Source organism: Prunus dulcis, chromosome 7 (assembly GCF_902201215.1).
Source record: "Prunus dulcis chromosome 7, ALMONDv2, whole genome shotgun sequence".
Lineage (NCBI taxonomy): Eukaryota > Viridiplantae > Streptophyta > Magnoliopsida > Rosales > Rosaceae > Prunus > Prunus dulcis.
In genome coordinates, this window is record NC_047656.1 from 259,880 (window position 1) to 380,561 (window position 120,682).

Consider the following 120,682-nt stretch of genomic DNA (forward strand, 5'->3'; position numbering starts at 1 on the left):
CAGGCTGGGCTTGGGGGGTGAAAAACACGAAAGGGGGTCTGTGGGGTGGGAGTGGGGGATGGTGGTCATGGGGGCATGGGGTTATGGGGAGGAGAAGAAAAATGTATGGGGTTCTGGGTTTGTGGTAAAGCTGTCAAACGGGCCATGCTGGGCCGTCCCGTCCCATTTAAACTCATGCTTTTAACATTTTCGTGCGGGACCGAGAAAGCCCATTTAATTTATCTGGCCTTGCCGTGCCGACCCATTTAGTAAAATCATTGATCTTGGCTCAACCCAAAGTCCATGTGCACATTGAAATGGGTCGGGCTGGGCTCGGGCAGTGCCCGTGCTCGTGCTGTGCCATACTCGGGCCTAGAGGTGTCAAACGAGTCGTGTTGGGCCGGCCAATCCCATTTAAACTCATGCTTTTAATGTTTTCATGCTGGGTCCGGTCGGACCATTTAATTTATCGAGTCGTGCCGTGCATGCCCATTTAGTAAAATAATTGACCTCGGCCCAGCCCAAAGCCCATGTCCACATTGAAACGGCCGGGCCGGGGCTCGTGCCATATTCGAGCCCAAGAACCAACCCATTTAATTTGAATTTTTTTCACTTAATTTTTTTTCCACTATATAATTCAAATTATAAACATTAACATATAATTAGAGGCAAGAAATGATGAACTATTTGAAAACATTAATCAATCAAACATCCAAACAATATGAAAAGGCAGAGGATAAAAAATATCCAACTCCACTTCAACTTTTCATCTTTAAACAACTTATTATTTTAGATAAATTAGGTATTATACATAATTAACTTTACTAATCAGTATTTGAGACATTGAGCATTTTTGTTTGGATCTTAATACCTAGAAAAGAATTGTTATTTTGGATTAAGCCAAAGAGGAGGCCCAGATTCGTTGGCCCACTTTACATTAGTGACTAAAAAGACAATTATACCCTTTTTGTTTAAAAGCCTGACCCAAATTCGTTGGTTTCCTTTTTGTTGATCAGATCGATATCTCTCTCTTCCCCCGGCAGCAATGATGACCAGGTGGCCATGATCTGTGATCATCGATCCAAGATCAAGAGATCAATCTGCAATGGAATTCTCAAGTTGCTTGACTGGCAGCTTATCAACCTGGTATGCAATTTCTCAGTTTGATTGAGTTTACTAATCAACTGACTTGTGAATTAGTGGGTTTTGCGGATTCTGAGGATGATCAGTCGTCTTTGTGATTGATATGGATCCTTAAAACATTTTGTTGGCATTGTTTGAATTGGATTTGTTGGCGGACGCATGATTTACAGGAAACGCATAAACAATTTTGGTTTTTGTAATTGTTATACTTTCTAGGGAAGAAGATATGCATATTTTATCTGCAAAAATGGTTTTTATGATATGAGTGAAGTTGACATTTAGTCCTGATAATTTCCTTGGTGGTCTAACTATGAATTGGTGATACGAGTTAGTTTGTATGTAGATTTTCTAGTTTTATCTTCTTCTGGAAACAAGTTATGTTCTAGTCAGATTGCTGCATCCTGTCTCATTTTGTTGTTTTGACAGTTGGCTTTCTTCTAGTACCCTTCTACGCTTTGTTTTTTGCTATTTGTCTGTGTTTTTTAAATTCGTATTGTATTGGTGTTGTCTTATTTGGTGATTTTGTTTAATGTTTTTGACGTTAGATGACTACTGCTATTGCCTCTGGAGTTGTAACTTGCATTCATTTCATAACTACATTTTTTCTTCAAGAATTTAGTTGTTGTTTGTAACTTGCATTCATTTCACATTCATGTATACTCATCTAAGTGTATCTTGTTCAGAATGTTCTGTTTTCGTCAAAGGATGAGGATTCACAGTTGAAGGCTATAGACTTTGGCTTGTCATATTTTGTCAAACTAGGTTGGTCATCAAAGGTATGTTATCGTTCATCACTTTAAACTTGATCCCTATAATTTGAGCCATTTTCCACTTTCTCCATATACTGTTAGTTTTTACAATTTTAGCTTGTAGTTTGCTAATCTTAGTTCAAGGCTAACTAATAAAATCATATAATATGAGGAAATCTGCTACATTTGCGGTTTGAGAGGGCCTAGGATCCTATAATAGTTTCAGGAGCACCAAAGGAAATCAGTTATTACTTCTTGGATGCTGTAAGAAAATAACTGCTTATTATTGATGTTGAATCCAAGGCTTTGAACATACCTGGTATAAAGTTGTAAACCTTAAACCATTCCATGTTTGCAGTTTGACAAGTGGTCATCTTTTGACACAAATCCACTTTATGCTCTTCTTCATGTAGGTGATTTCTTTAATCCATATACTGTCAGGCTTTGAAAACTATCATGAACTGGCAGTATATAAGTTATCTTTGTTGATCCAATTTGAGATGTAGACCTACATTGTTGTGTGCATGCATGCGTGGTAGAATGAGTAGCAGAAAAAAAAGTTCATGAAGGCAACCCCATTTTTCTGGTATAAGAATATATCCAATAGAATTGGCATTTAGCCTTATCAATTCTTTTCAGAACTTTAGGGTTTGCTGTATAAACACCCAACATAGATTATCCATTTGTTTCCCTATAAGAGACTAAGGAACGCGGGCTTTGACACTGGTCATACTATGCCCGCACCTGATACTGCTCCCAATTGCTCATTCCATGCCTTCTTTCTAGAATATACCAAGATGGTGTGCCTGCTTATTGTTCTATAATTAGTGAAATAAAAACATGAATATACAGAGGATTTACTAACATTTGTGTATGTTTTTGAGTTTTGATATTGCTGGTTGATGCCATCACTGTCATATAATATTTTGCAATATCATTTTAGCTTTAGTAGTGAAATTTTACACAGGTTTTGAATTGTAGTTTTTGCACAAACTACATTGCAGTTTCGGAAACTGCATTGCAGTTTTGGTAATTACAATTGGATTTTTGCTATTTCTTTGGCCTTCAACCTCACCAATTTGAAGAGGAGAGACTACCCAGATGAGGAATTGGGTGGGCAAGAGAAAAGTAGAACTACCCAAGAGCAAAGGAACTCAAAATTGGACTTTCGGAAACTGAATGGCAGTTTTCATTTAATTACAATTGGATTTTTGCTCTTTCTTTGGCCTTCAACCTCGCCAATTTGAAGTTTCGCCAAACAGTTCATGCTATTATGATAACAGGATTTTTGTTTAAAAAGTTAAAGATCATGGTTGCCCAAATTTAAGAATCTTTAGGTCATATATTGGGCTAATTTTGTGAATCTTCTTTGCAACATAGTCTCTGTATTTTTCTTGGTTGGACTCTGTTAAACTAGTGAACTTTGCATATATTGGGCACCATTCAGACTATGATATGATGTGGGGGTGCTTAGTGGCTGTTAATGTGCTTGTTTCTATTTGATTACTTTTGGTTCTTGGTTTCCCAACTGATTTTTTGAATATGATTTTTTATGTGTGCATTAGTTACAAGTTGAAGTAAGATGGGCGTTGGAAGAGACAACAAAGATGAGTCTAATGACAAAAGGGCTATTTTCACAATTTGCTGGATATGCTGCTGGACACTACCCACATGTGCCATTTTAATTGTGTATATGAGTTGGTAATTATAATTGATTGGCCCAGGTTGGTCCCTTCACACCCAACTTTCTCATTGAATTACGGTTTTTTACATAGTATATAATTGATGCTATTGAATTACTGTTTTTAGCTGCAACTTCTTATTAAAAAGCTCACTCACTTACTATGCATTTGTCTTGATTTGGATATGGTTGATGTCATCACTGTCATATGATATTTTGCAATACCATTTAAGCTTTAGTTCAATAAAATTTTATACATGTTTGCATTGCGGTTTATTACAAACTACATTGCAATTTTGGTAATTACAATTGGATTTTTTTCTCTTTCCTTGGCCTTCAACCTCACCAATTTGAAGAGTATAGGCTACCCAGATTAGGAATTGGGTGGGCAAAGAAGAGTAGAACTACCCAAGAGCAAGAGAACTCAAAATTGGACTTTGGAAACTGCATTGCAGTTTTCATTTAATTACAATTGAATTTTTGCTCTTTCCTTGGCCTTCAACCTCACCAATTTGAAGAGTAGAGGCTACCCGTGAAGGAATTGGGTGGGCAAGAGAAAGAGTAGAACTACCTAAGAGCAAGGGAACTCAAAATTGGACTTTTGGAAAATGGAAACCGCATTGCAGTTTTCATTTAATTACAATTGTTTTTGTAGTTGTTTTTTTTTTTTTTTTTATAAACATAACTGATATCTACATTGTATTTTTGTTACAGTTTCTGTTTTTATTTGCAGTTTTTGTGTGAATAAGTGTTGAAATGATTTTTTTTATTTTTTTATTTAAAACCGTTGATTGTTTATATAAATATTGTATAACTGAATAAATATTACAAAATCAAGTTTGGTGTATTGGTTTGTGAGTGAGTCTTCCTTCCTTGAGGGTCAAGGTTTGAGTCCCTTCAATGACACAAAATCTTATTTTTTTAAAGGTGAATGAAGGGCAACAGAGTTGGTCTCCTGCAGAAGATGGTAGACTGGCCCTGGCGGCCAGCGGAGGTGGCCAGCAGTGGTCGACGATGGTGGCCAAAGGTGGACTAGATATGGACATGTGGCATAGTATGCTTGCTTTAAAAGGAGTGGCATTGTGTGTAATTTTGATATTTTTTAATGATATTTTTGTAAAATTAGGTACTACATTTGGTCTTTGGCCTTATGCTAATTAGATGAAATTGTATTCTTATCTTCCAAATTAGTAAACTATATTGTGTTTTAAAACTAAAGCTCCATATTATTTTATATGTGAAAAAATGTCTTGCTTTGATTATAAGATAAGCGTATATGTCATATGTATTGATTAGATATCAAGTCCAATGTTTAATTAATTTGTAATTGATATGTTTAATTAATTAAGGACCCAAGTAATTTCCCTAAAATGAAAGACATTAAATATATGTTTATGATTTAAAGAAAAAAAAACCATATAAACAATGACATTAGATGTTAAATTTTTGCATTTTGACTTTTGAGAAAAAGAAAAAAGAAAAAGTTAAGTGGGCCAGGCTTGGGATATACTTGAAGCGGGCTTGGGCATGAGCCATGCTTGAAGTGGGCTTGGGCCAAGCCCGACCCATGTCGGGCCATGGGCCGGCCCAGTCCGTTGGACCTCTTTTTTTTTTAATCCCGGCCTAGTCCAAGTTTTCGTGCTGTGCTGAGTAAGGCCTATTAATATTCGTGCTTGTGCCATGCCGTGTCTCATTTAAACGGGCTGGGCTCGTGCCATACTAGGCCGGCCCATCCCATTTGACATCTCTACTCTATTGGATGACATGTTGTTGATTTAGACGATAAAGGAAATTGACAATAAAAATTAGTTCGTATATTTAATTTTCCAAAAAAAAAATTGATGGTACAAATTAAAAGTAGCGTACAAGTTTAGAGGATAAATCTACAATTAACCCTTTCCAGTAAATAACTTACAATGCATTACTTATTAGTCTCTTTCGGGTCTTCCCCAAGTTTGCCGCTTTCACTCAAACTATGTGACGTATGTGTCTTCTTGGCTTCTTGGGTTTGCTGTTCAAAACGTGTGCCGGGTCGTTTTCTTTCGGGTTTGGGTTTCACTTACCCGACTGTGACTTTTTCGGAATTTGATCTCAACCGTCCAGATTGATTAAAATTTCCGCGCCAAACAAGCGCAAGGGACATTGACGGTGTGATCATGTGGCAGGCAACTAATGAATAAGGCAAATTGCCGTGGATAATGGATGAGCAAATGGGCTTATGGTACTGATCCGATTTTCTTGGCTTGATTGTTGAGATTGAAAGTAAGGCCAAGTAATAATTAGTTTGGTTTGATTGCTTAAATTTGTTTATTGATGCATAGATTGGTAGGTAAATTGGTTGGGTTCAGAGGTCCATTACTGATGGAATTTTAATGCCCACAAGGTGTTTGAAAAATTGCCTGAGTGAGTGTAATACAGGAAAGTCATATCAATCTCATTACTTGGAAATCCATTACGGTCCCGGTGGAGCTGGGATTCTGGAGCTTGAGGTCCGGGTGTGATTTCCCTTTTCGTGTGGGTGTTAATAATGTTTGCTTCAACTTCTGTAAGAGCCGCTTCTCGCTCTTCTCCAAGTGCCATCAAAAGGTACTCTTTTTTCTTTCACCCCTGTTTGTGGTATAGTTTGTTAATCATCTATTGGACTCTCATTGATCGTTCTTCCTAGAAGTTGTGTGATTGTAATAAGTGCCTTGCCATTATGTTTACTTTGCTCTTGTCATTGTTGATATCCTATTTTGAAATTATAAACTTTTGATTGTCTTAAGTACAGCCTCATGAAATTCTTCACCTTTTTCTGCCTTACACTTGCTCCTACAATATGCTTTGAATTTTCCCTTGCATTTCAAACACCACTGATGACAAATCACGTCTATCTTTTATACAGGGGCTCTTTTGTCTGGTTCAGTTGTCTAGCACAAAATGTTTTCAATCTCTCTCTGCCAACCATAACACGTTTTAGACAGTCTCTTTATTGCAATATGTGTATGCAAAGGCAAAGATACAGTGTATTGACGTCTTTCTTAGAAGTTCCATGTGTATCCTCCTCATTCGATTCTTCATTGGTGCGGAGATCAAATATTTTTGACTGTCAAAGTGTTCTTAGAAACTGTCCGCCTGCTAGATGCATGAGTAGTACATCAATTGAGCTGAAGACAAAAAATGATGTTGTGAGGTTTTCATTTGGTAAGCCACTTGATAAAACTGGTTCCTCAACCAAAGGGAAGAAGATGGCCAAACGAGCTGAAGTGTCCAAGAAGGCCAAACTGAATGAACTGCGATTTTACCGTCTGAAGGCCAAGAAGAAGATGAATTCTCCAAATCCAGAAGTTAGAATTAGATACAAACTTGAAAAGGTTGGACCGCTTTGTTGTTTATGCATAATTTCATGCCACTATTTCAGGATTTGTTTTACGTTTGGTGCTCCTGATCCTGTTATCGCTGTTTAATTGAGCTTTCTGGTTTTGTGTCTATCCTCTTAGGGCAGAGTTTGTAGCAGGTTTCGTGAAAGTTTTGTTTCTTACAAAAGAATTTGAATTTTTACAAATTTCCCCAAGTTTATGAAAAAACGTTTTCTCAGTAACCTTGATTCTGATAACCACAGTTTATGGTTACGGCTATTATCTCTTTTAGGTTTTCTATTTTTCTCTGTTCATAAATTTCTGCATTTCCTGGGACATGACCATCTCAAATGATGTAGGACAGAAGCAGTAGGCTGCTGTCAGATTGGTGTAGCAGACCAAAACCACTCTAGAGGAATTTCCAGCAATAAGAAAACATGAAAAAAGATATAATAAGCAATAGGATCGAAGTTGGAACGTTGATAATTGAGTCCTAAGACCCAAGAGGAACTCTGAATCTGATTTTCTGCATAAAAAGCTGTTAACAAAGCCTCTTGAAAGAGTATTTATACTAGAGCTATAGCAGCCAGACCATCCTAGACCTTGATTATTTAAATAGGTACTTAATCCTAGCCCTACAAGATACTAAAAACCTCACATGACTATTTACAAAAAATAGGAGCAGAACTCTAGTCTACCAACTGAAATAAAACATAAAAATAAAACAAGACAAATAATAGATAAAGAAAACAACTAAAACCCAAACTAGTTAGATGGCCCACTTAGCCTTGGAAAGCCTCTTAGATGCTCCTGCATTAGTAAAACCTCTAGAATAAAATATTCTTATTTTCTGCATATGTTTAGTTTCCCAAGTACGTATGTTTACTTTATCTCTGTCAACTTGTGTATTCTTTAGGCAAAACGAAAGGAAGCATGGTTGATTGAGAAGTTGATGAAATTTGAGGTTGCCAGAGCCCCTGCTGATATACATGATCCTGAAATTTTAACTGAAGAAGAAAAACATTATCTTAAGAGAACTGGTGAGAAAAAGAAGAATTATGTCCCAGTGGGAAGGCGGGGAGTATTTGGAGGTGTGGTTCTAAATATGCATTTGCATTGGAAGAAGCATGAGACAGTAAAGGTGATTTGCAAGCCTTGTAAGCCAGGACAGGTTCAGGAATATGCTCAAGAGCTTGCTAGACTGAGTAAAGGCATTGTGATTGACATAAAACCTAATAATACTGTAATTTTCTACCGGGGAAAGAACTATGTTCAGCCGAAAGTAATGTCACCTGCAGATACACTATCTAAAAATAAGGTAATTTTCAGCTATCCTTAAATTTTTCATTTTTTAGAATATGGTAGTCAATGCATGAAAGTAAAGGGCTTTAGTCTGGAATTTTCTGGTCTTGTCCTGAAAATGAAATGTATTTACATGTTTTAATTTATCTGTGTTTGGGTTATAATTTTTATTTTTAATTTTTGTGAATGCCTGAAAGATGTGATGTGGTTGTTCACATGCATTGCAAGGATGCATAGTGCAGTGATGGGTACTAGCTATTGTCGCATTATAGCTAGCACCCCCGGTTGTGAGATGGCTTCTTCAAGTTAAGTTTAAGCTGCATCAGTAAATTTAATGGACAAATAGAATAGGTAATCAAACAGTCGCAAAAACTCAAATAAAGTTTCAATGGATATAGTAGATATTAATATTATAACTACATGTAACACTAGTTGAGTAAAGAAGAGTGAATGTCATAGCTACATGAATTATTGTGGTGGTTCCCTTTCGAAGAGAATTCTTTGTGGCATCATCTGATTAGAAGAAAATATGTCCTTCAGGAGACTGGTTGGGATGAGAAGGTATTGGTCAAGGTTGGGAGGCTTTTCTGGTTGTTGTCAGTTTATAGTCGGTAGGGGGCTGAAGATTTCCCCATCTTTTTCAGGCTATCTAGGGGTCCAAATTTTAGGGTGTCTGATTTCTCTGAGGGTCGTGCAGGTCAAGTGAATTGGAATTTCGTATAATAAGAGGAAATTGAGGAGCTTGCAGAGAATTATCAGCTATCAACACTAGGCCAGATAGGAGGAAGTGGAAACTGGATTGATCCAGGGTTTTCTCTTGTAAGACTTTATTATTTTTATTATTTATAATAAATTTTAACTTTCGGTGTGATAGGCAATACCTTCCTGTTCTCTGGCCTGTTAAAATGGTTTGGATGTCCAGTGTACCTACTAAGGTTCTTGTTTTGGCTTGGATCATCACTCATGAAATACTTTTGATTTGGTAGAAAGAGTAAGATCTAATGTTTGTCTATCTCCTCACTGGTGCATCTTGTGCAAAAAAAGAGGTGGAATCTGGAATTCCCTTGTTCGTACATTGCTCACATGCTTTGAGGCTGTAGTGGCAGTTAGTCAGGGAACCAGGGGTTAAGTGAGTTATTCCTCAATCACCTTCAAACATTCTTTTTGAAAAATGTATTTTGGTGGCGGAAGGAAGGCTAGAATTTTGTGGAATTGTGATTGTGTCAGCTGTCTTTTGGGTAACTTTGTTGGAGAGAAATAAAAGAATTCTTGAGAAAAAGTCAGGTTCTGGGCATCCTTATGGGATTCTTTTTCTTCAGCCTTTAGGGATTTCTTGTTTTCTGTAGTTTCTTAAGCTTTTTAATTAAATATTGTTTCTCATGAAAAAAGAAGAAGTTATTTCTAACATGAATGAATAAAGAAGTGGAAATGTGGCTCTTAAGAGATGTTTGAAGACAGGGAGGAAGGTTGGAAGTAATATGGGAACTTTTTGGTAAAGGGGCCAACAAGAAGGTATTACTCTTTGATACAGCACATCTTGCCTCTTTTGTGGTGTTTGTTCAGAATGGAACAGGAGAATGTTTGAAGACAGGGAGGAAGGTTTGAAGTAACATGGCATATTATTAGACTTTTAGCTTCTCTTTGGGTGTCCTCGTCCAAACATTACAAAGGCATCCCTTTAGTGCAGTTTTTGTTGATTGAGAAGGACTATTGTACTGAGTGGAAGTTGCTGTTTCTAAGTTTTAAAATGTAGATTAGGTGCTTAATCTTTCTACCCTTGCAGGTCAACTTTCAATTTAGCCTTTATATTTTTTCCTCAAAAAGAAAACAAAAATATACTCTCTTTTGGAAGGTCAGCTTGTGTTTAATATAACGAAAGTAAATTAACAGTTCTAGGTACTTTTTTTTTGGTCGAAGAAAAAATTGATGGTGTACTTGACATATGATGAACCATCACCCCCAGAAGGTTGTGATTTTGAAAGTGTGTAGATTTTTTAAAATAAATTTTCTATATGAAGGCCAATTGAAAATTTGGTTTAAAAAGGCATTGATTCACACACGAATGAAAAATAAATGTTACAGTTGCCTTTCTGTTTGAAAAACTGCAGGCCCTGGAAAAATATAAGTATGAGCAGTCCCTTGAACATACAAGTCAGTTCATTGAAAAACTGGGGAAAGAACTGGAAGAGTATCACAAGCACCTTGCTCGGTTTAAGAAAGTAAATGAGAATGCAACACAAGTCTTTGATCAATACATGAATGGTAAGGTATTTTTCTTCTGACCCTTATGCCACCAGCTCATTGGTCAACGTTGGATTTGATGCTTGGTCTTTAGTTTTATTTTTTAATTTTATAAAAGAAAATATGAAAGCCAAAGGTTTGCTGGCGAGAGCATTATACTTTTTACTGCTTCCGAAGCTTGGGTGTGAGCAAGCGAACCCTTATACATAACCATACTTCCACTGTACAACACCCCTCAGGCTTTTTCCTACACCATAATCCCCACTAATCAGTGACCAAATACCTAGACAAGATGAAAGTCTCTTTGAAGCTTCTCTAGAAGCTTAAGTCACAAAAATTGTGATCTTAAACAAAGACGTAAACATGTATGTAGCCTGGGTATTCAGAAGTTTCACTTTCTCTCCTTTTGACAGCTTGCCAGTTAACCCTTCTTCCAAACCCCAAGTCTCCTCTGCAGTCGCACAAAATTTGGCTAGGGACAGTGATTGGCAAAAGCTCCAAAATCTGAGTATCTGAAGGGCTATCAAAACGACCCACAAAATCTGATATTGTGCCTTGCATGTGTTCTTTGGTCTCTCTCTCTCTCTCTCTCTCTCTCTCTCTATATATATATATATATATATACATATATATGTGTGTGTGTGTGTGTGTGTGTGTGTTAAGGATGTCCTTATTGTAAGAAAAGTGTCCTTCATAGGGCTAGGTCACAATGCATTTCAACAATCGGGCCATCTATATTTTAGGTTATCCTTCAAGAGTTATCCCTGCAATCTGGCAAGTGCAGGTTATGAACAATAATTACAACGCTGAAGATGGTAATGCAAATGCAAGGAATGAGAGTGACTTGGGAAAAATTTCAGACTTATAAGCCACCCTTATTTAATGGGGCTCCTAGTTCATCATTAAAGGCTGAAGCATGGATCATGCAAATTGAAAACATATTTGATAACATGGGATGTTTTGAGTAGAAAAAGGTTATACTTGCTGCCTTTATTTATGCTTGAAGATAATATTATTGCTTATTTCTAGTTTTCTGTATGTCAATTTTTTTCTCTTTTGTAAGTTACTTCCTTATGGATGTCCTTGCTAGAGTTTATTTTGACTTGTATGATATTAAAATCCCAAGGAAATCTAACTTTTAATGTATTTCAGTTTTCAAAAAATATATTTTTTTTTTTTGAATTTTAATCGTGCATGGTGAAGAGCCTCGTAGTTTGAATTGGAAGCTTGCCTTTGAACAATAGGTTAATGGCGGTTTTGCTCCCTGAATTATACCATAATTGTCAATTGGGGAATGCTAGCAACCTTCTCTCTAACATTCTCTTTTGGACCTTCTCTTTTTTTTACTTGACATGTGTCATTCTCCTTACACTTAAAACAATGTCATTAATATATTATACAAACTAACTTTTGCTTTTTAAGTTTACCCTTATTAAATGTGTTCAATTTATCCGAAAAAATTTCACAACTTTCTTACCATCTTATTAAATATTTTTTTTAACATCAATTTTTTTATTTAAGAAAATGTATGCTTTAAAAAAAAAAAAAAAAAAAAGTTTCCCTTTTTTTTTTTTTTAACGTCAAGTTTAGACTTTTTTTTAAAATTTAAAAATAAGGATATTTCTTTTCTTTTTTTTTTAAAGTAAAAAAATTTAAAAAAAAAAAGTCTGACGTTAAAAAAATTTAATAAGATGGTAAGAAAGTTGTGAAATTTTTTTGAATAAATTGAATACATTTAATAAAGGTAAACTTGGAAAGCAAAAGTTAGCTTGTATAATATATTAATGACATTGTTTTAAGTGTAAGGAGAATGACACATGTCAAGCAAAAAATTGAGAATGTTAGAGAGAAGGTTGCTAGCATTCCTCTTATCAATTTATTCCCTAAATTTTTATTTTTATTTTGATAAATTAAGGACTTAAACTATATAAAAATGGTCAATTGGGGACTCGCTGTTAATTTTTGGATGTCCATTCAAATTTCCGTCAATATTAGGGGTAAATTCGTAATTTCAATTAAAAAAGATATATATACATACCCATCCCCTTCCTTGTACCCAACCACAACCGCACGCTTCCCCCCGCTCCACCTCTCCTGGCCACCCCCTATGCTCTCTCTCTCTCTCTCTCTCTCCACACCAAGTAAGTATAGGGTTGGAAGACTAAATTGATATGATTTGTATAAGTTGCAATACCAATTCAATTATTTCGAACCGTATGTGAGCACATTACTTCTAAGTCCTAACCTATGCTTCAAGTCTTTAAGATGCAAAGTTTGGATGTCTTTGAATTCTCCCTCTCAATAGTTGATACTTTCAGGAAGTGGCCTAGTTTAATAATAAAAAAGTCTCAAATGAGCCAACTAGTAATGCTGTTCCTTTGGAGGTTTTGATATGAATGGAACTAGAGGGTCCAATCTTTGGATCTTATAGTATAAGGGATGAACAAGACTGCTAAAGAAATTCTATCATTCCTTATCAGGTGGTCCTCCCCCTGGTACATTTTGCACAAGCTTCAGAATTTTTCTCTTATGCCATTTTAATTAAGCTTGGTAATTTTTTAATTTATAAACAATTACAATTCTAATTAATTTTAATTCAAATATTCAAGCCATTTCTTTATTTAATTCAAATCCCACCGAGCATAGTAGTAATCCAAAGTAATTTCCTCTTTGGCACTGCACTCTTCACCAAATTTATAAAATTGAAATTTCATGCTCTTTGAATGGTTGGGGCTCTGCTGCAATGCAACATTCGTACAGTTGTAAAGCCAGGTTTTACATTAGAGGGGTCCCTACGCAAAATTTTAAAAAATAATTTGAATTGGACCATTCAAGCACTAACCGGTTCATTATATCATTTTATATTGATTAGTATAGTAATATATACCATCATAATTTTCTTGAATGTCATATTTTAAAATTATTGAATACTAATCTTATCATCTACACTATTAAAGACTATAAAGTTAATAATTTATATTCCAACACAGAGAAGAAACACACAAAAAAGGTTCATATATTCCAACATTAAGGTACCCAACTCAAACATAAAAAGAGAACGAGAAAAAAATGTTGAGATGTAGGAGTTTTTATTTCAAATATTAGATACTAACCTACAAGATTTAAGGGAGAGAAATAGAAGATAAATTAAGAAGTTTTATGCTTAATTTGTAGAAAAAAGGAACATAATATTGTAAATGCATGAGTTGCTAGATGACCACCATACCTCTTAGCATTCTCCCTTCCTAATTCTATATAACTTATGCACTAAATATCATAGTTATGAGTTTATAATTTATGAGTTGTTAATGTCTTCATATCATTGTAAGCCTATAAATAAAAGGTGTTACCAGTATGAGAGATGCAAGTTGATTGACACAAGTTCTATTGTCTTTCTCTACTTTCCAATTCTCTCTATAATTTTCCCTTAGTTATATAATATATTATCAGCAAGAGCCTCTAACCACTTGAGGTTTTGTTTTTCTGTCATAGAAATAGAATAGTTTCCTCTTACATATCACAAGTATAGAACTCTTGTTACATAGGCTTTGACAAATGGAAAGAAGTGCATCAATAAAAGGAAGCTGAACAACATGATTCCAAACTAGAGGTGTCAAACGGGACGGGCCGGTCCAACACGGCAAGAGCCCAGCCTGTTTAAATGAGGCACGGCACGGCACGAGCATGAATATTAATGGGCTGTGCTCGGCATGGCACAAAAACTTGGGCTGGGCCGGAATAAAAAAATGAGGTCCAATGGACCGGGCCGGGCTTCGCCTGAGTCTGCTTCAAGCACGGCATGAGCCCAAGCCCACTTCAAGCACGACCCACTTAACATTTTTTTCTTTCTCAAAGGTCAAAATGTAATAATTTGGCATCTAATGTCATTGTTTATATGGTTTTTTTTATTTTTAATCATAAACATATATATGATGTCTTTCATTTTAGGGAAATTACTTGGGTCCTTAATTAATTAAACATATCAACTACAAATTAATTAAACAACATTGGACTTGATATCTAATCAATACATATGACATATATGCTTCTATTATAATCAAAGCAAGACATTTCTTCACCTATAAAATAATAAGTTGTTTAAAGATGAAAAGTTGAAGTAGACTTCGTGGAGTTGGACACTTTTTGCCCTCCACCCTTTCATATTGTTTGGATGTTTGATTGATTAATGTTTTCAAATAGTTCATCATTTATATTTTAATGTGTATAATTTGAATTATCTAGTGGAAAAAAAAAATCAAGTGAAAAAAAAAAATTAAATTAAATGGGTTGGTTCTTGGGCCCGAGTATGGCACGAGTATGGGCACGGCACAAGCTCGGCCCGGCCCGTTTCAATGTGGACATGGACTTTGGGCCGGGCCGGGATCAATGATTTTATTAAATGAGCCGGCATGGCACGGCCCAATAAATTAAATGGGCCGCCCAACACGACACAAAAACGTTAAAAAATGGGATGGGTCGGCCCGGTACAGTCCGTTTGACACCTATATTCCAAACATATAAGTTATTTTATTTTTATTTTCATTTACATATCTAGTGTAATAACCCAAACCAAAATATCTAAAAAGAAAGAAAATATTTAAAAAGTAAGGAAAATATATTTTAGCAAAAAGACAAGTTTGCCCTCGCATATTTTAATAGGGGAAAATTTGACTTTTTAATCGAAAAAGAATTTGGGTATTCCGCTTACGCCATTGCGTAGAGCGCGGCGAAACGAGTTCGTAGACACGGAGTAGACCCGAAGCGGAGCTGTAACGAAGAAGATATGGTCTAAATACCGCGAAGGGCAAAATGGTAATTTGGTCAAAAAGTCAGATTTTTATTTCCCTCTCTCTCTTCTCCCCCGTCAGTTCTTCTCTCTCTCCTCTCTTCCTCTCCTGTCGCACCTAGCAGTGCGACTGTTCGACTTCCAAGCGACGGCCCGGCCACCACAAGTCGAGCCGATCTTCGGCAAGGGTACCGTCGGGTCCGCCTCCCTCTCGCCGTCAAAATCTGACCGACCTCCACCCTTGGGCCGCCCTGAGCTGATCAGAAAACCATGTTTTCCGACGGAGGTTCGTCCGAGTCCACCTGATTTTCCAGCTCGAATTTCTCCTTCGTTCCTCCACCAAATCGATCGAGTAAGTTATGGTTTCTCAGCTATTTTTCGTGTTCTAGCTGATGGGTGTATGGGTTTCGATCGATTTTAGCTCTAAAGTGATCAATTTTCGACTTGAATTCTGGCCGAAACTTCGGCCACCCAAAACTACTGTTTCCGGTCACTTTTTGGGGTATGTCCAAGAAAAAAAGTGACTCCAAATGGGGTGTTTTACCTAGGGTAGGAGTTTGGAGTCTTGGTTCCGAGATTTTTCGGCCACCCAAAATCGCTTAAGACACCCAAATCTGCCCGCGCGTACTGGGGCGCGTGGGCGAGGGTGGTGAAGTAATTCTGTGCAGTTTTGTGACCCTCGTGTCGTCACGAGCGCGTAGGATTTCGCGGATCTCGATTCGGAGTCCGTTTGAGCCACGAACGGATTTTCCATATCGCGCGATCCGTGGGTGCAGTGTCGTCAAATAATCGGATCGAGCTGGATTTCGGATATGTCGGTCTACATGACTTCAGGATCGTGTAGGATTCGACGGATTGCGAATCGGAGTCCCGGATACTCCGAAATCGCGAACCCTGGGGCTAGTGTTTGGATTTTAAACGATAACGCGATTTTGGTCAATCCGACCGTCCTTTTTGGACCAAACTCGCAGAATATGGTTCCCTCTCTGTAAGGAACCTTCAGGGAAGCCCAGATTGGCCATCGGAGATCGTGGACCCACGGGGTCCCGGATCGGCCGATCTGGCAGTTTATCGCTTAGCTGAGCGTCGGACCTTTCAAAACTGGTCCAAGTGTCTAAAAAGCTAAATGTGGGCTCATGAGTAACTTGGATTGGAATGCACGTATTTCTAGGAGCCGGGAGCAGGGTGTTTAATTTAATTCTTTTTATTCAGCAAATTATTGATTTATTATTTATGGATAACCAGGCACCAGAGGTCCGGTCGACCCGCAGCCGGGACCTTCGAAGGGTCAAATTAGCTTGGACCATCTGTGAGTGGACTTTCTTTCATGAATTATTTTATATAAATAAGTTTTTATAAATGAGTTTATATTGATTTTATATAAATCAGTTTTTATAAATGAGTTTATTTGAATAAAGTTCTTTATTTGATCTTGAGTAAGTTTTATTATGGTTCCGAACATGATTAGCACAGTAATAATTCCACAGTTTTGTGCTGCTTACTTACATATGCTAAAGAGTTATAGAAAACAGAGTTTGAGGCTTATGGCAGATGAAATAGCAACACAATTTGAGATTTCAGTTATAAATCAGATTTTTCTAAAGGAATTTGTTTTAAAACCACCTCGTACCCATTTTCTTTGGTGATTACCCAGAGTTGGACCGATGTCTACAGACATCCAGTCCGATTTCAGATTATGTCAGTGCACTTGACTTTGCCTCACGAGTTTCGGGGACGCTCGGACCGTGAGTGCCAGGATTGGCGGCTCGGCAGACTTGGTGTCCCGAGACCTGCCAGGATTGCGGCTCGGCTGACTCTGTGTCCCCGAGACATGCCAGGATTGCGGATCAGGCTGACTACGGTCCCCTGCATCCTGCCAGAGCGACTCGAGCTAACTTGGTGTCATCGAGGAATCTGCCGGCGGAACAGGCTGATCATAGTCCCCTGATTTCGCCAGTTTGCGGCTCGGGTAGACTGCGTGGCACCCGAGACCTGCCAGGGGAATTGACGGATATGACAGGGGTACAAATAGGTGGTATTTTCAAAGGATTTTGAGTTTTCTTTATTTAATTATGATTTCCAGTTATTTTATATCAGCTTCTCTGATTTTTCAGGCATTGATACATTTATATAGTTTTGTTCAGTTATGCAAGGTTTGAGTACAATGCTTTTATACAAGTTTGATTTCAGTGTTTTATACAAGCTTTGATTTCAGTGCTTTTGAGCGAAATTTATCGAGCTTGAATATGATTTACATAGAATGCCTTGAGTTTAGTATGCTTTAAATGGAGAGTACGTATTCAGTTTTATTTAACAATTTTTATAATGGGGGTTATCATGGTTATAAAGTTGTTTCTAAGAACCTTATTTTTGTCCACTCACATTTTTTTTCAACCTGTTTTTCGCCCCCAGGCCGTAGAAGTGCGCGGGATCCACCACCGGGGCCATTCAAAGCTTCCGCGACACCACGTAAGGTAGAGCTTCATAGAAAATCCTTGGAACCCTGAAAAATTTAGAAAATGCTCTGATATCTAGTTGAAACTGAGAAACTAGAGTTGAGATTGGCTATTTGAGATATTCTGGCGGTTAGTGTGAATTTTATTAATTGTTTAACAGGTGGAAAATTTTGGGATTGGTCAAAATACGCGGGAGACTCTGCCGAAATTTCGGCAGAAGTCTAAGGAAAATCTGAAAAGAATTTGAGACAAGAAGGGTAAAAAGGTCTTTTGTGCCCGACATTCGCCAGGTGTCGGACACGCACAAGACTTGACTCGAATTCCAAAGTGGAAATTGGGTCGGGTCCTGTCATCTAGTGCATATGAAATTTGACATTTTACAAAGAAATTAGCATTTTATTATAGATATTTATCTTGTATATCTACTTACAAGATTTCAACTGTATTTTATTATTTGTCATAAATTCAAGATTTTCGTTAAGAGTAAAGATCAATATCAACATGATATTTCATGTCACCAATCTTTTTGAGGTAAAGTGAGATACTCAATAATTTCAATTCTTATATAACTAATGGAGGACAAGAAGTTCCTCAATTCTTATTCAATCATGTAAGGGCCAGAAGATCCTTAGATTTCAATCCATATAATATAAATATTTGTGGACTTGAAGTTCCCTAATTCTTAAAAGGCAAATGAAGATCTGAACCTCTTAGATTTATTTTTCACTGGAACCAGAAGTTTCAAAATTTTATTTTATTGCAATATTTTAATTTTTGTTCTATTTTATTTTTACTTAGTTCTTTTCTTTAGTTTCATTTTTATTTTATGCAAAGACCCGAAGTCCCTAAATTATATAATTAAATAAAGACCCGAAGTATCTTAGTTCTCAATCCATATAATATCTATACAAGGACTTGGAGTTCTGCAATTCTCATAAAACAAAACAAGACTTGGAGTTCTTTGATTTTTCTCTAACTTGGAACCAGAAGTTCCAACAATTTATTTTATTCCAGTATTTTAATTATTATTATTTTTTATTGTTATATTCAGCTATTTGTTTTCATTTCAATAATTTATATTTAAGGACTTGAAATTCCTCATATCACTTGAAGTTCAAATATCTTAGAACCCAAAGTTCTTATTATGTCTAATCCAAACTATAAGTTTCGGCCACATCATGTACATTAAAATAGGTAAATTCTAGAACTTGAAGTTCTAATTGTGTCAACCTCCAAATCGATATTTCAACAAGTGCATATATATTATGATTTTGGGCTGAAAAATATACATCATGTTAAGAACCTGAAGTTCCAACATTATTTAGATTTCATGTCTTCTATATCGGTTTATTTTATTACCTTGAACAACATCATATTACTACAAATTTGGACCTGCAGTTCAAAACCAGGTATTCTTTTTAATTTGATATAGGCACCTGAACTTGAAGTTTCATATATACATTAATATATATCCAAAGTTCATAATTGTCTATTGAGATAAATATTAATATGAACCTATAGTGCATATCATGTCAAGAACCTACAGTTCTGGCATAACATATATAAAATGTTAATTGAACCTGAAGTTCATAATCAAACATTTTTCCTTTTATCTTTATCATGTTTTCCACAATGAAATCAAAAGATTGGAACTTTCAAGTTCATTGGTTCTTAGTTTTTATTATTCTTATATTTGATTAGAAAATGTAGTTCTATATCACACAATCTAATTGGAACCCGAAGTTCTTCAATTATCATATCTATACTATTGCTATCAAATTGAGCTTGAAAGACCTTTGATTCATCATTACATATTTTTCTTAAAATCAATACTTTTATGTGATCTTTTTGAATTTCAAGATCAAAGTCAGTCTATAGCTAGAAGTTTTATTTATAGGACTCGCTAGAATCTGAAGTTCTATACTTTAAAACTTGTGGTTCGAAACTTTTTAAATTTTCAGTTTATAATAGAAATTTACAAATATCTTCATATTAGAACATGTAATTCTATAAATTAAATTTGTCTTAGAACCGTTCGATATATTCAACTTATCTTATAACCTTCTATTTTATGTTTTATATTTTATCATATTTTTAGAACTCGGTGTGATTATTATTGTAATTTTTTTTTAAATTAGTACTACTTTATTATCTTTGTAAAATATTTATTTATATCTTATTTGGACTAGAAGTTTCATGTTAAGCAATTAGTTGAAATTAGAAGTTTCATTATACATATTTGAAATAAAAAATTTAATTTGAGATTATAAAAAACTGAACTATTTGCAATGACATACTTAATTCAAAACCTGAAGTTTTAATAAAGTTGGGAAAAAAAAATTTGTAAATTAAAAGTCTTTATTATGCATCCACAAATTTCATATGATTGGATCTATTATTTCTTGAAGAAATATAAACATACATAATTTCCTAAAGCGAATGTAAGCTTGATATCATTTTTGGAAACAAATGTCACTTACACATTATCCCGGAAGTAAAATGTTTTTGAAGTTAAATAGTATAAAGGGAGGGTCTTGCATGACAAAGCCTCTAAGAGTTATGATATTTATTGTTAGTGAAACAATACAAACAACAATTTGAGTTGAAAATTATTTTTGAGTTTAATTACCACTCATTTTGGTAAATATCATATTAGGTTCTGCAAACCTGACCAAAAGCTATTAACATTTCAAATTATATTCTTACAATGTTTGATATTTCTTAGTTCCAAAAGAAACTGACATAGCTTTGTACATACATACAATGGAGTTAATGTTAAAATTATGAATAAACATGATTGATACTTATGGTCTCGTGCCACAAACATGTTAATCATAATTTGCTTCATATAAACTCATTTTCTGATAAGAACAAGATGTTCTTTGACCTGTAATAATTTATGACGTGAAAATTTTATTTTTTTGATTGAACAGTTTTGAAGACCATAGTATTTATGTTACACTATATATGGAGCGAACCTGAAGATTTTGTTTACGTTATCATCTTTATATTATTTATTTTTGGTCCCTAAAGGACAACATTACCACTCCAATCAAATAGCATTATTTTGGTGAGACCAATTTCCCGTCGTTAGGGGAGAAAAGGTTGTTCTTGAAGAACAACGTGAATTGCTATGAAATGCATTCATTATTGTTTCATCAAAATTTTGTACCACCTAATGTAAAAGTAAGATATGATTGCAAGTCAAATGCTAGAAGCATTTAAAAACACAGCTGAAGTGACAAATCACACCAAAATGTTGATGTCCTAATTAGGCAATCTAAAATGGTGGCAAATGATTTATCTAGTTGTGTGCCTAAGTAGTCCACAATTGGCTCTGTTGAAGTTGAGATTATATTAAAACATCTATGCAATCCAAATAATATAATACTGTATGAAATATCCACATTTCCTTTATATTGAATCTCGGAAGAAATACAGTCTTATAAGAAGATATAAGTCCATTTGAAAACAATGAAAGCACTTGAAGAAGCACGGGTACCTAGTGACTATGAAAATGTCTATATCTTATGCATGCATAAAGAGAAATGTGAGTTTTTATAAATTGATGATCATTAATGATACTGTTTATATATAGTACACACTAAAGTTATCAAGGGTTATGATGATATTGATCCGCGTTTTATTATGATTGTCGACAATGTAAGAAAGATTGGCCAAACAGGAAGAGGAAGTCCAGTAAAATTGAATATTTTTGGAAAAACGTGGAAAACAGACCTAGAGTTCGAACACCAAAAGATATGAAATTGTACAAGTTACAAATCGGTGTTTGTGATGAAGTGAAATAAAATCACTTGATATGGCAAAATGTATCCATGTAAAGACATGGAATATTTATGATATTCTCCTAGTATATTATGTAGATGTAGCAATGTTTCTTCTTAAGAAGCATGTCACTGCATATTTATGCAGGCTTGCAAGTTGCATTTATATGAAAATATAAAAGATTATGAAGTTAAGCATATTACCATAAGCGATCTTTTGAAGAATACATAGGAATAAATTATGAGGGATGTAAAATGTAATACATTATATAAATCATTGAAAGAAAATCTCTAAGAAGTTAAGGAGCTTGAAGCTCAATGTCTATATTTAATTTTCATGAAATGAAAATGATCTAATTGCCTCAAGTGAGTGTATTGATTGAGTTATGAATTCGAATTCAAGTTCAATATCGTTGCTACTTATTTAAATTTTTTAAGAACTTGTCAGAATCTTTAGGTCTCTTGAAGAGCCTATAACATGCTAGCATAGTATACAAAAATTTATATGAATAGCTTATTACATTATGCAATTTTATATTCTTGTCCTCGTAACGGTAATGTATGAGTTTGCTTATATTATTATTTTGATGATATTATAGAATATGATGTTATTTTAAGAATTGTTAATGTGAAAGAATTTTTGAAAATAGTCTAGATATTTTTGGTATTACTTTAACCTCAACTAGGATTCAAAGGCATGACACACATACATCCTCCAATGATGATATTGAAGAAATTTTTATACAAAGCATTACCAAAGCTCTTTCTGCATGAGGAAAATGAGATAGTAATATCATTTGTGTTGTATCTACAAATAATTCAAGTTTGTTGTCATCAGGGGGGAGGATTCAACAATTTTCTACATATAGGACATATGTACGCTGTACTCTTTTCTCTTCAACTAGGTTTTTGTCCCACCGGGATTTTCCTATCAAGGTTTTAAAGAGGTTGCATAAGGGCATCCAACACCATATCAATGATCCAAAAGAATGTTGCACTCTTTTTCCCTTTGCTTAGGTTTTGTCCTATTGGGTTTTCCGAGCAAGGTTTTTAATGAGGCAACTATGTCAATGGTATGGTGGACATCCAAGGGGGAGTGTTGTAAATGCATGAGTTGGTGGATGACCACCATACCTCGTAGCATTCACCCTTTTAATTCTAATTCTATATAACCTATGCACTAAATATTATAGTTATGAGCTTGTAATTTATGAGTTGTTAATGTCTTCATATCATTGTAGGCCTATAAATAATTGATCTTATCAGGATGAGAGATGCAAGTTGATTGACACAAATTCTATTGTCTTTCTCTACTTTCCAATTCTCTCTACAATTTTCCCTTAGTTATATAACACATAATATATTATCTATTTTACAGTAAAAATTGTCACACCCCAAATTCATGGATAATATTATACTGAAATATTTCACGTGAATCTGCGACGCGAGTTGAGGCAATAAATTTTCCCATTTTAAAATTAAATAAACATCATATGGATTTATTGATGCAAATTTTAATTTATAAATATAAGCTTGTTTACACGTATGCTTAACGTCATCTGAGTAAAAAAAAAAAAGAAGTTCAATTGCTTTTAGAAAATGTGGAAACAAACTATTTAATCAACCTTTAAATAAATATCTTCCCATCCCCATGAATGTACTCGTTACCTGAAACAACAAATTTGTATAATATCATGAGTCAAAGTGACCCAGTAACATAATGATTAAAACCAAGGCAATTATCATAATATTATATGCTTGGGTCTAAATATTGGTTCAAGTTATTGGTTGCCTGTGTGATTATTGTAATCGAGCCTTTTGACTTTTATCAATGATATTTTTATCGTTTGACAAAAAAAAAAATGTTAGGTGTCAAATTTTCACAATAAAAATAAATGATGAATTTTTGTGCAAAAAAGAGCACGCTAGAAAAAGAAAAAAAAAACCGGAGCATTGAAGTTGATTTGCAATCAAGGAAAATGGATTGCAAAGAAATAAATAATCTCAAGGGTTTTCCTATAAATATTAGTTTTTATAAATTATTTCAAATATAGTCAAAACTCACTTGAACATACCCAAATGCCTTTAAAATTAAAAATAAAAGGGTTAAATACTTTTTTGTTTATTGGATTTTGCATGAAAATTCAATTTGGTCTCTAAATAAAAAATTTAGTGAAATCGGTCACCGTGTTCTCCAAAGTTTACAATATATACACATTTTGTTATCTTTAGTTAAGTGCGATTTTTATTTTTATTTTTAAAGGTTGCACCTTCAGTCTTCTTCCTCTAACTCAACAAGTTAGGGTATACTGTGATAAGTGCCTTATTTCTTATATTTTTATTCCCTTTATATTTGGTTTTTGTAGGGAAAGTTGATTAAAAAGAGCCTTATCACTACAACAAAAATTGGAATAGACGATGGGAATCCACTGTCGTCTAGAAGATTTTTAAACCGTCGTGAAATCGACCGCAATCTTTTGATTCATAAAACAACGATGACAAAAACCTGCCATCGTTAAGACATACAATGTCATACCAAAATAAAAACCGACATCTAATTGCTATACAAACAGCGAAAAAGGAAAACTTTGACAACCTTAGACGATGGTTTTAGGAAAATACGGACGTCTAACGCGTGTTACATGTTAAGAACTACATACATGCCGATGTAAAAAAAGTTACCCACGTCTCTATTTGAAAAAATATCGTCATGTAAAACGTCAAAACTGTCGTGGTTAATATATACTAAGTTTACTAAATAAAAACACTGACGTCTAAAATCTATAAAAAAATAAATAATAATTAAAAAAATCGACAATCTTAGACTGCTGAATAATTTAAAATGGCATAAAATAATAAAAAACTGACGTCTAACATATTCCACGTCGCCACTCTGGAAACACTGTCTTATTAAAGGTATTCCACGGCTGTTTCTTACGTGAACCAATGTTTAAATGATGAAAAAAAGTCACTTGGACAACGTTAGACGATGCTTGTTTTAAAATACTAACGTCTGAATAATTTAACACGACACAATTTTATTACACCTCGACGTAAATAACCCTAATCACTACCCAAGTGTTTACCCACAATCGTTAAAAATGATTTTGACTGCGTGAATAGGAAATAAAACGTTGTTGATCAGAGTTTGAACAATGGTTAATGTAAATTAAAGGTTGTAGTTAATCTTTTTACTATGTCCCTAGAATACAATTTTTCGACGTTGTTATTTCACTCACTGGTTTTTGTATAGGACTGGACGTGGTTTCCCTTTTAAAAGTCACTTTTATAACCCTCATTGAAGGGTGTATTCTCTGAGACGTCAAATGTTTTAGCCTAACCGACATGCAGAAGAGCTGTCACGACAGTTAATGGAACTGAGTTCCCTTTATTACCCTCTTTAGACGACAATAATTATTTATCGGTGGAAGTAGTGTTTTTCAAAAATTTGTCAGTTGGAGAACTGTTTCGTCGTGTTATTCTTAAATCTACGATGTGCATTATTTTCATGACCGCCGTTGTTAATATCTATTAGCCGCGTGTAATTTAATTTTAATTAACCGACGTGTTTTCTTTTTCAAATGGAAATTTTTATTTCTTTACGGTCTTTTGCATAGTCATTCCACGTCGTTTGTAAACATACGACGTTGGTTATGTTTTAAACGTCTGTTTTTGCGATTTGTTAACTAGACCGTCATATTTTACACCTTTAATTCAGTATTTTAATTTTGGATTTGTCGTGCCCAAAGCTTGCATAATGAAAATTTGATGAGAATAATGTCAAACATTGAAATTTATTGCAAAATTAGTGTCATACAGAGCTATTAATTAATGTCATACAATTAACTGCACAACTAATGTCATACATTACAACAATCAATCAATCCATATATCTTCACACCCATCTCTAATATTTTCACTCCCAAACTCACCCACTAGGTCATCAAGTATGTCAACATTTGGTATCCTTCTAGTAAATGGCTCACACTCAATTCTAATATCACCTAGCACATCATCACCAATAACATCATTATATTCTCTATTAGGCATTAATAACACTACCGATCAACCATGATGCATTGGGTCGTTAACAAAAAATATTTGTTTGACTTGAGAAGCCATAACAAATTGGTCATTCCTATGTCCAATTTTACTCGTATCTACAAGGGTAAATCCAAGTTCATTGACTACAAAGTCTGAAGTGTTATCTATCCAATCACACCTAAAGACTGGGATTCTAAAATTTTGGTAGTCATGGTCCCAAATTTCTTGAATGACACCATAAAAACCCATATTGGAGACAATATGGTTTCTATCCTTGGCACTATCAACTTGCATAGTATTTGCAAGTAAATAAACTCCACTATTTTGGAGAGTTCACACATCATCTTGTGCCTTGGTGTTAAATTTAACACCATTAATAAGACAACTCCTATATGATGGCACTACCATGCTTGGACTAGCTGCTAGCCACCTCAAATTTTCTGGTACGCCATTATTGTCTTCCCCATTAAGTTCACTTTGAACCTCCACATTAATCATATATCTTAATCACAAAAACCCTAGCCCCCTTTCTCCCAAAAAACACTTTTAGAGCTTTTTCCACTTTGAGGGGGGAGGAAGCCATTGTTCTTCCCCCCTCTCCCCTCTTCTCTTCCTCTTTTCACCTCTTCCCCCATTTTTAGAGAGAAAGGGTTGTCCCTATTTGTCTTAGTTTTGTTATGATTTTCATCCAACCAATAAAGGCGGCTGTGGCTCAACGTCGGATCTTCACCTGCATTTCGGTGTCGGATCTCCACCACCATCTTTTTTGTAATTTCTTTATGTTTGGAATAAGTTGCAGAGACTCTTTGGGTTCTCTGTGTAGTTTTCACCTCTCCTTTTGTGAGAGTTTTTCATCTTTCCTTTGTGAGAGCTTTTCATCTCTTCTTGGTGAGAGTTTTATTTGTATTGTTATGGCTTGGTTTTTTCAAGCTTTATCTCTTTTTTATTATTTTAAGTTTGCAATCTTAGTTGGGATGCTTATGCTAGAGTTTCTTCGGTCTTGCCTGATCGTTAGTGGAGACATACCTAATCTTTTTACTTTTTAATATTAGGCCGCTCCGTTATTGTAATGGCCCTTTTGTGGCTAGTTTGTATTGGCCATTTGTGGCTAGTGGCTTTTTTGGCTGAATTATGAAGGCAATCATAGAATTTCTCCCAAAAAAAAAATAATTCATATATCTTAATTCAATCTAACATAGAAAGAGGAAAATTAAAAGTTCAATATGCTATTCAATAACATATACCTTAAAGCGTAGCTATTGAATGAAAGTGCTATTGTGCTTATCGTGCAACCACTTTGTTCTATTTCTAAATTTTTGATAAGTGGTCTTGATGTGGATCATATTTTCCCTACATTGATATGAAAAAATAAAGTATTACGGTCCCTTGTATATAAGATAAACATAAGGAATAATTTTAAATGGCTACTTAAAGATGTACTACTAGATGAACCATGATATCAAAGAATGAAGGGGGAAAGTATTTCTCAAGCAACTTCTTCCAACTTATCTAGCTTGGAAACATCTATTGTCTTTGCACATATAGCATTGAAGAAGAAGCACAATCGAGTTATTGCATACCTTGCAGGCTTCTCTAAAACAGAATGAATTGCCACATGGAGCAATTGTTGCATCAAGATATGACAATCATGAGATTTAAGGCCAAAAAGTCTTAAATCTTTTAAAGATACGGGATTTTTTATATTTGAAGAATAACATTCAGGGACCTTCATATCATAGAAAAGAATTGCAAACCGCTCTCTTCTCTGCTCTTGACAAATTCCAAGGCCCTGGAGGCAAGCGAGTACGTCTTTCTCTATACTCAGGTTGCAAATTAATTTTGACCCCCATGTTCAATAAATCTAACCGAGCAGCAATCTCATCTTTATTTTTTCCAAGGATCTCCAGCAATGTACCAATGATACTATTGCAACCATTCTTCTCAATGTGCATAACATCTAGGACATGCATCACATGAAGGTATTTCCAATATTTGATATCAAAGAATTTTGATTTCTTCTTCCAACAAACTCTGTCACCATCATTCTCACCAACACTTTTCCCATTTTTTGAGCCCCATTTGTAATTAATACATTCAACCATCTGCAGCACATCTTCTCTGGTTAATGGCTTGAGAGGCGTGCCATATTCAAGTTTCCCACTAAAAGCTGCACGCTGCCTCCGATATGGATGATATGTTGGTAACCATTTTCTAGCCCGATGTAACAAATTTTGTGGCCATTTTTCAACCTGTGACTAGGTGTATCATTGCTGCATATTGGACAAGCTTTATATCCTTTAACGACACAACCAGATAAGTTCTCATAGGCAGAAAAATCATTAATTGTCCACAGTAATACTCCTCTGAGTGTAAAGTATTCTCCTATGTGTGCATAATACTCTCCTCTAATCCCATCCCACAAATATTTTAAATCATCAATCAAAGGCTCTAAGTAGACCTCTATATCATTTTCGGGTTGTTTAGGACGGGAAGTCAATAAGGTCAACATCATGAACTTCCGTTTCATGCATAGCCATGGTGGAAGATTATGTGTAACTAAGATAACTGGCCAACAACTGTATCTGCTACTTAAAGAACTGTGGGGATTGAATCCATCATATGAGTAAGCCAATATCAAGTTTCTCAGCTTTTTACCAAACTCGGGCCATTTGTCATCAACAAGTTTCCAAGACGAGGAATCTGCTGGATGAGACACATGACCGTCAACTGATTTTTTATCAGCATGCCAAGTCAAACTTTTAGTTATCTTACGTGAATGAAACATCCTTTTAAACCTAGGTATTTGTGGAAAATACCACACCACCTTTGCTAGCACACCCACTTTCAAGATTGAATCTTTGCCTTCCTTCCACCTTGACATTCCACAAGTAGGATAATTAGTTGAATCTTCATAATCCTTCCTATATAAGATGCAATCATTGGGGCTTGCATATATTTTCTCATAACTCATCCCCAAAGCAGACAAAGTTTTTTTTGCCTTGTACATAGAGGAAGGTATTGTATTTCCTTGTGGAAGCAAATCTCCTTGAACTATCAATAATTTTGTAAAACATACATCACTCATCCCATGTTTTGCTTTCAAATTATATAACTTCACTAAAGCTGACAACTTTGTGTACTTATTGCAACCAGGGTACAAGGGAGTTACCGCTCCTCCTCTCACGTCCTTCATATCTAATATGAAAACTATATTGTTTTTCCCCGACATAGCAGTGGTACGAAGAAGAAGAAGAAAATGGACCTTTTAACATTTCAAAGGGTTAGTGCCGCCGGACTGATAGGTGTTAAAGTGCCTACTTCGTTTCCCAATGTTGAAAAGTCGTTGGTAGCCTTCCTTTTTTTTGAAATTATAACCACCATGGATATCGTTGGTTGGAGTGTAATAATTGGGCCTGAGATAAGCTTTTACCCGAAGAGAATGGTTTAAAGGTCAGGAGGTGCCGAAGCCTGTGATGGGTTGCCAAAGGTGGTCTGTGACTGGCCCACAGAGCTACGTTTGGAGTTACAGTATTCAACCAGTTCCCATTTTCCAAAGGCTTATCTCCAGCAACATGTTCTTTACCCACTTTTCACTTAATTCCAAGAAACCATCGAATCTCTGATCCATATCAACATACAATACAAATCACTCTAAAAGAATGAAGTTCAGATTTGGCTAAAGAAATGTAATGCTTTTAACAAAGCATTACGTGAAATAATAAGATACAGTCAAATTCCTATCCTCCACTTGAACGATGCGAGGCATCTTCGATGTCTCCACTTCCTATTCTTCCTGGAGAATATGACAGAGAGTCCCTGAGTTTCTCTAAACTCCAAAAGTAGCAAGCCATCCGACTGAATCTCAAATGAGTTGAAGAATGTGAAAACATATATGGTAGAGTATCCATATTTTCCTATCACTTTCGATAGAAATTTGTGGGATATCCGAAAATTTATGATTGAGGACAAGCCTAACTCCTTCTCTAATGTGAAAACTATATTGTTTTTCACCAAAATAGAAGTGGTTATGAAGAAGAAGAAAATGTATCCTTCAACATTTTCGAAGGGTTAGTGTCGCCGGATCTATAGGTGTTGAAGTCTTGCTTCATTTCCCAATGTTGTAGGGTCGCTGGTAGCTTTCCCTTCTTTTGAAATTCTAACCACCCTAGGTATTGTTGGTTGGAGTGTAATGGTTGGGGGAAGAAAAGGGTATAAAGGGTTGAGAGGTGCCAAAGCCTGTGACTGGTCGCCGAAGGTGGTCTGTGACTGGCTCATAGAGCTACGTTTGGAGTTGAAGTATTCGACTAGTTCCCATTTTCCAAAAAGATATGACTTATCTCCAGCAACTTGTTGTTTACCCACTTTCTACTCAATTTCGAGAAACCATCGAACCTCTAATCCATATCAGCATAGAACACAAATTACTCCAAAATAATGAAGTTCAGATTTGGCTAGAGAAATATAATGCTTTTAACAAAGCATTACATTAAATTATAAGACACAATCAGATTCCTATCCTCCACTCAATATCTCTACTTCCTATTCTTCCCGGAGAAAAAGAGAGAAAGTCCCCCAGTTTCTCTAAAGAAGAATGAAGGCTTCGAAAGCAGCGAGCTGTCCGACTCAATCGCAAATGAGTTGAAGAACGTGAAAACATATATGGCAGAGTATCCATATTTTCCTATCACTTTCCATAGAGATCGATGGAATATCCGAAAAGTTGTGATTGAGGACAAGCCTAACTCCTTCATCTTTAATGTGAAAACTATATTGAGTGTCACCGGTTCGATAGGTGTTGAAGTGCCTACTTCGTTTTCCAATGTTGGAGGGTTGCTGGTAGCCATCCTTTCTTTTGAAATTATAACCACCCCGGATATTGTTGGTGGAAATATAATGGTTGGGTCTGGGATAAGCTTTTACCTAAACAGAAGGGTATAAAGGTTGGGAGGTGTCGAAGACTGTGACGGGTTGCCGAAGGTGATCTGTGACTGGCCCACAGAGCTACGTTTGGAATTGAAGTATTCGACCGGTTTCCATTTTCCAAAACAATCTGGCTTATCTCCAGCAAAGTGTTCTTTACCCATTTTCCACTAAATTCCGACAAACCATTGAACCTCTGATCCATATGAGCACACAACACAAATAACTCCGAAAGAATGAAGTTCAAATTTGGCTAGAGAAATATAATGCTTTTAACAAAGCATTACATGAAATTATAAGACACAGTCAAATTCCTATCCTCCACTCAATATCTCTGCTTCCTATTCTTCCTAAAGAAGAAGAAAGACAGTTCCCCAATTTCTCTAAAGAAGAATGAAGTCTACGAAAGCAGCGAGCAGTTTGACTCAATCACAAATGAGTTCAAGAAGGTGAAAACATATATGGCAGAGTATACAGATTTTCATATCACTTTCGATAAAGATCTGTGGAATATTTGAAACGTTGTGATTGAGGACAAACCTAACTCCTTCATTTCTAATGTGAAAACTATATTATTTTTCACCAATATAGCATTGGTTACGAAGAAGAAGAAGAAAATGTACCCTTCAATATTTTCGGAGGGTTAGTGCTGCCGAACCGATAGGTGTTTAAGTTCCTGCTTCGTTTCCCAATTTTGAAGCATCACTGGAAGCCATTCTTTCTTTTGAAACTCTAACCACCATGGATATCGTTGGTTTGAGTGTAATGGTTGGGCCTGGGATAAGTTTTTACCCGAAGAGAAGGGTATAAGGGTTCAGGAAGTGCCGAAGTCTGTGACAGGTCGCCGAAGGTGTTCTGTGACTAGCCCACAAAGCTACGTTTGGAGTTGAAATGTTTGACCAGTTCCCATTTTTCAAAAAGATCTGGCTTATCTCCAGCAACTTGTTTTCTTACCCACTTTCCACTCAATTTCGAAAAACTATTGAACATTTGATTCCTATCAGCACACTACACATATCACTCCAAAGGAATGAAGTTCATATTTGGCATGAGAAATATAATGCTTTTAACAAAGCATTACACGAAATTATAAGACAATCAAATTCCTATCCTCCATTTGAACGATGCGAGGCATTTTCGATATCTTTACTTCCTATTCTTCTCGGAGAAGAAGAGAGAGAGTCCCCCAGTTTCTCTAAAGAAGAATGAAGGCTCCAAAAGCAGCGAGTCGTCCTACTCAATCGCAAATGAGTTGAAGAAGGTGAAAGCATATATGGCAGAGTATCCATATTTTCCTATCACTTTCGATAGAGATCTGTGGAATATTCGAAAAGTTATGATTGAGGACAAGCCTAACTCCTTCATCTCCAATGTGAAAACTATATTGTTTTTCATCGACATAGTAGTCGTTACGAAGAAGAAGAAGAAGAAAATGGACAAAGAGTTTAAAAAACAGATTTTGTCTTTTCTTTTATGTCTGTGAGTCTCTATTATTATGTAAGAGTTTCTATATTATTATAACATCAAATTTCCCTTTATCTGGGGTTTATGTATAGTCTTTTCTTTTATATCTATCTGTGAGTCTCTGTGTGTCTATGTTGCATGCATGTGTCTGCAACTTCTGGTATTGTATTGATAAACATTATCATCATCCTAACTTTCTCTTGTGGTTTTGTATTGCGTGCTTATATGGATAATAGGTTCGATGGTTTCTCGAAATTGAGTGGAAAGTGAGTAAGGAACACTTTGCTGAATATAAGTCAGATCGTTTTGAAACATAAGCCACATGACTTCATCACTAGGACCCTTGCATCTTAAGGCAGACTAGAAGGAATGGATGTGGGTCAGGAGGTCTTCATTACCCGTGTGGAAGGCAATGCGAGGTGGCTGAACATCTTTTTCCTTCCGATAGTTGAGGATACTCTTGCTGAATGGACCAGGGTGTGGCTTGGTCCAAATGGGATGATGGTTGCATTACTGCTCATCCTCGAGACGGAAAACCTTCTCAAATAAAAGTCACATTGCTGGATTGGTATGAGAAAAGGTGTCGGGTACTGAAGATTTGTGATGTTGGGGGAGTGGTGGTGGATAAGTTTTACATTCTCCAAAAGTGTCAGAATGGGAAGGCTCCCAGTCTTCAGGGCGATAAGGTTCCCAATCTACAGAATCACCAACCTCCTGGGTGGGGTGATGGGTGGGCTTCGACAGAGCGCCAAGGTGATTGACTTGTGGGTTTTCGAGATCTACAGGAATCAGGGTGGGCTTCTACTGGAGCTCCGAGATGTGATCCCTGCAGTCCTTGTAAATCTTGGTTGGGGCAAGAGATCGATCACTGGGTTGGAGAGGTCGTGACTTGGTTGCATCAAGATGAAGGTGGCCTTTGCCTTTGTCAGGCCTAGGCTGCGTTGGAGTGCTATGAAGGGAGATGGCCAGTTGGCTCGGCAAGTTGTGCTTAATACCCTGGGTGATGTCATGATAAGGGAGTTGGTGGTGAGTATTCTCCTAGTTACACTTCAAGGTTCGGCACTCATGCTCCAACTTGACATTTTTGTATAGAGGTGGTTGTAATTCTCCGTCATTTTAGCAACGTTAGACTGAATCGCTCCACTTCAGCCTGGAGATGCATGTCAGTCGAAGGTTTCCTTCTGGAGGACTCCACATGAGGGGTGTGCCGCTGAGTGTCAAGGCTAGCATTACTCGGCATTTCGGAGTGTGATGGGCGGAAGTGGCGACGAGGTCTAATAGGCAAATAAGCTAGTAGAATTAGTAGATGCATGAGATTCAGGAGTCTTTTGTCACAAATGGCATCAAACTATTAACGCCCAAAATCGGGTGTCAACTTAGATGGAAATAGTGTGGAGTCTGCAACAAGACAAAGGGGTTATGGACCTTCAACAATGAGAGGCATTCAGTCACAAAAGAGATATTACAGAAGAAAAAGGGAAGAAGTGATCGTCAAGCTTCGAGTACTGGTGTGGTACCTGCCGAAGGCTCTCCGATACTTAAGTCAACAAATATGGGATCTACGGTAATTTTGGCATAGTAACAATAAAGGTGAAAAGTAATTACCCTTTTTTACTTGGGCATTATTCCTTTTTCATGGAGAAGTGAAAGTGAGAGTTTGCACAAAGTTTTGATGTGGGACTTTGTGCAAGTTCTCATGGTGGCGACACGTGTCTAAGGCTTAGGTTATGTAACTAAGAGCTTCGGCAATCACCTTCGGCAGGTAATTGTTACATCAGAGGAAGGTGTCTTTGATAGCTGGGGTCACTAGTACCTAGGGATTCCCATAAGTGCCCTACCTTCAGTAGGCTATGGGTCTGTTTGAGCGCTGGTCCTCCAGTACCAACTTTGAGGATATTATGAGTGTGTTAGACTGACTAGGAGAAGAGAATAACACGGGAACATTGATGCTAGAGTCCTTAGAAAAGGGATTTGACGACCTGCATAAGAGATATGCTGACGACTATAAGTTATGTAATATCTCTTGCATTGCATGTTCTTTTGCTCTACCTCTATTTCTCATGATGTTTCAAGGTTGGGATTCTCTTAGAAACCCCTCGCATGGGTTGAATGTGGTATCTTCATGGAAGGCTTTACTTCATGAAGAGGGGGGAAGAGAACAATACCTTGATATTTGGGAAATATGATGTTGTCGCTTTATACCCAGTTAGTTTTCGAGGTTGTGGTACCCGCAGCAAGGATTGCTGGCGTCAACACCTAGTAGGCCAAGGACCCCGAACCCATGCTTCTTTTTTTGGAGTCTTGGGAGAAATTGCTACCCTCTTCTGTCCTTCATGCCATACTGGATACATTGGTCTTTCCCAAATTGAAGGACGCAGTTGTCTTATGGGAACCCCACCCGGACACTGTTCCCATCCATGTGTGGGTGCTTCAATGGCTACCACTCTTAGGATACAAGTTGGAGGAATTGTATCACACAATACGCTTCAAGTTCAATAATGTTCTCGATGCATGACACCCTAGTTATGCCTCTGCCTATACCATAGTCTCACCATGGAAGAACGTGTTTGATTCAGCACTACAAAAAATAGAAAGCATTAGTCACATTTTTATAGCAACAAAATAGTTTTTGTGACATTTGAATGGGTGGTCAATTTCTTTGGTTACTGGTCACCATTATTTGTGACTAATTATCTCACACTTTAAAAAATTGGTGACTATTGATTTAAATATAATAAATGTAAACCAAGTGACACATGAACAATAATTTGTTGAATATAATATTTGAGGATAATCTTCCTTGAGAACAGTAATCCAATTAAATATGTATAGAACACATTAAAAAGGAAATACGTATAAAAAAAAGTATTAAATATTACAATGGTTAACCATTAAAGTAACCCATTTTCTTTAAAGTGTGAGATTACTTGATCCGGTTGAATTTCTAAAGGGCTTGCTTTTGACAACCCAAAACAACCCAACAACCCCTTTTCTTTTGAAAGCTCTTCTCTCTCAAAACAACCCAGCAACCCTTTTTTTCTTTTTAGATCCGGTGGTTTTCACCCCGATCCCTCCATTTTTTTTGGTGATCTCCTTGCTTTTGACAGAGTTTGTTATCTCCCTAGTTTTTCTAGCGCGTTTCTGGGCGGTCCTTTTAGATTAAATCTCATATCTGAGATGTTATATCTCAGATCTGAGAGCTAGAGTAGGGCTTGCTTCAGTCATGGCTTTCCTTGTATTTTGTTTTATGTATAAGCTTTTTTGTTTTCTACTTTTTTATATATTAATATATTCTTTGATATTCTGTGATGTAGGAAGATCAAGTTCTGTAGGGGCGGTGGAATTGCTAGAGGCGCCTCTATTCCCAAGTCCATTTAAATTTATTCTATTTTATTAATATACTCTTTGTAATTCGCCTTTTTCTATTTCTGAGTTGTAAAGATGTTTTATCTGGGTTTCTCTTCCCTTGAACATTGGTGGATTAGGGTTATTCATTTAGATGAGTACAAGATTTCTATTTTCTTAGATTTTATTTTATTTTGATCTGCCCTTTTCTCTTTCTTTCCCTATTTGAACTATGCATGTGTTCTACCTCTAACTTCTTCTTGAACTATGATACGTGAACTACTATTAGTTCACTATAAACAATGATCAGATCCCTTCACCATAGACAAATGAACGGTTGATGCTACCAACTATAAAAGAAGAGGGTGAGGTTGTAATTCCTTAAGCTTGGATATCTACTAACTTCTAGTATTTGGGACTCTTTTCTTTCTTTCTTTCTTTGTCATTTGGATTTACTTACAGGGATGGTGGACACTTCAATTGCAAGAATGGAGGACACTTCAGTTGCATCATTTGTTTGTATGGTCGGATCGGAGGAGTGCTTGGATTAGAAAGTACTAGCTATAGGTCTTCTTAGGCGTGTATGTATTATTGTTTATATAGGATTGTACAATTTTTTTATTCATTAGGAAAATATTGTACTACTTAATTACCATTATGTATCAATTGAATATTTATATTTAATTAAATAATAATATTAGAGGCCTCTTTTACACATGAAGTGCATTACCAAGGAATTATTATTATTATCTTATCAAAAAAAAAAAAAAAAAGAAGGAATTACTGTTATTATGCCATTAAAGTATATCAAAAGGAAATTGTAATTATTTAAAACATATATAATTCATAAAATTATTAAACTAATTAAAGATGAAAATAATAATAAAATATAAGTGTAAAGGTAACTGAAAAGTCAACATTTTGTTTGTCACTTTCTTTATTAATGGTGACAAAGGCCAATAGTAACGGTCACAAATCTCACCAACTCAAAATTTGTAGTTGCATCGTTACTAAAGCTTTTAGTTACCAATAAAGGTGACCAATGCTTTCAAAAGTCACGAAAAAAAAAGGTGACTATTGCTAATTTTTTTTGTGGTGCAGCCAGTTAGGAAAAGGTTATGCATAGATTTATAGAAGTCAAGTTGCAGCTTGTCCTACAAGACTTCCAAGTGAACCCTGTAGATCAGAGACTTGATCACTTTAATTGGGTGACGAGTTGTGCTTATACTATTCCAATTCATCTAATGGTAGATATGATGTAGGAGTTTTTTTTTAAGCAAGTGGTTACAGGTTTTGTATTACTGGTTATGTTTGAACTCGAACTTTGAAGAGGTTCTGAATTGGTATAAAGGTTGGAAAAAACTCTTTCATGAGGAGCTTCTTACAAATGAAATTATCCAGTATCAGCTTAATTGTGGTCTTGACATGATGAATCTGCCTGTTGAGGGTATGGAGGTGGTTCAACCTGGTTTAAAAGAGAATATTAGCTAACTTGGGGTGCTTGAGCAAGGCAATTTGAGGCACAATAGAAAGCAGCAACAACACAAGCAAACTTGGGTGGCACTGCTCACATTGATGGGATTGATAATGAGATGAGCTTGAAAGATGTTATTGAAGCTTATGCGCAACAGCATGGTCTGCCTAAACTTGGGCGGATGCATAATGGTCACCAGATATATAGCTTTGGTAATGTAAGCATAATAGTCGACTCTCTAAATCAAAAGGTATATGTCCAAATAGAGGAAATCTGGTCTCTTGTATCCCTTGAAAGGTTGATTGACATGCAAAATAGTTCTCTTACAAGAAGATGCTAAGATTTAGAAAGGCCTTTGAAGAGTTGAAGGGATGTGAGGTGACTCTGTGCTGAGCATGAAGCTAGTGGATTAAGTTTTATGTGCAGTAGGCATTAGTCATGGATCGAGAACTTCAAAGATTAACTTGTTGCCAGAATATCTATTGTACGGATTGATACTGCAAACGCTTAAGTTTTTCATTCATTGGCTTAGTTTTGCATTTGAATTTTCTCCAGTAACCAGGTTGTATAAATACATCTTGTTGCTATACACATTTTCAAATTTTGTTGGATATCTTAAGCATTACCCCTCCCCCATTCCGGTCTTACTGTCGTTTAATTTGAGCTGAGAAGGGAAAGCATCGTATTGTCCATTCTGTTCTGGTAGCCTATATGTTGCTACTACACCTAACCCGGAGCTTCCAGGGTACCTCTTATTAAAACAGTATCATGTTGACTGATACAAGTGATTGTGATTTTCTTACACTTGCTTCTTGTAAATCTTGAGAGAATGAATATTCAAAATCCACTACTAAAATTACATCAAGGAACAGCTTATTGTCTGGACTTAGTATGGTTGAATTGGAATCCGAAGTATCAGTTTCTTTGGGGATTTGCTCTGCTTGTTCTATTTCATGAACGACATCCAATTTCTTTCATTAAAGCTAGTGAGGTGGCAATTCAGCTAGTGAAGAGTTATGTTCCCCATGAATTAAGTTATATGAGATTGCTTTACCGATCTTCCAGTTTCTGTTGATGAAAAGGTTTGCCAGTGTAGGATTTCTCACTATGGACGTATGCAGAGAACTGCTGCAGATGGTTATCCACTTCTTTTCCTCTTCTTATCAACTCTGAAAAGATGTATGGTGTGCATAGGGAATCCCATGAAAATAGCCGCATCTTCTCATATGCAAATTTATGTAGGAAGTGATCATCTTCAATACGGTCTGAAATGACAGCTTTTACTTCATTTTAATTGATCTAAAGAAAAAGAAAACATAACTGCCACAATCCAATTAGAGCCACAACCCAGCCTACCCTTTTCCAAGCTTGTAGTTTGTAATAGCTCCCTATTCTATTGTAGTATTGGTTATAACCAAATTACTTTATTTTAATTATAAAATTTGAGGTTGAGATTAGTTCATGCTCTTCATATCTTATTTTTGTGTCACCTCGCTTCCCAGTCTTCATCCTCATAATTTTTTTTTCCTCTAGCTTCTTCCTCCTTTTTCCTTAGAATTTTATGACAAAAGGGAAATGGTGTTTGGGTGCGGATTTACAATTGTTTGGTAAATTACTTGGAGTTTTTGGGTGCAGGTTCACAATCATTTGGGTTGGTGGTTTGTAAAAAATTTATGTTTGAATGTTCGTTTTGCTTTAGCATTCCACTGTCACTTATCCAACTTGACCATTCTTTCTTAAAATCAAGACCAATGGCGGACCTATTAAGACGCAAGGAGGTGCTGCACCTCTCCTCGCCTGAAAATCCATGAAAGGTGCTGCATATTGCACCTTTGCTTAGCTTTGTTTATGGGTGCTGCCGTGCGCTTCTTTCTTTTCTTTTCTTTTTTTCTTTTTTTAAATTTTTAAAAACCTGGCCAAAAAGACGTCGTTTTGGACCAGGCTTAAAAAAATAAACAGGAACCTGCTGCCATTTTGTGGGCTTTTAATAGGGCCTCCATAATTCCTTATTTAAATGGGATTGAGAGTTCTCTTTATTTAATTGGACTTTAATAGGGATGCAAATATAATAAGATGTTTTCATGATATGAAATCTCATCGGTAATAATTGTAGGTTAATTGTAATGTTATTTTTTTCAATTAATAATGAATAATATTAGTATTGTTTAAATTATAAGGATATTTAATTGTCTATCCTTTTTTTTTTTTTTTTTGTGTGGAGCTTTTAGCCTTTAAAAATTGCACATTCATTCAAAAATTCCTAGGTCCACTAGTGATAAAGACCATCATATTTATCGAGAAGCCAACATAATCACTAATAGTCTCGCTCATTTAGGACATGAGTATCTAGAATCTTGTATTTGGTTTGACGGTTTCTCTTTTCATGTTTACCAAAAAATATTGTTTAAGATGTATAGTAAGATATATATATATGCCCTCTCATCTCTTGCCTTCTCTCTACATCTCTCTCCTCTGTTACTCATGTGATGTTATGATGCAAATAAAAAGGGAACAGTGCAACAAGAGTAAGTTATTTTTGAAAAAGGAATAGCGATGGGGTGGAGGAGCTCATGTCATGGCTAGCACTGGCAGCCCTTTTATCTTCTCCTCATAATGATATTGACATAATTGCCTTCCTTTGGTGTGAGACACTGAAGATAAGATATGCTAAAATTGCACCTTATCTAGTTATTATATGTAAGTTGTGGCATCATTTCGCTCAAATAAATTTATATGCCAAAAAGAGAAAACACCAATCTACATTTGTTTAGTGTCAATCACTTTCCGTGGTCGTCACTTTATTATCAATACCAAAATAAAATTAAAGAATTTACAAAACATATTAATGATGTTTTTCTTTCTCTCAGCTAAAAATCTAAAAGGCAAAAAGGAAAGCAAAAGATTCTAAACCGAGCATGCATTAATTAAGGAGTGCTGCGTTTGGTTCTCATTTAAAAAAAAAAAAAAAAAAAACCAACAAAAAAACATTTCCAACTTCATTATTAAAAACAAAACTGAGGAAAAAACAAAAAGCAGTGTTTCCCAATCTCAAAATTCGATCGCATCTCATGCATTGTCGCAGTGACCGACCATGTAAAGTGAAAAAGGCTATGTCTTCACCTTCACGATCGGCCATGGGAGAAATGACGACAATACCCTAGATGGCTAACGTTGGGGATCGCCCTTTTGGCCTTTGGGTTGGGCATTGTAATTTGATTTGTAATGGGAAAGGAAATGGAAATAAAACGTGGGTTGTCGGGCGGAGTCAGAGGGAAGTGGCCCACGTCATCACCGACTTATAATTTAATATAATTTCTCTTCTTTCTCAAGAGTTCTTGGAAACCTACCGACCTGTGCAGCTGTGCTGTGAGTTGAGTGAGCTTGTTTTTCTCTCTTTTTTCTTCATAATTATTTGATTTTACTTACGTGTCAATCAAATATCAAAACAGCAACAGAACCGGTAAATATTTCGAATTGAGAAACTAAAGTTTTAAAAAAAAAAAAAAAACAGCTGTGTTTGGTGCTTGTGTTTCAAAAGGTAACTTTCCAGATCACAATAGAATCATAATTCAGAAAGAAAAAAAGCAACCCAAAGACACTTGGCAACTCACTATTTATTATTCCATTCCACGCTTTTTTACCTTGTTATTATAAATTTAATAATGAATTGAAAGCTTAAATAACAAATTTATTTATTTATAGTTGAGTGGTTTGGAGTATTTATTCTCTCAAATAAGATTTTAGATTTGAGTTTTAATATATGTGTAGTGTGTGAGTTTAGTATCACTATCGCCCCTATTGAGAATATTTACTTCTTTAGACAAAGTCTTGAATTCAAGTCTTATCATCCTTATAATGTGTATGAATTTAATATTGCTATTGCCACTATCAATAGCAAAGATCCTAAAAAAATTAATAATAATAATGAATTGAAATTCAGCTGTGTTTGGTGCCCAGATATTATTGTAGATACAGAGAGAGAGAGAGAGAGAGCTCTTTTCAAAAATCAAACTGCGTGTCAAAATCAAATTGTAGCCGTTAGGCTTAAATCAGCGGCTCCTCCTCCTCAAATTCTCTGTCTCTTTTTTGGAGAATTGAGAACTGAGACAGACAGCACAGCACCCACAAATTGGGTTTTGGGTTACTTTTGTCCTTGTTTGTCGTTAAGCATTTGGATTTTTTGTTCCCATTTGCGAAACTTTCATTATCGTTTACAAAATCTCCCATTTTTACTCTGCTGGGTTTTCATATTGCTCTGTTTTTCTGTGCTCCAATAAAAGCACAACACATTGCTGCTGTTGCTGTTGCTGCTGCTAATCGTTTTGGTGGAATATAACGTCGATCTCAGCGTTGTCGACTGGTAAGAGTCGGTGGCTCGGTGGTGGGTGCCCTTTGGCGGTCACGATTAAACGTGTAGTAGCTTTATACTCTTCACAAAAGTTATTTGTTATTTATATCTCATTTATCTTCAGCTTTCATTTGTTAGGGGAATTTTTAATTTTTCATATTAAATATTGAATTGGATTAGATTGGATTGGATTTGGGTTCTCTTTCTCTCACTTTCTCTATCTCCACTTTCGTGGTCGTGGAGATAAAGAAAGGAAATAAGATAACTGGAATTTCGCCGATTCTCCCAACCCACCTGCAACCTTTTTCCCTCTTTTTTCTCTTCAGTTACCAGAAAAGAAGCTACCTTCTTTTCTTTTCTTTTTTATAAAAACTTTCTCTTTCTATTTACATCATAGTAAGTAAACCCTTTTGCTCCCTTCCTTTGTTTTTTTTTTTTTTAAAATATATAAAACCCAGTATTTTCCCGGGAACTTGATTCATTTTCCTAGGAAAAGAAAGACAGGCAGGCAGTGGAAACATGGAAGGGGTATGGTTTCCCAAGTGGGTCTTGCTTTTGGTTGTGTTGGGTTGCTTGTGTCTCTCTGGTTGTGTTGTTGAAAGTCTTGGTGTGAATTGGGGAACCATGGCAACCCATAAGTTGCCGCCTGAGACAGTGGTTCAGATGTTGAAGGACAATGGGATTCAGAAGGTGAAGCTTTTCGATGCAGATGAGTCTACTATGAGTGCCTTGGCTGGCAGTGGTCTTGAGGTCATGGTTGCTATACCTAATGACCAGCTTGCTGTCATGGCCACCTATAAACGGGCCAAAGAATGGGTCCGCAGGAATGTTACCCGCTACAATTTCAATGGAGGAGTTAACATCAAGTATGTCAAGCTTCCATTTCTCAAATTTTTGAACTTTTTAAAATCATGATGATTTTGATTCTTGTTACTGCTCTTTGCTATGATTTCTGATAGCATTTTATTTGTTTTTTTTTGTTTTACTTACTTCTTTGAGTGCCTATTCATGACGTTGTATAACTGCCCTACAGATTTTTCCTTTTCTATTCTAGATGTTTTATAACAGCACGACAATGAATTCATAGTAAGTTTAAGCAGTTAAAGCTACTTTGAAATTGCGTATTGGTTCAATTTTGATTCCTGAAACTGCTGATACAGAGGAGTTATGTGCATTGAATCTTCTGTCTTTTAATTTTCTTCTCATAAGTTTTTTTCTTCTTCTGTTCTTTTTTTCTCTAGAAATCCTATTGGGTATGTAGTCAGTTTATTCTATTCATCTCTCTGTTTCAGTCCAGTTCTTTGTCTGCTTTATAAAGTTGCTGAGAAACAGAGCAGTAAGATCAACACACACCAATCATAAGAAAAGAAATTAATTGAGAAAATAAAGATATCCAAATTTTTTGAAATACTATTAGTTGCATTTTTTTTAATGTACACCTCACATTTGCCTAATTATGTAAGAAGAGATCTGTTTGTAGTACTGGACCGCCAATTTGATTTTTAATATTTCTGTATTCTTAGAAGAGCTGAAAGAGAAATGACATCAACCTAAATTAGTTTATGTTAGAGTTAAAAAGGGTTCCTTTTCTCTTTTTTTTTTCTTTCTGTGTAATGCAAAACCTGACAATCTTTGGAGTGTATTGACTCCACCAACTGCTGGAATGGAACAAGAACTTTGCCTATTCGCAAATGTGTCAAAAGATTTCTTTTTTGTCTTACTATTTCTGCTACTTCTGCATAGGTATGTAGCAGTTGGTAATGAGCCTTTCCTCACATCCTACAATGGTTCATTCCTGAATGTCACGTTCCCAGCACTTCAGAACATTCAAAATGCCCTTAATGAAGCTGGAGTTGGAGATTCGATAAAGGCTACTGTGCCCTTAAATGCAGATGTTTATAACTCACCAGAGAGCAACCCTGTTCCATCTGCAGGAAGGTTCCGGAGTGATATCAGTCCACTGATGATCGCTATTGTCCAGTTCTTGGCCAAAAATAAGGCGCCTTTTACTATAAACATCTACCCTTTCCTGAGTCTATATGGCAATGATGACTTCCCATTTAACTATGCCTTCTTTGATGGGGATACCAATCCCATTGTTGATGCCACCACTGGGATTCAATACACCAATGTCTTCGATGCTAATTTTGATACCTTGGTCTCCTCCTTGAAAGCAGAGGGATTTGGGGATATGACCATTGTGGTAGGAGAGGTGGGATGGCCGACAGACGGGGACAAGAATGCCAATGCAGGTAATGCTTACAGATTTTATAATGGGCTTCTACCAAAACTTGGAACCAACAGAGGCACCCCACTGCGACCTGGATATATTGAAGTTTATTTGTTTGGACTGATTGATGAGGATGCGAAGAGCATTGCTCCAGGAAGTTTTGAGCGTCATTGGGGAATTTTCCGTTATGATGGACAGCCCAAATTCCTTGTCGATCTTTCTGGCCAGGGTCAAAACAAGTTACTAGTGCCTGCGAAGAATGTGCAATATCTTTCTAAAAAGTGGTGTATGTTTAACCCAAACGCCAAAGATGTGACCAAACTGGCAGATAATATAAATTATGCTTGCACCTATGCAGATTGCACAGCACTGGAATATGGTTCTTCTTGCAACAATTTGGACGCCAATGGCAATGCTTCGTATGCATTTAATATGTACTACCAGGTTCAGAACCAGGATGATCTGTCCTGTAACTTCGAAGGTTTGGCTACGTCGACAACACAGAACATTTCACAAGGGAATTGCAATTTCATCATTCAGATTGCAACTTCATCTACATTTTCTCTAAGACCCTCATTGGTAGGCTTACTACTAATGTCACTGTCAGCTTTGATGTTGGTATAGATTTTTGTAGATAGCTCAGATGTACTATTGTAATCCATTTTTTTCTTTTTGCTTCATGGATTCTGTGGCCTTCTGGGATTATTTTAGTTTTACAGATTAATTTAATAAAATTTCACAGGATTTTCTATTATCATATAAAAGCTTTAACTTCTGTGTGCACGTGCCTTATATATTTTCATATCAGAATGCTATCAAATCACACCTTTGAAGAAGTATATGTGGCCTCTGTTTGTGAACTCAACTTAGTGATCCGCGAGATTGCAGGTAGATGCTTTCCTGGCCATTGCAAAACCCTTGCAGAAACGGGTTACTGAGCAAGGCAATTTCTTAGAGCATCCACAGTGGGGGGTTTAAATTCGGGAGTGTAAAGCCACTTTTACATCCTCTTTACACCTCCGGGGGGTTGTAAATACATTTTTTGCTCCAATGGGAAAATATGTAAATCTAAGATGTATAATTGTTTTGTTTGTCTTAATTTGTTTTTGTGTTAAATTTGTATTTTATGTTTACTTTATAAAATTAATTTTTTGTATTAGGTTAATTTTAATTTTTCAAACAAATAGACCTAAAAATATTTAAATTCGGAGAAGATATGATTTCATCCAAAAACATTTGGGGGAGCATGAAAACCACAAATGAGCAAACAACATGTGATTTTTTTTTTCTAGCAATTACTGTAGCTGCAGGTCCCAGCCTTTTATGCTAACTTTTTTTCATTTTTCTTCTCTTTTCTCGGGTGGGTCCCGCCTGCAATAGATGTAAATGTACATTTTATTTTACATCTCCATGGTGGTGATGTATATTTACAACCCTTTACATCTCTCCATTGAAGACGATTCCGGTGATAAGGGGGTGTATATTTAACATACACTCTCATATACACCCTCTCATTGTGGATGCTCTTAGGTTGTAACTCTGGGCTTCCGACCAAAACAAAAAGTTGCAACTAGAGGCTTCACCAAATTTTTATCAATTTTAGCTTTTACCAAGTTATTAAGCCGAAATAACAAACTTTCTTATTTCTTTTGCCTTCATTGTACTCCAGTTTAAGTGTGGAGTAAGGGCCTCAACCTAAGCAAAGTACCCTAAACAAAGTCCAAACTAAAAAACCCTAACCTAAGCAAAGTACCCTAAACAAAGTCCAAAAAAATACCCCAACCTAAGTAAAGTTAAAATATTCCTTTCCAAATATAACAAAGTAAAGTATAATTCAAATTACATCTCAACCGTGAACTCTATGATCTCTAAGGAATGCCATCACATACTCATACCTATGTGCACCATCATTTAATGACTTGAACACACGCAGTTTTGCTAGATCAGCAAATAAAGTGAGGAGATTTGATCTAAAATAGAAAGCCCCATCTTTTTTAGCTCATCTCCTGCAATGACCATCATCTTCTTTGTGCTCCTTTAGGCTGTGAACTAACATTTGCGCTTTGGCATTACAGTGCTACATCATACTCTCAAATGCATTAGCAATTGGGTTTTCACATGTAAGTCCATAAAGTATGGCGAGTTTTTAGGTCTAATGGTCCCTGAAGTTTGACTCGATTCACATTTTGGTCCTTCAATTTCCAAAATCGTTTCCGTAGTCCTTCAACTTCACTTTTTTTTTAGGGTAAATTAATCAAATGGTCCTCAAACTTATACCCGATTTATATTTTGGTCCCTCAATTAAATTATTCGTTCAAATGGTCCATGAACTCTATATTATTCACTCCATTGGTCAACGAATCATTTAATTGATGGACCAAAATATAAATCGGGTATAAGTTTGAGGACCATTTGAGTAATTTTTCCTTTTTTTAAGGACAAATGGTCTTGCTGTCAATTTTTTTCTTCTCTTTTCTGTTAAATGCAGGGGCACAAATGGTATTTTTGTATCATTTTTAATTTCCACCATCTAAATATTCCTTTCACCCAAAAAATAAAAATAAAAACTAAAAAACCTTCTCCCTATCCTCGCCATCGTAGGGAGTGTGGGTATGGTTTGTGTGGGGGGAGCGCCATTAGTTGTTGCTGGAGTGGTATGGCTCGGTGTCAGGTGAAGGTTGTACATGGCTTTGTTGGATTGGAGGAAGGGAGATATATCATTTTTCGATGGGTGGTGGGTTATAATGGGCTTGGCTTGGGGAGGGAGGGAGATATATGGATGGGGAGAGTTAAGTTGCAGTAGTGGGGGAGTGGGTGTGCCAAGAATTGCCCATGTACCCCAGAAGTGAAGCAATTTCTGATTTTGATTCTCAACATTACACCATGTGTCATGCACATGCTCAAATTTAACAAAAAAAGTTAACAAAACTGACGGCAGGACCATTGTCCTAACGAAACTAAAGTTGATGGACCACGTGAACGATTTTGGAAATTTAGGGACCAAAATGCGAATCGAGTCAAAGTTAAAGGACCATTGAACCTAAAAACCTAAAGTATGGTCCAAAATATCTAAAATCCCTACAATACTCAAACCTTAGGAAAAAGCTGATCTTGACTTTTCAAATGGACCAAATATACCATATAAGCCTTGAAAATTCTAAAAATTACAATACTACCATCAAAGTCTTTTTTTTCTTTCTAAAAATCATAATGCAAGGATAATAATCACGAACTAGTCTCCCGAATTTTTAAATAAGCGTCAACTACAAAGGGGTTTCCTTGATGGTTATTAGTAAGTGTCAGGTATAAAGGGCTTAAATTGACTTTTTTATAAAACGTCACAAAACACTAGTATATAGTTGACGTTTATTAACAAGTGTCAAGGATTAGTAGAATAATTGATGGTTTTTCAATAAGCGTCAACTATGAAGTGTCAACTAAGGGCTATTTTCTTGTAGTGACGTTTGTTATTCCAAGTCTTCTTCTTCTTTTTTTCTTTTTTTTTAAAATAAATAATTTTAAATCTTCTATGTAAGAAGCATTTTTACTCTATTACCTAACCTATTTATCATAAAAATTTCATCGAATGGAAAATTTTCAATTCTTCACATAACCCAATCCTTGAACTAGCCATTATAATATGAAAAACACAGCCACTATAAATTATCTAACTCAAAAGAACAAAGAAAAGAACTCAAGAAGGAGTCCAAAGAAAGAAATATTCCATAACAAAAAAAAATAGGCAGAAAACCTAAAAATAAAAATTGAGCAAAATCTCAAAACATCTGCAAAAAAAACTCATATCATAAAGTAGAGAGAAGAGAAAAATTGAGTACAGTATTCAATCAAGTAGAGAGAATAGGAAGATTCAGAGATAGAGAGAGTGGTGATCAATTGAGAAGCATTGGAAACTCACTTCAGTTCGCTTGGGAAACACAAGACGAAAACACGCGAACGATCTAACTAGTGAGCATACTATTTGTCCCCCTTTTCCACACGGGCTTCACTAAGAACGCCTAAGGAGGTGTTTTTGATGGGCCCAACATTGGTAGTCCCCATTTAAAACTGGAAGTAGGTGAACCAAACATGGGCCTAATTTTAATCAAATCTAGTCCATGTATGGGAGGTGTACCAAACGAGCCGTGAGGGGGCTAACCCTCTAGTGCTGGAGATGGCCTTAAACCATACAAATGAGACATGATTAACTTAAGACTATCTCCAACCATAAAATGGCTAAACCTAAATTTCTACCATCTAGAATACAACCATTCATGTATTGCCACTTTATCAATGAAAGGAGAGTGAAACAAATAAACAAAGTGAGAGATGAAAAAAATAAACAAAGTGAGAGAGGAAAAAAATTGATTTTGATGGGGTGTTTTTTTTTTTTTTTTCCACACTCAAATCATTTTTGGAAAAATTAGGCCCTTAGGTGTTTTGCCCATAGACCGTCAAATTTGATTGGAAGGGAAATAAAAGGTTGTCTAAATGTTGTCGTTGGATTGCAACGGCTACTACACCTGGGTGTGACAAGAGGAAGAAAGCCAACGTCCAGTGGCCTAATTTGTGAGAAAGACTTCTATGAAACGGAGATAACACTATTTTGATATTCCTGGCCAATAACTTTATGATACATTTGATAACACTACCATATGACATAGCATTATTGATCAGGGATAACAGAACAATGCTATCTCAATTGCAATCTCCTATTTTGCAGGTGTCATTAGGGCCGGTCCCGTTTCTAGAGCACATGGCCTCCTCTTTTCGCGCACAGTGGGCTCCACCATTTATTGTCTGGACTGCAATCTTGGGCCAAATATTACCCCATTTTACAGTCAACTTAAAATTCAACCCCTCCCTAGACATGGGCTGTGGAGATGGTTTTGGACTACATTTTAGGATTTTGTTGGGTTTGGCCCATGGTTGGAGATTCTCAGTTCTCTCCCTCTCACTCCCTCTCTGCTTTCACTGTCGCTCCACCACCACCTGCATCGCCCAAGTCATCCCACAGCGCCCACAACGCCGTAGTATAAGAGACGCATCATCTTTTCATTCAATCCAATTCCCAAAATTCCGATGTTTCTTATGATGTGCTCTGCGGCTTGAGAGCTTGCTTCCTCCATCATTCATTCTACTGCCACGTCCACCAATGGCGAAGAAGTACGCGATGGCTAACGCGCCCCTCTCTGAGTTCGGCGTATTGGTAGCGCAATTGGAGTCCATAGTTGCCTCAGCATCCCAGCAGCCTCCGGAGGCACTCTTGTGCTTCGATCTCCTCTCCGATCTCATCTCCGCCATTGACGAAGAGCCCAAGGTCCCTCTCGCTCGATTTTCCTTCCACTTTTGTCCTACTCTTTCCTTTTCTTTTTTTCTCACTCAGACTTTTACGCCTTACTTACATTCGTACGAATTAAGATTTGATTTGGTATATGTGTAGAGCGTTAAATTTGATTGATTAGATCCAGCATTTCTCGTAAATAGTTCGAAATGGAGCGGCCGAGTGATGCATATCGACACTTGGATTGAAAATCTATTGCATTATAGTATTTATTGTGAATAATGAACAGAGTTATGTGCGTATGGAGAACTATGACAGTTGGCGTGGAACTGATGAATTGCAGGAATCCATTTTGTTGTGGCAAAGGAGATGTGAGGACGCACTATATTCCTTGCTTATTCTTGGTGCTCGGCGACCTGTCCGCCACTTGACTTCAGTTGCTATGGCGAGGGTTATAGCTAAGGGAGATAGTATTTCAATATACTCCAGAGCAAGCAGTCTCCAAGGCTTTCTTTCTGATGGGAGGAGGAATGAGCCACAAAAAGTTGCTGGTTAGTCAAAATGACTGGAACTATTAGTGTGTTCTACTTTTATGTGCATTTTTTTTCGGGTAACCTGATAATGTACCACTTTGGTACATTGGATATATGGTCTAACTCATAACAAATGTTTCGATATTGTTTACAGATACGCTCTCTGTCAAGTATTGTGTCTATCATATAGTTGTCGACTTGTTAATTCATTGAATACTAGAAGATTTGTTCTTGGTAGTAGAAAGGAGTTTCTTTGGAGGGCTGTAATGTACTGCATGTTATAGACAATTTAGTTTGGAGAGACAACAGAGTTGGCCACATGTTCTGCTTTTGTATGATATTATAACTTGCAGAAACAACTTTTTTGTTGCTTTATATGAGCTAAGGGAATTTTTATTAAAGAAAGATTTTGTGATATATGCTTGCCATCCTTTAATAGGCGTTTGAATGATTGAGTGTACTTAGCATTCTCCTTTTTCTGTTTTCTTTCTTCTTTTTAATTTTCTTTTTTATACAATTCTGTAGGTGCTGCACAATGCTTAGGTGAATTATATCGACATTTTGGGAGGCGAATCACTTCTGGTTTACTTGAAACAACCATTATTGCCACGAAACTTATCAAGTTTCATGAGGTATTTTAATCGTATCTGCAATCTTTTCTGTAATATTTTGGCTTTTCTTCCTTTTAATGGATATTTACTCTTTCGGCGATAAGTGAAACTTTCATCAAGAAATAAGTGGGAAGAATGAAATGTCTGTCAAATTTCGCACTGATTGAACAATGTGTCCACACTGAATTTTTTCTATTCCAACTAGTAAAGGACCTAGATTCTCCCCTAAAAAGTTGGAAATAATGGTCAAAATACTTTTAAATAATGGTGATTAAAATGTATTTGACCAAGTATCTTGTAGGCTTACGATATGGTTGAATATTGAAAAACTTTCCTATTTTGTTTCCTTTTTGGGTTAAAATATTCCTTTTGTTTGTTCTGTTGTACTTATAAGTTGAATGCCATGTAATTCAGGAATTTGTGAGGCAAGAAGCTTTATATATGCTTCAAAATGCTTTGGAAGGCTCTGGTGGTAACGCAGCTGCTTCAGCATATACAGAGGCATATCGTATCATCATGCGGTTTGCAGTTGGTGATAAATCATTTCTTGTTAGAATAGCTGCTGCAAGATGTCTGAAGGCATTTGCCATTATTGGAGGACCGGGTTTAGGGGTGGCAGAACTGGACAGTTCAGCCTCCTATTGCGTAAAGGTAGATGATTTTATTTGCCAAGTGTTCTTTGTTGGTATTACTTTTGAGAGTTTCAGATTTCAATCTTTTAGATGCCAACTTTATAGTTCTGTATTTACCCATTTGGCCGCTGCTTATAGTAGGCCCTTGAGGATCCTGTTTCATCTGTCCGTGATGCATTTGCTGAGGCGTTGGGTTCGTTGCTTGCTCTTGGAATGAATCCTCATGCACAGGTCTGTATATGTTTACATAGTATTTTCTCTTCATATTTTAGAGTTTTCATCCACCTAGGTCAAATATCTGACTGTGATGTATTATTTTGCTCCTAGGTTCAACTGAGGGGAAAAATACCTTTTCCTCCAGCAAAGAAACTAGAAGGTGGTTTGCACAGGCATTTAGCTTTGCCTTTCACAAAAGGTATTTTTGTCTTTTTCATGCTAGTTGATTTGAAAGATTGTTTATGATTACTGGGATTAGTAATACTTCTCACAATTTTTGCAATGTGCAGTTGGAGCTCGGTCAAAGGACGTCCGAGTTGGCATAACCTTGTCTTGGGTATTCTTTTTACAGGTAGATGCTGATAATGATTTCCTCTGGATCTTTTCTCCCCAACTCCCCTTTTGTTGTTCTAGTTTGAATCCTGAGTAATTGAATTCCGTGTACCAAAAACCATTGTGAATAGCGAGAATTTTTTTGACAAGAAAAGTGATTATTTATTAAAAACTTCTTGTGTTATTTTTTTCATTGCATTTAACGTCCGTTATGTCTGGTATTTTTTCAAGTCCAAAAGTCACTTTTGGTCCCTGTAGTTTGGCACTTCAACCACTTTTGACCCTGTAGTTTCGATTCCGTCAATTTTGCCATTGTAGTTTCGTATTTGTAGCAATTCGAGGACATGTTAGTATTCTTGTCAATTTCTTTAACGATGCAAGGGGCAATTTCGTCAACCCAAAACCCTTGAACGTAAAAGCTTGTTTGAAATTCTCCCTATTTCATATTAAGGCTCGAAATTCAACCACTAATCCCAATTTTTGAAGAACCCTAAATCCAAATGACCAATTTCAAGCCCTAGTATGAAATTAGGGGAGTTTCAGACGAACTTTTATGCTCAAGGATTTTGGGTTGACGAAATTGCCCCTTGCATCGTCAAAGAAATTGACAGGAATACTAACTTGTTCTTGAATTGCTACAAATATGAAACTACAGGGTCAAAATTGATGGAATTGAAATTACAGGGTCAAAAGTGGTTGAAGTGCCAAACTACAGGGACCAAAAGTGACTTTTAGCCTTTTTTCAAATTGGAACTGAAGCAATAATTATCGGTGGTGAAGGGTTCATGTCCATAGGAAAATAGAATAAGTGGATAAACTGTATGCTGAACAGGTCCTCTGTTTCTTGAGCTTTCAAAATTACTTTAGAATGATTGGTGTGCTTTATTTTGAGACTGTCTTGTTGGAGTCAGTGCTTGCATGTGAATCATGTCATATTTGTTTCCTCTTGTGCATACATGATCTGTATTGCTAATATTAGGCTTAGGTTTGGATTAGGGTGTGCAAAATAATCAAGCACCAAGAAAGCTGCCCAAACCGACCTTGCCCGCTCTGTTTGGTGCGTTGGACACCTAGTACTTGACGGTGTAAACTGACAAGGTATCATATTACTGACAGAAATATGATGTAATATGATACCTTGTCTTTCGAGCCTTTGAACTGAATAACATAGATTGCCAACCATTCCTGTGGAGGCATTTAGTTGATAAGATGCATTTTTTCACCTTTTAATTTTAATGGCAGAAAAACAAACATGTGTAAACAAACCCCATAATGGTAGAAAGTGAAACACTTCCCCCTAAGCTTCTTTTAGGGGAAAGCTGCTTGCTCATAAAAGGGCTCATGTTAACACACGTGCTGCTAAAATTCAAAATAGCACTTTTTAGGCCTACATCCCAGCTGAGCACCAGAGAGGCTGAACCAAGAAATATCAGAAAATAGTGGATCGTAATGGTTAACATTTGGCTGGGATTTTCTCAATCTCACCTGATTGGTTCGTTTATAATTCCATAAACCAATCTTACCTATGGCAGCCATAGTTTGGAGTGGGGTATGTAGTTATTTTACATTTCTGCCTGGGTAAGTAGTACTTATTTATTCTTTGGATTGTATACTGCAGGCAATTCGTCTGAAGTACATGCATCCGGATAGTGAGCTTCAAAACTTTGCAATTCAGGTTATGGACATGCTTCGTTCCGATAGTTCTGTTGATGCCTATGCACTGGTATTCTTCTAAAAATTCATGGCCTTAAACTCTTTAACATAACGTAGATTCTCTTCTGAGCTCTGCCTTACTAAAAAAGAATTTATCAAAACAAGTTTCACAAAACTGTCTTAGTTTAGAGGCTATGTTCTTTGTGTGAGTTCAAACTACAAGTTTCTTTATGCCTCCTGCATGAATAATGTAATATATTTGCTTTAGCATATTTGACAAATAAATACTGGTGCATTTCTAGAGAACTTGAAGGATGAAAATGCTAATGTATGAAGCATGTGATGTTATTTTGTTCTCTTTAGTTGCAGAATAACGATGGACTTGTCAGTATATGAAGCATTACAAGTTTGCTGCATCATGCATTTGAAAATTAAACTCTTACATTCATGAACTATCTTGTTACTATCTAAATCTGATGGATCCATGATATCATTTACTGTAATGACTTCATTGGTTGCTGATCTTCATGAATCTCCTTGTTGTTAAATATAAAGCTACTGACCCTTATCCCTCATTTGTTTTACTCAAGGCTTGTGTTCTCTATATCCTTCGTGTTGGTGTTACCGATCAAATGACAGAGCCAACGCAAAGGAGTTTTTTGGGTTTTCTTGGAAATCAGGTCTTCTAAAATGATTCCATTTGGTTTTTTGTTCTCATGGAGGTGTTCTTTCACTTATATATTCTGATGGCTGCCTATTGTACTATGCTATCTGTTGTAAAGTTAAAATTTTCATGAACCTTGCAGCTTATGTCTCTAGATGCCAGTCCTTCCATGAAAATTGCTGCTCTACGTACTGCATCATATACCCTGAAAACACTGGGAGAGGTAAGTGTCTTTATAATGATGTATACTATGAATGCCAAATTTTAATGTTTTCCGGGTAAAGATTATGGTGTTCACATATTTATCACCTGAGGAATTATTCCGTTAAATTATTAATATGCTATGCTGACCTTATCAGTAATATCTTGTACGTCTTTCTTGCTGATTGACATCATAGAAGGAAAGAACACTGTGTTGTTTAGTTGTTCCTGTTGTAGTTAATTAGTTACATTGTGCTTGCTCTATCTATTTGCAGGTTCCAGTTGAATTTAAAGAAGTTCTTGACAACACTGTTGTTGCAGCAGTATCTCATTCTTCTCAACTTGTAAGCTCTTGATTTCTTATTTGAAATCAAACATCTTTGGTACATCCAAAGGTTCTTATTATTCCCTTGATGGTCAGGGAGTTGTTTAAAATGTATTACATTTTATCACAATTGTCTAAGACTTGTTTTGTTCCTTAGTAGTGTTTCAGTTTCAGACAACTCTTGATTATTATGCTTATGCATAGACTGTGACGGGTGTCATCTCGAGTGTTACTTTAGTTAGGCATGTTGATAGAATCAGATTTACAGTAGAGGCAGTTGGGCCAAGAAAACTTTTTGTGCATAGATAAGGGCAGTGTTGCTCTTTTAGTCTTTTACGTGCCTTGAGCTGTGTATAACCTATGCATTTCCTGGTCGCATTTGTTTTTGCTTAGGCTATGTATTCTGATCAACCTATAAACAAGCCCTTGTAGTTTTGATATGTTTCTAGCTTTCTTGTTGTACATTGCTGTCACATTAGTCTTCTGTACTGTTGCATGAGGTTTGCTTATCCTCTTGGACGTGTGTGAATATTGCTCATCGAAAGTAAGTGGGATAGTTTAAATAGGAAAGTCATTATTTTAAGTTTGTTAGAGGTTATATATATATATATATATATATAGAGAGAGAGAGAGAGAGAGAGAGAAGGAAATTGTGGCACCAAGATAATCCCCATTAAAAAATAAAGTGGGATGCTGTATTCCAGGACTGTGGATTTCATATTCAAATAAACATTATAAGCGTAAGAAAGTTGGTTTGTTTAGCTATGAGCCTAGCAAAACAAAAATTTGGAAGTCAAGTTTAATTCAAATTAATCATCTTTGTTGAATCAGGTTTATGTATATTATCGGTGAAAAAGCGGTAGGAACTGGAATAAACAGTGTACTAGCAATAAATGCGCAAAACAAAAATTTGGAAGTCAAGTTTAATTCAAATTAATCATCTTCGTTGAACCGGGTTTACGTATATTATAGGTGAAAAGCGGTAGGAACTAAAATAAACAGTGTACTAGCAGTAAATGCATTATGTTATCCCCAGACTCTGAAAAGGAAGGGGTTGTGCAGCAGAAGAGTTATCCACGTCTTTCTGCATGATGACCCTATATATATGTAAATGCATTAACATCAGAGTATAGATAATTGGGACTGGAAATTCTCCGCGTCGGTTGCTATCTGTCTATAAAGATGAGAGTATGTGAGTCCATATAATGGCATACTGTAATGGTTCAGCTATCATCCATAGGATTTTTGTTCCAACTTGTTTCTCTCCAATTGACACCCAAAGGAAATTTGCATTTCTTGTTCTTGTTTTTTTTTACTTTTTTTAGTTTAATCTTTTCTTCTTGTTACTTGTTTTGGTTGAAGTGGTCATGTGAGTTGAGGCTCTTGCTCTCAATTGTTGTTTATTTTTTATCTTTTATTTATTTTGCAAATTGGTTTAACTGCAGCATTGATGTGAATGGCTTATTATGCATGATAACTAAATTATCTCGTCATGCCCAATGTAACAGTGTTTAAAATTATGTGCTTTTTCATTAATAGGATTTCTCCTAGTTGAATTTTGAATTGATAATCTTTGGTCAGGTACGAATTGAGGCTGCTTTGACATTGCGTGCACTGGCTGAGGTTGATCCCACCTGTGTTGGTGGTTTAATTTCTTATGGTGTGACCATGCTGAATGCTTTGAGAGAAAATGTGTCGTATGAGAAGGTGATGCTGTGAAGTTAACTGTTATGTCTTTCCAACTTCATTTTATTGTTTTCTGGTCAATTTATCCATTTTCTGATAATATATGTGACATATATTCAAGAGTGTGTTTCTTCACTATGTTGTTTCATGATTAGTAATATCATTAAAAACACAGGGACTTAATTTTACTGCAAAGTTTTTAAAACTTTGACATAATGGTATACTCCTCAAGCAGCTTACTCTCAATCATCTGTTTAATATACATTTTTTTTTATGAAAAGAAAGGGAAATACTGTTCGCAGTCCCAGAATTTCATCCTGCGCTCCTTCTGTGAGTGCTTGAAAACAATAAAATATGGAGTTTCTAGTGCATAACAAACTTGGAGTGTGAACAGCAGCCGCGAAAAGAAAACAATAACCATAGAAACCCAAGGAACGAGAAGTCCACTCATTGTTCACTCAAACATTATATGAACAGTGAAACAGCAACGTATCCCTTGGACACAGCTACTACCTCAAACAAATACACAAAAAGAATCTAAGGAACTGGTTCGCAGTCCAGATTCAACCAGAAGAATGGCAGTCTTTAATTTCATTAGAAACTGCAGTCCAGAACGATCCACAAAATCTTAAAACCTATCCTATAAAAGTTAAAAAAGTATTACAAAGTATTATACAGGTCCACTTTTGCTTATGAAAATCATTTCTTTTCATCTAAGCCACCCAAAAGATTGTGTTGTGTTACCATCTTAAGATAAGGGTCTGTTGAGTGAGCTGAGCTGGTTGTTTCTCTTTTGGTTGATGCTTCTACGTATAGTCTCCCAAGTAAATTACTGCTTGTTACCGTGTTTTCTTGGTCCTTGATGAATTGTGCAACTTTTTGCAATTTTTTTTTGAAGTACCAATGTCTTCAGAGCACAGTTTAAAGTGAGAAAGTCACTATTATGGATGTTGTGTCAGTAGAATAATGATAAACTTTTCAGTGTTATTTTTTATGAGTTGATTGTAAGCATTATTTGGAATGTTCTCTATTAACTATGATAACAGTTAAGTAGCTTGCTCTTATTTATGTTTTTCAGGGGAGCACTTTGCAATTAGAGCTTGATTCTTTGCATGGACAAGCTACTGTATTAGCAGCTCTGGTGTCCATTTCCCCAAAATTACCTCTTGGTTTCCCCGCTAGGTAATGGTGTCATCTTATTTATCAATACAGTGCGTATATCCATGGAAGGAGAGATCTATTTGGGACACACCAGTCGTTGGTTGTGTGGTCCATATCTGTAATGTTTACATTTTACATTGCATCAATTGTTGGAGCAGTTTCGTTTTTTGTTGTTTTCACGTTCTTTTTTTTATCTTTATGCCATATATACTGCCTGGCCTATTATCTTGGCCTTTCAATTCCACTGTTTTGTATTTGGTGATAGATTTATGTTGTTATGGTCATTGTTACATTCCACGCGTCCATTTCCTGTCACCATGAACTGTGGTTTCTTAAAAGCTAGTCTTCGAATGTCTCTCCCAGGTTGCCCAGGTCAATTCTTGAAGTTTCAAAGAAAATGATAATTGAATCTAGTCGGAACCCTCTGGCAGCTACAATTGAAAAAGAAGCTGGGTGGCTACTTTTGTCATCCCTGTTAGCTTCTATGCCAAAGGAGGTAAAAGATCGTCTCTGTATCTTTTGATTTTTTTCACTATGCAATGTTCAGTCAAATCACCAATTCCATCCATACCCTACTTTTACCTTTCAAGTCAGAGCCAAGGAGCCTGTATTCTTGAAATAAAAAGGAACTATTTGTAGTTAAGGGGCTCTTCTTCATGCATGCAGGAGCTTGAAGACCAGGTTTTTGATATTCTTTCCTTATGGGCTTCTCTCTTTACTGGAAATCCAGATGATGAAACTACCCAAACTGGAGATTTGATATGTAGGATTCGGTAAGCAATGCACTAATTTCTGTATACTGGGTTATGTCCTTACTTCTAATTATCTAATGAATGTTCAAATATTCTATATTCCTCAAATGCTATCTCAGTTTACTGCACTTCCTGCATCTGTCTCCAAACTCTTGAGATTATCAATGTATTTAATGCCATTGCAGTACGAGTGAACTATCTTGCTGCCCATTCTTGGGCCAGGCTTACAGTTCAACATTTGGCGTTTTTCCTTTGTTTGTACAGTGAAAGTGTTGCAAATATAAGGCACATACTCTCTTATTAATTTTTGATATTTTTCTCGAAATATGAAATATCTTAAATAACCTATATCTGATTGTTTGTTTAAAGTTCAAGTGGTTGGTATAAGTTTTAAATTTTCCAAAAAACCACCAATGTAACATATGACCCAAAACACTGTTAAATAACCCGCACGCTAGATCTTGTTCTTTAATGTAACCGACGGCAATAGACTAAACTAGCAAATATTAGAAAACTTAGAAACACCGCTCCTTTGATAAATATCAAAAACATGGCAGAACTTTTGCCTACGTCCAGTTGTGATTTCTCTAGGTAGAGAAATCACCACTCCTTTGATTAATAATAGAGATTACAGAACTTTTGCAACCCTAGAACTAATCTCAAAACTCTCGGTTGTCTCTGGCTGTTTTTTCCCCTTAAAAAAATAAGCCTTGCCGCACCCTATTTATAGATATAGAGTTGGCTTACATATCCCAAGGCTGATTGAATTCCTATTTCTAAGTGGATTAGGAAATTACACTTATCCAAATCCAAATAGACTTCTAGAAATCCAAACCTAAATTGAATAAGGAAAACTGAAATTCTTTCCTAATCCCTCTAGGACAAGAATCGGTATACCTCTAATTTTCCTACAACAATCCTAAACCAACTAGGACATATTTGACGAGCCAAAATCCTAACAAACACCACATGTGCTATTAATCCAGAAAACATGTAAAACTTGTTCTTTGTCATTGGTTTGTTTGCGTCCTAATTGGGCTGTTGATTCTAATGGTAGAACTGATTTAAATGACTTATGCTATTGTGAATAATTATATATCTCTGACTTCCACTTTCTCCTGTTGTAGCATGTGGTCTGCTGCAATTGATGCACTTACCGCATTTCTAAAATGCTTTCTTTCTCCTAATGATGTGAATAATAGGATTTTGGTTCAGCCTATCCTTGTATACCTTAGTAGGTAAGTTCATTTTGCAAGTTCAGTTTATCTCGATTTTGTTCTCTAGTGTATTCAATTCAATGCTGGTCCTGGACGCTATATGTCTTGCTGTTACAACGTTGCATATGCTTCAGTTGAAGTCAGAAGCTGTGTTACTTTTACATGTTGTTCAAAACAATTTTCTGAGATGTGATTTAATGCAGGGCTTTATCATATATATCACTGATAGCGGCCAAGGAACTGCCAAATGTGAAGCCTGCTTTGGATATATTTATTGTCAGGACATTAATAGCTTACCAGTCTCTTCCTGATCCAATGTCATATAAGAATGACCACCCCCTGGTTCTTCAAATTTGCACAAGTCCATTCATGTAAAGTTAGCTGCCTATTTTACTGTCACATAACCTTGCATTTCATTTCTATTTTTCTCCTGTCTTGAAAAAGAGGACAAATAAATGTCAACTCCTATTTACATTGTTATGTTTGGATTGCCTTTTGTTGTTTTTGTATCTGACTTGTTTGTTCCTTGTTGCTAACATAAAAGAGAGGCTTCTGGATGCGAAGAAAGCACATGCTTGAGGTTTCTGTTAGACAAAAGAGATGCATGGTTGGGTCCCTGGATTCCTGGAAGGTAAATCTACCTTTCCACGGGCTTCTTCTAAAACTATTACTGAACATTGTAATTTCATTTGGTCAGAGCTTCATGGCTAATGTCTATACAGTTTGACAACATTACAGTTTGGCTAATATTTGGTTGTTTTAAGCCAGCTTCCAGTCATATTCTTCTTGGTTTCATTTTTTTTTTTTTTTTTCAATTCATGTGATATTTGTTTCTTGGTAATTGTGTTTACTCAGGGATTGGTTTGAAGATGAACTTCGTGCTTTTCAAGGTGGAAGAGATGGCCTTATGCCCTGTGTTTGGGAGAATGATGTTTCTAGCTTTCCTCAGGTTTGTTTCGTTCTAGTTGATGGTTTGCTTACTGTTGTAAGTCAGATTTATTTATTTGTGCTTCTGTGAATATAATAAAGCTATTTAAGTCTGCTCCTGTACTTAGGTTACTAGAGACATATTCCTGTCAATATAGATATTTACTTTTTAAACTTGACCATGAAGCCGGAACCCGTAAACAAGACACTGGTGAACCAGATGCTTCTCTGCTTTGGCCTCATGTTTGCTTCTCAGGTAGGGAAATGTGTCATATTTGGCCTTTTCTTATGAGTGACTGACTGGTTATTAACATCAGTTCGAATTCATATCCCAGGATAGTGGTGGGATGCTATCACTTCTTGGAACAATTGAGCAGTGTCTGAAAGCTGGAAAAAAGCAACCATGGCATGTAGCTAGCATAACCAATATATGTGTGGGGTTACTTTCGGGATTTAAGGTGCTGGTTCTTCTTTTCTATGTACTATATCGTACTTCGCAGGGTCTGACCTTAATTCATGTTTGAATGCTTTCGTCAGGCTTTGCTTTCCTTACGTCTCCAGCCATTATCACTTGAAATACTGAATTCAGCACAGGCCATATTTCAGGTGCCTATTTTTCGTAAGATACTGAGATATGTTAGTGATCAGGAAAATATCGTACTCACATCTGTACTGATATTTGTATCCTGATTTCACAGAGTATTCTGGCAGAGGGAGACATCTGTCCATCACAACGTAGGGCTTCATCAGAATGTCTTGGTCTTTTAGCTCGTCTTGGAAATGATATCTTTACAGCAAGAATGGTTAGTTCATTTCAGTGTGAAACATCACCTATGTTCTTTAAATGCTGTCATGTTGCTGACCATGCATCTTTTCATTTTCTAAGTGTGTTCTCAGTTTTCTTTCAGATTTTTCTCTCCTTCTCTCTCTCTCCCCCCCCGGGGCTGCCTTTGCCCCCTTCACCCCTTCCCTCTCTGATTCATTGTTTTGGGTCACAAACAGACTAGATCTATGCTTGGTGACCTAACTGGGGCAACAGATTCAAACTATGCTGGATCAATTGCTTTTGCTCTTGGCTGCATTCATCGCAGGTGACATATTGAACTTCTCAATTTATTTTTTCGCATTATTTTGTTGGCGTGGACAGCTGTGTTTTTGTTAGTTGTATATGATTCTTAATAGTTATTTACGTCTCCTTGTAACTTTCATCTTTTTATTATTATTTATTGAAAGTATGTTTCTTATAAAAAAAAAAAACATAATTATTTACATCTTTGAATATTGTGCTTGAAAGTGATAGCCAAGTTTGTTTCACATTGAAATTGATAATATATGGTGGCATTAAGAGGACAGAAGCAGGTGCTCTGAGTTGGTCCATAAGCAGCATCTAACTGTCATTAATGAAATGTCTTAATCATTTGAGGCTCTTTGAGAATTACTTTGTGTCCACTGCATTTTCCCTTTAGGTGTCAATTGCGTATAATTACCATTACATTTCCACTATCCGCATGAAATTGGAGAAGATATATCAATGTCGAGCTGACTCAAGGATGAGTATGTGAACTCATAAGACTAAATGTTTAAATTGAGAACCCAATGTTTATTTACTATACAATTGCTTAATTTATTAGTCAATAATAACTTTTGTCCTTTTTATGTTACTGCAAGGTTTAAAAAGTATGTGATCCATCATAATAATTATGTCTGTGCATGAAAAAGGTTGAATGCAAATGCAACTTTATTCAGAATTTCTGAATCGTTACAGAAATATTCTTTGATTGGTTCTCTAATTAACATATAGACAAGCATGTTCTATTGCTTTCTTTTGCTATCTTTTTCTCGGAAGCAGATACATGCCTAAAAGTTGGTGTCGTAGTGTGACACTTGGGTTGTACCTCCCTTGTGCTGTTAAATTTAAAATTTTCCTGAAAATGTGAGTTACAACTCATTAATCGTTGTATTTCCAGTAGATATCTAGGTCATATTTGGGGGAGACAATTGTGATTATCACTTGATGAATAATGAAAGTAAGTTTATATATTGTTAAAGTATTTATATCACATCCAGATTTTAGAATGAGATTGCAGCTTCTTTTTAAACAAGTTTTTGCCTTTTCCTGCGTTCACTAGTGTAGTCCTCCAATAATTTTTTCTTTAAAGATGAAGAATTTAAGACTGGTAAATTGATATCCTTCTCAATATTTTTTTGTTTTGAAATTTTAATATTTTAAAATTAGTGATTCTTTTCTCACTGTCCTTGCATATTTTGCCTGCAGTGCTGGAGGCATGGCATTGTCAACTTTAGTGCCTTCAACTGTGAGCTCAATTTCTTTGCTTTCTAAAAGTTCAATAGCTGGTTTACAGATATGGTCTTTGCATGGGCTTCTGTTAACTATTGAAGCTGCTGGCTTGTCCTATGTATCTCATGTCCAGGTAAACCATATTCTTGATGATTGTAGCATGTTAAGTAATGCTTTATACATTGGCGTAATCTGTATATAATCTTGGCAAAATAAGGAAAGGTAAATTTGCCACCGTTGTAATATCTTCTTATGTTAGTATCTGTCCAGCGCTCATGAGATGGGTGTATTTACTTATGACGTCTTTGACTTAGAATGTATCTTTTCTTTCTTTTTATTTTGCTACTTACTTTGATGCATGAGTATTTTGTTGTTCAAGACCTCAAGTGATTTTATAGAAATATTTGGCATGCTCTTTGACCTTGGGATCTCTGAGACAATGTGATACTTCGTAATAAAAGTCAGACTCTATAACTGATTTACTGTATGCAAACTATCAAAGGTAGTGGTGTTCATTAATGTCGTTTGTTGATGTGGTGTTGATTAATTGATAATTTTCTGCAGTGCAATATGGTACAACAATTTTCTTGTCTTACTATGAGTTAGATCTTTCTTGTGTTGTGTGCAGAAAAGTGATTTTACTCATTTTAAATATATAACTGCTAGGGTATTCTTTATTTAGAGCTAACTGAAAACTTCCAACTATGTTGGTTAGGCTTTGTTGTTAGAGCAGATTGTCATCTTAATTTTGTATCTCTTATCAGATGAACTGTTAGTCTGTAGTTGACTGAACAATGTTCTCTTGTCACATTTCTGCTTCTTTGTAGGCTGTACTTGGCCTTGCTTTGGACATTCTTTTGTCTGAGGAGAATGGATGGGTTGCACTTCAGCAAGGTGTTGGCCGCCTTATAAATGCTATTGTTGCTGTTCTTGGTCCTGAACTTGCCCCTGGCAGTATTTTCTTTTCACGTTGCAAGGTATTATTTCTTGAAGCTTTCTGTTGCCACTGGGCTTCTGTTTTAATGCTAATATGTTGTATCATTCTTGGAATTGACTTCCAGGACATACTGGTTAAGTTTTTAGGTTTTTTTTCAAAAACCTCGGCAGAATAACTATCTTCTCTTTTCATTTATATAATAGTTAATTCATGGAATGACGAGTTTGTTGATTTTCCTTTCTAGTCTGTTGTTTCAGAGATAAGCTCTGGGCAAGAAACAGCAACTATCCTCGAGTACGTAGTCCAATTTCTTTAACCCTCGGCTGTTTTTCGTGTAATATGTTCTGTTCTGCTGTCATTGGTTTTGGTTCTGTGTTAGAGAATAGAAGTTGGCTCCATTCAAAACCTATGATTCTTGCAGGAGTGTACGCTTTACCCAACAACTTGTTCTTTTTGCTCCACAAGCTGTTTCTGTGCACACCCATGTGCAAACTCTTCTACCTACTTTGTCCTCAAGACAGGTTTTGTTTCTGTGACCGGTGAAGTTCTTATGCTTGTATATTCTGCTTCTTTCCATAGTACTAAGCTTTACCTTTTCCTTTTCTTTTTCAAGCAGCCAGCTTTAAGGCATCTAGCTGTTTCCACACTACGACATCTGATTGAAAAAGATCCGGTATGCCCTCATGTTACTTTCCATCGTCAAATTGAAAAGTCTGATCGCAATAAGTCGGATCATTCTCTGATAATCTATTATACAGGTTTCCATTGTTGTTGAGCAAATAGAAGAGAAATTATTTCATATGCTGGATGAAGAAACTGATTCTGAGTACGTTAAGAAAATTCTTCTACACACTTGTTACTTCACTTTTAGTTTGGTTTCTTGTAGTGTATTCTATTTTCTATCTTTTGTTTGACATTCATCCTCAAATTTTATCTGTATCCCCCTATATGGTTATGCTTTAGATTGTTTCTTTCCTTGTAGGATAGGGGATCTGGTGCGCACCACAATAATGCGATTACTCTATGCATCATGCCCTTCCTGTCCATCTCATTGGATATCAATATGTCGTAATGCGGTAAGCTCCTTTTTTTGTGGTCATTTTTTCCCGGAATGTCATAGAAAGTAGCGTTTTCAACAATATTGGATGTAAACTATATCTGAATATTCTTTGCATTGACCTTGGTTCCTGTTTAAAGATTTATAGTACTTGTAAATCAGTTTAATCCACAGGTTTCTTGATTAAAGAGCATGTTCTTTTTCTTGATGGAAGAAGACTTTGTAATATGTATACCTATAAACTATACTGTCCTGGTAAATAGAATTACTTCTGTTATGTTGACTCAATGCTGTTTCTTTGACAATGTAAGTCCTGATGCAGTGAATTGTTGAAATCTTTCTCAGATTCTTGCCACATCAATGAGGAGAAATGCTAATAGTAGTAACAGTTTAGAAAATGATCCTTCAAAGGGTACAGATGGTGACCCAAGTTTAAATTTTGGAGAAGACGATGAGAACATGGTTTCTGGCGCTACAGGCGTGCCCCATGGTTTTCTTAATAGAGATAAACACCTCAGATACCGAACCAGAGTTTTTGCTGCTGAGTATGTGATGATCTTTTCCATGCATTAAATCTATTGCACACATGCATGCCCACAAACGTGCCCTGCACACGTGTTGAAGAATGCAACCTGAGTGTATGTGTCGTACGAGATTCCACTAGGCAGAAATGAAATATTTTATAAAATAAAAAAGAAACAAGAAAGTCCAGCAGGGGAGAAGTACTTAAAGAGTATTATTGCTATGGACGTCAAGAAAATAATAATTAAAGAAACCTGTGAATGATTTTAAAAGTTTCAATTTAAAATCAGATGAAAGAAATTGCTTTCGGCATAAAATAGTAGTGTGCATACCTTACAAAACTAGAAGAAAGATGTAAATGTGCATAGCCTGTGCCTTTAGATACCCTCCTGGGTTTGACCCTTACCAAGGCACAAGCCCCTCTTTCCTTTCAAAGAACTAGTCATGAACTTTTTCTTAGCTTATTGTATTCTTTGTTTAGTTAACTTAGTAGTTTGTTGCGATGTAGGTGTTTGAGTTACCTACCTAGTGCTGTTGGAAAGAATCCAGTTCATTTTGATCTTTGTGCTGCTAGGAGCCAACCTACTAATGGACAGGCTTCTGGTGATTGGCTCGTCCTCCATATACAAGAACTTATAGCACTTGCTTACCAGGTGCTGGATGTGAAGTTTGTTTTGTGTTTTATTACATGACATATCAAAGCCCAAAATGCATGTTAGAGTTGACATTCTTTTCATGTTACTTTTCATAGATAAGCACAATCCAGTTCGAAAACATGCAGCCAATTGGTGTAGGACTTCTGAGTACCATTACAGATAAGGTGAATTTGTATCAGACGTGCCTATTCTACATATTTATATATATGTATGTATATATATCGCTGCAGCACCACTTGTTTGTGAAGATTTAGTGTGTCCGTAAATGATTTTTATTTTATTTTAAAATTTGCTCATTGTGCTTCGTAATTACTAATTGAGAGAAAACCTCGGTTTTTAATCCAAATATGTTCTTCGCAGGGGATCTGTTTAACTGTGTGATCTGATGTTATTAGGGGATGAAATAACTAGCTGTACGGGTGTACAATTGTGCAAGTGGTACATGTACACTGTAGGAATAGAGAAATCTGTAAATACAGTTGTTAGTTATGGTTGAGCTCTTAAAAGTTCAAGCCTTGCCCCAACTTTGCTTGGCTCTGTCTTGTTCCTGAATTTTAAAGAAAATATTTATTTAATCTAATTCAAAATCATGTTTCAATATGTAGTTTCTTAATACCTCTTCTACACATCATATTTTCCAACAGTCTGTTGTTTTTTGACTTCTATTTTCATTTTATCCAAATCTTTGAAATGGAAGTATAGTTTCTCTTGAGCATTACCACTCCTCCTTTCCTGTCTTGCTGTCTTTTAATTTAACCCCACACCCACACTCCCCACAAACCCCCCTCCCCCCCACCAAAATTAGCTGAGAAGGGAAAACACTGTATTGTCCATTTTGTTGGGCCAAGTCTTTTATTTAAAATTTTCCTATTTGTTTGTTGCTGATATCATGTATTCATAACTATTTCTGTCTTGTGATGCCGGGAACAGTTTGAAAAGACACCTGACCCGGAGCTACCAGGACACCTCCTACTGGAACAGTATCAGGTATATTGACACAAGTGGTTGTGATTTTCTTTCACGTGCTCCCAATAGATTTCAGGACCTACATTTGAAATCTAAAAAATATGCGTCTTATGATGGGTTCTTACCTTTGAATTATGTGACAGGACATTTCAGTTATTTATTTATTTATTTGGATTGGGGGAAGTTTGATGGGTTTTTAGTTTTGAATTTTGTGAATCTTTCTATAATTAAGGCTATATGAAATTCAGGCCCAGCTAGTATCTGCTGTCCGCACTGCCTTAGATTCGTCCTCTGGCCCTATTCTATTGGAAGCAGGCTTCCAGCTCGCTACAAAGGTTCTCAGTGAACACAAATAAGATTTAACTTTTCCTAGTTGTCTTCCTATTAATTTTTTAGTGTGAAGGACAATGTAAAAATGGATTGTGAAAAATACAGATACTGACTAGCGGAATAATCAAGGGCGATCGGATTGCTGTTAAACGCATATATTCATTGATTTCACGACCATTGAATGACTTCAAGGACCTGTATTATCCTTCATTTGCAGAATGGGTCTCGTGCAAGGTATATAAATTCAATTGTTATTGATAACTTTTTTTCTTGATTGAATGAATCCATTTTACCTTTTAGAGGAAAAACTAATTGATTAATTGTAATGTAGATCAAGATAAGACTTCTTGCTGCTCATGCCTCTCTCAAATGTTATACATATGCGTTCTTAAGGAGAGACCATAGTATGGTTCCAGATGAATATGTAGCATTGTTACCGTTATTTTCAAAGAGTTCAAGCGTGCTTGGGAAGTACTGGATTAGAGTTTTGAAGGACTACAGTTATGTATTCTTGTGTTTGCATCTCAAGACAAAGGTCAGCTGAATGTTAAGTAAACTACTAGCTTTTCTCGTTTGCATTTGTCCTTTGTTTTTACATGCATGAAATTTTTTAATGTCTTTGTGGCTACTATCTTATCTTTCCTTCTTCTTTCAGTGGAATCCATTTCTTGATGGAATTCAGTCACCTCTGGTATCATTAAAGTTGCAGCCTTGCTTGGAAGAATCCTGGCCAGTAATATTGCAGGCAATTGCATTGGATGCAGTACCGGTAAATCTTGAAGAGAATGAATATTCAAAATCCACTACTGAAAATACATCAAGGGACAGCTTATTGTCTGAACATAGTATGGTTGAATTGGAATCCGAAGAATATCAGTTTCTTTGGGGATTTGCTCTGCTTGTTTTATTTCAGGGACAATATTCAACCCTTGGTGAACTGAAAAATCCAATTTCTTTCATTAAAGCTAGTAATGGTGGAAATTCAGCTACTGAAGAGTTATATTCCCCAGGAATTAAGTTATATGAGATTGCTTTACCGGTCTTCCAGTTTCTGTCGACGAAAAGGTTTGCCAGTGCGGGATTTCTCACTATGGACATATGCAGAGAACTGCTGCAGGTGGCTATCCATTTCTTTTCCTCTTCTTATAAACTCCCAAAAGATATAGGGTGTGCATAGGGCATCACATGAAAATAGCCACATGTTCTCATATGCAATTTTATGTAGGAAGTGATCATCTTCAGTACGGTCTGAAATGACAGCTTTACTGCGTTTTAATTGATCTAAAGAAAAAGAAAACAGAACTGCCACACTTAAAGTGATTAATTGATCTTCAAATCCTTGGATCCTTGTAGTTCTGCTCGTTCTTCCATAATTTTCTCTCTTTTCAAAATTTTGAGGCCCCTCCCTTTTTATGTTTATATTCTTTAAACATTCTCTAAAGATGTAGTATTACATTGTCTCTCAGTGTGGTGTGATATGGTAGATTGTTTTAAGAGTAAATTGATTTCTATTAATTACTCATGCTGTTGAGTTATTCATATGCGAATTCTTCATGAAATGAAATAAATTTTTTTAAGAAGAGAAAGTAAATACCAACTCTGTAATGTCGTCTCAGAAATTGCAAATTCTCTGTTTAAGAAATGGAAAAGAATTGGGATATGATGGTGGTGAATGACATGCCACTCATTAGTGGTACCTGTATGTCTCTCCTGTTTATGTCTCTTTTGATTTGTGAAGTCACAGCTTTGGTTTTTCTGATATTACCCTAACCATGCTACAGGACACCTGTTAACTTGCCTTTGATATTCTGTCATTTTTTTTTCATATTTGACTGATGCAGGTTTTCTCATATTCTATGTGCATGGATAATTCGTGGGATAGTCTTTCAGTGTCTGTTATATCACAGGTAAATATATTTAAAAACTCTTCTTAGATAATTTAAGCCTTTTGTTATTTTAGTATTTTAATGAGTATCTACATTGCTTCTTGCGTTGATCTTCCATAAGCTAAGATGATGCACTTGATGTCTTTCTTCTTACCAATTAAGTGTGGCTGAATTTTCCATTGGCTTGTGAGTCATTTACTTTCAGAATGTTAAGATGTATTAAGTTACTCTTCCAGTTCCTTTGATACCATCCGCCTGAAGGCTGCAACAGCCAACATGCCCTTTTATACTCCCACTGATATATTTTCAAGAATAATTTGCACTTTGCTAAACTTTAGGCCTTCCTATAAAGTTCGTATGTGGATCTGCAGAACAATAAGTTGGTTTTTATTTACTTTTGGCTTCGTAGGAATTATATTGTGTAATATAGTTGGCTGAATATTTCGATGTGTTAAGAGATCTGTGCACCAGAGATGTGGTTGTAATTTCAAAAAGGGATCCACGTATTAACCAAAAAAAAAAAAAAAAAAAAAGGGATCCACGTATATAGACCTTTTATAATTCTATGCGTGTAATGTGTCGGTCACAGATTCTGAATTGTAGTTTTGTTTTTTTTTCTTTAAATAGATTGTGAAGAACTGCCCTGAATCTTTTTATGAAGTGGACAACTTTGCCTATTTGGCAATGGAACTTTGTTTGGCTTACCTTTATAAAGTGTTTCAAAGGTACTGGAATATACCAAACATTAGAACTTATTTTTTTTGTCTTTTAATTTAAACTTTTGATATCACTCCCAATTAACTGGAGGTTCATACTTTTTGTGTTCTGTAGTAGTGCATCATCTCTGGACAAACCGTGGGAGGATTTGATTTCCGCATTATTTATCACCGCAAAAACACTTGTTAACTGTTTTCAACCAAAGGTGGGTAAGGTGTATCCACTGTTATATTTTCTGCAGCTTACAGATTAGAGATTACTGTCTTTGAGTTTCATTATGTGTTTATTTATATTGTATAGGCGTGCTTTCTAATGTTATAATTGCCTTGTTATTTTTTCATAATGACTGTTCATTGCTAATTTTCATGTTTTCACTGATTGCGTGTTTTGAGATGCAGACACAACTAGTATCAGCGGCATTAGCGTTTCTTTTAATTGGTTACAAGGGAATCAGAGAAGCCTCTACTGAGTTTTGTTTCTCCAAGGTGGACGAGTTTTTCAAGTGCACAGGTCTATTATTGAAAAGATTTATTGATGGTGAGTATTCTGACAATAAAACTGATCTGACGAATCTTTATTTATCTAATGTAAGTAAAAAAAAGAAGATTGCTCCATTTCCTTTGTTGTCAAATTATTTTCCCACATAATTTTTCACATAAACATCCATTTGTGGCTCTTTTCCTGCCTTCCGTCTATATTCACGTTAAAGATTATGCCAAATTGTTAGTAAAACATTGGCTTCTTGATTAATAAAGTATATTCTGGCTAATCAAAATTCAAATTGCAGATAAATCCGGTATTGGTGAAGATGGTATTCTTCATATGCGTAAAATACTGCGAACTTGTTTGAATGTGATCACTGACTTGACCAAGGATTGCATTAAGTGCATTCATCTGCAGGAGAATAAGAGCTCTGACTTGCACATATTACAGCAAACAAAGCTTGCTTTCTCTCTTCAACAAATTATATCATTTGCGAAGCTGGGTTATGAAATGGATTATCTTGAAGATAATACAGATGGTGATTTGGTCTATTATACTATGTTTAAATATTGCACCAAATGTGTCCAAACTGTACTCTCTGATTCAAATAAACAGGTACATCCATATGCATGCTGTATACCGTTATGGTCACTTTTTCCAAGCATGAGACAACTGAAACAATTTTGTGCACAGGTTCAAACAATTGGGTTACAAGTGCTAAAAGGTTTGGTACAAAAATCCACAAATGTGGAGGACAGCACTTTTTCAATGCTTTTTGTTGGGGAACTTGCTGCCGATTTTTTTGTGATAATCCAGAATACATTAAAGGTGTTTCCAAATATCCTCTCAGATATCGTTTGCATTTACAAATTATAACCTTGTTTCCTTTTCTGTCTTTGATTTTGTAATTCTGAAGGAGCTCTACTTCTCTTTTCTTGACAGAAACCTGTAACTGAAAAATCAGCAACTGTTGCTGGTGAATGCTTAAGACTCCTAGTAGTGCTGCAAACACTTTCAAAATCTAGTGAATGTCAGAGAGGTTTTATGAATTTACTCCTGGAAGCCGTAGTCGTGGTTTTCAAGGCTTCAGAAGAAGGTTCTTCGCAGGTGATATAATAAGCAGCCTCTGAAATTTACATTGCATCTCATCACTTCTTTGACTGATGATTTTTTAAATTATGCATCATTGACAGGAAATCAATACATTAAGAAGCACTGCGGTAAGGCTTGTTTCTCATCTTGCTCAAGTTCCTTCCTCAGCAGTTCACTTCAAGGATGTGTTGCTTTCTATGCCTGTAGCACACCGGCAACAACTTCAGGTGTCTTTTCCTTTTTGTTTCTTTGTGTACAATTACGTACATGTTCATTACAAAAAATCTGAAGTTATATTATTTGTAAAGATTAAAATGAACATATGATGATTGTCGGGTGCTCTTGCTATTGAAGATTGAAGACTGGTATTTTTTGATGTTGCCCTCGATCTAATGTTACATTATTGGATAGGTCTTTTTCAAAAATTATATTTTTCAATGCAATCCCTTTTTCTCTTTTCAGGGGTTCATCCGTGCGTCTGTGACACAAGAGCATAATGCAACACAGATGAAGCCCACAACTCCATCATTAGAGATTAAATTACCAGTGCAAACGGAGGCAAGTAAAGAGAAACCTCCTCCACCATCAGCCACCACAACACGTTCGGTTTCTGATGATCAAAGAATTGAAGAGGAAGAAGAGGATGAAGATGATTGGGAAGCTTTCCAGTCTTTTCCTGCCACTACAAATGCAGCTGAAAGTGAATCAGAAGTAGAAAGCAAAATGGAAGAACCCGACCTGGGTGAGACAGTTTCTGTTTTGGAAGTGAATATAGGGAGTGATTATAATGATGGAGATTCTATTTTGGAACCTCTCCACAATGTAAAGGTGGTCAACGAGACAGGCCATGAAGAGGCTGGTGAAGGGGAGGTGATATCTGATACCCCTGATGGTATGAAATTCCCACAGGGTGGTGTTATCGAGCCATGTGGTGATCAGCATCGGGAGAGAGACGAGGAAGTGGTGTTCAGACAAGAGGGTACTGTAGCCGGGCCGGACCAAATGACTGAACATATGCCATCTGAACTAAATCCTATTGAACATGCTGAACTATCAGTAAGAGTCAATATAGTGGACCATCAGGTGCAGGGAAAAGGGAAGCCTGATGATAAACCAGTGCAGGGAAAAGAGGAATTAAATGATAAAAGAGAAGATAAAGAAGAGGCAGCCATCAGAAGTTATAGCCTTGAGCAGCATGAAGAGAGCAGTAAGGTTGAAGATTCGTTGGAAACCATTGACGATGGTGCTAAGCTAAAATTGTAGAAGTAGGTGTTATAATAACAATAGAGAGTTTTTGTGCACGTGTTTTGTTGTCGCTCAGAGCACGAAGAAATGTACATTTGTTTGGTTCTTTTCCTTCCTGTATTTTGATGCATTTGTGATCTAAAGGAGAATTAGTCAGTTTTAGGCTCGATAGCACCACTAGTTTGGAAATCACTCAGAAAACGTTATTTTTAGATGTTATTTATTTGTTTTTTTTGATTGAAGATTTGTTACCTTCCAAAAAGAAAGAAATGAGAAATAATCCCCTTTAAAAAAAGAAAAAAAAGAAATCCTCCACTCCATTCAAACCGGAATTAGGAGTTGAATGGGTACTGAAGTTGAGGGGGCATAGTCTGCCTTAGGGCTGGGCAACTTTGAATTTATGAATATATTTTTGGGATCATGTATCTCTTGTACAACTTTGAATTCACTAATCATCATCATGATGTTGCAAATACAGGTTTTTAACCTTTCAAATTTATACAATAAAGGCCTAAACCAAGGTAGAGTTTATGCTAGATCAGATATTGAGTTACTATACATGAATATTTTACAATTCTCAAGGCAAATAAAGCAAATCAGCAATGAGGTGGTGCTTTTAGGAGACTTGAGCACCAAGGTGAGCGCATATCTAACGTGGACGAAGCACATAAATGTACAACTGCAACAATTCATGAATGTCATGACTCTGAAGAAGGCTTTGATAAGTATTGGAGCCACTCTTCAGGAGTTCCCTTTCTCATTTTCAGCATTTTAATTGCTGCACTTGTCAGTGGTATGGCAAGTATGTCATAGTCTTTCGGAGCCTGCGAGATCAGTTGGACGCAGTCTTGTAATCAAGTTTGTAGCCAGACTCACTTGTGTCATTTACATTTAAGAAAAGATGTTATACCAAACAAGCAAAACATCAAAATACCTTGGGGACTTTAGTAAGCTTCATATTTGCTTCCTCTAATGTCTTCTGACCTTTCTTCGAGTTGCATCTTGCACATGCAGTGACCTGTTATGCATCAACAGGAGAACCACATCAGTAAAGATCATTAAGCTAGTGTTCAGAAGTGGTTGGTTAGGAACAAAACTACCAGAAACCACTTCACTTAAGGGCCTGTTTGGTAACCTTTCACATTTTGGTTTTTACTTGGCTGGCCAGCCAGCGGTAGTTGGGATTCTCCCGTTCCCTGGTCAAAGATTTGGTTGGATGCGGGATCTACTCCACGAGGAGCGGTACAGATGTAGATGACATCATCACGGCCTCTCTTTTTGTACCTCTAGGAATGCTTAACGTCACTTCGCCAACTCATGTTACCTGCGGTTTCGGATCCGCACCCCATTCGGGAGGATTGAACACAATTTCCGTAACATCGACACCTCTATCTCTAAAGAGAGACCAGCCAGCTTCATTTTTTTTGGTTAAAGATTGAGAGAAGATATACCGGAGAATGGCCCAAATACAAATTATCCAACACTCATTTTCTTTGACGTCATTTGCTCTATCACAATACGGCTGAATGGTGAAAGGAGGATTCAGAAAGTAGGCCTCAGGTTGTTGGAATTCAGTCTTAAAAAGAGGAGTACGAAAAAAGAGAGCAGTATGTAAAAAAAATCCAGTCTCATAATTAATTTTAGTAGCATGTAAGCAGCGAGTTGGGACTTATTTTACATTTCTTTGCAATAAGTTCAAGGTTAGACTTTCTCCTTCCAAAGCAGGGTTTCCAGAGGAATAGGGTGGAGAATGAAAAAGAAAAGGGAAAAAACAGCAACAAAATGCTTATGCAATTCAGTGATCGTGTGGCATCCATTATACAAGGTAGATGGAAAGGAGCATCCTCTCTCTTAGGGAGGTTTTGGATAAGCCCAACAGTAAATAATCTGTTGAAGGTCATGTACCCTGGTTCATTCCTGTTAATATGCTCTCATTACTGAAAGTTGAACTGTACTTTATATGATGCAGTTCAAACTTGTGATCACAATTAAAAAAAGCAGAAGCTGAAATCCACTGCAAAACACGGTTTCTAATTTTAATTAAACTATTCGAGATCTAATGCCAACATGTCTCTCTCTCTCTCTCACCCGCACACATAAAGTGTGAGAGAATTAAGCACCACTACGGCGTCTAGTCATTGATGCAAGAAGAATTTAAATATTTAATGAACCGGTTGTCTTACCAGATTTTCCCACTTCCATTCTCCACCACGTACAATTGGCAAAACATGGTCAATAGTCAAGTTTTCACGCGAAGAACAGTACCTGTTGAGAAGACATGCAAAGTTAGTATTCAATATCTAAATGACCCTTCATAAAAAATCTAAATAAACCTTGGTTGAAATAAACGTCAATTTAGTATTTCATGGCTAATAAATTTCCGTTGTTGACGATGGCCATGGGAACAGATCACTCAATTTTAAGCTATGTACTTCCTGTTTTACAATAGTCAGGATCGAGAAAGGTTATCCAGATGTCCCAAGGCAAAAGCAGCAGTGTAGACAGAGAAGCCTAATGATGTGTATCATGAATTTCAGTCCGTTAGATACTGATTATTAATTGTGAAGGATGTATGCTGTACATCATTAATCAGTTTACCTGTCTATATCTGTTCTAGAACTCTAAAACCAGTACCTGCAGCTGGTGATCTGTTGATAACGAATACTGTTGGTTGACGGCCTCAACCCCGAAACTCTTGGGTTACCCAGCATTGAACCTGATGCATCTAGCCTTATAAAACAAGGATCTATTCATCACCTTTACACCTCTGTTTTTCTATGGAGCCTTCTTCACTGAATTTTTTTGGGCAATTCCCTCTCTTTGCATTATCACAACTAAGGCATTTCACTTATCTAGCAGACTGATTTCTCCTTCTCCTTCTCTTTCCACTGCTTATACAATTTGAATACCTCTAGTTTCCTCATTAAGTAAACCTATCAATTTTTGAACTAATCATCAAGAAGCTGATAAACTAAATTAAACCGCCAAAGGAAACAACACATAAAAGGCCCAGCCACATTAGTATGAGCATAATCCAAAACACCTTCATTGTGATGATCTGTTACAATAACTTTTTTTGTTTCCTACCCACAGTAATTCTGTAAGTCTAACTTCCAAGATTTCACATCATGCAACAAATTTCTCTTGTTAAAACATCATTGAGATCTGAATGCAACGTAGACCACACAGCACTATATCTCACAATGCTTTTCCTTCTAAAGGTTCACTAGAGGCCTGTTGGGCCCATGGGGTACATAGAGATAATCTCTTTCATCCCATAACATCTCCCATCCCTGGTCAGGTGAGATTCAGTCCAAGGTCTTTGGTATGACTACACAAGACTGTAAGAGCTAGCCTAGCTGCAATGTTCACTTACTAGCCCCTGAGACGCATATACTTAATCCAACTCTCATCTTATAAGACGCAACTATGTAATCAAATTAAGCACAAGAGATATGTGTACTTGATTCAGCAGCTTTAACTTGACTAAAAGGGTAATCTACTTACTGACAAGTGAAACTGTCCCGACATAGTATATTTTTACGACTAAGATTGTTCTTAATTCTTCTTCTCTTTACAATCTGCAGTAAATGTGGAACCTGGAACCAGAAGCAAATGTACTCAGTTCAAGTGAACTAGAACAAACAAGGGAAAAGTACCAAGAAGAAAGAAGCCAACGAGAATGCAAGTAAAAACATTGGTAAAAGTCATGCAACTCTATACCCTTAGGACAGCAGGTATGTAGAAGGATCCATTTGGGGAATTTACAGTCTGATCATAGTATTCAAGTACATCCGCCTGGTACAACAGAAGATTTGAACCCAATTAAAACATGTATCTAAAGCAGGCATCATAAACCAATAGGAATCTAATCCTGAATATGGCAGGTCCATTTGGTTTTGAAGGAGTGTTACTGTCTTATCCTATTTAACTGCAGAAAAACTTATCCTCTTTTTAAGTATCATCTGTTTTGGAAAAATATCTAACATGAATAAGTGAGCCACAGCAGTCCAACCTTCTCCATGTATTCCAAGCAAATAGCACGCTTCCAGCAGACAACATTAACTGGCCTGGCACCGTTGAACAACAGTTAGAACTATGAGAAAACATATTTTCAAGCACTAATAAAATGGTAGAGCGGAAAGAGGGAAGAAAATTCAAGAGCTATAGGATCAACAGTTTCGGCTTACGAATTGCCAACACATAAATACAAAAAACTAAAACTAAGACAAACTAAGAAATTTTGTTATCAAGGAATCTCCTGACAATATGGTCCTCCATGACCATGACAACAGCAACATCAGAAAAGAGTAGGCCCTCGACACAGCCAACAAAACAATGCACAATATACAATGCAGATATACTTGCTACAGGACCAACTGATGGTTATTGTACAATAAGCATATCATGTAGATGAGCTTAAAGGGAAATATTAAATAAATGAAAAAAGAAGCAAGCTAGAGTGTATTTCGTGCATGATTTGCAGAATTTATGAAATTCCTATTCAACATCCAAACGAGTCAACATGACAACAACGGATTATAAAGTTGTGCATCTACTTCTAGTTGAGGATTTTCAGTCCTCGACTTGAACCCTCTGGAGAATTATAGTAGTTAAATAGTAATTTAGTTCAAAACCTCGACTTTTAACATTCCTATGAGCTTCCAGCATTTTTTTTGTATTGCAAAACATAGATCGCCAAAAAAAAAATTTGTACATTCTCTTAGAGATCAAACATGGTAATTGAAGTTTCATTCACATATTATTTTTTATTTATTTTATTGGGTGAGCTAAAAAAAATACTAAAAAAATTAGAGGATTCATTGAGATTCTAAAATTTTGAAGATACTTTTTCGAATGAGCCGAGCCAATAGGATGAAACTAAAAGAGTTCCGCATCATGAACTATGTACCGCGCACATCACTTAGATGGGCTATAGAAAGTAAGATAGGAGGAAATGCAGAAATATAATATGAAAAATATATATATATATATATATATAAGGAAATGAAAAAAGATCATATTCTATTTGTACTGTAACTTTATGGGTATTCAAGAAAAAAAAAAACTGTTTAAATTGTCTGCCATAGTTTGTCGACTAAGAAATCGTCTACATTAGTTCAAGCAACAAATTACAAATTTACAAAACTTTAAAGAAAGAAACAAGAATGAAGCACGCATCCCATAAAAGAGAAGTGAGGTGACCTGTAGGAGATATCCAAGACGAGGCCTCTGAAACAAGCCAACTCATCATCCCTCTCAAACTCAGCAGCATCGTCATGACCAGGACCAGCCTCATCGCCGCCAACAAACAAACGGGCCTCAGCATTCAAACGCTTTGCCTTGTTCATAGAAGAAGAAGAGTAAACCCTAGTAGAATCTAGGTGTGGCCTGCCAAGCCTGCGGTTGTAGGTGTGGGGTTGGATTGATGTGAACATTTTGTTGTTAAATGGGTCTCCTTTTTGTTCCAATGCCACTCCCTCGCCATTAAAGAGCAACTTAACTCGCCCTTGTGCTGCAAACTGCGCCATCACTGAAGCTTATTGCTATTTCCTTCCACAGAGACAGTAATGGGTCTCTCTCTCTCTCTACAAATGTTTATTGGTTTCTTCTTCCTGAGATGAGACACTCAAATAATTATAGACAAATAAATAAGTCTCATCTTCTGAAACTGGAAGCGAAAAGCAGAGGAAACGAAATGTAGGAATTTTCCATTTTCCATTTCCATTGGGGAAGAAGGAAATAAATACACTCCACGGAATAAACCGTTGCCACATGTTTTTTTTTCTTCACATTATTGTTATTTCTTTTGTTTCGTTCCACTCCCTCTCGGAATATCTTCTGGCATATTTATAGTCAAGTTCACAAATTTTTCACTCCATTATTTGCTATTGGTAAAATCAACTTTCTTGGTAAAATAAGACCTCTTCCCTATCGCCCTCTTGTAGCTCTCTCTCTCTCTCTCTCTGGTTTCCATGCTTCTTCCTCTTCTCATCTCTGCTTGCTTTCTCTAGTCTATCTGAAATTTCAGAACGGAGGAGGAGTCTCTCTCACGAACTCTGGGTCGCTCTCTCTGTCCTACCTGTGCAAGGTAACAAATCTCTTTCTCCTCTCTCTCGCCCTCTCTCTCGCCCTCTAGCCCTTCACTTGCTGTGTTCGGGCTTTGTGTTAAGTTGCTCAGTTGGGTCTCTCAAATATGGCATACGCCTTTTGATTTCTTTTTTTTCTTTTTTTTTGGGTTATTATTATGGTAAATCGGTGTATTAATCTTTGTTTTCAGTATTCATGAATTTGGATTATCTAAAGAGACTAAATTGATGAAATATTTTTCTACAGCTGTAATGAAAGTTTAATTTGTGTTAGTATTAGAGCTTTCTTTTCATGTGCTTTAGCGACTGATGAAAGTTTAATTTATATTTGTTTTTGGGTAAAAAGTTTAGAGCTTCCTTTTTCTTTAGCTGAAAGCGGTCATGTTGGTAGTTATATCCTACATTAACATCACTTAAACTAAAAGCCCATACAAAATGAGCATCCTCAATTTTTTTTGGCAGCTTCAGTATCATATTTCCTATAGTTTATAAGATGCTTGATAAACTCGGTCTGCATTGTATTATCCTAGTCATATGTTGAGCCTCATAAATTGAGGAATTTTGTGTTGCTTTTGTTACAATTGCATCTTACGTTGGACCAAAGTTGTTGCTCACAAGCAGTCTTGCCTGCCTACTTATGTAAAGTGCTCTCTTTGCAAGGCCAGTTTGTTCATATGACATTCAATTTATCGAATTCTGTTCCATTTTGTTTCTTATTCTGCGAAAAATTACTGATCACGTTAATGTCTGGGTATCACTTCTAAATTTAGCCATAGTGCTGATTTTTAGTGGCTTGGTGCAGACTGAAACATGGATATGATGGAAGTTCTTTTCAGAAGCTAATCATCAAACAGAATTGTGGGTATGGGTTCTGTTGTTTATGTTGTTTCTTTTCTTTTATTTCGCTTGTGTCTGTGTTGCAAACGTAATATTTATGTATGTTTCTATAATGAATAATGAGTTTGAATATGAAACTTAGGAATTGGTTTCGTTACAATTTATTATGCAGTACCTTGATGAGAACAAATAGTTGATTCTGGCAACATTAGATAATCAAAACCTTGAAAAACTTGCTTAGTGTGCCCAATAAGTCCTCTCTCTCAAACACACATGCTTTTATGTCTCTGTTGTTTCTAATCTTGATTATGAGTCATCTTATGTGGACACTGAAATCTGCCTTTATGAGTATTTTTTATCTTGGATATAAAGAGCAGTGATTTTATTTTATTTTATTTTTTGTATTTTAGTTTTTTTCTGACTTCTCTGTCAAATTCTTTGATAAGCCTAAAAACAACACAATGAAGTAAGATTATGTCAAACTCTTGCAAAAAAAATAAAAATAAATAATAGAATACTGAATTAGTATGCATATATCAACATAACAAGCAGATGATGTTCACTGCTGGTCAACTATACCAAACACGACAACAGACAAGCTATGTGTATCACTTAGGCAACAACATAAATAGATATAATAACAATACCTAGCAGAAGATGGAAGAAATCAAGACAAATACAATCTTAGCAAAATTCATGAAGCCATCTGAATGCAAATAATAATTCCTTAAAAAAAAAAAAACCTGAAGAAGATAGAAACCTCCATTTCTTAAGAGAATAATAAATAAACAAAGAAACCAATGAAAGAAACAAATTGCAACAATGAACTGTGACTTTTAAAAAAAGAAAAGAAATAAAGGAATTTGGTGGCACACCTTGAGGCCACTATAGAAGAGGTGAAGGCGAGAAGGGCTCTGGCTCAGAGTAATCATAAAATCTTAGTCAATTGCTCCAACACCAAGACTCCCACCCAAACATCTTAGCTATACAATACAAGCTATGCCAACTCCAGTTCTGTGGCGAATTTGGTGCTTCCACAGCTAAGAACTCCTTTCTAGAATTTCAGAGAGAGCAGAGAGAACATACTAACAAAGAGAAGATGTCGCTAACTTCAAAATTAGTACAAAAAAGTGAAAAAGGGTGATATGCGACCAATAGGAAGTATTTATAGGTCCTATTTTACCAAGCATATCGAAAGGGTTCTATTTTACCCAATTTCCCAAATATTATTAAGGCACCCAGGCTACTGGGCGTGTTAGTTTGGTCGCCCCGCTCAAATTTGAGTTTTCTTTCCGATTTCTCCAATGTTGGGCTGCCACATGGCATACCAGCTCTCTCTCCCTCTCCCTTTCCGTCCCTGCTCTTCATGGAAAATGCCCTCCTCCACCTCCTCTATCTTTTCCCCCAAACACCTGATGCTAACGAACACCATAGCCGCCAGAATCTTCTTTGAAAAATCTGGCCAAAACGAATGATTTTTTTTTTATTTTTTTTTTGTTTCTATTATGCAGTTTATGATTGTTTCATACTGAATTCTAAGCTTGAAGGATATGCTTCTAAGATGCAGTTTATTATCCGTTTTATATAGATGGAAGAAGGATAACTTTTCAATGTCAGATTGCTTATTACTATTTGATAGGATTTTTTATTGTATATATTTGAGTTTACAAACAATTTGTGGATTAAATTTCGTTAAGGATTGTTGTTTATTTTTTGCAAATTGCATTCATCTCATTTTTTTCAAAGATAACTGAATGAATGCTTGGATTGGAGGGACGCAACCTTTTTGTTCTATCTAATTTCCATATGTATAATTTTGTTGTGTAGGAATTTGAAGAATGGGTTCGAATGTTAAGCTCATGATTGCGGAGAAGAACAAGTTTCACGGAAAGGCGTTGTCTCTATCATACACAAAGACCACCATTACTGCAATCAAGGAGAAGTTCAGTTCAGAGCAGTTGGAAAGGTTTAAGGGTAGTTGTTTTGGTCATCTACTACTCATTGAGGACCTAAAGTGGACTCCACAAATTGTCCATGGGATGTTGCTAAGAAAGGTTGATCCGAAGACAGTTAAAACCGTGAAAGGTATTACATTCTTGGTTGGTAATAAGTTGATACAATTCACGAAGCAACAGTTTTGCCTCATCACGGGGCTAAGGTAAAGGGTGTAGGAAGAAGCAGCCAATAACTGTGTTGTTGAGTCCCTTTATCGGTCCTATGAGGAAAAAGAGGAAGCTCCCTGTTTCAGAGGGCACCGGAACCCCCACTGCTTTTAATCCAACAAAGCCCGTTCCCATTGAGGATGTCAAGGCTGTAATAGACTTCTGCACCACTTGGAAAAGCAATATGAGGTTAGGATTTAAAATTTTGGTATATTGTCCCCTTCTTGTTTTCTTTAATTTTTTGTCTTTTTGGTTTGCAAATTTTAATTTTGTTTCTAATAATTTGGACACCCATGCTATACAATAATGTCATTGCATTTGACATGAAATGGTGTGAGAATAAATTGCAACACTTTGATGTCTGTCTGTTTGGAATGTTATGATCATTCCTAAGCATAAGGCCAATTTTTTCCATTTGGATTTTGATCCTTGGCTGCAGATCAACAGTGTTCTAAAAAGAAGTGGTTTTGGGGAATGCCTTGGAGTTCTGTATTTGTTTTTACATGTTGGCACCTTTGGAAATGGCGGAATAGGCGTGTGTTTAGTGGAGCTGATGATCTAGCCATTAATCCTCGTTAGACTTTTTTGTGCTTCAGTTATGGAGTGGATTAAGGCTTCATCTGTGAGTCAGAAGGGGACTGATGTGACTCAACTCCTTTTGGCTTGGGATCTTCCAGCTGGTGGCCAATTTAAATTAAATGTGGAAGGTTCTAGAAAGACAATTTCATGTTGTATTGGCGCAGGGGAGTCATCAGGGATTCTAAAGGTGACTTGGTTTCTGGTTTTGCCGTCCATTTAGGGAAATGCCAAATTCTAGAGCAGAAGTCTGGGGCCTTTTCTTTGGTTTGAAGTTGGCTCTTGAGAAAGGTCTCAGTGATCTAGCCATTGAAATGGACTCTTCTCTAGTTGTGAAACTGTGTCTGAAACCTTCTATCCTTGGTTTGCACCCGATGGCCTCCTTGATTGATAGTTGCTGTGATCTTATGAAGCAACTTGGTAAATGCACCCTCAAGCATATATATGGAGAGAAGAATAGAGTTGCTAACGCAACTGCCAACCGGAGCTATAATTTAGGTGATTAGTTGGTTTGTTTCTGGGTTGTTACACCCCCCCACCCCCTCCAAAATAAAAATAAAAATGATAGTAGTTGCTCGCTTCATGTAACCTTTTGTAACATTTCCATGTATACAACAGAATCTTTTAGTCAATACCTCCTCAGTTTGAAGCCTTAGATTTATAAACCAGCATTTTTTGTTATTGTAGTGCGGAGGTGCGGCTCGAAGAGATGGCAGTTGGGCAAGAGTTTTTCTACAAACTCATAAATGATAGCCTTTGGATGACCTCATCAGTAACAGTTTCAATCTTGCTTTAATTTTAAAATTAAATTAACTTGTCTTCTTTACTATGTGTACATGCATATTAAAATAAGCTGTTATTATCTACCTCAACTGGCAGCACCTTGACATGGGGATGTTTCTGATACGCAAAAGGCAATTTGCTCATCCGTTGGCGGTTGGAACTGACTGGACGACTGCTGATTGTTGTCTGCAAGTAAGAATGTGTATATTGTAGTTCAATTTAATGTATTTTCTGTATTGGTGGAAGTATTGGGTTTTATTATGTTAGGTGCATTTGTGCCTTATTATGTTATGTGCCTTCAAATTGTTTGCAGTCATTTTTAGAACCAGTAAAACTGCCTCCGAAAAAATGAGGATCGAAGAAACAAGATGTTAGGGTTACCGAGGACGCTCCACTTCAATACCAGGCCAAAATAGAGCTGTATGTGCGGGGACTTTGGAAACATGGGTATGCTATACCATGGACCAAAGTCCGCAAGGTGTATGTCCCCTTCAATTTTGGAGGGTGTCATTGGGTCGCACTTGAAATCGACTTTGTGAGGCGTACAGTCACTTTGTATGACTCCTACGTTGATTTTACTGCTTAGAAGAAGGTGGTACAATTTCTTAAGCCTATTAGCCATGCACTTGCACGTATTCTTTATGATATGGGATTTTATGGGAGTTCGGAGCTTCAGGAGGTCAAGAAAATGGCGACTCAGAAGCCGAACTTTGAGGCATGGACAATTTGCAGGCATGGAGATGTTCCGCAACAAGCTGATGGGTAAGGTGTAGTAATTTAGTGGAGTTTATATTTATGTTGTAATCAAGTGCATCTATAATTTGTTTGCTTATTGGCTGGACAGTGCTTCATGCGGAGTTTTTGCAATCAAATTCATTGAGTATGCCAGTGCCGGGCTTCCATGTCATACAATTGACCCTTCGAAGGTTGCCTATTACCAATTGAAACTTGCAATAGAGGCTTTGAGGGAGGAGGCTTATCTATGAGGTTTGAGGCTTAGTCTTATTACATATTATGACCCTCTTTTATCCACCTTTCAAAAGTACATCCTATGTATCAGTTATGCGGCTTAGTGGTACAACATGTGTTGTATTATAATTGGCATTTTGATTTGTATGGTGGAGGGCTAATATTGCAAATGTTTTATACCCTTTTGTATTATATGACAAATGTGCTACCTAGAAACATTAGCTTATGAAGGGCTGTTATGTAGGCTCATTGACCCTTTTGGATTATTTTCCTCCAAGTGGAAGAAAGGTGGAATCAATGTTTTATGAAGGGCTGTTATGTAGGCTCAATTTTGTGAATGGTTTTGGTAACATGCAAATTATATTTGATGATGTACTTCAATGGGGGGTGGTTTTTGTATTGAATTTGGGAGTCAAATTTAAATTGACCAATGGTTTGATTTGGTTTTGGTTCGGCATGTAATGTATAGTTGCATATAGAAACTAAATTTTACTATCAAATTGGATATAGAATTGGCTAAATTGGAAAACACGACACTCCTAACCTTTGAAGGAAGGAAAGTTATACGATTAAGGCTAACCTTGGAACGAAGTAAAGTTACTCTCTTAGGGTTGAGGCCAACATTCAAACCGTACAACAATACATATGCCAGAAACAGCAATAAAGAGACAATACTCACCAACATAATTAATAAAAATTAAAAGAAACAGCCAATCAAATCTTTCTTTCACAAGTATATTTAAGAAAATAAGAAATTAAAGATAATCGGTTATTTATTTATTTATTTATTTATTTACAAGCTTAACACTGGAAAAGGAATCAACCATGAACCCTAATATATTGGCCGCTCCACACATAAAATTCTGGCTTTGCCACTATGCCAGAACCAACAATAAAGAGACAATATAGAGGAGAGAATCTCTAATAAGTATTTTATGTTAAAGATTGGTTACATATTTCTAATCTCGACTGTTGAATTGCATGTATGTTGAATATTAAATTTACCAACACATCTAATGAATGCAATCCAATGGCCGAGATTAAAATATATAACCAATCCTTAATTTAAATACTTATTAAAGAATCTCCCAATAGTACCATAGGTTGTTTACGAGCAGAATTACATAACTCACATTAACCTTCACTGGTTCAACTTCAACCTATGCGTGTGACTCGTGAGCTAGCTTCTTTTTCTTTCTTTTCTTTTCTTCTTTTTTCTTTCGGAAGTATTTCTAGCATAAGTTTTTTAGCTTTAATGTGAAGTCAAATCAGGGACTTGAGAAAACCCAAGAGGGAGTAATTAGATGGAACTAAGCGTTTATTAGTAGTAATTCAATATTATTATTAACAGGAAGGCGACTGCAGGGACCCGAATACTGCTTTCCCTCTCTCTCTCTCTCTCCCCCCACTAATGCAAAGCTTTTATTAATTTAATTCCTTTTTTTTTTTCACTCTTCTATTGAAAGCCACAAATTGCAAACTTAGTCCAGCAGAATGAGTTCCAACAAGTGAAGTTTCTATTCTACTATCAAAATTGCAAGTTCTTATTTATGAACTCCTCCGGGACCACAATCTCATCAATCCTGGCTTATCTGCCACACTGACAACGAAGCTTTCACACTGTAAATCTTAACCCTTTCTTTCTACACCCAACCAGAAAATTAAGCAAACCAATGTTATTGCCAACGACAGCACCGGAGCTACGTTGAGAGATGTGTCTGCCAGCAACAGCTAACATGTGCAGTAAGTATGATCTAAGAATAAGATAAAAGGAACCAATTAGCAATATAGTGCTAGAAAAACATCCAAAATTAAGATTTCATCAAGCAACAGATTTTTTGTTTTTGCTCTTGGGAGTGAGGGAGACGCACCATTGCTCGACCTTCCTGAACTCTGTAAGGACAGGGGATGCGTTCTCAAAGGCCTTATACGTGTCCTCTCTTACCTAAGAAAGACAATCAAATTAAACAAATCTCTATTTGCAAATGCATGAGAAATAAACCGGAGGAAGTGGACAAGAAAAAGCAAATCACCTTTGCACCCGTAATAACAATTTTCCATGACAAATATAAGAACAATCTTCGGCTGCTTCATGTGATAGATCAGCCCTGGAAAACGTTCCGGCTCATACTGCACCAACATAACACAACATAAAGCATGACAGCAGAATTTTTCAGCCTGTTAGGTCTATTATTTAGCCAAAATTTTAAACTGCCAAAATCTGTTTGTTCCCTATGATTCATGTGGCCACATACATTGTCGCATCATAATGTTGTTTCAAAGTAAGGGTTGTGTCTAGGATTCAGTCCTTGTGTTGGTTGAATGTATGTATGGATTCATTGTATATCTGAGAGGGAGTCATGAATTACATTTAGTAGTCAGGCTAGTAGAGCTTCTTAAGTAGGCTTGTAAACCTTTATTTTGGGACATGAATGAATTTGCAGAATTTTCCAGCAAGCATTTGTTTATCTCTAGGATGCGTGATGCCCAGGACAGATAGTCAATAGACAAGAATTATGAAAGGGAAAACAAAAACAATACACACAAAATAAAAAGCTTAAAAATTACATCAAGTACTGACATGAAATACAAAATCCTGGGACAAATAGTCATGACTTACGCTTGGAAAGGCCCCATGGGAGAGTATGCAAGACACTCAAGTCTTATAGGGAATTTAACATCACAGGAGCCAACAATATTTTGAATCTTGAAATCCTGATACTCATAAAAGCATGTATTAACAAAACAATCAAAAATATAAAATATATAGGGGACTTGCTCTAAATGGTTTTACAAGAGAGAGAGAGAGAGAGAGAGAGAGAGAGAGATATATATATATATATATATATATATATATATGCCCTTGCAACCTTTTAAAGATTCACTAATCTAACTAAATGAAATGATAATTATGTAAAGGATAATCACCAATGACCACTCCCACTCCTGATTGTGACCAGTAACAAAGGACAAATTATTTTCCATCACAGACTCACAGTACTTGAGGTTGATACTAAATCTTTTTAAGTAAACAAGGTAAAAGTCTATCTACCTTCCTTGCTGCCACTTCTGATTGCTGTTCACTTTTCGTGCCTGTGCATACCTGAGTACCAAAGAGATTAAACATCTTAAACAGCGGCAAAAAAGGTATAATGGTCAAAATTTAAATTATAAACAAGGCAGGAGGGAAAAAAAGGGGGGGGGGGGGAGGATGGTGCGGCGGGGTGGCTTATCACGTTCAAGGGGTCATGAGAATGCAATGCAGTAATCAACCAGCGTTGCATAAGTAAATTTTTTAAAGCCAGTTTTAGCCGCAGAAGTGCAGGATGCAAAAACAGGATCTTATGAAATTATTGACCAACCACCCATAACTTATGGTAGTTCCAATAAAAGAGACTGAAAACATAATTTCAAAACGTGACAACTAATTCAAAGCCAATTCTACTACATACACGACATTTGAATTTGTTGCTGTAAGACAATAAAATACAAGGTGGCCAAGATGGTGGGGAGTCTAAATAGCGAAGACACATATAGACCATGCAAGACCTAAACTTCTAACAAAAGGAAAAAACATAGAAACAAATATATCTTGCCATCTTGAGCATCAAAAGTTGTCAATTTCAGCTTCAAGGTACTGTAAATTTTTGACAAAACATGCAATCCAGATAACCAGAACCAATATCAAACATAAGCTTCAATTTAGACTTAATTATCAAAATTAGCTGATGACAAAAACAGGAATTTATGGCGAAGAAAAAGGCAAAATACATTACTAATACTTAGCATGACAATTAACACAGTCGTGTATGTGGAGTTCCAAACACATATCAACAAATACATAATCATGTCTAAACTGTACCCAAATAGACATGTCAACAGATAATAGCACAATCAATTGGATTATGATTTGAAAAACATAAGAAGTAGGATAAACTGTTCTTTCAGATCTCATATGGTTCCAAAGGTGGGACTGAACAGGAGCCTGAGAGATTCAAAAGCATACCAGTTCCAAAAAATTTATAGAAACAAAATTAGGAATAGCTGAAATGAAATCATGCAGTTATCAGCCAGTTGAATAGCAGAAATTTCTGGAGAGCTCACCATCTTCCCAGAGGCAAAAATCAACGCTGTAGTTTTTGGTTCCCTTATTCTAACAATGACAGTGGCAAAACACTGCAAGAACATTCAATTAAAAAGAAGTTAGTACTCAATTCTCCTAAATGTCTAAAGCACCAGAAAATAAGTCATTGTATGTTATTGACACAATTCAAGTTTTTCCGACATAGATCCATGTGTTTGTTCCAGAGGGATGAGAGAGAGAGAGAGAGAGAGTTCGACAGAAATTAAACCAATTTTATAAGAGGCTCAGGAATCACTGAATGCTGGACTCAGCAAAGAAAGTCAGTCTTTACTTTGAGTATTAGCATCACATCTGAGTCAACTAATGCCTAAAGAACCCACTATAACATATTTCGGTAGAGTGAGCTACCAACACTCAACTCAACTGTCAATACACTAAGAAATTAATTATACACAAAGTCTTGTGTACCTTGGGGTTGTATTCTGCATTCCGAGCTTCCAACGCAATTTGCCTGAGATCCAGCCTGCAATCAAGTAAACTGTAGATATGATATTCTCGCAGGGCCTTCCGCACCAATTGGTTTGTGAATGTTAGCCTCAATCACGATAGAACTTCAAATCCACCATCAGCCTCTGGCTGGTCTCCAAGTGTTTCTGTTCCAGGATGCTGCAGGTGGCAGGCCCTTGGTCCAAGCTTACTTCTTTTCTTTACCCCTTGTGACAAAAATAAATAAATCATATTCTAGCTTAAAAAGTTGAAGAACCTTGAAGAAAAGAACAGTATCCGACTTACTTTTCCAGGGCTTAAGTAAGACAGTCATCTCCTGGAGTGAGCATCAACAATTGTCACCAAGTCCTTAAAAATTCAAATTCCAAAAAGCAGCAGTAGCTGGCACAAATTGGTCACGGAAATTTGAACTGGTCCAAATATCCAAGCTAGTTCACATGACAAGCTTTGTTTTTGTTTGTCTGATAAAGTACGTTAAGAGTTAACATGCTATAGTTCTAGATAGACCTATTAAAACATGTCACTAGCTAACAGAATCACAAAAGATTTAACGAGCCATGGTCCCTAAAATTCTGTGCAAATAGCAATAAAAGGAAATTGCTGGTTATAGTTCATACCATGGTCTTCTATTAGAGGAAACTTGAATCGACTCAATCATAGGACAATAAAGTGATTTGAAATCCTCGATGGAAACATGGATTCCGGTAAGCTTTTTGACAATCTTACCAGTAATCTCTACAAGAACAAACACCATCTTTGAAATGATGAAAACGATAAGCATCCCGTACTATGATAGTTCGATCTGAAATCTTTGACATGTACTTGATCCAATTATGGCAATCATTACAAACACGAAGATTCTTAATTACACGTATAGGGATCGTATTAGATAAGCTGAGTAGGCCAAAAGAGATTGCCAATTTCTCACTGTGAATATACTCTGTTGGATCTTTCTGCTGCTGCTCTATTTCATTCCAAAGGTTGTAACGGTCTTCAACATAACCAATTTCAGCTGCCCGCTCATTCAAATCCCCTAAGAATTCATAAATCTTATCTGCAAGCGGGTGCAGTTTGTCACCAACAAAGAATGCATGAACTGAGTTTTTTACCTCAATCCAGCTACGACCAGGCTCTTTCTTCACACCCCTTTCCTTCATTAATTGCCTCGTCTGATCCCTACAACCCCACATTCCTGCTACTGCATACATATTTGATAGGAGAACGTAAGCTGCTGAATCTTCAGGTTCCAGTTCTAGAAGATGATGGGCAGCAAACTCTCCAATTTCTGTGTTCTTATGAGTTATACATGCACTTAAGAGCGTCCTCCAAATCATTGCATCTGGTTTCATTGGCATCTCCTTTATAAATTTTCTTGCAGAGCTCAAAGAACCAGCTCGCCCTAGAAGATCAACAACACAAGCATAATGTTCAGGCTTAGGCACTAACCCGTGCTCTTTGCTCATGGATTCGAAGTAACCAAGCCCTTCATCTACCAAGCCTACATGGCTACAGGCTGAAAGTACTCCCACAAATGTGACGTGGCTTGGCACTACACCAAGTTGTTTCATCTCCTCAAATAGATGTATTGATTCAACACCGCGCCCATGTTGAGAATAGCCAGTAATCATGGCATTCCAAGAAATCTCATTCTTTTCAGGCATTTCAGAAAACTCTTTATTGGCATCATTAATGCTACCACACTTCGAGTACAATGTGATTAAAGCATTGGAAACCTCAGTTTCGGAATTCTTCCCAGTTTTTATAATTGCAGCATGGATCTGCTCTCCTTGTTTTATATTTGCTAAATTAGCAGCAGCACTAATTGCAGAGCCAAATGTGAACAAATTAGCTTCTACTCCAGCTTTATTCATCCGATTAAATACCTGCAGTGCTTCCTCAAAGTACCCACTCTGTGCAAACCCAGATATCAATCCATTCCATGATATATTATCTTTAGCATCAATTGCCTCAAATGCATGGTATGCTTCCCATATTCTACCACATCTGGCATACAGGGTAACAAGTGCATTTCCGACTGACAGGTCATCTGAACAACCAGAGACACACGACTGAGCATGAATTTGTCTTCCTTGATTGAGTGCTTGAATACCAGCACATGCACTTATTGCACTTGAAAATCCTATGTTGTCAGATCGAATTCCTCTCTTTTGCATTTCTTCAAAAAGTATAAGAGATTCCGAAAATAAATCATGCTGTGCATACCCTGCGATCATAGCAGTCCAAGACACAACATCATCCTCAGTGAGTCTACTGAGAATTTTCAGGGCAGTATCCAATTCCCCATGCTTAGCATACATATCAATAAGCACACTGCAGACATAAACATTTAAATGAAAACCAGTTTTTATGACTTGAGTATGTATTTGTTCTCCTAAATTGAGAGCCCCGACAGAGGTACAGGTTCTCAGAATACTAGGGTAGGTGTATTGATTAGGAATCATGCCCTCAATATGCATTTGCCTAAAAATATGAAATGATTCATTAAGATCATCTAGCTGACCATAAGCAACTAACATCACATTCCACAAGACAACATTTTCTGTCTCTGTAGTAAGGAAAAACTCATAGGCAGTTTGCACATCAGAGCATTTCACATAAAGATCAAGCAGAGAGCCTTCAAGGATGATATCTGATGACATTCCCGCTTTTATTGCAAGTGAGTGGAGTTGTGTTCCCTTATGCAGAGCACCAATATCTGCGCAGGCACTCAAAAGACTAGCAATTGTAACACAGTCTGGTTCCAAACAATCAATCTGCATTCTTTTGAACAATTCCAATGCTCTATCACTAAACCCATGCTGAGCTAGCCCAGAGATCAGTGAGTTATAAGATACTGCATCCCTGTGGATCATTGTTTTGAAAATTTCTTCAGCAGATATGAAGTTCCCTGAGCGGGAATATAATGTCACCAGTGCATTGCATACATATGTTTCACAAGAAAATCCCCCCTTGAAAATAAGGCCGTGCAGCTGTGCTCCCATCTCAAATAACTCTATTTTGGTGCAGGCACTTAGTACACTTGAGAATACATAAGGAGTGGGTAAAATTCCTGATGTTTGCATCTGAATGAATAAGAGAACTGCTTCTTTTTCCCGTCCATTCTGAGATAAACCGGAAATCATGGCCACCCAAGAAACACTATCCCTTAGATATAATTTATCAAAGACCTTTTTAGCATAATCCACATACCCGTTTTTGGCATACAAATCAATTAAGGGATTACATACGAGCAAATTAGTACCAAAACCATGACAAATAATCCTTGTATGAATCTGTTCAACATATTGGAAACGGACATTACCCCCACCACATGCCCTTAAAACCCAGGCAAACGTGGTCTCATCAGGATGCACATTATCTGCTATCATTCGAGAAAAGAGATCCAATACATGGCTGGTCAACTTCTTTGCAAGAAACCCATGAATTATGTTATTCCATGAAAATGAACTTCTGTGAGGCATGTCATCGAAAACCTTAACCGCACCATCTAAATCACCACAGGCAAGATAAGCATCAGTGAGGCCATCACATATTACCTGTTCTGCATCAAAACCCAGCTTCAGAATTGTAGAGTGAAGCTTCTTAGAATCTAAAAAGGACCCAGAACTTGAGCACCCTTTTAAAAGCCAAATATAAGTCTGACAATTAGCACGAACGCAATGTGCTTCCACCGAATGCAGGAATTCAATCCCCTTTGGATTGCTTTCATTTTGATGAACTAGACTACCATCGAAGATATGGGCTTTCGCTGCTGCGTTACTATATTCTGCCGAGCTCAACCTTGTGACATTCCCACAAAAGCACTGCAGAAAATTTCAAACATTAAAGAGAAAAACGAGAAGACCCAGAAGACATTAAAAGATGGCGATTGGTTTGGTGCACGAGAGAATTACGAAAGAGAGAATGATTACCTTGTGAGGATTGATAAATGAGGTGGGTTTGGTTGTGAGAGTGAGTTGGTTTCTGAAATGACGCAGGAAGCGATGGGAAAACAGAGGCTCAGGGAATTGGTTTAGAGTGAGCATCAAGGATCTGAGACACCCAGACCCACTCATCTGTGAACTGTCATGGAACTGGTATATGAGAATGGGAATGGGAATGGGAATGGGGATGGAACGCAAGGAAAATAGATGATAGAGTCAAGCACAATTCTATTGCATCACCTCACCATTTTCTGGTTGTATGATTCCCAAGAACCCATTAACTGCAAATGAGAAACCAAATTATATGCTTTCTCAGACATTGCCATATCATACCATTTTGGAGAGTGGTAAATGGAATATATTGGTAAAAGCTAAGGAACAATGCTAATTTCCAAACCAAAACCAAACTGAGAGTCAATAGAATTCAATAAGAGAGAGAGAGAGAGAGAGAGAGAGAGAGAGAGAGAGAGAGAGAGAGAGAGGCTTACCTGGAAATGGTGATAAGTAATGAACAGAAATCACAGTCCTAGTGTTGTTTGACTTCTGATGTAACTTTGTACATAAATGAAACTATCAACACCACCAGGAAGTAGTAAGAAACTAAATACAGTAAACAAACAAGAAACATATGTTACAACCAACAGGGCAGCTCCTTGGAGTTCCGCTGTAATTTCTCCCATCTTCCCTTCTTGTTTGTAGGTTGTAGGGTTGTAGGTTTGTAGCCACTCCCGCTCTGATTACTTTACAACCACACACTTGCAGAGTTGCAGTTGCAGAAGATGATGGATGGAAGGAGGGAGGGATGCGGGTATCAGCGGCGGTATGGCTTTGAGGTTTAAGATATTCACCCCTTCATCTTTTTTCTTATCTTAAATTTTATTTTATTTTCATATTCGCACTTTCATCTTTTTGTCCCTTTCTTAACTTTAAAAAGGGCAATTTTGTCCATTTTAGCTTCTTTTATAAAATTTCTCTTTTCTTTAGCCTTTTCTAAAGTCCCCCTTTAATTAATTAGTGTATAATGACAAAAAACTTTAGTAATTAGCATATGAGACATTACCTATTTTTGTTTTGTATATGGTGGATGAGTTATACATTTTATTTTGTTAAAAGCCAATGGGCCGACGCACGTGCTCTTTAGGTTTCTTTAAAGTAAATTTAGGTTTTAGCAATAAAAAGCCTTTCACTTTTGAAAAAAACTAAAACTTTTTAAAAAAAGACAGAAAAACCTCTCAAATTTCAAACAAAAGAAATGCAAATGTAAATAATTCCTTAGGAAATCCAAAAATAAATAAGGGCATTTTTGTCCATTTTGACTTCTTTTAAAAAATTTCTCTGCTTTGGCCTTTTCCAAAGTCTCCCCTTATTTTATTTGTATTTGAATAACGTTTTTACCCTTTGTATTTTATATGGGAGCTGCATTACGAGCTTTGATTCAATCCCAAACGGAGACCACGAGGTTACAACCACCACCAACGATTTTAATGACCATACTCATACCAACAACGACCATGGCTAAGAAAGTCACTGCAAAGCGCGAGAGGAAGGCATTTTCCGACAAGGAAGCAATATGAGGATCAATAGTGGAGAAGGCGTTTTCCAGTCCCTCGAGAAGCAATCAGAGGATCAATAGTGGAGAAGGAGTCGCAAAGCTCAAAGGCTCTTTGACAAGACCCGCCCCGGAATTCCCGAAAACCGGAGCGAATCCCGTCTTGTTACCGACATCTTCCCGATGCCGGGCCCACTTACTAAGAATCGAGACTTTCTACCAAAAATTTTGGCAGAGTCTCCCCTGTAAATTGAGCATTTCCCCAAAAATTCAACCTGCTCAAAAACACAGTTTAAAGTACTCAACCAGCAGCATGCTTTAAAGCAATTAAACAGTTTACAACAAAGGCCTCCGGCCTCAAAGATCAACCCTACAAGGGCGATAACAGAGCATATCTAAGGAGTTTAAATACAACAGAAACAAAGTTCAAGGAAAACAGGATGAAGAAATCCTACGATGGCTCAAGGCTCGTGAGCACACGATCCGGCCTAGCTGCGAAGCTCAGTCGACTACTGGCTGGGGGCGCAAAACAGAAAAATGTGAGTGGACAAAAATAAAGTTCAGTTCAGTGCAAACCAACATAATATAACCCCACTGTTTAATAAACCAAGCAAGAAAATCCGAAAGCATCTCAAAATCATCAAAATCAAATAAATATTTATATAGGTCAAAACCAAACCAATGCCGGAATGCCAAGTCCGAAATCCAAACAGAACACTAAACAAACCCACTGAAAGGACCCGCCCCGAATTTTCCCAAAATCCGAGACAAATCCTTTGGAATTCCTGACATCACCTCGATGCCGGGCCCACTCACTAAAAACCGGGACTTTCTGCCGAAAATTCGGCAGAGTCTCCCCTATAAATTAGACATTTCCCAAAATTCATACCTGCATAAAAACACAATTTATATTCTCAACTGGCAGCATGCACAATATAATTTCATGCAATTCACACAAATGGCTTTCGGTCTTCCAATAATTCTCAACCAACTACCCAGCAATTCAAATACCCCTTTATGACTAATATTTAGTCTGCGGCTGCACCTAATAACGTTAGGCTGCCTACGTACCCTCCTTGAGGGATCAAGCCACACGTAGTTCTCCCTTACAACCCAAATTTACACTTAGGCGATACCTCAATTCATTTCTCTGTCTTTCACATAATCTCCCCATACGCCGGTACTACCAACGCCACGTATGGGGCCTGTCAACACGCTGATAACCTACGCCACGTGCGACCATACCATACTATAATATCTCCCCATACGTCGGTACAACCAACGCCACGTATGGGGTCTGTCTCAACGCCGGATAACCTACGCCACGTGAGACCTACACGTCATATCACATAACTCCCCATACGCCGGTACAACCAACGCCACGTATGGGGCCTGTCGACACGCCGGATAACCTACGCCACGTGCGACCTCAACACAATGCCACAAATCTCCCCATACGCCGGTACAACCAACGCCACGTATGGGGTCTGTCCACACGCCGGATAACCTACGCCACGTGGGACCTAACTTCCTCTTGGTGGTACTCGTAGTACATCCAAAATTCGGGAAGGTACTTAAAGTAGTGCATATAGCACTCCAACTGACATTCTAGACTCGGTTGTACCCTTGTACAAACCTATAGTTCTAATTCTATGAATATACAAATATTCTAATATTGCGTAAACCCCAACAGTAGTCTAGCACCAGATAATCCCCCTAGGAAGGTGAGATTACTCCGGAAGACTCACGGTCAACCAAGGGTCAAACTGCCCTAACCCTGGTCAAACGGGCCCACGGGAACCACGACCTCCAAACTCCGATCCGGGAGTTCCTATGAGTGCTGTAAGATTTAGGACACTTGTCCTGCAAGTTTGGTTCAGATCGGACGGTCGGATCGCTCGCGATCGCACGATCTAACGGTTAATATAAAATAATATATTTAATTTAATAAATCGGAACATCCGGGGCTCCGATTCACGATCCGTGAATTCCCCCACGATCCTAGAAATACTTAGATTAACATATATTATTTTCGGGACCATCCAACGGTCCCGACCTATCGAACCCGGATAACGCGTAATAGGCGATATCCGTTCGATAGTCAAACGACGTCCGAATTGAGATCCGCGAAATCCTACGCGCTCGTGACAACCTAAGGATCTCATCGGGTTAATTTGCAGCCTCACCAGCCTCGCCCACGAGCCGCCACACGCGCCGGCAGCGCGTGGGTGTGTAGAGTAATTTCCGGCGACGGAAAAACTCCACACTCGAGCTCACCATTCCTACCCTAGCTTCTACCTGAGGTCAGGATCACTTTCTTCAACTACGGGAAGGCCCAATTCGGGCGGCAACTGGCCGGAATTTCATTTTGAAATCCGGCCAAAACCTAGGTTTCCCAATCGATTTTCTACACTCAAAATCGATCCAAACCTATACAACCAACAGCTAGAACTCGTAAAAAGGATGAGAAACCATACCTTAATCACCGAGTTTGGGCGGCGGAGGCGGCGGCGCGACGGCGAGAAAACCCCGGTTCAAACCAGTCGAGCTCGCGGCCGGAATCCGTGGTTTCCGACGGGGAAAACGGGCAGGTCTTGGTCGGGGCGGCGAGGCGAGTCGATCGGGACCGGTCTCGGGTCCTGCCGTGGCCGGAGTGGAGAGCATCGAGGAGAGAGAGAGCGGACGTCGGGGAGAGAGAGAGAGATCGCGCGGGGGAGAGAGAGAGAGATCGCGCGGGGGAGAGAGAGAGAGAGAGAGAGAGAGAGAGAGAGAGAGAGAGAGAGAGAGAAAAGTCAGATATTTTTAACCCAAACTTCGAAATATTTACAGTTTTGCCACTGTCGATATTTTGATTGTAACTTCTTCGTTACGACTTCGATTCGAGCCTACCGCGTGTCTACGAATTCGTCTCAGTACCACCTACCCAAAAATACCAGTCACGGTCCCGAACTCTCTCCGGTTAAAAATATGACCAAAATACCCTTAATAAATAAATAATTTAAATAAGGGTTAAATTTGGAAAAAATTGGGATCGGGGTGTTACACCCACCAATTAAATATTATAAGTCCCAAACCAGACTCTCGAAAGCGTACCCAATGGCACGACCGGCAAGGAAGTATCCTCACCGAAAAATAAGAATAAATAAATAGTTATATACATATGTAAATTTATACATAATAAGAGATATATATACATATATAATAATAATATAAATATGACCAACACCTAGTTGTATCGGGGAAACAATCCAACCGGGAGATTGTTTGACTAGTCACCATGGCAGAGTCCCCATGAAGAGTCCTCAATTCACCATGTAACTAGGGAACGAGCCGTCCAACCGGGGGACTAACTCTCAGCCAGCACGTACAGTCGATACCCTCAAAACTTGTACGTCTGTGATTAGTCATACGCGCGCAGACTACCCAATCAAGGGTCTACAGCAACATCCCGTCAAGGATGCCCCGAGTATCTCAAGTATCCGTATCCAAGTTCCAAATAAGGGGAGGTACATAGGGTAGTGCTTATAGCACTCCGACATTCTATACTCATCACTTTCCAAAATCTCATCTCAACAACCCAAGTACCCCACACATAGCCAAACATATATATAAATTCTCAAAATCCATATACATACTCAAGATACTCAAATATGTCAAAACCCAAATATATTACCAATACTTTATGAAAATGGAGAATTTAACTATTAAATATAACATGCATTTCAATGACTATTTAATCATATGCATAAAATTCTCATTGTAAAACCATGCTTATAAGTTGAAAACAAAGTCCACTCACAAGTAGTCCCACACTGCCTGACCCTGAGAGGGTCCCGCCTGCTGCGAATGCGTGGTCGGAGTACCTTACACGTCCAATTTGGTGGAGGAATGAGAGAGAACGAAGGGTCGAAAGTTTGGTAAAAATCTGTCCAAACCGCTACCTTTCGTGGCTGTTTCTGGCGTGCACGGCGGCGGATCGAGGTGGTGGTGGGGTGGAATGGAAAGTAGGGAGTGTGGTGGTTCCAACGGGACCGGTGCCGCCCCAAGTGGCGGCGTGTGGGGGCGGTGGTGGAGGCGTGAAGGTGGGGTCGTAGCAAGCCGAAAATGAAAAAAAATGGGTCTGGTTTCGCAGGAGAGAGAGAGAGAGAGAGAGAGAGAGAGAGAGAGAGAAATCTGGTTTTTAAAAAAACAACTTCGAAATATTTACGGTTTTGCCATTGTCGATGTTTTGATCGTAACTTCTTCGTTACAACTCCGAATCGAGCCCACTACGTGTCTACGGACTCAACTCGATACGATCTACCCAAAAATACCAGCCACTGCCCCAAAATCTGTCCGGGTAATAAAATGACCAAAATACCCCTACCCCAAGGGTAAATCCGAAAATTCGAAAATTAACTTGAGAAATTTAATTTAGGAATTTAGTTTAGAGTCGGGGTGTTACACTCTTCCTGCTATTTCGGTGACTCGGCCTAATAGATCTTCGTTTTCTACGGTAATTCAAAACCTATGCTAATTATTGTGCTGTTTTTTGATCTGGTGTGGCCTGGTTTTGATGTTATGCGATTGAATTATTTGGAAATGGACTTTTCTTGATATCTTTTTGTTCAATTTAGGCGGTGTTGTTTTGAGATCTGAACTGTGGCTACTTTATTGTGTTTCGAGTTCGTTTATGATTGTATTAGAGTGATAGCTTCTCTTCGGCTGAAAACCTAGTGGATTATTTTGATGATAATAGATATTGCATTGTTGCCTACCTAATGGTCCTGTCTCTTTCTAAAATTTGCCTGAGGGCATCAGGATAGGGCCTTAATAGATTCATGCTTTCTTATTTTTTTCTCCTTGACACAATTTAGCACTGAGAGGAAATATGCCAAAGATGCCAATTTAGTTGTGTATATGAGTTGGTAATTATAATTGACTGGCCCAGGTTGGTGCCCTTCACGCCCCAGCTTTCTCATTAAATTAATGTTTTTTACATAGTAATTATATATACACTTATCAGATATTATTTTAGAATTCTCGTAACATTAAAAAAATAAAATATAAATATAAAAAAAGGTGCTAGCTTTGTTATGAGTGTGTAGAGTAATTGTTTGGTGATTGGGTGTGCTATTTTTTTAGTGTGAGAAATGGTATTGTTATCAATTTTATATTTATATACATTTTGTGATATGTTATGTTGTAATTTTAAAAACTACATTGCAAAAAATGAAAATTGCATTGCAAAAAACGGAAACTATAATGCATAAAACAGAAACTGTAATGCAGAAAACAAAAAATGAGGGATTTATTAGATTTTATATTTTAGATTGATCATTGTATAATTCTAGAGCTGATCATGAGGGATTTATTAGATTTTAGATTGATCATTGACACAAAATCAAGTTCTCGGAGACGAATGGCGATCTTCAATGACACAAAATCTTCTTCTTTTTTCGGAAACTGCATTGCAAACAATAGAAATTGCATTGCAGAAAACAGAAACTGCATTGCGAAGAACATGAACTGCATTGCAGAAAACAGAAACTGTAATGCAAAAAACAAAACATGCAACCTATTTTACGTTCTAGGTGGTCTTCAGTCCGATTCCCCCTCTCCAAACATGGTCTGCAATTTTTGTTTAGTGCTGTTTTGTTTTGTTTTGTTTATTTTGTTACTATTATAGTTATGTTTTTATTAGATTGTAGATTGATCATTGTTATTAAAATACACAATGCATTGTAGTTTTTATTTCTATAGAAGTGGTTTTTGTTTTTGTTACAGCCTATGTTTTTTTGTTACAGTTTTTGTTTTTGTTTGCAATTTCTATTGTTATTTACATTTTTTGTTTTTGTTTACATTATCGATATCTACACTATTTTGTTTTGTATAACTCTAGAGCTAAGCATGAGGGATTTGGTACAAAGTTTGCACGTATCGATGTTGAAATAATTTATTTTATATAAAAAAAAATCATTGATTGTTAATGAAAATATTGCGTAACTGACAAAATATCACAAAAACAAGGTTGGTTTAGTGGTTTGTGAATGAGGCTACCCTCCTTTGAGGGTCAAGGTTTACGTCTCTTCAAGCACATTGAATTTCTTATTTTTTTTAGGTTGAGGGCAACATTATTGGTGACCGGCAAGGGACGGCGATGACTGGCTGGTAGCCAGCGAGGGACACGATGGCTAGCCGGGAGGGGGATTGTTGATAGTGGACATGTGGCATAGTGTTCTTGCCTTAGAATGAGTGGCATTATGTGTAATTTTGATATTTTTTAATTACATTATTGTGAAATTAGGTATTATTTTTTGTTTAAAATGAAATAGTTAAATTTGGCATAATGGCATCTTTGTGTAATTTTGAGGTTTTTCAATGCATGATTGTAAAGTTACATCCTATTTTTTAGTCATTGGTCTTTTGCTAATTAGGTGAAATTGGATTTCTATTTTTCAAATTAGTAAAGTATATAGTGAGTTAAAACTAAAGAACTCTAATTTTAATTTCAATTCTTAATGTTTGGATTAACCAAGGGCATTTTCTAGTATTTTGAATGCTTTATCATTCTCTACCTTTTGCCTTATATATAGATAATAAGTGGGAGAAGGGAGAAAGAATTAGAGGAGGTTTTATTTTACTTTGATTTTTGAACTGTTTAATAATCACTATTTTACCTTCATTATATTATTTAATGTAAATGCACATAAAAATTGGTAAAAAATATTCTATTAAATAATTGTAAAATACATGCAATTCAACAGTCGAAATTAAAAGTATGTAAAGAATCCTTAACATAAAATACTTATTGGAGAATCTCCCTGTTATTATTTGTTGTTGTAGTTGTTATCATTGTTATTATTTTTAGGGTTAAATATGTTTTTGGTCATTGAATTTTACACAAAAATTGGTCACTGTGTTTCCCAATGTTTACAATTTATAGACATCTATTATCTTCAGTTAAGTGCAGTTTTTATTTTTATTTTTTTAGAAAGCACCTTCAGTCTTCCTCTTCTAACTCAACGAATTATGGTATATTGTCTATTAGGGTTTAACAAATTGGGGTGAATCTTGGGTTGAAATCGAAATAGTGAGGTATAAGGAAAATCAAAATGCCAAACTAAAGTAAAATGAAATCAATAACTTACCAATATATTTTGGTGCTCTACCTTGATTACGTCTCCTTACCATCCGAAGTCACAATACAATTCTCACTCAATTGATTCAGACTACAAAATAGCATCCAATATGTGATCTTATACCTCACAATTTTAATTTCAACTCAAAATTCCCCCTAATTTGTTAAACCCTTAGAGCATAATTCGTTGAGTTAAAGGAAGAAGATTGAACGTGCTACCTAAAAAATAAAAAATAAAAAATACACTTAATGAAACATAATGAAATGTTTATAAATTATAAATTTAAGAACCACAATAACCAATTTGACTAAATTTTTTTCTGAGCGACTAAATTGAATTTTAATCCTTATTTTTATTATTAGTTAACAAGAAGGCAACTGCAGGGTCCTTAATACTGCTTTCTCACTCTCTACTAAAGCTAATGCAAAAGCTTGTATAAATTCCATTTTCGTTCTCTCTTTTTGGCGACTCAGTCCAGCAAAATGAGTTCAAATTGGCTGCATCGTGAAAGAAAAGGAGAGAACAAATTTAATAGGATATCATTTATGCAAGAAAGAAGTGAAGTTTCTATTCTACTATCAAAATTGCATGTTCTTATTTATGAACTCCAACTCCTCCAGGATCACAATCTCATCAATCCTGGATTATCTGCCACTGACAACAAAGCTTTCACACTCTGAATCTTAACCCCTTCTTTCTACACCCAACCAGAAAATAAGAAAAAAAATTGTTGCTGCATGCATTGCCAATGACAGCACCGGAGCTACGTTGATAGACGTGTCTGCCAGCGACAGCTAACACGTGTAGTAAGTATGATCTACGAAGAAGATAAGAGGAATCAATTAGCAAAAAAGTGCTAGAGAAACATCCAAAATTAAGATTTCATCAAGCAACAGATTTTTTCTTTGTGCTCTTGGGAGAGTGAGGGGGGCGCACCATTGCTGGACCTTCCTGAACTCTGTAAGGACAGGGTATATGTTCTCAAAGGCCTTATACGTGTCTTCTCTTACCTAAGACATCAAATTAAACAAAACATTATCAAATTTCCATTTGCAAACGCAATAGAAAATAAACTAGACAAAGTGGACAAGAAAAAAAAACAAATCACCTTTGCACCCGTAATAACAATTTTCCCCGACACAAATATAAGAAGAACAATCTTCGGCTGCTTCATGCGATATATCAGCCCTGGAAAAAGTTCCGGCTCATACTGCACCAACATAACAAAAAATAAAGGATCACAACAGAAATTCTAAACCTGTTAGATCTATCCATTTAGTCAAATTTTAAAATGCAAGGATCTGTTTGATCCCAATGATTCATGTATTGGCCACATACATTTTCCTATCATAATGTTGTTTCAAAGTAAGGGTTGTGTCTAGGATTCATATATAGTAGTCCTTGTGTTGGTTGAATGTATGTATGGATTCATTGTATATCTGGGAGGGAGTCATGAAAAAATTTAGTAGTCAGGCTAGTAGAGCTTCATAAATAGGCTTGTCAACCTTTATTTTGGGACATGAAATAACTTGCAGAATTTTCCACCAAGCATTTGTTTATCCCTAGGATGTGTGATGCCTAAGTCTCCTACTGGGGTGATGATGGTAAAATTATCCATTCAGTCAAAAATTCTCCTCTCGTCCATGAACTTCCCTGTTGCACTTTAACCTACCAACAATTTACAGCTATCGTAAATCACACAAATATCGACTGGAGAGGGGACACACACAAATCTCATCGATTATAAGCACCTAAAATGCAAAATGTCCACATGCAAAGATAATAATCTCATAAACTTGATCATAAAATATAAACACCTAAAGTGCCAACCATAGACTAAAATGATCATCCCAAGAGTAGAAACGACATGGACGTCAGATCATGAAAAAAATTTAACATCAACAGACAAGAATTATGAAAGAGAAATCAAAAACAATACACGCAAAAAGAAAAGCTTAAAAATCACATCAAGTACTGACATGAAATACATAAGCCTGGGACAGAAAGTCTTCACTTACACTTGAAAAGGCACCATGAGAGTATGCAAGACCCTCAAGTCTTATAGGGAATTTAACATCACAGGAGCCAACAATATTTTGAATCTTGAAATCCTGATACTCATAAAAGCATGCATTAACAAATAATAAAAAAAATATAAAGGAATTGCTCTCAATGGTATTACACAAGAGAGAGAGAGAGAGAGAGAGAGAGTGATACCTTAAACGAAGCACTAAATCCAAGCTTTTGGATGATTCGGGCATACTGGGAACCAAAAATATCAAAACAGATGAAAGAAATTCGTCAGTATGCCCTTGCAACCTTTTAAAGATTCACTAATCTAACTAAATAATTATGTAAAGTATAATCATCAATGACCACTCCCACTCCTCATTGTGACCAGTAACAAAGGAAAAATTATTTCAGTCACAAACTCACAGCACTTGAGGTTGATACTAAATTTTTTTAAGTAAATAAAGATAAAATAAAAGTCGAATGTCACTCTACTCCTGCCTTAAAATGCCTAAAAACGCGTCAAAATATATGAAAAATCCCATATATATAGAACTACGTTTTTTACTGTGAGAGTGTGCACCATCTACCTTCCTTGCTGCCAGTTTTGATTGCTGTTCACTTTTCGCACCTGTGCATACCTGAACTACCAGAGAGATTAAATATCTTAAACAGAGGCAAAAAAGGTATAATGGTCAAATTTTAAATTATAAACAAGGCAGGAGGGGAAAGGGAGGGGGGCTTATCACGTTCTAGGGCTCATGAGAAATGCAGTAGTCAACTAGAATTGCACGAGTAAATTTTTGAAAGCCAGTTTTGGCAGCAGAAGTGGAGGGTGCAAAAACAGGATCTCATGAAATTATTGACCAACCACCCATGACTTATGGTAGTTCCAATAAAAGAGACTGAAAACATAATTTTAAACTGTAACAACTAATTCAATGCCAATTCTACTATGTACACATGCCATTTGAAATGAACCTCATAAAAGGATAACTCCATCTCCAAATATATCTTATCATCTTGAGCATCAAAAGTTGTCAATTTAAGCTTCAAGATATTGTGAATTTTAGACAAAACATGCAGTCCAGATGACCATAACCAATATCAAACATACACTTCAATTTAGACTTAATAACCAAAATTAGCTGATGAAAAAAACAGTAAATTATTGCGAAGAAAAAGGCAAAATACATTACTGATACTTAACATGACAATTACCAAGGCCATGTATGTGGGGTTCCAAACACATGTCAACAAATACATAATCATGTCTGAATTGTACCCCAATAGCCATGTCCACAGATAATAGCACAATCAATTGGATTATGATATCAAACACATCAAGTACGATAAACTGTTCTTTCAGATCTCACATGGTAGCATAGATTTAAAAAACAAAGGCATTTACCACCAATGGTGGGACTGAACAGGAGCCTGAGAGATTCAAAAGTATACCAGTTCCAAAAATGTTATAGAAACAAATTAGGAACAGCTGAAAATAAATCATGCGGTTGTCAGCAATTGGAATAGCAGAAATTTGTGGAGAGCTCACCATCTTTCCAGAGGCAAATATCAACGCTGTAGTTTTTGGTTCTCTTATTCTCATAATAACAGCAGCAAAACGCTGCAAGAACGTTCAATTAAAAATAAGTTATTATTCAATTCTCCTAAATGTCTAAAGCACCAGAAAATAAGTCATGGTCTGTTATTGACACAAGTTAAGTTATACTGGGATGCATCCGTGTGTTTGTTCCAGGGGGGATGAGAGAGAGAGAGAGCGAGTTCAACAGAAATTCAACCAATTTTATAAGATGCTAAGGAATCACTGAATGCTCAACATTAAAGAAATAGTGATAGGATTATTAGCACATCTGTTTAGTTTGCTATTAATTATGTTCTTTTTTCTCTTCATATAAACTGGTCCCTTTTATTACAACAAATACTTATTGGCTGGGAGGACTTGGGAGGCATACGTATGAAAAGCAGTGTGAAAGGAGTACGAGTGTCAACTTTCACTGGTTTCCAATACTTTCTACCCACGTGAAAAGCAACGACATCAAAATTTCAGTGAAAGTAAGAGGCTAAAAAAAGAGTGAACTACCAACACTCAACTGTCAATACACTACAGAAATGAATTATACACAAACTCTCGCATACCTTGGGGTTGTATTCAGCGTTCCGAGCTTGCAACGCAATTTGCTTGAGATCCAGCCGGCAACCCAAGTAAACCGTAGATACGATATTCCTACAAACACAACCAGAACGGAAGGAATTAATAAGCTTCATTATTTAGCACAAAATACTCCAGATTATAAGAATAATGTGTTAGTAAAAAGTAAAAGAAAATAATTGAATATTAATAATTCCACTACAAACAAACAATAAGAGATGAACACTTGTTGACAATTCCGCACATTCTATAGCAAAGACAGTTTAATAACATTTCTTCATATCTTTGCGCTAATAGCACAAAGTTTTGCATGACCCAAACATACATATCGAATAAATGGATAGCATGGACCAACAAAGGGCACAAAACCCATATAAGCTTGTTTTTTAGTAGCGAGTTCTACCACAGATGCAGTACATTTGGCATCAAAACAAGTTCCATCACACAATAGAGTTATAGCTCACAGAAGGGGGGCCTATAGGTTAGATTAAAATGTCTTGATATTATGCATGCGAAAAGTACCGAGGCACTGAAAACTGGTGGGTGACTAGGAAGGACAAAAAAAATTATCCACCAAGCCAGTCTGGAGAGACTCCAGGTACGGAAACCTGGTGGATTTCATCACCAAGCTTGGCCGGAAAACTAAAAACAAAAATACTATTTCCATGTAAATCAGTTTTGAGAACAAGTTCGAGCCATAGCTTCGTTTACAATAACAGAGAGCACTATCTAATGAAATCTTACATTGGCAGATAGAATTCAATTCCCACAAGATTTAGATAAAACAAAAAACCAAAGTTCATATAAATTGGGGAAAAATTCGACTTCAACCACAAAAGTTGGAAAATTTTCAATCCTTTTAAAACACAAAAAGCATCTTAGAGATGCAAACGAATCAGTATAAACTAAAAAATTTCATCTTCCTTCCGCTTTGGGAGACCACTGTAACCCCATCAACCTACAAACCGATAATCCTAGCATAAACCCATGAATCAGACCTAAACACGCCCACTACGCAGTACTCAATTCAGAAGCCTTGTACATGATGAAGATGGTTTTCTTTTCTTTTGCCAAAAAAATGATGAAGATGGTTCAATAAAACAGAATTAGAAACTTCAAAAGCAAGAGGGTAGAGAAAGACTTACTGAAGAGTGGGAACAATACCAGAGGGGTGAATGGAAAGATCCACAGGTTGGTTCTCTTCGAATCCACCTTGTTCCTCCATTCCCTGTATCCCACCTTCAAGACTTCGGCGATTTTCCAAAAATAGTATTATAAAGAAGAAAATATATATATGTTTTTAAGTGTTCTTCTGTTTCTGCTACAAATCCTTTAACTTTGTTTTTCTGGGTTCCCGAAAATTATTCCTTATAATCGTCCTCAATCAGATCCAGAGCTTTCGGTAATCTAGGGTTCCAAAAGGATTTAAGAAAACAGAAGAACTGAGAAAATAAACTAGGAAAAAGTTCGCGGGAAAATTGGAATTCGGGGAGGGAGATTTTCAAATAAGGTTTTGTTTTATAGGTATTGATGGAAGAAATTGTGAGCGATCGTGGATTTTGTTTGGGGTCGGGCCTGCTCTGAGAGAAGGCAAATGCGATTTTATGTGGGTGGTGAGGAGGTCCTTTCCCTTTTGTTGTCTGGCTTGGCTTTTTGACGTTTTGGCTTTTGTCTATTATACATACGTACATAGAGAGAGAGAGAGAGAGGCCGATTCTTATGTAACCGGTAATCCTTGCAATTACCGGATAGTGCCGGTTTATCATGTGTTTTTCTTTGAAAAATAATATACGGTTAATTGTTGCATTCCTAGAACTATACTATGTTTTGCATTTTCGTCCTCAAATCCCAATAATAGTTACAGCCGTCCATTAGGTTGCGCGCGTTGCAATAATGGTCATTTTTGGTCAGTGCTGTTTGTTGTGAAGTATAAAGTAGTGGAGCCCATTTACTATTTGTTTGTAGACTTTGGTGCATGATTGTATTGTAGATTCACGGGTGTTACTCACCCTTTGCCTATAAAAGGCTTCTCTCTTATGCAAAGAATGAGACGAATAAAATTGCAGAGGTTTTTCCTCTGTTTCCTCCATCTCTTTTCTCTCATCAATTTCTCTCTAGTTTTATAACACGTTATCAGCACGATTTTGCTTTCAAAAATACCAGCTGAATTCTCGGATGAATTCCATCTGCTTCAATACCTTTCTTTCTCAAATTTCCAGATGATGAACTCTCAGCTGCAAAAGCCAACCAGAGCAACTATCCATGCCAAACCTATGTCTTTTACAAGGCCCTCGGCTCCAACGTCGGCTACAACATCTGCAGTTTTTAGGTTGGCATCACTTGTACTTTGGATGGCACCCGTGTGCTTGCTGTCAGACTCCCAGGTGTTGGACTGTATGGTCCAATTCCAGCAAACACAACCCATGTTCTCTTTGTGCGCATTCATGTTCTTCTTCACCTTCTCTCTCTTCATATTCTCCTTTTCTGTTTTCAAAATTCTGAGAAAAACAGAGCAAAAGCAACAGACCCAGAACGACCTTTTTGAGCTCAAGCGTTCATTGTCTGAAACTCTGGGCAAAACCCATCTAACCCATGAAAATGACCCGACCCATATCGCCAATCCTCCCCACAAGCTCCTCGTTGAGAGCCAGAGACACCCGGGTGCCTAGGATAGAGGCTTTGAGTGACAGGAAAAATGTATGGAATATACCAAAGGAACTGACAGAGAATCCAACTGTTGTCATAAGCGGTCATCACGGGAAACTTCATATTGAAGGGCTCAGGCTGATCATTGATGAAGGCGGTGGTAAGGAGGAAAGACCAGTGGCTGCAGTTGTGCTCCCCACCATGAAGATAGTCCGCAATACCGATGTTTTGGCAAACTAGCTTCAACTCTGCGTTTATAACGGCCTCTTCCTCTCCATTATTATTGGTTAATGAAAAAAAAAAAAGGTTGAAAAGCAAGAAAGAAGACGAATGGGTTGTTGTTGAAAAGCAAGAAAGAAGACAAAGTTGGGTTGTCGTTGAAAAACAAGTTGATCCTAGCGGAAAGCAAAGTAAAGAAAACAAATGATTATTGACAGGCATGTGAACACCCACCGAAATAAAGAGATAAGTATCCTGCCCTGCCTTACTCTATCTCTTTTAATTAATTACATTATTAAAATACATACAGAATTTAATAATATATCAGTATAATAATATTACTTACTATATTATTTGATTGTGGTGTTGATATGAACCCACAAATAATTGTCTTTACTTTATTCATTCCGCAATTATTTTATTTACTGTATGGTGTAGGTTTATTACCCATACAAGCAAATTTACTTTATCGTAAATTTACTTTAAAGGGTGGTGCGGGTTTATCGTCCACGCCTTTACTGTTATTTAAATGTATGGAGCAGAATTAGTGCCCATACAAGCACGTTTACTTTACCGCACATTTAAGTATGGTGCGGGATTAACGTCCATACAGCAATTTAATTTATGAATTTACTTTACCGCACATTTAAAGTATGGTGCGGGATTAACGTCCATACAAGTAATTTATTTAAGAGTAAATTTATTTTATGGATTAATTGTGCTGTATGATGAGTTTTTACAGTATACAGATCAGGACCAGAAGTTCCTTGATCCTCATCATACAATTACATCAGGACTTGAAGATCCTTGATGATGATATTAATATGAGAGCTGGCAATCTCTCCGGTACTGTATTTGTAAACATGTGATTGGATTTGAGGGTCCTTGATCCCTGACATGTAAATAAGGACCTAGAGTTCCTTAATGATGTAACAGTACCGTATTGGTTCATAGTGCCGTACACATGGATGACAACTGTACTGGCAGATGTACTGTACACATGAATAGATACGTATTCATGACTTGATGAACAGTACTATTCACATGAATAGTGACGTATGCATAAATATTAACCATTTTGGGTAAACCGTCACTATATACAAAAGGATGAACAGTATTATTCACATGAATAGTGACGTATGCATAAATATTAACCATTTTGGGTAAACCGTCACTATATACAAAAGGATGAACAGTATTATTCACATGAATAGTGACGTATGCATAAATATTAACCATTTTGGGTAAACCGTCACTATATACAAAAGGGAACCAGTTCCTTAAACTCATGGATGAGCAATTAAATGAGATGCCAGAAGTTCCTCAAAATATGGACAATTATGTAAGGGCTTGAAGTCCCGAAATATGTATAGAAAATTGTAAAATGTCATACCATGAGAATATGTGATTTTGGCCCGAAGTTCAAAATCTAACAGAGAATATGTGATTTTGGCCTGAAGTTCAAAACTAACAGTGTTGAGAACCTAAAGTTCCAACAGTTAAATGGACAACCCTTGAGGTATTATTGCAAATTGTGGTACACCACATATTTCTTTGGCATAAGAGAATGATGAATTTAATAAAGTTCGATTATGTTATAATCGACACCTCAAGGAAGAAATATATTTTGTGAATTTCGGTTGTTAAGAATACACCGTGAAATGGATAATATCAATATAAACTTCAAATGATGAATTGAGGCTCCCACATATTTTGTTATATCTGGGCCGGAAGCCCATGGATCCAAATATATGAGAGATCCTAAAACTTGAAGTTGTGGGTATATAGTAGTTAATGTTCTTCACTACTATATTGAGATATTATCGTGGCTTTTACTCAATTCATATTTCATGTCCATTTGAAAATGGCGAATAAATTATGAGTTTGGGTTTAACCCAGACCAAAAATTCTGGGCTCACATGCATGGAAATATGAGAGATTTGATGTGGTTATTTGAACCTATAAGGCACGAGGTTTCAGACCGTCATTTTGAAAAGACGTAAAAACCACATATGCAAGTTTAAGAACGTGCACAATTATTATAAAAGGAAAGGAACATACAACAGATAGATTTTTACACCTGCAATGAAGGTGCAGGCCCTGTAAAATCTATAAAATTACATTATGTTCTGGAAGCCTCTGAAGGAAGAGGACGGCGCCTCTTAAGCCTAGCCATGAGCCTCTCATGGTCTCCCAAAATTCTTTCATTAGAGACCTGCAGCATGTCTAGCTTTCTCAGTGTATCAGCAGAGTACGAACTCACCAGTTTCAACAAGGAATTATTCTCTCCTTTGAGTTTCTCAACCTCTTTTTGAGACTCATGAAGCATTCTTTGAAGAGAATAATTTTCAGTTGTCAGCTTCTGAACCTCGTTTGCTCTAACACGCAAACGATCAGCCAAGTTAGAAACAGAAGCAGCACTCTGAATGCTAAAGCCATTGAGTCATCAATAGCCTCTTCCTCAGACCTCCCTGTCAACAACATTTCATCCATTGGAATAATGAAATTCCTAGCTACTGTGACAGCAGTAGCATCATTCATCATCACAGAATCATTAACTGTGAGATGACGATTTTGGGATACAAAGGATGGACGCCAAACTTTGGCGTCACTGGTTGTTGTGGGAGCATCATTTAAATTGAAATTATTTGGGCAGGAAGAAGAGGAAGCCATTTTAAGAAGGTTTCGAAGAAAGTCTTACAAAAACTAAAGTTTCAGAAAATGAAGGAAATTGAGTTGAAACGAAGTTGAGTTGAAACGCAGTTGCTCAATCAAGTTTTGCAAAGGCAATATCTATAGACGAAAATGTGGCAACTTTTCAGGATTCCAATATCTTCTCAAATCCCCACATTATCTTTTTCTTTCGCAAGAGTCCAAAACTTCACGTGGCCTCTGATAATGCCTGTCGGCACTTTCGGCGTTTTCAAGTATTATTTTCAAAGCCGATCTTGCTTTACGGATTTCACGGAGCTACTTTTTCAAAAGTATCCCGAGAATCTCGCAATTTTTCCTATGGTTAATTTGAAATTCACCGGTTCTACCTATTCATTGTATTTATGTATAAATGTGTTACTAACGAAATTTTCTTTGCAGAAGACATCCAGTTTTCCCATACAAAATGATGCTATATCTACTTGTTTTTCTTATCATTAAGCACTTAATATGCCTGAGAAGCAAGACTATCTCTGATCATCCATTCAGGAAGCAAGACTATCCCTGATCATGTTTCTGCAAGATCAGGGAATTGTGAAGGCGGCCTTGTGCTCTAATCTCCTGAGGTCCTTCTAGACTAGGAGAATTGAGAGCTTGTTTTCTGCTCCCACCAGCTTCCTTCCTTGATTGATGAGCTGCTTGTCTGCTCCCACCAGCTTCCTTCCCTGATTGCTTACCTTATCTTGCAATCAATATCACAATTTTTTATTGCTTTTTTTCTTTTTGTAACTCTCTGTTCATAAGAGATTTTATTTCTTTAGAATGAACATCTGAAGAAAGAATCCATGAAGTGATCCTAACTCTGAGAGTTATTGACAGAGAAAAGAATTGTGATTTTGCTTTTGCAGGATATAACTAGATCATCAAGCACTACATTTACTGGGCCGATACAAGCTTGAATGATACTTGAGAAAAGTTTCTCCCACCTAAGGATGTAAGCAATACTTGTGTTATTTTATGCTTATATACTTATTTGATATTTTATCTTGAAAGGTAACCAAATGGGGAGATAAGTCCGTTCCAAAAGAATGGCTTGTATGTATCCATGAATTATTAATGCAAATTTTACAAATTGCAAGTTGGATACATTGATAATACACTGCACAGATTAAAGTCCCATAAGAACAGAATATGGGTATAGCAGTGATCAATATGATGCACGCCTGTTGCGTAGCAAATGATGTGGATTGAAGTCCCGAAAGGACAATCCCTTGACATGTCAATATTGATATTGTGCACGCCTAATGCGTTGCAAATTGTATGGGTTAAAGTCCCAGAAATTAATTGACATGTATATATATTAATCTGTGGCATGCCTGCAGCATGACAGATATATGGTTCTAAATGTTCCAACTCCCTAAATGGAGATTATCCACGCCCTACTATAACATAACGCTCCATTGGAGGTTATAATCCACATTCTCACATAATAAAAGCCCCCTGCAGTGGCTTGGGTACCCAAAAGCAAAGAAATGCTTATAATTGATGCATGCGCATGCACATGAGAATGGTGGGATCATGAATTGATGAATGACAATTTTTGATTTTGAAGTAGCTACTCAAATCATCAATGGGCTGTGTTGATTGGAACCACGTTCAATTATTAAATGTCGACAATATCATTGGCCAAAATGGAATGAGGCAATTCCATTATAGATGAGAATGAACGTGAAAGAACAAACCCACAGTACGAACCCCAAAATTTGTTAATACTGAAAGTTATACTTGGGTGTTCGGAATAAAAGGGAATATACCTACTTTGTATGACACAATGTTTCTGGCAGAAACAAGGAATGTTGGGTTTTCTCCATATCTACAAATTCAATTGTGCCCCCCCTTATTGCACATTTACGGAGACCAACATGTTATCTTTAAGGGTTATTAAATGCACGGAGCATATCACCTGAAGTGATTCCCTAAAGATGTATAAATAGCTGGGTTAAAGCTATATAATGTGTCATAAAGTTTAATCCCTTTAAACAAAATCCTTGAAAGGATTGAAATTGCATGAAGCAAGTCCCTGAATGACATGTGCCTGAAGCACAAAATCCGTACTCAATACTAATATGCATAAATTGCCTCAGTGAGTACATTAATATGTTTGCAAACACATTAAAGCTTCTCAAGAGTTCCAGAAATATTTGTCTCGACTGAAAGATCGAGCATTATGCCAACGAGATTATTGCTTATACTAAGAAAGTATTGAAGCATTTTTATGCGGATTATCCGTTGGACACTTGAAGGATTTTCCGGAAGTATATTGGACCGGACATCGTATTTTCCAGATAGAGCTCAACTCCATCATTTTGGATGATGTGAGGCATATTTGATGTTATCTAAGCATAACACCATATACGGGCATATTTTTGAGTGACATTATAAATAGCCCAAGTGTTATTAGATATGCGGACTCTGGAAATCTCTATGGTCGCTTACTGGAAACAGCTAGTCATGAAGTTTTCAGGGGGAGATATTCATCAGGGGGAGCATGGTATTCATAAAGACTTTCATACACTGTACTCTTTTTCCTTCATCAGGTTTTTATCCCAATGGGTTTTTCCTGATAAGGTTTTAACGAGGCAGTGTCACTCAAGATTGACTCACAGAAGCAGTATCACTATGACATTCAGACAGATGATCAACAGTATGGCTTCAAGATATTCTATCAAGCATCAGGGGGAGCGTGCCATCAATAAAGACCTTTCCACACTGTACTCTTTTTCCTTCGTCCAGGTTTTTATCCCACTGGGTTTTTCCTGGCAAGGTTTTAACGAGGCAGTGTCGCACGCATGTCAATATACACAGAATTTTATGTTACACATGGTTATGTACTCTTTTTTCCTTCGACCAGTTTTTGTCCCACTGGGTTTTTACTGGCAAGGTTTTTTAACGAGACATATTCTATACCATTTGTGGTCTCCAAGGGGGAGTGTTGTAAAGTATAAAGTAGTGGAGCCCACTTACTATTTGTTTGTAGACTTTGGTGCATGATTGTATTGTAGATTCACGGGTGTTACTCACCCTTTGCCTATAAAAGGCTTCTCTCTTATGCAAAGAATGAGACGAATAAAATTGCAGAGGTTTTTCCTCTGTTTCCTCCATCTCTTTTCTCTCATCAATTTCTCTCCAGTTTTATAACACTGTTTAATTTTTCATTAAATTCAAGGATATATTTGAAACTTTCTCGTAACTTATAAAAATAAATAAAATAAAGTAAAACAACCCGCCCATCACCAAAATACTGAAAGCTATAACACTAGTCGCTCTCATTTTCTTTTGGTTAGCCTTGTTTGTTTTTTTGAATCTCGATACACACCGAATGTGAGGTAGCACAACCCAACCTTATCCATTCAAAGCATGAAAATAAACCCATTTTAGAGAAAAAATGTTTGTATGTTCCTGTCAGGACCGCGTCTCACTTTTTTAAGGACATTTTTTAAAGAGAGAGGCAATAACATACTAAAGTCTCACACATTGTAAATATATTAAAATTCAAATAAAGAACCTTTTCTGAGGGAGCAATTGCTCTCAACCACTACACTAGTGAGACCACGTGTCACTTAGATTTGAAAAAATTGAAAAACACCCTAGAAATTTTTGCAAATTACACACGACATTGTCTTCAATTATAAATCTCTAACCAATGCATGCAAAAATGTTTATAAATGCTTTTAATATTTATCAATAACCCCGTTAATATTTGTTAAGAACTTGTCAACAATTTATCAATAACATATCAAGGGCTTGTTTGGTAGGGAGGACTACATTAGACTAGAAAAATGCCTACATTTCATGTGCATTGAAGGCATATTATGTTGCCTAACTTGGAGAAAGAATGGAGACCATCTATAAGAGGTTGATGACTAAAACTTATCCCTCATAACAAACAAGCCAATAGTTTATTAATAGTCCATGCTATTTGTTTAGACCTCAAACTTCATGTGGTCAACATATGAAATACAAGTGTTTTTACTTGAATGAAGAGGAGATTTGGTTCCTTAATTGTATGATGCTTATGTTGGAATAAGAGTAAGAACGAAAGTAATATTTTATGTATTTGATAAGTCTTTTTCTTTGTACTTGGAAGCAGTCACACTTTTTACATAAATTCAAGCCTATTTATAGGAAGTTTCACAAGATATTCGTTAAGCCGATCACTCAACTTGGAGCCGAGTTGTTTATGTCACATCAGGCCGTCCTGTCAGGTGGACGATGGTCCTTTTCTCATGATGGCTTTACGCATTTTACTTAGGGGTGAGAGTGAGCTGAGTAGCCTGTTACGAATGGTCAGAGTCCCATCTAGTCAGGAGACGGGTTAGGTGGTGTTGAGGCCCAAAAATCCGAGGACTAGGCCCAGGCTTATGCTTGACATAAGAGAAATTATGGGACGCACCTACATAAGCCATGCCCCATGCGTCACTCCAAGCAAGCATGCGCAAAAGGAACAAAAATGCACCGGCTTTATAAATTCGCTTTCACCAACCTATCCGAAGCTACTTGGCCCGATCATAGCTTATTGCGGTACAATAAAACCCAAGCACAAGCATGTTAAATAAGCACGCAATGCCATGTAAAGAACCACTATTCTAATACCAGATCGTGCTATAAGCTTAAGTGGGCCCAAGCCACATAATTACCTGGGGCTTGCTGAGAATGTTGTGGTATGGACGAGAACAAGCAATCACATGGCCCATTAAGGGTTCGAGGAATGAAAGTTTTAGGCCACTTAGGAGCGTTAAAACTCAAGCCCGTTCCTCGGGCCCAAACACATGGGTTAGCATGAGAGAGAGAGAGAGGGAAAAGTGATTCAATGCCTTATGAGGACATCTAGTAGTCTGCTATAACACTTAGACAACCCACATCAATAAAATGCCCAAATTAAATAAGCTATTTCCAGCAGCTTGGCGAAAACCCATTAGACGCTGGAAATAATATGCTAGTAACCCAATACTGTACACACAAGCCCAGCCCAACGCCTTGTAAAAATCTGGCATTGTGCTCCACCCTTGTCGGAACTCCAAGATGGTCAACGAGAAGCCATAGTAGGGACCAAAGGAAATTCATGTATGTAGGAAGAATACCCATTGGACAAATAACTCTACCCATTTTTCTTTTCCTCTATAAGCACCATTTTGAAAACCAAGAAGGAAAGCAGGTGGCGCCTCACCCCCATAGGGAGGTCCAGCCACACAAAACCCTTGGAACCTCAAAGGGCTCTTTATCCATGTGCCTTGGATAGGAAAATTTCACCAAATAGGATCAAATGGGAAGAAGCAAAGATAAAGGAAGAAGGAGGTTAGATAAAATCAGGGGTTTTAAGTGCCTATAAAAGGGGAGCTTCCTCTACCCAGCAAATCATCATCAAGAGCATGACCAAGCTTTGTCAAGCAATTGGAATTCACTTAGGACACCCATCTTCTTCTTCCGTTGTTTTTTTTCTCTCTTTCCTCGAGATAGAAATCTTCCTAATTTTCCTCTGCCCCATTTTAAACCCTTGTTCTCTGTAAGAAACTCATGCTTTTCTCTCTCTCAAATTGCTAAACTTGTGAAAGCTTAGCTCCCATGCCACAAGCTCCTCAAGCTAAGTCACTCATCAATTTGTTATATTTATTTGGTTATTAGTGACAAGGACCTAAAAGAGTTTTTTTCTAAAGTTTCATCAAACTCTGCAAAAACTCGTTTAGAAGCTTGGTTTTTGAACTCAGGCACTAGGGGATTTTTGTTCGTTCTCTTCTCACAGCAATCCAAGCCCATTCGTCAGGCTGCTGGAACAAAAAGACCCCTACATAAATTGGCCACTTCACTGGGGATCAGGCTGCCATTTTCACTAATGCCTCCGATGAAGAAGACTATGAGCACTACCATGGCTTCCCAAGATAGGCCCGACCATGGTGATTCTGAATCAAGGCAAAATGTCTCTTCTAGAGAGTAAGAACATGCAAGTGAGGGAGCTTTCACTCTCACAGCTCTCGTTATAGCTGTACAAGCTATAGGGGGAACCAAGAGGGAGATGATGGAAACCATCAAAGAACTGAAAAGTTCTGTCTCTAAGCCAAGCGAAGAAAATGACAGACACCCACAAGAGGAGTCTGCTACTGCTGGAAAAGGTCTGAACAAAAAGGGACCATCTTTTGTTACCCAGGAGGATGTCGTTGCCATGTTGGAAAAAGAGCTTAGCCGAAGCCAAGAGGATTGGAAGTATATTCCTCAGCCACCATATCCATCGAGCTTACTCCAGCAACCACATCCTAAAGGTTACGAGGCACCAAGCTTTGTCCTTCTCGATGAGAGGAAAGGAAGCCCGAAGGAACATGTCAACCGTTTCCTTGATGATTTGGGACCACATAATGGTGATTGTAATCTTCGACTCCAAGAGTTTTCAAAAAGCCTTACCGATCGAGCTTATACGTGGTACACGACATTGGCACCAGGCTCTGTTCGCTCTTGGGATGATTTGGCAAGCAGGTTCTGTAAGAAATACTTTCAGCATAAAGAGAGAGTTACTACCACTGAACTCAACAATACTCGCCAAAAACATGGGGAAGATCCTGTGGGCTTCGTATGTAGGTTCTGGGACCTGGCTTTGGATTGCTATGACGAGAAAGATGATGAGGCGCTTGTCGAGATTTGCATTAGCAACATTGTGGCAGATTATAGAGTTTACTTGGAGAATATTAGCATCAGTCAATTTTCTCGGCTGTTGGAAGCAGCAAGGAAGACAAGTATGTCTGTCAAGCTGGTAGGGCAAAGAACTTGGAGGAGTGAGAAGAAGGAAGCGCACCAAACGCTAGCCATAGATGACAACCTGTCCAGTGCTACAACTCACGCACATGCAAAGATGGGGAGACATATTTGCCATTACTATGCAAAGATGAAGAGTCTCCTTGGGTGGGGAGTTGCTTCTGTCCTTTGGGTCTGCCTAATAAGATTTTTTCGTGCCCGAGCTGTTTGGTCCGATCAGTCCGAGAACGGTTTGGATAGGTGTCAAATGTTCGGGTGTTGTGCAATTATTGCAGGCATGATGATGAGGCTTTTGGGGAGACAAAATGGGTGTGACGTCTACTTTGCGTCGATTGAGAGAAACGATGAGAGCCCCACGTGATGACGATCCAGGAATGGGCATTCAGACAGGGTGGAAGGCTAAGATGATCAACAAGAGTGCTATATATAGGAGCCTTTGGGGAGGAATTTTATTTCAGCCATTTTGAGCTTTCAAAAACTCTAAGTTCGAGTGTGAAAGCTGGTGCAGCTAGTTGGCTGAGTGCGATGGGAGAGAGGAAGAAAAAGGGGCCTTGTTCGTGCAAAGACATCGTGGCAGCCAGGTGAGAGTTTCTCTCTCTAGTTTTCTCTGTTATTGTCTTTAGGGCAGGAGGGAGAGAGAAAAGAAGGAAAAAATAGTGAGCATAGCTAAGAAAGAGGAAGGACACAGTGGGTCCAGCAAGGGTAGTGTAAATTTTAAGGATTTGGATGAGGCTTGGGATCGGTTAGGGGATAGGCCGCCAATGGGGCTGAGGGTGGGTGCCTAGGTGATTCCCTCTATAGTGGGAGTTTTGAGTTCATCAGATGAGGTGGAAGTGAGGGAGGCCGAGGTGGAGTGAGTACCAGAGGCGTTATTAGATGAGGAGGACGACCTTGAAGGGCATTCGGATGTAGAGGTAGAGTGATCGAAAAAGAGGAAGGCGGAGGACCCCAAGCGCCTTGTGGTTGACTTGGATGGAATTCCTCTGAGGGTGAGCATAGCTCGGGCCTCAGGGGAACCGACATGCTTATAGAGCAAGTCCACCGCTTGACTCAAACAGGGTAAAAGGCCCCCCTTGCGAGCCTTGAATCGTGATTGTTGATAAAAGAACTACATGTGGCTTGATCCCTCACCAAGAGGTACGTAGGTAGCCTGGGGTTTCACCTAGGTGCAGCCGTGACTTAAACTATTACTTTTGTAACAACCCAAAACAAAATATCTAAAAAGAAAAGAATATCTAGAAAGGTAAGGAAAATATCTTTTAGCAAAATGACCAAATTGCCCTCGCATATTTTAATGGGGGAAAATTTGGTTTTTTGATCGAGAAAGAATTTGGGAATTTCGCTTATGCCATTGCGTAGAGCACGGCGAAAGGAGTTCGTAGACACGGAGTAGACCCGAATCGGAGCTGTAACGAAGAAGTTATGGTCTAAAAATCGCGAAGGGCAAAATGATAATTTGGCCAAAAAGTCAGATTTATATACCCCTCTCTCTCTCTCTCCCCCGTCAGCTCTCTCTCTCCTCGCGATTTTGGCCAGCAGCCGACCTTCGCTCACTTTCGACGTCGCCACGGCCACCACACTTGGAACCGATCTCCGCCGTGGTTACTGTTGGAACCGTGACTCAACCACCGTTCTTTTCCAACCAACACCAGCCTCGGGGGTGCCGGAATCTGGCCGAAAAACCATGGTTTTCGACGACGGTTCGTCCGAATGCAACTCGAACTTCCAGTTCAGATTTCTCCTCCGTTTCTCCACCAAATCGATTGAGTAAGGTATAGTTTCTCAGCTATTTTTCGTGCTCTAGCTGATGGGTGTATGGGCTTCGATCGATTTTAGCGTTAAGGGGTTCGATTTTCGACTGGAAGTTTGGCCGAAACTTTGGCCCTTCGAAACCACTATTTCTGGTCACTTTTTGGGGGTGGTCCAAGAACAAAAGTGACTCCAAATGGGGTGTTTTACCTAGGGTAGGAGTTTGGAGTCTCGGTTCCCCGATTTTTCGGCACACCCGAATCGCTTTGGACACCCGATCTGCCCCGAGCGTGTGGCGGCGCGTGGGCCAGGGTGGTGGCATGGCTCTGGCCAGTTTTGGGGTCCTCGTGTCGTCACGAGTGCGTGGGATTTCGCGGATCTCAATTCGGAGTCCGTTTGAGCCCCGAACGGATTTTCCATATCGCGCGATCCGTGGGTGCAGTGTCGTGTGATCGTTGGATCGCGTTGAATTTTGGATATGTCGGTCTACGTGATTTCAGGATCACTCAGGATTCGACGGATTGGAATCGGAGTCCCGGATACTCCGAAATCGCGAACCCTGGGGCTAGGGTTAGGGTTTTAAGCGGTAATGCGATTTTGGCCAATCCGACCGTCCGATTTGGACCAAACTCGCAGAACATGGTTCCCGTCCTATGAGAAACCTTCAGGGAAGTCCAGATTGGCCATCGGAGACCGTGGACCCCACTGGTCCCGGGTCGGCCGATCTGACGGTTATCGCTTAGCTGAGTACCGGACCTCCCAAAACTGTTCCAAGCGTTTGCAAAAAGGCTAATGTGGGCATAGGAGTAATTTGAATTGAAAGGCACGTATTTCTAGGAGCCGGGGGCAGGGTGTTTAGTTGAAATTCTTTTTATTCAGCAATTTATTAATTTAATCTTTATGGGTAATCAGGCACCAGGAGCCCGACATGATTGCAAAAGAGACCTTCGAAGGGTCAAAGTAGCTCGGACCATCTGTGAGTGGACCTTCTTTCCTAAATCAGATTTCTTAAATGTTTTGATGTGTTTATATATAAATAAGTTCTATAAATGAGTTTATATTGATTTTATATAAATAAGTTTTCAGAATGAATTTATTTGAATAAGTTTCTTTATTTAGTCTTTGAGTAAGTTTTATTACGATTTCGAACATGATCAGTACAGTAACAGTTCTATAAGTCGGTGCTGCTTATTTACCAGTTATAGAAACAGAGTTTGAATTTCGAATCAGTTGAGACCGCAGCACGACTTGAGTTTTACAGTTATTCTTCAGATAGTTCGTTTTAAAGGAATTTAATTTAAAACCACCTCGTACCCATTTTCTTTGGTGATTACCCAGAGTTGGACCGATGTCTACGGACATCCAGTCCGATTTCAGTTAGTTAGTGCACTTGACTTGCCTCACGAGTTCTGGGGACGCTCGGACCGTGAGTGCCAGGATTTGCGACTCGGCAGACTTGGTGTCCCGAGACCTGCCAGGATTGCGGCTCGGCTGACTCTGTGTCCCCGAGACCTGCCAGGATTGCGGATCAGGCTGACTACGGTCCCCTGCATCCTGCCAGAGCGACTCGAGCTGACTTGGTGTCACCGAGGAATCTGCCGGCGGGACAGGCTGATCATAGTCCCCTGATTTCGCCAGTTTGCGGCTCGGGTAGCCTGTGTGACGCCCGAGACCTGCCAGGGAATTGACGGATCTGACAGGGGTACAAATTGGTGGTATTTTCAAAGGATTTTGAGTTTCTTTTATTTAATTATGATTTTCAGTTATTTTATAACAGCCTTTCTGATTTTTCAGGCATAGATACCTTTATACTTGTTCAGTATGCAAGGTTTGAGTACAGAGTTTTTATACACGTTTGATTTCAGCACTTTGATGAAAGCTTTGATTTCAGTGGTTTTGTATGAAACTTTCGAACTTGAATATGACTGATATAGAATGCCTTGAGTTGAATATGCTTGGCGTAGAAAGTACGTATTCAGTTTTATTTAGCTAAATTTCTTTTTACAATGGGGGATATTAAGTTTATGATAATTGTTTTGAAGAACATTATTTTTGTCCACTCACATTTTCAAACTGTTTTTCGCCCCCAAGCCATAGAGGTACGTGGGATCCACCACCGGGCCAGTCATAGCTTCCGCACCACC

The 120,682-nt window shown here is 37.2% G+C and overlaps 6 protein-coding genes, 3 long non-coding RNA genes and 2 pseudogenes across 28 annotated transcripts; 6 read left to right on the forward strand and 5 right to left on the reverse strand.

The window, feature by feature from the left end:
- The first annotated feature begins 5,544 nt into the window (after window positions 1-5,544).
- On the forward strand, window positions 5,545-11,471 carry LOC117633509 (uncharacterized CRM domain-containing protein At3g25440, chloroplastic). Of its 8 annotated transcripts, none has more exons than XM_034367139.1 (6): window positions 5,545-5,814; window positions 5,936-6,138; window positions 6,437-6,905; window positions 7,807-8,208; window positions 10,301-10,459; window positions 11,177-11,471. In XM_034367139.1, the coding sequence occupies exons 2-6, from the start codon at window positions 6,080-6,082 to the stop codon at window positions 11,222-11,224; spliced, it is 1,137 nt and encodes a 378-aa protein (XP_034223030.1). In that variant the 5' UTR covers window positions 5,545-5,814; window positions 5,936-6,079; the 3' UTR covers window positions 11,225-11,471. The 8 variants fall into 8 exon arrangements, with proteins under 8 accessions (XP_034223030.1, XP_034223029.1, XP_034223027.1 ...); XM_034367138.1 differs by having other exon boundaries at window positions 11,218-11,471; XM_034367136.1 differs by having other exon boundaries at window positions 10,301-10,454.
- Window positions 11,472-33,738: 22,267 nt separating this feature from the next.
- LOC117633952 lies at window positions 33,739-37,047 on the forward strand (annotated as a pseudogene).
- A 3,603-nt stretch (window positions 37,048-40,650) lies between these two features.
- On the forward strand, window positions 40,651-44,041 carry LOC117634230 (glucan endo-1,3-beta-glucosidase 8-like). The gene is made up of 2 exons (XM_034368214.1): window positions 40,651-41,921; window positions 42,799-44,041. Exons 1-2 carry the CDS (start codon window positions 41,575-41,577, stop codon window positions 43,907-43,909), a joined length of 1,458 nt encoding a protein of 485 aa, XP_034224105.1. The 5' UTR covers window positions 40,651-41,574; the 3' UTR covers window positions 43,910-44,041.
- Window positions 44,042-48,241: 4,200 nt separating this feature from the next.
- Window positions 48,242-71,909, forward strand: LOC117634288 (protein SWEETIE). Of its 2 annotated transcripts, XM_034368328.1 has the most exons (48): window positions 48,242-48,602; window positions 48,910-49,117; window positions 49,625-49,731; window positions 50,125-50,361; window positions 50,484-50,573; window positions 50,670-50,757; window positions 50,849-50,910; window positions 52,510-52,614; window positions 53,135-53,224; window positions 53,351-53,431; window positions 53,685-53,753; window positions 55,316-55,441; window positions 56,499-56,602; window positions 56,945-57,077; window positions 57,248-57,354; window positions 58,461-58,571; window positions 58,754-58,921; window positions 59,095-59,181; window positions 59,406-59,499; window positions 59,665-59,733; window positions 59,813-59,935; window positions 60,015-60,083; window positions 60,176-60,280; window positions 60,480-60,568; window positions 61,753-61,909; window positions 62,604-62,753; window positions 62,958-63,007; window positions 63,135-63,234; window positions 63,330-63,386; window positions 63,472-63,539; window positions 63,696-63,789; window positions 64,116-64,315; window positions 64,801-64,945; window positions 65,044-65,112; window positions 65,879-65,935; window positions 66,163-66,249; window positions 66,350-66,478; window positions 66,576-66,779; window positions 66,900-67,361; window positions 68,086-68,151; window positions 68,758-68,855; window positions 68,962-69,052; window positions 69,246-69,384; window positions 69,635-69,945; window positions 70,024-70,158; window positions 70,273-70,437; window positions 70,524-70,649; window positions 70,885-71,909. In XM_034368328.1, the coding sequence occupies exons 1-48, from the start codon at window positions 48,438-48,440 to the stop codon at window positions 71,683-71,685; spliced, it is 6,648 nt and encodes a 2,215-aa protein (XP_034224219.1). In that variant the 5' UTR covers window positions 48,242-48,437; the 3' UTR covers window positions 71,686-71,909. The 2 variants fall into 2 exon arrangements, with proteins under 2 accessions (XP_034224219.1, XP_034224220.1); XM_034368329.1 differs by lacking the exons at window positions 64,116-64,315; window positions 64,801-64,945; window positions 65,044-65,112 and having other exon boundaries at window positions 48,243-48,602.
- A 134-nt stretch (window positions 71,910-72,043) lies between these two features.
- Window positions 72,044-77,386, reverse strand: LOC117634289. 2 transcript variants are annotated; one of them, XM_034368330.1, is made up of 7 exons: window positions 76,873-77,372; window positions 75,683-75,737; window positions 75,391-75,465; window positions 75,175-75,266; window positions 73,851-73,932; window positions 72,602-72,685; window positions 72,044-72,491 (listed from the first exon to the last, which is right to left on the reverse strand). In XM_034368330.1, the coding sequence occupies exons 1-7, from the start codon at window positions 77,196-77,198 to the stop codon at window positions 72,366-72,368; spliced, it is 840 nt and encodes a 279-aa protein (XP_034224221.1). In that variant the 5' UTR covers window positions 77,199-77,372; the 3' UTR covers window positions 72,044-72,365. The 2 variants fall into 2 exon arrangements, with proteins under 2 accessions (XP_034224221.1, XP_034224222.1); XM_034368331.1 differs by lacking the exons at window positions 72,044-72,491; window positions 72,602-72,685 and adding an exon at window positions 72,692-73,189 and having other exon boundaries at window positions 76,873-77,386.
- Window positions 77,387-77,471: 85 nt separating this feature from the next.
- LOC117634290 lies at window positions 77,472-83,309 on the forward strand. 5 transcript variants are annotated; one of them, XR_004586760.1, is made up of 8 exons: window positions 77,472-77,758; window positions 78,559-78,618; window positions 80,421-80,944; window positions 81,195-81,829; window positions 82,019-82,103; window positions 82,211-82,306; window positions 82,428-82,876; window positions 82,959-83,309. It is a non-coding gene; the product is annotated as an uncharacterized LOC117634290 (long non-coding RNA). The 5 variants fall into 5 exon arrangements; XR_004586758.1 differs by having other exon boundaries at window positions 82,019-82,306; XR_004586759.1 differs by lacking the exon at window positions 81,195-81,829.
- A 1,212-nt stretch (window positions 83,310-84,521) lies between these two features.
- Window positions 84,522-86,256, reverse strand: LOC117633909 (annotated as a pseudogene).
- Window positions 86,257-86,841: 585 nt separating this feature from the next.
- LOC117633908 (pentatricopeptide repeat-containing protein At4g13650) lies at window positions 86,842-92,421 on the reverse strand. 6 transcript variants are annotated; one of them, XM_034367759.1, is made up of 6 exons: window positions 92,107-92,421; window positions 91,864-91,899; window positions 91,607-91,750; window positions 87,960-91,498; window positions 87,636-87,880; window positions 86,842-87,259 (listed from the first exon to the last, which is right to left on the reverse strand). In XM_034367759.1, exons 2-4 carry the CDS (start codon window positions 91,894-91,896, stop codon window positions 88,397-88,399), a joined length of 3,279 nt encoding a protein of 1,092 aa, XP_034223650.1. In that variant the 5' UTR covers window positions 91,897-91,899; window positions 92,107-92,421; the 3' UTR covers window positions 86,842-87,259; window positions 87,636-87,880; window positions 87,960-88,396. The 6 variants fall into 6 exon arrangements, with proteins under 6 accessions (XP_034223650.1, XP_034223648.1, XP_034223651.1 ...); XM_034367757.1 differs by lacking the exon at window positions 92,107-92,421 and having other exon boundaries at window positions 87,960-88,135; window positions 88,292-91,498; window positions 91,864-91,951; XM_034367760.1 differs by having other exon boundaries at window positions 91,607-91,899.
- Window positions 92,422-93,458: 1,037 nt separating this feature from the next.
- LOC117634767 lies at window positions 93,459-97,292 on the reverse strand. The gene is made up of 2 exons (XR_004586830.1): window positions 96,967-97,292; window positions 93,459-93,683 (listed from the first exon to the last, which is right to left on the reverse strand). It is a non-coding gene; the product is annotated as an uncharacterized LOC117634767 (long non-coding RNA).
- A 320-nt stretch (window positions 97,293-97,612) lies between these two features.
- LOC117634768 lies at window positions 97,613-99,564 on the forward strand. Its single transcript, XR_004586831.1, has 2 exons — window positions 97,613-97,662; window positions 99,268-99,564. It is a non-coding gene; the product is annotated as an uncharacterized LOC117634768 (long non-coding RNA).
- Window positions 99,565-100,807: 1,243 nt separating this feature from the next.
- LOC117633826 (TATA-box-binding protein 1-like) lies at window positions 100,808-106,059 on the reverse strand. 2 transcript variants are annotated; one of them, XM_034367629.1, is made up of 9 exons: window positions 105,617-106,059; window positions 104,459-104,546; window positions 103,854-103,925; window positions 102,889-102,939; window positions 102,506-102,550; window positions 102,307-102,399; window positions 101,397-101,498; window positions 101,225-101,298; window positions 100,808-101,105 (listed from the first exon to the last, which is right to left on the reverse strand). In XM_034367629.1, coding segments are annotated over exons 1-9 (606 nt in total). In that variant the 5' UTR covers window positions 105,697-106,059; the 3' UTR covers window positions 100,808-101,104. The 2 variants fall into 2 exon arrangements, with proteins under 2 accessions (XP_034223520.1, XP_034223521.1); XM_034367630.1 differs by lacking the exon at window positions 102,889-102,939.
- Between the last annotated feature and the right edge of the window lie 14,623 nt (window positions 106,060-120,682).

Excerpts from the sequence above, each read along its gene's own strand:
- LOC117633509 (XM_034367136.1), top strand. The coding sequence starts at position 6,080 with ATGTTTGCTTCAACTTCTGTAAGAGCCGCTTCTCGCTCTTCTCCAAGT. Across the intron at positions 6,906-7,806 it reads TTAGATACAAACTTGAAAAG|GCAAAACGAAAGGAAGCATG; the intron begins GTTGGACCGCTT and ends TGTATTCTTTAG. Across the intron at positions 8,209-10,300 it reads ATACACTATCTAAAAATAAG|GCCCTGGAAAAATATAAGTA; the intron begins GTAATTTTCAGC and ends GAAAAACTGCAG.
- LOC117634230 (XM_034368214.1), top strand. The coding sequence starts at position 41,575 with ATGGAAGGGGTATGGTTTCCCAAGTGGGTCTTGCTTTTGGTTGTGTTG. Across the intron at positions 41,922-42,798 it reads AATGGAGGAGTTAACATCAA|GTATGTAGCAGTTGGTAATG; the intron begins GTATGTCAAGCT and ends ACTTCTGCATAG.
- LOC117634288 (XM_034368328.1), top strand. The coding sequence starts at position 48,438 with ATGGCGAAGAAGTACGCGATGGCTAACGCGCCCCTCTCTGAGTTCGGC. Across the intron at positions 50,758-50,848 it reads AGCTTTGCCTTTCACAAAAG|TTGGAGCTCGGTCAAAGGAC; the intron begins GTATTTTTGTCT and ends TGCAATGTGCAG. Across the intron at positions 63,540-63,695 it reads GATGAAGAAACTGATTCTGA|GATAGGGGATCTGGTGCGCA; the intron begins GTACGTTAAGAA and ends CTTTCCTTGTAG.
- LOC117634289 (XM_034368330.1), bottom strand. The coding sequence starts at position 77,198 with ATGGCGCAGTTTGCAGCACAAGGGCGAGTTAAGTTGCTCTTTAATGGC. Across the intron at positions 73,933-75,174 it reads CGGGACAGTTTCACTTGTCA|GTACTGTTCTTCGCGTGAAA; the intron begins GTAAGTAGATTA and ends TCTTCTCAACAG. Across the intron at positions 72,686-73,850 it reads AATGGAAGTGGGAAAATCTG|GTCACTGCATGTGCAAGATG; the intron begins GTAAGACAACCG and ends GATGCATAACAG.
- LOC117633908 (XM_034367757.1), bottom strand. The coding sequence starts at position 91,944 with ATGGCAATGTCTGAGAAAGCATATAATTTGGTTTCTCATTTGCAGTTA. Across the intron at positions 91,751-91,863 it reads AATCATACAACCAGAAAATG|ATGAGTGGGTCTGGGTGTCT; the intron begins GTGAGGTGATGC and ends GACAGTTCACAG. Across the intron at positions 91,499-91,606 it reads CATTTATCAATCCTCACAAG|TGCTTTTGTGGGAATGTCAC; the intron begins GTAATCATTCTC and ends AATTTTCTGCAG.
- LOC117633826 (XM_034367629.1), bottom strand. The coding sequence starts at position 105,696 with ATGGAGGAACAAGGTGGATTCGAAGAGAACCAACCTGTGGATCTTTCC. Across the intron at positions 102,551-102,888 it reads CAAAACTGGCAGCAAGGAAG|TATGCCCGAATCATCCAAAA; the intron begins GTAGATGGTGCA and ends TTTGGTTCCCAG. Across the intron at positions 101,499-102,306 it reads CTCATGGTGCCTTTTCAAGT|TATGAGCCGGAACTTTTTCC; the intron begins GTAAGTGAAGAC and ends ATGTTGGTGCAG.